Here is a 144179-nt window from a genome sequence, read left to right on the forward strand (position 1 = left end):
ATTGGGAAGCTGGACGCGGGCCTGGATCGCTCGTTGTGCCCGTTCGCGGCGACCAGCTCTGGCGTAGGTGTAAGCTGACTGCGGAACTCCGGCCACGGCGTCAGTTGCACGTCACGGTTTAAGAACCACGTACGCGCGCCGTGCAATAGGCAAAAATTGACATCTTTAAGTTTAGTGGCATCGTCCCATTCATTGTACTCGGCCACGCGCTCAAAGTCGTGATCGAATCTTCGACATCTTCGAAGACGTAGCCATGAAACGACTTTGGGACCCGTGTATTCGGACGTGTGTACCGCGTCATGATCGTGCTATCCATACCAGTTGAGGTGGTTGGAATCACTGTGTTGTTTTCTGGATGCTGGCCCCTGATTTTGCGGCTGTCCCGATGGACGGGATTCACTACTAGAACTGGGCTAGTGGTTCCTCTCTCAGCAGGGGTCTTTGGCATGAAGGAGCGTCCACCCAACACGTCCATCAGTTTGTCCCGTGTCTCAAAAAAGGACTGGCGACGTTTGTTGGGGATAGCTGGCTTCTGAATACAACAGCGACGGGCTCAGACTATCAAGCGGGTCGGGGGGTCGCACGCGCACTTCTTTTTCTTCTTGGCCTTCCTGTCTCTTCCTTTGCACTGTCCGCACTAATGCAGGTGGCATCTGTACTGCATCTGTACTGTATAGCCCCATCTGTACTACGCCTGATGATGTTCTAGCAGAAAGCTTTGATCTCTAGGAAATTACGCAGTGAAAAAACGAATTGTACCTACATCTCCCATACAACGAATATGCAGCTTCGAACGCATATAATTGCTGTATAGAAGTGACACATTCTGTCCCTCCATTATCTGTATTGGCGTGTCAGTTTGGTTTGCTTCTTGCCGAGCAATACTAAAGGTATACGTTTATGTTAAGAACGCTAAGTCTACTGCATCTATTGGGATCTATAAAGCAGCCCATTTGTCCAATACAAGTTCGTATTGTTACGGGGAGAAAATATATGTATTTACAATATCTACAGTTACAAGCTTATAGCTCAGTTATTCGTGGGGTAGAAGACGTCGAAGTCACAGGTGATACCTAATATGTGAGGCTGGTGACTTCACGAAGAACGTGATAGCATCCGACGTATCGGGGCAGCAGTTTTTCGCAAAGACCGACGCAACGGGAGGTTAATTGGAAAACCTATTCCAGCCTCTTTAGGTTAACCAAAGCAGTAAAACCCCTTAATCTCCAAAAGTAGCACCACCCACTTGCCTCGTCCTCCGCTCGGCGCGGCTTCGACGGTGGCGCCGCCCATGCTGGCTCTGCCTATGCGCCCATGCTGGCCCGTATTTGTGGAGCGGGAAAAATTGCACAGAAAAGAATAAAGAGTTAGTGGAATGCATAAGTACTGATATTAAGGGTTTCGGGAAAGGTGCTGAAATTGTCCGATTAGGGGACATGAATGCCCACATACAGGATTTAGATGGCTATAACGACAACAGGAAGTCAATGGTAGAACTTTGTGAGCAACATAACCTGGTTATCGTGAATACAGGGCCTGAGTGTGAAGGGCAGATCACGTGGGAAGTGGGAAACCGGCAATCGACCATTGATTACTGTCTGATGACAGAAGGAATTCATGATAAGTTGAGAGAAATGGTCATCGATGAGGAAGGGTTTAGCAACATAGCGAGTGACCATAAACGCATCGTTTTGAAAATGGGATATGTATTTGGGAAAAAGAGCAAGGAGTGCAAATGGCCAGTCCAAATTGGAATGCTGAATAAATTGCAATTATAGTCACTAGAGTAGAGGAAGAACTTGGCAAATGGTAGAGTAAACAGCGGAAATATGGTAAGCTACTAAGTGTAATAACGACAGTATTACGGAAATAGGAACAACGTGTTCGTTGGAAAGGAAAAAAGAAACAGAAAGGCTGGTGGAACAAGGAGATACAAGAAGCGATCGCCGAACGACAGAAAGCATCTCGAGAGCACATACAGGCAAAGAAGGCGCAGTTGCCGCAGGACGTAGTAACCAGTAAATGGGAAATATACCGGGAGAAAAGGTTTATGGCTCTTATACTGGTGCAAGCGAAATAAAAAGGTGAAGATGAACGTTGGTTATCAGAAATACGTGAGAAAAAGAAGGCCGCACCTAGAATATTTTGGAATCACATAAAAATATTAGGCGGGAAGTCATCAACAATACAACAACATATGCTAGACGAAGATGAAAACAGACTAGAAGGAGAAGCGGCAATAAATTACATCCGAAAAGTAACAGCCGAATCTTTCCAAGGCAATGACGAGGTTGTATTTGTAGAAAAAGAGAGCATGAGAGAGACCCAAGTGAAGAAGGAGCTGGTGCTGACAAATTTCAACTGGAAGAAAGTGGAAGAGAATATTCCTAAACGCACAGCCCCAGGGCTAGACGAGGTTCCATTAGGCTGATAAATGAAGTAGGACCAAAAAGTAAGGAAGCTGTCGTGAAAGCAGTGAAATAACTTTAAAAGATACACGAATACCAGGCAGTTTGCGACAAAGTAAAATTATTTAATTTATAAAGGTAAGGGGGAGAAAGACAGAATTCACTCGTATAGACCGTTGACCAATACATCGGTAATATACAGGCTAGCAATGCAGGCAATCAAATTAAAGCTTCAAGCATGGGCACAGAATAATAGCATTTTGGGAGAGCTTCAGAATGGCTTCATAATAGGTAGGCGTTTGGATGATAACTTGTTTGTTCTCACTCAGTGTATTGAAATATCAAAAGCAGAAAGGAGACCGTTATATGTAGCCTTTTTAGATGTTACAGGAGCCTATGACAACGTAGACCACAACATTTTGTGGGATATTCCGGAAGGGAAAGGCTTAGGTGACGATTGTCTACAGCTTTTCAGAGAGATTCACCTGGAAAAAACCGTTTGCGTTGAGTGGGAAGGGATGAGGAGCGAGGAGAAAGTTCGTGTCAAGAAGGGACTGAGGCAGGGGTGCCCTTTATCCCCGCTGCTGTTTATGACGTACATGGTGAGGAAAGAGAGGACGCTAGAAGGAAGTAATATCGGGTTTAACTCTCATACACACAGGCGGGTATAGTAGTAGAGCAGCAGCTACCAGGTTTATTTTATGTGGACAACATTGTTTTGGTAGCTAACAAGCAAAATGATTTGCAACATCTGGTTAATATCTGGGGACAGGAAGGCAACAATTTAGGTTTGAAATTCAGTGTTATAAAATCAGGTGTTACGGCATTCAATGAAAACAGTGAACAGTCAGTGGCAATACAGGGCCAGGAAATACCTCGGGTAAGAGAATATATATACCTTAGTATATCGATAAACGAAGGCAATAGATATATGGAAACCCAGGAAGAAAGAACAGTGAAGCGGCAGAGAAAAACAGCCATAATGAAGCACACAGCGCGATGGGGATACGATAGGTACGAGGTGCTGCAGGGTATGTGGAAATATGTTATCGTTCCAGGACTTCCTTTTGTAAATGCGGTTTGCTTTAAATCAGAGGTACAATCAGGACTCGATGGGAAACAAAGGTCACTGGGACGCCTCGCTTCGGGCGCTCACTGGAAGACTGTTAATAAAGCTGTGCAGGGTGATATGGACTGGACTAGTTTTGAAGTGAGGGACGCTCGCAGCAAAATTGAGTATGAAAAACGGATGAGGAATATGGAAGAAAGTTAATAGGCTGGGAGAGTGTTCAGGTATCTGAACAGGAAAAACATTGATTCACGCTGGAGAAAAAGAAGTAGAAAGCTTACCAGCAAGTATGTAGCCTGTAGGGTGGGCAACACAGCACCAAAGAAGGTCAAGCGGAAAGTCCGAGAGGCTGAAATAATCTCATGTGTGGCGGCAATGGAAAAGAAACGTGCCATGAGTAACAACTTAAGAGGAAAAAACGAAATGATGAAAGAGACAATTTAGGATAACTCTAAGGGAAGCTCATTACTTTTCGATGCGAGATCGGGATGCCTGAGAACAGTCACCTATAAAGCGACATACTAGAAGGAAGAAGAAGAGTGTGCTTGCTGCGATAAAGCCAGGGAAACTATGGAGCATGTTTTATTAGAATGTGAAGACGTCTACCCAGTGGTTGATTTAGGCACCACTGGCCTCCTTGAAGCCCTTGGGTTCAGCGGGAGCAGTGGTAAAGCAAACATGTCCGAAATAGACATTAGTAAGAGGCGATTGGAGGATTGGAGGAAGAAAAGCAGGGAAACGACAAAAGACGGAGTTGTACAAAAGCACAATTCGCAATAGGGGATCAGAAAATTTGGGTGTTGTAGTTCATAGTGCTTTTCATACTTTTTTTTATTGTTTAACCTAGGTAGGAAATTAGGCAGTATAATAGCAAGAGCGTGGTGGCGCAACGCAGCGCCCCGTTCCAAAGAGGCGCTCATCCATCCTGCGGTAGCAGACGATGGCTAACGCGCTACTGGAGGAAATCCGCGGAAACGTTCATTGGAGCCCTGGGGAGAAGTTTTTTCAATTGAGATCTTGCTTCGTCAGTCGGTAACTGGCCTTAAGAATGTCGTGTTGGAATTGCGGAAAAAAAAAGAAAAGAACCACTATTTAAGCCGTAAAGCACGTACACGCTGAGAGTTCGTGTTGCTGAAACACGACGCTTGCACGTGGTGTGCTCAAACATGCGCGTAATTAGCAGAACTTCAGGTTATGACAGCATGAAAGTGTGTGCACGTGGTTTCGTAGGTTCAGATAGAGGTGCATATGACGCATGCGATGCCCATTAAATAAATCGGACGCATAGGAATGTTAACGTTAAGCTGCAAAAATGTTAATCAGCGGGCCTACTGTCCCTTGCGGCGTTTTTGGCCATTACAATCATAAACACAAAACCTTCCTCTAGCCGCTGCTCATGCCTCAAATATTGAGGACGCGTGTTCCCGTTGCCACTTTAGTGCCCTGGAGGTGCCGTCAATATTACGAAATAATGACACGTTGTTACAACCAGTAAATAACATCTCATAAAGAAATACAATCCAGCGCACAACCGCGCTCGCGCGAGAATTACGAAACGCCAACGAGGAATTTACGGACTCATGTACAACTACGATCAAAGTGCACGTTAAATATCCCCAGGCGAGCTAACTAATCTTGTCTGTGGGAATTCACTACGACCTCCCTCATAGCTTTAGTCACTTCGCGTCGCCAAACAGATTAATCACCGAAAGGCAAGTCAATACATGCGGGCGTACATTCGAAGCTAGAAGACGGCATGCGTAAATCATGGTGAGCCTTGCAAAAGCGTCGAGAATTTGCTAACCTCTGGTCGAGCTCAAAAACAGCATGAATAAAGTCCCTTTTATGGCAAAGGCAAGCTGCAGATGCGTGTACTTTCGCCACAAGGCGAAACTACATGAAACAAAGAGAGCACATTTGGAAAAAGAAAAGTCAACTTAAACAAGCTGAAAGCACGCACAGCATGAACACATACACTTTTTCGAAGCAGCAGGCGTCAACTAGGCTCAGAAGAAGAGGTTGTGAGGAACACTGGCACTTCACAAAGCCGCACGTTTTTTGCCACTTCCTCGAAGTCAGCCCGCCCGATCCTATTTATCCGCACATTTCTTCTTCTTGCGTGTCTTTCTCACGGAGGGTAACGAAAGGAGCCTGTTGCCGTCGCTGTGTCGGTTGCGGTAACCGAAGGCGCAGCAGCACGGCATCACAATTAAGTTCTCGTTTCTAACACACTCGATTTGTTCCGCTAACGGACTCGATCAGTACGTTGCGCGTACTTTCGTCGCGCAGGACCAACAATAGCGGTTGGAGCGCGTTAAAAGAATATACAAAAGCGCGGCGCTTGGTTCGACGTGACACAGATTGGCCAATGGGCGAGTGGAGGAGGCTGGGGCGACACAACGTTGGGGCGACAGGAGGCGTGGAGGAGGAAATGTCGGGGAGAGCGGGGTGGCGGAAACATCAAAACTGAGGGGCTTTACAAAGCAGAACAAATGACCCAGTGCTGAAATGAACGCCCCGACGACGACTGTCGTAACTGTGCTTTTCGATAGTCCGACACGCCAGAAGACTGTCACGGGCAATGCGACGTGATGTGGCCGCTTCAACAATGGCTTCTTCAGCATAGAACGTGGTAGTGTCGGCATCGGAAGGGAGCAGCGAGTCACACGATAGGAATAGGTCACGGCCATATAGCAGATATAACGGAGAGTAACCAGTATTATTATGACGCGACGAGTTGTATGTAAATGTCACGAAGCGTAAAGTGCAGTCCCAATCCCGGTGATCATCAGACACGTACATGGAGAGCATGTCCGTGAGTGTACGGTTGACACGCTCAGTAAGTCCATTTGTCTATTGGTGGTATGTATCGGGAACTTGTGGGACATGGAGCAAGATTGAAGAAGGTCGTCGACAACTTTAGAAAGAAAACAGTGGCCTCTATCAATGAGTAGGTAGCGTGGGGCACCGTGCTGTAGGATCAGTTGCGCGGTTGGTAGGTAGGGCCCGCATTATGGCATAACGCGTGGTATAGTCCATCGTAACGGCCACCCATTTGTTGCCAGACGATGAAGTTGGAAAGGGGCCAAGGAGGTCCCGGCCGACGCGGTGAACCGGCTTATGAGGATATCGATAGGCTCAAGGTGCCCAACGGGACACAACGGAGGCTTCTTGCGGCGTTGGCAAAGTTCGCAGGCAGCGACGTAGCTCCGAACAGAGCCATATAGCATAGGCCAGAAAAATCACATGCGCACACGCTCGTACGTACGGGAGACACCCAAATGACCAGCGGTGGGCACATCGTGTAACTGCGAGAGAATGGTTGAGCGCAGTCAGGAGACAGGAGCAGACCTGGGTATGTGAGAGACACCCTGAAGCTGGGACAAAAATTTGCTGTTGAACCTCAACTGTCTCCTCCTGAACTCTTCACCTTACAATTACCACACGATTCCCCAGTTATTAAAAGAGCTTCCTGTGCAGGAGATCGTTGCAAGCGATCAATGTTAAAGTCGCCCCCAAGAATTAAATTGAACTTGTCGCTTACTTAGCTGAAGAGGCGGTCTAGAAATTCAATAAAGGCATTTATGTCGGCAATAAGGGGTCAGTACACTGCGGAACAAATATAATTGTGTGATAACAAAGTTAAACATCCAACTTCGTTGCTAATAAACGAAAATTCCGAAAGACCTTCACAGCTGAACATATTTTTAACCAAGATAGCAAGCCCACTACCCATCCTACGGGATCGATTTACAAGGAACCTCTGATATCCGTCCGGTTTGTAAATTTCTTCGCCACATGTATACCATGTTTCAGTCAACATGATAGCGTCGAACTGGAAACTAAACTCGTCTAGAAAACTCATAACTCGTCTTCTTTGTGTCTAGCCGAACGAATGTTAACCTGTAGGCAAGAAAACATACATCGGAGTTGATTTTAATTATGTTGCTGACATCTCGCGGTGACGCGTTCATCATGAAAACCGGAACACAGGCTCATGAAAACCGGAACACTTTAAACAATCTTTTCTACGTCACGCGCGCTACGGATGTGCAAGACAGGAGATTTTTCCTATTTTCGCGCATAGACCTTGATACTACGTGTCCAAGCAAAGCGCCAGTTTTTCGCATTTTTTGCGTGTTTGCCATTCTGAGCAACTGTTTTATGCCAAAACAAAGGTGCTCGTTGATGAACACAGGTTCGCTAGACTGATGGCTAAAGTCACGCGTCGAAAGTTTCAGCTTTCTTGCCTTCTCGAGTACAGTGTCATGCTTAGGTCGACATTTGACCTGGTCAACAATGTTAGGAGCAACGTTGGAGTTTTTCGCTGGAACACGGTGACAGACGTCAACATCTGACTTCGAAATGGGCTCACCAACATGTCTACCAATCTCACTCAGGGTGTCAGGAATGCTTTCACCCTGAGTGAAAGGCAAACCCTTCACCTCGAGGTTACAATTTCTGAAGTACTGCTCGGAGGCAGTGATGCTTTGCTCAAGCTTAAACGCTTGCGTTTGAAGGGCTTCGCAGTCCAAAACAAGCTTCTCATCAGTTTTTTGATTGATGTGTTTTCTTGCATAATCTCATCACGTTCCTTCTTTACTATATCAAATTCCAAGTTCCATTCGAAGCTTGACTTAAGTTCGCGGATTTCTTTGCGTAATTCACGCTCCAACCTTGCCATGAAGTCATTCATTTCTTTTCTTAGCTCCTCCTGGAACCGAGCAGCATCAGCCACGGTACAACAAAGGTAAATGGTTAAGAGAAAAAAAATGCTAAGAACCTGGCAGCAGTCAAGGCAGCGTGAACAGAAATATTTTGGGTTGAAAGAGATACTGCACGAAAAAAAAAAATGCCAACTTGGAAAGATAGCAGGTGCAGCGATTACGTCGATTGTCCGTGCTGCCTCCGCTGTGCCAAGTGGCCGCAGTCCTGGAGCACCAGCGGCTTGAAGCTTGCTTCCCCTGGGGGATGTGATACCGGCAACTTGATTGCGCTGTCTCCGGCGTTCCTTTTCTGCAGCAACAGCAGCAGCCGCCGCTGGAAAAAAACAGTCGCCTCGCTAGGGGAGATTCCAAGGCAGCTGCAGAAATAGCAGAAGCAGTGATTACGTCAATTCTCCGTGCTGCCTCCACTGTGCCATGTTGTCTTTGGCAATGAGAGCAATGCAGAATCGGGTTCAGCAAGTGTGACCCATCATTGGCATTATTGGCACAACCTCCATGGTGAGTAGAGCACGTAATTTATGGTTAAAGGGCTAAGTGACCAAACGCATGCCTGCGTAATTTGCATCGGTGCATTACTTTGAGTGCCATGCTTCGATGAGAAAAAGAAAAAGAAAGACATTTATGGTTGAAGCTAGGAATATAAAAGTCATTTTCACTGTCTCTATTTTGACCCTTTCGGAACTGCAGGCACAATTCTGCTGCAACTTGCGGCTTCACACATTTTGCAAGTATGCTTGTAGGCACAATTAAAAAAAATTAAATTATGTGGTTTTACGTGCCAAAACCACTTGCTGATTATGAGGCACGCCGTAGCGGAGGACTCCGGAAATTTCGACCCCCTGGGGTTTTTTAACGTGCACCTAAATCTAAATACACGGGTGTTTTCGCATTTCGCCCCCATCGAAAAGCAGCCGCCGTGGCCGGGATTCGATCCCGCGACCTCGTGCTCAGCAGCCTAACACCATATCCACTGAGCGACCACGGCGGGTTCTTGTAGGCACAATAAAGAACACCTTGAAGAAAGGAAACTCTCTCTCAAGGGTACTTACTAATGCTGTTTTGTGACATTGCTTGAAGCTTGAGCCAAGAAAAAGCAAATTTTCTAAAAATTCTTATTTGAAGCTTTCTACACTGACCTAGTGTGTGACAATATTATACCTGCCAGTTTATGCAGTATTGTTGTACAATTTCCTATATTAAGTGCTTCTGTACAATTTTTCTAACTACAATTATTCTGTATTTGATTTCACAATTTCAAGCATAATTAATTTCATATGTATACCATGTGTCCCATACAACTTGAGCCGAAGGTTAGAAAAAGTGCCAAGGTAACGTTCGCTGTTGCTTGTACCAAGTAAATTTTTGTATTTTGCCTAATTATTTAATTGAATAATTATTAAACCTATGAATTATTCAAAGCAAAAGTGTCAATGCGGAAATTGTTGGCCATCCTGAAACATTTACACTCCAGCTTTCTGCTGCAGATACCTACTACCTAATAAAATCCTTTTCAAGCCTGAAAAAAAGCCTGCGAAACACGGAAGTGCCATGCAAATTGGAAAAATTTGAATTTATTTTGAGTGAGCGTATTGAAGTTATCATATTGATGCATTTAGGTCATATTATTGTATCATATTCATTCATTTAGTCATTTATATTTAGGTCAGCTAATTTGTGTTGCACAGTGGGTGCTCTAAATAATTTGGGTCCGAAGGAATCACCATTAGAAACTGGATCTGGTACCGCTCAATGCCACACGCTCATACCGACACGCACCACCAAACACAGTTATTGCTTTACACGAATGTACAGCGAGCTTCCTCGGACTTTACACTGGGTGAAAGGTTTGGCGTCGAAGTTCCAGCATCGATGTAGTCGTTCACTGACTAGCGGTCCTTCTTTGTTGCGAACTGCCAAATTTTTTAGCGAAGTGAGCCATGCGCCATATATCTATTCAACCTATGGCAGCAGTTCACAAAAGACATAGCAATCATCAGTTGTAAATGAAAATGTCTTGGTGTTCGCCTCTCACTCTATAGCTTGCCGGAAGACCTACAGAGTGGCGCTACTCCCGCACAGACCCGTCCCATCGAGGCTTACTGACCTTGCTGTGCCCACAATTTCACCGGCGTGTTGATTTCCCAAAGATCACCTATGTCGCTTGCACTTCATTGTACAACATGAATGTCCTCGACACGCGCTGTCTTACTGAGTCTGTCCTCAACGACATATACGCACTTTTGAAACCTAGACCTCCCATCACCGAGCCCGCTTAAGTTTATTGGATATCGTCGGTCACGGTTCTGGTGCGTGTCGTATGAAGAAATTAGGCATTTATGTTATATGTGGTTTCTCCTAAAGCCAGACATAAAGTACTCGCACAATGAAACGCGATATTCTTAAGGCCCAACCACAAGGAAGAAATCTGCGACGGTCTTCGGCGTTTTGCGCAACCAGCGGCACAAAGGCGGTCGGCGGCATCGAGAACAACGCACCACCGGCCCACGCTCACTCGGCGCTGGATCACAGAACACCTATATGACTGCACCTATATAAACTTAGAGAAGGGCCACTTCACCTTCCACAGTACAACGGAAATAAGAGTAGCGGTGGCGTTGTGAACTACACTATGCAACCGAGAGATGACGCTGGCAAAATCAATACTAATATAATCATAATTACGCAATGAGCAATACGGCCACAACGGTAGCTATGGTAGCGGCTGGTGGTGTTCGTTGCGATGCTCGCTCGCTGGTTTTGTGCGTTTTGCTACCGCTTTCGGAGCGGTGTTCGTGTGTACGTTGCTCTAAAATGACTACCAATACGTTTATTAGATCGCCAGGTGACCGAGAGGCCTCAACTAGAAAAAAAAAATCACGTCAGACAATAAAGCTTACATTCATCATCATCATCATCAGCCTAGTTACGACCACTGCAAGGGCAAAGGCCTCTCCCATACTTCTCCAACTACCCCGGGCATGTACTAATTGTGGCCATGTTGTCCCTGCAAACGTCTTAATGTCATCCGCCCACCTAACTTTCTGCCGCCCCCTGCTACGCTTCCCTTCCCTTGGAATCCAGCCCGTAACTCTTAGTGACCATCGGTTATCTTCCCTCCTCATTACATGTCCGGCCCATGCCCATTTCTTTTTCTTGATTTCAACTAAGATGTCGTTTACCCGCGTTTGTTGCCTCAGCCAATGTGCTCTTTTCTTATCCCTTAACGTTACACCTATCATTCTTCTTTCCATAGCTCGTTTCGTCGTCCTCAATTTCAGCAGAACCCTTTCGTAAGCCTCCAGGTTTCTGCCCCATATGTGAGTACTGGTAACACACAGCTGTTGTACACTTTCCTTTTGAGGGATAGTGGCAACCTGCTGTTCATGATTTGAGAGTGCCTGCCAAACGCACCCCAACCCATTCTTATTCTTCTGGTTATTTCAGTCTCATGATCCGGATCCGTGGTCACTACCTGCCCTAAGTAGATGTATTCCCTTACCACTTCCAGTGCTTCGCTACCTATCGTAAACTGCTGTTCTCTTCCGAGACTGTTAAACAATACTTTAGTTTTCTGCAGATTAATCTTCAGACCCACCCTTCTGCTTTGCCTCTCCAGGTCATTGAGCATGCATTGCAATTGGTCTCCTGAGTTACTAAGCAAGGCAATATCATTAGCGAATCGCAAGTTGCTAAGGTATTCTCCATCAACTTTTATCCCCAATTCTTCCCACTGCAGGCCTCTGAATACCTCCTGTAAACATGCTGTGAATAGCATTGGAGATATCGTATCTCCCTGTCTGACGCCTTTCTTTATAGGGATTTTGTTGCTTTCTTTGTGGAGGACTACGGTGGCTGTGGAGCCGCTATAGATATCTTCCAGTATTTTACATATCGCTCATCTACACCCTGATTCCGTAATACCTCCATGACTGTTGAGGTTTCGACTGAATCAAACGCTTTCTCGTAATCAATGAAAGCTATATATAAGGGTTGGTTATATTCTGCACATTTCTCTATCACTTGATTGATAGTGTGAATATGGTCTGTTGTTGACTAGCCTTTACAGAATCCTGCCTGGTCCTTTGATTGACAGAAGTCTAAGGTGTTCCTGATTCTATTTGCGATTACCTTAGTAAATACTTTGTAGGCAACGGACAGTAAGCTGATCGGTCTATAATTTTTCAAGTCTTTGGCGTCCCCTTTCTTATGGATTAGGATTATGTTAGCGTTGTTCCAAAATTCCGGTACGCTCGAGGTTATGAGGCATTGCGTATACAGGGTGGCCAGTTTCTCTCGAACAATCTGACCACCATCCTTCAACAAATCTGTTGTTACCTGATCCTCCCCGGCTGCCTTCCCCCTTTGCATAGCTCCTAAGGCTTTCTTTACTTCTTCTGGCGTTACCTGTGGGATTTCGAATTCCTCTAGGCTATTCTCTCTTCCACTATCGTCGTGGGTGCCACTGGTACTGTGTAAATCTCTAAAGAACTCCTCAGCCACTTGAACTATCTCATCCGTATTAGTAAAGATATTGCCGGCTTTGTCTCTTAACGCACACATCTGATTCTTGCCTATTCCTAGTTTCTTCTTCATTGTTTTTAGGCTTCCTCCGTTCCTGAGAGCCTGTTCAATTCTATCCATATCATAGTTCCTGATGTCCGCTGTCTTACGCTTGTTGATTAACTTAGAAAGTTCTGCCAGTTCTATTCTAGCTGTAGGATTAGAGGCTTTCATACATTGGCGTTTCTTGATCAGATCTTTCGTCTCCTGCGATAGCTTACTGGTTTCCTGTCTAACGGCGTTACCACCGACTTCTATTGCGCACTCCTTGATGATGCCCATGAGATTGTCGTTCATTGCTTCAACACTAAGGTCCTCTTCCTGAGTTACAGCCGAATACCTGTTCTGTAGTTTGATCCGGAATTCCTCTAGTTTCCCTCTTACCGCTAACTCATTGATTGGCTTCTTGTGTACCAGTTTCTTTCGTTCCCTCCTCAAGTCTAGGCTAATTCGAGTTCTTACCATCCTGTGGTCACTGCAGCGTACCTTGCCGAGCACGTCTACATCTTGAATGATGCCAGGGTTCGCGCAGAGCATGAAGTCGATTTCATTTCTAGTATCACCATTCGGGCTCCTCCACGTCCACTTTCGACTAACCCGCTTGCGGAAAAAGGTATTCATTATCCGCATATTATTCTGTTCTGCAAACTCTACTAATAATTCTCCTCTGCTATTCCTAGAGCCTATGCCATATTCCCCCACTGACTTGTCTCCAGCCTGCTTCTTGCCTACCCTGGCATTGAAGTCGCCCATCAGTATAGTGTATTTTGTTTTGACTTTACCCATCGCCGATTCTACGTCTTCATAAAAGCTTTCGACTTCCTGGTCATCATGACTAGATGTAGGAGCGTAGACCTGTACAACCTTCATTTTGTACCTCTTATTAAGTTTCACAACAAGACATGCCACCCTCTCGTTAGTGCCATAGAATTCCTGTATGTTACCAGCTATTTCCTTATTAATCAGGAATCCGACTCCTAGTTCTCGTCTCTCCGCTAAGCCCCGGTAACACAGTACATGCCCGCTTTTTAGCATTGTATATGCTTCTTTTGTCCTCCTAAGCTCACTGAGCCCTATTATATCCCATTTACTACCCTCCAATTCCTCCAATAACACTGCTAGACTCGCCTCACTAGATAGCGTTCTAACGTCAAACGTTGCCAGGTTCAGACTCCAATGGCGGCCTGTCCGGAGCCAGGTATTCTTAGCACCCTCTGCAGCGTCACAGATCTGACCGCCGCCGTGGTCAGTTGCTTCGCGGCTGCTGGGGACTGAGGGCCGGGGTTCGATTGTTGTATTCATATAGGAGGTTGTGGCCAAGTACTACACCAGGGTGGCCAATCCTGCTCTGGTGAGAGAGCGCGTTACCGGTTCTGGTCACCGGGATCAGGCCGCACTCCAGGCCTGTTTGTGCAATTTTCTCAACACACGGTTTTTTTTTTGTATTTTCCGGTGGAGAATTGCGCGGCACCGGGATTTGAATCACGGTCCTCTTGCACTGGAGACGGATACTCTACCGTCCCCGTAGGAGTTAAATTAAAAATTAATTTATGGGGCTTTACGGGACAAAACCACTTTCTGATTATGCACGCCGTAGTGGAGGACTCCGAAAATTTCGACCACCTGGGGTTCCTTAACGTGCACCTAATTCTAAGTACACGGGTGTTTTCGCATTTCGCCCCCATCGAAATGCAGCCGCCGTGGACGGGGTCCGATCCCGCGACCTCGTGCTCAGCAGTCTAACACCATAACCACTGAGCAACCACACCGAGTCCCGCTGGAGATGTACGCCTCATTTAACCTACAGTGGTGACCTATTTGATCAGTCAAGGTGGACCAATCTGAGCTCGGTTATACCGCATGGATGGCACTCGGCTAGAGAACCTGGTATTTATGACCTGCACATGTGAGGCCATACATATTTGAAGATATATATCTTTCTTTTTTTTAGGGGGGTTCCCGTACAGTGATCAAATAAAGGAAAAGACATTAAAAGAAAGAAAAAAAAAGAAAGAAAAAGGGGCGAAGAAAAAAAGGAACATAACCGGCGATTTGAACTCGTGACCCTTCGATGTTGCCCGAAAAGATAGCTCAGTCGGTTGGTTCGTCAGGCCCCAGGCTACTTTCAAGCGCCACAGCTCCTGCTCCGAGCCTCACACTTACGTCGAAAGGGACTCATGTTGTCCGCGATAGTTGGTTTGGTTGGAAGTGGTTCGAAGGCATACTTTCTAGGAAAAATGGCCGCTCGAGGAGAAGAGCGAACTCGAGCGGCTTTAGAGGCTAGGAAAACTGCCTTAAAGTATTTAGACTTCAGGGAAAGCTTCGTTGACAAACTATAACACGGCAATCAGCACTCGAATACGACGAGAGAAATTCCCTTGAAAAAAATCTGGTTTGCGCGACAAATGCTTGTATGTATTGAACCTCTTAAAAGATGAGGGGGGAAATGTGCGCTCACCGAGAGGGCATCGTCAGCACGAGACCACCACAAGGCACCTTACAGAGATGTGGAGAGCTTCGCCGCCGGAACGAAGCCTCCCCTCTCCGCCGGCCAAGAGGGGAAAACGCGCTTTCCGATCGCTCAAAGCTGCGCGGACAAAGCATAACTCTAGCGTCTAGGAAAAGCTTAACCAGGTGCGATGGCGGCTCGCATAGCGTGGGAAGCTAGCCGCCAGAATAACTATACCAAGGACTGCTGCTAACGAGGGCGAAATACCTTCGTGTAATTATAATAACCCTAATAGGACTACTTTCGAAAGAAAAAAAAAAGGAAACGGCCCAGAGGGCTATACTACGAGAGCTATGACTGATAGCTTTATATATATATATATATATATATTCATCTCATCTATGGGATCGCATGCGCGCGCTGTTGCTTTGTCTCTGCGTGTAGTAGTTAAGAGAGCCAGTTTAAGGGCGGAGAAGAAGAAAGGAAAGAAAAGCAAAAACTGCAGCGCCGTGGTTTTAAAGCGCACCCGTGGTAGAGAAACGGAATGTGATATAAGCGTGCGTAGCCATGATACGCACACGACAAACTGCCTTAAAATATTTAGACTTGAGGGAAAGCTTCGGTAACAAACGATAGCACAGCAATCAGCACTCGAATATAATTATAACCCTAATACTAATTGTAAATATTTATCTCATCTATAGGAACTAATGCGCGCGCTGTTGCTTTGTTCTGTGTGTAGAAGTTAAGAGAGCCAGTTTAAGGGCGGAGAAGAAGGAAGGGAAGGAAAGTCTCTGAAGCAAAATTACAGCGCCATGGTTTTAAAGCGCACCCGTGGTAGAGAATTATTTATTTTTAATTGTGACTGAAGCAGTACATGCCCACAATTTTCGTACAGGGGTCAGGTGGAGCTAATGATCTGTGTCAATGAGTTTACAGCGTACAGAAACACAGATAGTAATTTATATAACGCAATTGAACGCTGAAATCGAGCAAAGTTTTTTCATCGTGTTTGGCGTGCCGCTAAATCAGGGACAACGACATTGTGCTCGACTATACTCGTACTTGTGTTACGTGCAGTGCTGCTTGACGTGTTTCATACTATACGGATGTTGTCTGCCTTCGATGACTTCAGGTAGAGAAAAAAAGAAACATAAGAAGTGCTCGGCGAAGATTTGCTGTCAATGAGGTAAGCTTGAGCTGCAATGTCGCATTATTTTCATCACACATTGGCGATAGGCATGGAGTGTATAGGGAAAGAAAACGTTATGCGAGATTTAGTGTTCAGGTGGAGTAATGAAGGCTTTGACACAAGTGGAGTACACGTAGGAAGGCGAGGAACGCTATGGAGACGACAGTGCTTACAAGGACTTCTGCAAATATTGTGTATAAACAAGGGCACGAAATAAACGTATAAGTATGCGTAATTAAAGCTCACCAATCCTAGTAAAACGCAATTTGCCGTGTCGTGTTGGAAAAACATCTCGGTTTGCGTGTTCAAACAGGGCAAAAAGTTGCAAGGAGATGGACACTTCAGTTGAGTAACAGAGGTGAGCAAGGGAAGACTCCGACTGGAGCCAATGTTTCAACAATCAAACCTATTTGTGAGGGCCGTGACGCAGATAAGTTCCCACGCTGAGGCTTCCCCTGTTCTTCCACTGTTTCTTTTTATTGGTCAAGCCAAACTTAAAGTATATTTCAAAAACTTTTTATGAACGCACTGTCCTCAGGTATGTCATCTGCTGTTTGAAGAGAAAGAATAATTGATTTTATTGGTTTGGCATGTTCGAAAAGTGTATAGTCCGCCACCTATGTGAATTTGCCTGTTCTGGTCATCTCTTACGGTACAGGGCTTGCCTAGTTACTGATTTCATGCAAGCTGTACATGAGCCTTTTGTAGTTAACATATGAAAAATCAATACCCAGATCAAATTCTAATCCTATCAGTTGCCATCCTAACAATGTTCCCTTAGATTTCGTCATGTCCTACAAATATATTGATGTACACATTACAAATAATTTAAATTGGACCAATATATGGCATGTAATTAACTATGCTATTCACCTGCTCGGGTACTTAGAGTGCCACTTTCCAAAGCTCTGCCTACTCTAAAACGACACCATTACAAGACGATAACCTGCTCAAAACTTCAATATGCACCTGCAATATGGTATCCCCGTCGCGTTTGTCTTATTACTTTAGTTGATCTAGTAAAAATTTACTTTGCTCGTACCTTTCTTTCTAATTATACCCGTACCGGGAGTGCAACCTTAATGAAACTAAACAGCACTTATTCCCCTAGCTCATCGCCACAGTCGCCATTTTTCGCTTTTCATAAAATTTTCTGTCATGCCAGAATTCACGACGACTTAATACCGCGGCCTCATGTACATTTTAAACTGCATCGATCATCGCAGTAACGCAAGGCTTGATTGTTGCTACATGTTGTCTTTGTTTCAACCTTTTATCCCCCGTACATCTCAGGAATGGAACCACCTTCGCTCAAGTATCGTAGCTGTCACCGGCAACAAAAATTCTTTTGCAAAACATTAGCTAACATTGTATATTCAGTCGAATCATTGTATTACCAGAACTCACTGCTCTTGTTCGTGTGTTTCACTCTACTGCTTTGCACTCACTCGCCTCTTTAATGGCATATGGCTTCCGCTTAGCTTAATAAAAAAAATAATAAATTTAAGAGTGACTACCGGAGTTTCAGTGAACACGGGGAAGCATCATTTTCTGAAAATTGCTCTGAGTTTTAAAGGCTTTAAAATTTTTTCAGTTTCATGTTAGAAATTAACGCTATGAGGGAGCATGTGATACTCCGTGGTAATGCCCGGAAATCTGATTTGAAAATAGCAGATGACAGAGTTTGTGCATCACCTAGTAGGAGCTTGCTACAAGACAAGAAAGACAAGTTGGGACTCAACTAGTTACTTCTCCGATTGCCTTAAAACGTCCTTAAAATTAAGTAAGCTCGTATGTAAAATTTTTGCATTCCCGCTCGGTAAGATACAAAATTGTAGAAGGCTGCTTTCCTGATAGGGTTCATAGCCCTTTATCTGGTAAATTTGCAAAGATTTCATGGTGAGTCTCGTAATTCAAAACGACCTGATGTCATAATGGTGACCGTTGAGCAGCCTACGATTTGGCGTGGGCAGTTGCAAACCAATAATCTATCTTTTGTTCTTCTTCCCGAAAAGAGAAATCACGAAGCCACGACAAACATGAAAGTAGAGAATGGTGAAACAAAAGTTTGTCGAATAAATGAACATATCACGGTTCTAGTTGAAGTGTTCAGAAACATACCTTGCAAGGAGTCTAGCTCTTTGGTGACACATTAACTGTTGGCTTGTTCGTCCAGAGACAATAGAGTCCAAAGGGGTAATCAAATGTGAGCAGCATCTTCGAGACTTTAGGCAAAAGAAGAAATCCTCAATTACTATTGTGGAAGCGTAGCTGAATTTGTGATTCATGCATGACAAAAAACAGCTCACACAGCGCTTTCTAAAAAAAAAGCACAAGTACAAACACAACACTGCTTTCAGTGTGTATTTCTTTCAATTGTGGCCTTGTGCGGGCTGTGCTTGGTGAAGATTCGTATTAATTTTTTTTGCCAGCTACTGAGTAGTAAACAAAGTAATTTTATTATAAATCAAAGGATATAATTCAACTTTACCACCGGATGTACACTTGCACTAATGTGCTGTGAATTTATCGCAGTGTATCATTCAAGCAGACACAGCGAAAACTTTTTAAATTTTTCGTGCTGTATACCGTGTTAGGAATTTTACCAACGTTGACAAAATAGCTAGATGCGTGTTTGATTTGCTTTTGAAGAGAAATAACTTTATCATTATTTTCCACATTGAAAAAGAAATGACTACAGAAATTTGTTTGATCCGCTTCGCACCCGAAGAAACTCAAAGTTGAAAACGCGAAACAGTGCTTTTTTTTTTACTCACCGGTGCCCACACCCAGGAGGCTGAGAGGTTAATCCGTTTTCTTGGGTAGTTCCAAGACCGACTGTGCCCGGTTCGAGCGACGAGTTTTCACGCTAGCTAGCAACCTCTAATTACGCGGCCAGACGCGGTAGATCACTGACTACGGAAACCGTGTATGTAGCCATTACGCCAGTGAAAGGCCGCAGCTGATCAGATTCACCGTCGTTAAACAAGTTCCCCTAGTAGCGGTTATGGACTGTCGGACGCATAAAGATGCTGAGCTGTTATTGTTGTCTAGTGAACACGAACCTGCGTGGTGCTGCACAAAGGAAACTACCACCCCGTTCACAAATATAACCGCTTACAATTTGAATCGGTAAACGGCACGGACTGCAATCAATACCAGTGGGCTGCTGCTTATCACACATCGAAGAGGTCTAGAAACATTCATTCAAGTATTCAAGTAATAAAGCACAGGCTTTATTAACGTAAGTTTAAGAAAACAATTGTCTGTCTTCTTTGCAAAAGATTACTCGTTAACTAAGTATGATGGTTATTATATGTACATTTATAGATGAAATATTCAGCCGCGCTGAGCACCCCTAGCATAAAAAATTAAAATTATAGTATTTCACCCAATTACAGTAGCTCCACTAGCACGCTTATGCTGGAACGTGCCGCGATTGATTTTTCGCCCTCTGTGCCGATCGCTTTAACTTCGGAATGTGCGGGGCCGGTTGCATGACTGAGGATGGATAGATAGATGGATGTTATGAGCGTCCTCGTCGGAACTAGGCGGTGGGTTGCGCCACCAAACTCTTGCTGTTATATCGCCTGACATCCTACTTAAGTTAAAGAAGGAAAAAAAAACACTGAACTCTCACAATGAAATTTTCTGACGCCCTCTTGCGTACTTTGCTTGTGTACGTCTCCGTTTTTTGCCGTTTCCCTACTTTTCTTCCGCTAATCTTCCAATCCCCTCTTACTAATCTCTATTGCGGACATGGTTACTTCTCCCATAGAGTTTCTCACTATATTACCTAGAGAGAAATCTAGCGGTGCTGCGCTGTCGTATCAATGGGAATGCCGGTACATTGTGACTTCGCATTGGCATCATTCCAGGAGAGCCAGGCAAGCACCATTCCGTCCATGGTTCCGTCGGTCACAATGATTATTTACTACTCAAGCAGCATGTAAAGAGCTGTTTTAGCTTTATTATTACGCAAAACATGTTTCGCTTAACCATGAGAACTTGTTATTGCGTGTACAATTATATGAAACATAAGAAGTATCAGTGGGCCGCTAAACCCAAGCAGCAGAAAGTCCCCGTTACAATATCGGTCCGAGTTCTCTGGCCGACCGCAAAACGATTGGCCCGACCTCGGCACCCGATGGCCGCCCAGCATCAGGGATTGACACAGGCCTCCCGTCTAGCGACAACCGACAACTTACGCCCGACCACTGTAGCCGACGTGGCCGAGTGCACACTGCACGCGGGCCGACTACGACCCAATATTTTGTAAGCACCGGTTGGCCGTTAGCCCTCGGCTGGGTGTGGACGCGCTTGTATATCTATATTGTACTAAAAAACACATCAGGTTTTTCTTTTTTTGCTGCGTGTAGCGTTTTCAAGTCAACAATATACAGTTTATTAGAGGCGTTTAACTCGCTCTGACAATAAATATACGCGATGTGCGCGTAATTGACATGTGATATATAATTAAATGCCATTAAATATTCTCCGTACTCTTTAGTAAAAATACCTAACACGCAATACAAATAAACACGTGAACGCATTGTTTTCCCTGTTTAGATGTTTATTTTTCAACCATAAAATACTTTTTGTTTAGTGCAGCAGTGTCAACAATTTGCAAGGAGTCTTTGATCACTGAACTTGTATGATAGAGTTAAAGGACGGTGCTGGTCTGCTGTGAGAGTTTTGCATACTGCGTCGCAGGCTCTTTTTGAGCCGTTCCTATCTTCTTGGCTCTGAATGGTACAATATGCGACATTTCTCTGCCCCCGTCGAGAGTGAAGCTTGGATTGTTACAGTACTCATACCAACTGAAACAAAAAACAAACAACTAATATACTAATGAATAACTCTGTGAACCATACAATTGGTTCAGTGGAATTTTTCACATTTGTGTGCAAGAAATCTTGATCCTGGCACAGCTCCAGACAAAATTATTATTTCCTCGTTTCACATGCATGTAATAGACATATACTGTGCACTTTCAATGCAAATTAGTGCGTTCAACCTCGGCGACGTGATTCACGCTTTACCCGCCGTGGTTGGTCTGCACGAGGTCGTGGGATCGAATCCCGGCCACGGCGGCCGCATATCGATGGGGGCGAAATGCGAAAACACTCGTGTACTTAGATTTAGGTGCACGTTAAAAAAACCCCAGGTGGTCGAAATTTCCGGATTCCTCCATTACGGCGTGCCTCATAATCAGAAAGTGGCTTTGGCACGCAAAACCGAATAATTTAAATTTTTTTTATTCACGCTTTAGAAGCACCCAAGGATACACGAGGATAGGAACGATCAATTTGCTTACTTGGCTCAGAATATCGTTGGCAAAAATAGTCATCCAGGAAGCGCGATAAATGTGTACGACAACACATGGCATGCACAAACATAATAGCACGCAGACTGCCACGAGATCAAAGTATACAGGTTTATACAACGCCGAGAGTGCGGTGACAAAGGTTTACACGTAAACTATGAAAATGGAGCAACAGAACAATTGAGGAACAACTTGCATATCGGTTGTCCGGTGTGTTTCACGTACGTGTCGTTTTGTCCGATGTTCCTAGATCTACTCTAGTCCACATGCATGTTTCATCCATTGAAATATTACGTCAGTTGGTAGTTTGCACTTTCTTGTGTCCTTCCTCTTTAAATATCTTTTTGCGCCCAAAACCATGTGTAGAAGACTTCACCAATTTGCCCAAGAGGAAGTGCTGGTGAGTCACAAAAATCTCCGCCACAGGTTTTCATATTATGAGAAATTCTGTCACTGCACGGCACTCTGTTCCAACAAAGTAACAAGTGGTTGACAACTTCACTGATATAAATGGGCGAAAAGAAAGGTTATAGAGGCGAAAATTGTAATATGGTCATCCAGACATTATTCCCTAATGCAGTGGCTAAAAAGCTTTTTGTTGCACAAGAGGATCAGGGTAAGACTCAAGTCGCATCACCATTGTATATTACAAATCAAGAGGTTAACCAAACACGCCCTGTGAATTGCAGCACGGTGAAGAAAGATTCATATAATGGAAACATGGCATTTGCTTGAGAGTGGCATGCGTGGACCTGCGAACCTACACCGGAAATATTCGCGTGCATCTCACATCTATAACATAATGCAGGTTCCTGCAACGCACCTACGTCGTGTTTGCAAACTAGTTACAGGGAACATTTGCACAAACATGGCACCTCGCATAGCACCATCAAAAGAAGCAATAGTAAATAGCAGCTGAGCAAACTAGTTGGAAGAAATGTAAGAAAATTTCTTGGTCTTCAAGACAGCCAGGCTATACAACAAAATTGAAACTGAGTAGAACTATGAGGGACTGGGCCAGGTTCTTCAATATTTGTCTTCGTAGGTCACATTTGGGCTGCTCAACATGGGCCTTTTGAACGGTGGCGAGCAGGTGCTGAAACAAGTCGCCATTTGCTAGCCGCCAAAATCCGAGAAGAACAGGGAAACAGTATGAAAATGCAATACAAGAAACAGTAGAGGTAAATGCTACATTGAGTGCCATAAAAAATTGCAACAGCTCACTTACTTGGGCAATATCGGCAACAGCAACGCCACGAAGGATGAAAAAAAAAAATTTCGCGATTTATGCACAACACTAAGCGGTAACTGCAGGAACAAATGTTTAGAACGAGTTTAAACGTTTCCGCCATAAGATAAAAAAGTGCTGCCAAGCTGAGAGCACACATGTGCCCTATTCACAACAGCAAATTGAACAAACAAGAGCAACAGCACTGAAAAACCTAACAGGAGCTGCACAAGACCACACTACCAACCATAAACGCGCTGCAAGGCATAAAGAAACGAGCTGCTGGAGCGCTGCGCCTAAGTGTTGCTCCTGATCGCATGCTTGAACACCATCCGGTTCTTCCAGCGCAACTAACTAGAACAACATTCTAGCCCACAATACAGTAACAAACCGTAAAACTGTTTTGGCTTGGCTGAGAAGCTGAAGTAGCTCCAGCTCCAGTAGCGCGAGCAAAACTATGAACCGGTACACGCCATACTTGTTTAAATAACGTCACAGTCACGTGGTCATACCTGTGAGTCACTTCCGTGCGTGGCAGCAGCGTTTTAGTATGTGATTTGGGAAGAAGACGACGACGATCGCTCGAGCAGACGTGCGTGCGATGGGCTCCGTCGACAACGGCCGCTCGAGCACAAGTTGGATTCGACGGTCTTGGTTTCTAGCTGGAATCAACAGCACTCGACGAACGGACACCGAGGATACCAATTTTTCCAAGGTGGGCCCTCGTTTTCCCACGATATCGAGACTTTGAAGCGTTCTACGCGCTGCATGGTGAGCTAAGCCTAAGGCTCGACATAGCGACGAGAAGCCACCGGCGGCGGCGGAGGCGCAGCTCGAAGACTATGATGGAGACCGTAGAAGGTACGGAGATCGATCCGGAAGAATTGAACGTGCCGGGGCAATGGTACATTAGAAAGAAGAAAGGAAAAGCGGCCCCCTTAGTGAACAACGAGGCACGCCATATGGAACGCAGCGAGCAGCCGAGAAGCTCGCAGGGAGGAAGATGGCGGCGAAGTCGGTTGAAAGGCAATTTGCCCGACTTCCGGACGGCGCCGAGAAAGTAGTCATGAGGCCGCACGGCGGTCTCGTACGTCTAATGAAATACGGAAGTACGTATTTGGCAGACGTAATACTTAGGGCGGCTGGCGTGAGTCCAGACGCCGCCGGAGAGGACGTCATCTTGATGAATGTGGAGCAACATTCCATTCTCGTCGCCACCGTCAGCGCGGAAAGGAGGCGAAAATACGCGCACTTGAAGCTCCTCGTGTTCGAAGGGGAAGAAATTGAAATGACTACGTACGTCGCTATGCCGGAGGACTGCGGAAAAGGCGTCGTGCATGAAGTCCCTTTGTCCTTCTCGGACGCAGAGATCTTGAAAAGGCTGCAAATCTACGGGAATCCCCCGGTCCTGGGAGTACAACGACTCGGAAGAACGTCGGGGACAGTTTTAATACTGTTCGAAGACAAAGAGGTGCCGCGGTGGGTGAGACTTACGCCCGTGGCGCAACGCTGCGTAATCTACCGCAAGAAGTACGAAGTTTGTAACGCCTGCGGGCGGCTCGGACACCGCGAGGACGTCTGCCCGGACCCCGCGAATGTGAAGTGTCGTGGCTGTGGCATGGAGCAACCACCACAAGACCATTTATGTGAACCCAAGTGCCAACTGTGCGGGAAAGGACACCCACTCGGTGACAGAAAATGTAGAGAACTCTACCGTGTTCCTTACGAGGTGAAGAAGAGGCAGTGGGAACGAAAGACCAACATGCTACAGCAGCAGCAACTTCAAAAGCAGCAGCAAGCCGGAGCGACTGCCGAGGTGAATCCCAGGGGTTGTTCCAAGGTCAGGCGCGGAAACAAGGACTTTCGCGTCAGAACCGACTCCTTTCCGAGGCTGGAGGAGACCACCGGAGGGCACCAGCAGCGTGGCCGTTGCGGTCCCGCACCAGGGGGCGCTCCGGATCCAGACAAAGGAATATGGAAGAAAGTGAATGGGCTGGGAGAGTGTTCAGGTATCTGTACAGGCAAAACATTGATTCACAGTGGAGGAAAAGAACTAGGAAGCTTACCAGCAAGTATGCGGCCTGTGGGGTGGGCAACACAGCAACAAAAAAGGTCAACCGGAAAGTTAGAGAGGCTGAATTAATCTCATGGGTGGCGGCAATGGAAAAGAAACCTGCCATGAGTAACTACTGAAGAGGAAAAAACGAAATCAGGAAAGAAACCATTTATGATAACTCAAAGGGAAGCTCATTACTTTTCGAAGCGAGATCGGGATGCCTTAGAACACGCACCTATAAAGCGAGATATAAGAAGGAAGAAGAAGCATGTGCTTGCTGCAGTAAAGCTAGGGAAACGACGGAGCATATTTTATTAGAATGTGAAGACGTCTACCCAGCGGTCGATTTAGGCACCACTGGCCTCCTTGAAGCCCTTGGGTTCAGCGGGAGCAGTGGTAAAGCAAACAGGTCCGCAATAAACATTAGTAAGAGGCGATTGGAGGGTTGGTGGAAGAAAAAGTAGGGAAACGACACAGACGGAGACGTACAAAAACACAGTTCGCAATAGGGGATCAGAAAATTTGGACGTGTTAGTTCATAGTGTTTTTTTTTCTTTTCTTTTTTCATTGGTTAACCTAGGTAGGATATCAGGCAGCATAGTAGCAAGAGCTTGGTGGCGCAACCCACCGCCCCGTTCCAAAGGGGACGCTCATAACATCCATCCATCCATCCAAGGGGGAGATCGAGCTCCAGGGACCCGGCGCACCCATGGACTAAGAAGCGGAAGCAGAGCAGGGGCCGAAACAATGTAAGCTTTGGCAGTGGGGTTTCCCAGGCAAAAGATAAGAAAGATGAGGAGATCGATAAATTACGGAAAGAGGTTGGGGAGCTTAAAGAGGTCATTAACAAGCTCACTCAAGAGTTGCATAGACCAAAATCACAGGCGTGTACGGGGTCCCCCTCCACCCACAACACGCAACCAAAATTGGTATCGAAACCAACCCGCCCGGTCCCTATGGCTGCGACTCCCATGCAGCCTGCGGCACCGGAGGAGGAAAATATGATTATCGAATCGTCTAGACCACCCCCAATGAAACGCAAAGAGGAAGACGTTGATCCGTTGGTGGCACTAGAGAAAAGATTAGAAGCCAAAATCGAAGCTAAATTTGATTCTTTCATGGCCCAAATTATGCGAGCAATACAGCAGACTCAAAGCCATATCCAAGCCCTTAAGGGTGAAGTACAAAAGCAAAGGGCAGAATTAGTAGCCATCGGAGAATGGCAACTAAAAGCAGAGGAACAACTCGACCAGCTCCAACATGGCCAGAGGCGCGCAAAGTGAGTCTTTAGTCTGGCAGTGGAACTGTCGCGGCTTCCAACGCAAGCGAGCGTTAGTGCAACAGTACTTGACGCCATTAGATGAGAAACCGCTAGCTATAGCCCTCCAGGAGACGGGCAAAGCAGCACAACTCTCGGGATACCAAGCTTTTTCAAGTGACAGGGGTGAGAAATCTCGCGTCACTACGTTCATTAAGAGGAATATTGCGGCAATCGTGCACGAAATCAACTCGAGAGATATTGAGGCAGTGCTTCCGGAAATTATTACGGGACGAAAAGAGGAACTGAGCGTGTTCCTATTAAACTTGTACAGCACTCCACAGCAGAGAAAGGTGCGATTCAGGGCCCTCTTTCGCAAAGCTATTCAGGCAGCCGGGATTAATCCCTTGCTAATAGTAGGTGACTTTAATGCAGCGCATCCGGAATGGGGTTACGCTAAACAAGATCCAAAAGGTAGGCAGCTATGGGAGGACGCGCACGAGCTAGGACTCACCCTACACACGGACCCTAGCTGTCCGACCAGGGGGGGTAACAGCGTGTGCGCAGACACCTCCCCTGACCTGACGTTCTCAAAAAATATCACAGATCTGAATTGGAAAAACTCGGAGCTTAATTTCGGAAGTGATCATCTCATTCTAGCCTCGATCCTTAAAAAAGGGGTGAAGACGCGTCGTGTGCGTCAACCGAGGATCACCGAATGAGGATTATTTAGGGAGAAGCGAGAGAAAGCTGCCATAGGGAAAATCACAAACATACAGAAATCGACGGAGGTCATCGCGCGTCACGTTGAAGAGGCAACCAAGACGATTGAAGGGGACGATGCCCCGGAAATAATTGATAGCAAACTGCTTCACATGTGGGAGGCAAAACGTGGTATGGAGCGCAGACTAAAGAAGCAATAATGGAACCGTAATCTTAGAAGGCGGATTGCCAGACATAACAAAGAAATTGAAAATTACGCGATCAAATTATGCGAACAGAATTGGTGCAGCCGATGCGACGATATAGAGAGGGGCATGAGCCTTTCCAAAACGTGGGGTCTGCTGAGACACCTATTAGATCCGACCAATTCGAAAACCCTATCGGGAATTAGATTATCAAAAGCCAGGCACGCGTATGAGGGTACAGACGCGGAATTTATGGACAAACTGATCAACATGTACATTGGCGATACGCATAGCACCCCCCCTCCCGGAATACGACGGAGCTCCCAATGAGGAGCTCGACGCACCCATCACGGAGGCGGAGGTCAGGGCAGTAATATTGGGACTAAAAACCAAATCAGCCACGGGCCCTGACGGGATAACAAACAAAATTCTAAGAAATCTGGACGATGTCTCCATCAGCGCTCTGACGGAGTACATGCAAGAAATTTGGACTAAAGGCCACCTGCCACGCCAGTGGAAGATGGCAAACGTGATCCTAATTCCAAAGCCGGGCAAACCTCCTAAACTAGAAAATCTAAGACCCATTTCCCTAACCTCATGCATGGGGAAATTGATGGAGCGCGTAGTCCAGACCAGACTGACGCACTTTATGGAGCAGAACGACCTGTGGCCGCACGAGATCATCGGCTTCCGACCGGGCTTGTGTACGCAGGACGTGATGCTCCGACTAAAACATGACATAATCGACTCACGTTCTAGAGACGCCAAGGTAATCCTCGGCCTGGACTTGACAAAGGCTTTTGATAATGTTAAACACGAAGCAATACGCCATGGTCTCCAAGAAATCGGGGTAGGCGCGCGAACATTCGACTATGGGTGCTATGCAGGATGCGCCGAGTTTCTCGTTCACCCGAGTTTTACCCGAGTTTGCTCGACGGCAGTCAGTGAACGGAGATAGCGCGGAACGCGCCGAAGGCGCAGGCAAAAAAATATGTAGACAAAAAGCCGCGTATGACAACATGAGCGCACCGTGCGCGGCACGCTGCTTCCACATTTCAAGCGCAGAAGGCTGCACAACGAAACGCGCCAGCGCCACGTATTGTTATCAACGGATTATCGCAACTTAGCGATACCGTGACTGTCCCGCTGTCTGTCTGCACACTTGCCGTGAGCCGCTTGCCACGCCTTTCCCCGGCGCGTCAAGGGCGTGCCTTTTCTTTCGGGCGCTATCTTTCTTTCCTCCATCGAATGCGAACAGGGTACATGTGGCGCATTCTTGCACCTACACTTTCACTCAAACGAATACGTTAAAGTACAACAAATAAAATAACGAACATTTTTATTTCTCTAAGTATCTGTTTTTCGCTTTCAACGCTAGAAATTTGTGATGACAAACGGAGATCGAGCAAATTATTAAATTTTGCACTTCTTGCCGCGAGTGGCGACAGTGAGGCGAAAGCTTAGAAGCGGTACGTTGAAGCGGGTCGCGCGCACGAAGGCGTTCATACGGTGATAAGTCGCCTAGGGGCGCTGCAGAGCTATTCTCAATGATGTCGGTCATGAACCATGGAGGGTCATGGCCACTCTTTCTCTATTAGGGGAATAGAAACGCAGCGCCGCGGTACGGCTGTTCATCGCAGGCGCTTCACTAGGCCATTAAGGCTCCCGGTTTACCGGCTAAAAACGACAACGGCTGTCGCTGTGAAATGGCGGTATGTTATTGTAGAGTGCGTAGTGACGCAGTTCAGTGAAAATGTACCAGTTTATCTTTGTGCGCGAAGCCTCTGCGATACATTGCGAAAAGTGCATGCTTCCCCAGCGACACAATTCATCGCTTGCCCAGTGAAGGTGCCTCTGAGCGCATGTACGCAGTATATGAGTGTGTTGTGCAGTCGAAGGTGCTTGCAGATTACCTCTGCTGGAGCCAGCAGCGATCGCAGATGGATATCGTAACGACACCGCAGCACTCGCATTTTGGCGGGTGAGGGCTCTTGTGTGCAGTTTGAAATCAGATTTCGAACGGAGAGAGGTGTCGGAACTGTTGAGTGCGCAGTGCTTGTGATGAAGAAATGCCATTGCACTGGGTCTAGCAGAGCGAGCGATTCTCAGACGCTGATTGTGTTTACGACGCTGTGGCTCCGTTCCATCACCGATGACAGAGCAGCCATCTCAAACGACTGCTGCAATACGCACTCCTCAGCATCGTCGTCCCCCTCGCCGCATCGACGCCTTGTAAGCAGCTACAGTGACGTGCCGATAATTATTTACTGTGTGCTACGCGCCACAATACAGGCCATGAAACGTGTTGTGCGGCCATCTCAGCCCGAGAAGATGTATGCATAAGCCAGCGACAGTCAACGCTTTGTTTTCGATAGTGGTGCTCAGTACATCACCGATGACAGTGCGTTGTGCGCGTTTTATGTCGGCGGTCAAGATTGTTGATGCCTCTCAGCTCGACACCGCGTCGCTGTTGCCGGAAGATAAGTTGGGCGTGGCCCAGCTGTAGTGGGTGCGCGCACAAGAGTTACATGCCTCGCGCGGGGCGTGACCTCTGGTTTTGATTGACAGGCGAACTCGTGCTAAACTCGTACATCGCGAAACCCCCTCCGAGTTCAACTAGGGAACATGGCGGCGGCAGCAGCAGCCTGTTTCATTGCATCCAGCGGCAGCAAGCGTCAGTATGAGCGTCTGGACCCGTTCACCTACATGACCGACGGGGAGTTTCAGCGTCATTTTCGCCTGTAGAAGACATCAGTGCGCTGGCTGTGCGACGAGCTAGGCGAAGACTCTCGTCTGCGAAGACAGCGTGGCGGGCTTCATTCGCTCACCGTCGTAGAGCAAGTTATCTGTGCGCTCCGTTTCTACGAGAGTGGGAGTTTTCAGAGAAGCTTCGGCGCCGAGCGTTACATTGAACGCCATCAAACTACTGTTAGCCACTGTGTCAGAGCTACTGTTAGCCACTGTGTCAGAGATGTGTCTGACGCGCTTATCGATGCGGCAGTGCGTAAGCGGTGGCTAGCTTTCCAGAATACTGCGGCTAAGCGGGCATATGTAAAAGAATGCTTCCTACTTCGTGGGAACATTACGAACGTAGTCGGGTGTGTCGATGGAACGTACGTAGAAATTAAGGCGCCTTCAATGTCAGCGTTACTGTGATTAACATTGAAGCAATGTTTAGACACGCCATATTGCCAAATTCGTCACTTCTGTGTAGCCGACTTAAATTTTGTGTTAGCGACATCTCGCATGCGGCTGCTTATGATACTGACTTTTTCGCTGGTTGATGACTTTTTGCCGATTGTTCTACTTGTCTGTCAGGGTGCCTACCAAATGGCTCACTTTCTTGGGAAAGAGGTTAATCAAGTATAAATAGATAAATGGATATCATAAATTGTGTGAAGTAACCTATGAATCCTAATCTCATAAAAAACTTGGGGTTCTTCATTGGTGAAGTTACTTAGTATGCACAATGCTGAATTTTGGTTATGCGTAATCTATCGGCTGCACTATGAAACAGCGAGGCATTGCACAATTTGTTGCAGCGCGAGATGTGGATGTTGCGCCAAGCCGGTTGTGCCTATGCATTTGTGGCGAAATGAAAATGCATTGAGAATCTTAGTGTGTTGGCTTGCATGAAGAAAATACTTCAGATTGTTTGCTCTGTTCACCGTCGATGCATGTGCCAGAGGTTCAGTGTATCTTCTTATTTTGGGGGGCGGCGTTATTCTGGATGGATAAATTGTATATTTTCGTCTCATAATGGGGCTCTAATTCTTAAGCAGTAGAATAATGCACATCCAATGCTCTGCAGAACTCTGTGTACATGAAAATGTCATGAACCACCAAGGCAAAATTACACATCGGGAGAAATGTGGTGCAGATGCCAATGAAAAGTGGGTCTTTAACCCACCATGATAAAAATAAAAATTGCAGAGCAAATAGACCATTTGTGCAGCTTTAGAGCAGTGATTGCACAAAACGTGATATGCTCCAACGAGTAAACGCTTGCTGCAATGCCAAAGTAGGCTGAGCGACATGCAGCGTATATTGGCATTGAACATGTCTCGTAACCATTATTTTTATTGTAAGCCCTCGCTGTCACACCTTTCCCTCCGGCAATCCCTTTACTTAAACGTAGCACTGTATTTCCTTTGGTGTCAGGAATCAAAGGGGCAAACATTAACCAGCCTTGCAGCAGCAAGGCTGGTTAATACTTGCCCCTTTGATTCCTGTGAGTTTAGTGGTAAAGAATATGGCACGTGCATACATAAACCTGTGCTGCAAAATTTAACATTTGTGATTTTTTGGAGAGCTAATTTGTGTTGGGAAATTTCAAAGATGTGCACCATTGTGGCCTAATAACTAGAGTATCGGTGATGTTGAAGACTGGGTGTATTGGTATAGTAGCTTGAAGTTTAATTGCACAACAATTCGATGGGACACAAAGAAGAGAAATACACACAGCAGAATGCTTTGCTGTGTGTGTTACTCTTCTTTGTGTGCCGTTGAATTGTTGTGCGATCCAACTTCATATAGAGCATTGGGCTTCCTTGGTGCAGGACCGAGGAAGTGTGAGCTATTCGACAACATGCCACTGCGTCGCCACACAATTATGGAAGTCGGAAGGTTTGCAAACAAAGCTTTGCTTTCAAATCCACCTGGTCATGTTATACAAGCACTGATTGAAAGAACCATCATACAAAAATAATGGTGAAATCAGTGGCCTGTGAAAAGTGTAATTTGTATATAGACACTGTTGACATAATAGGTGCCATACTGGCCTCAAAATTGTACTGGATAGAGCAGTTTGTTTCCTATGTGAAGCACAACCTCCCATTACATGCTGTGCAGACAACCAAGCTCAGTTTGTTTTGACGTGCTACACAACATTCACTGTAATCTGTTTTTGATTCTAAAGAAGTGCCAAACACCACCTCTTTTTCAAGGACGTCATGGGAATATTTGGCGAGACCTTTTGCAGCCCCTCATAATGGAAGTGTGGCCAGCCAGCTTTGCTTGGATGCCTTTATAGATTTCTGCTCCTGATCATTGTGTGCTATCAAGTTGCAGAAGTCTATGCAACTGTTGCAAGGCATTACGTGTTTCTATAGTCGGATACAACTTTAGGAGGCTGCGGAATCTGTTCACCTGCAAGGCAGGTGAACACAAGCCTGCACCGATGGGCACGCACTCTAGACTGACATCGTGCCGCCAGACAGACTAATACCTGCTCGTTGGAGAGGGACTATTTCTTTAGACGTGGACGCAATCGGCTGCTGCGTTTTGGTCATCTGGGCGGGGCCTCTACTGTCTTCTGAAGTTTTCTCTGACTGTAAAGGATGCTGCTTTTCATACAACACAAAAGGACAAAGTGTACAATTATTTGGCCTATGAAATGGATACATCAGAAGTGTGCTATGCAACGGCTTAAGATGTGTGAAATGTAGTACATGCAATTATAAGACAATGTTAAAGAATATGTGGTATCGAACATGCATGTAATGGCACATTTGAATCGGGGTGTGTTGCAGTCATATGCACAGTCTATAGGTGATAGCATTATTAAGCTCCTGCTGTTTCCTGTCTTCATTCTGAATTACAGACACCGTTCATCTTGTGGCTTATCAACACGCACTGTATTCTTGCACATAGAAAGAACAAACAGCACAATGACGTGTATGCTGCATTACTGTATTTTTTATTTACATGGTCCAAGAGTGGCACAGGTTGTCTTATGTTTTTGCCTATTTTGAAGGGACACCACTGCATGTTACAAGTCTCCTGATATGCACAGCACAATGTTTACTGCAATAATTTTATTCATGTTCTTGAATAATAAACAAAATATTAAACTGAAAGCTCCTTTATAAGGTGCCTCCTGTGGGCTCGACAGGAGAGCAGTGAGGGCACCGATACTACTCTTGCAGAGCAGCCCTCTGGACCTCTGGCGCACTCTCAACAGCACGTGCCTGGCGCTCGCCTACTGCCACCAGGCGGTTGAGTGCCTCCAGCAGCAGAATGTTTTGCTGCAAAAAAGTGTATTGGAATGAATCAGCCGCATACAACCCATTATTTACAAAGAAAAATGCTCGTTGCACTATTAGTACTAAGTTCCCCTAACTGTGGACACCTCTAGTGTAGTATGCATAATAAAACAATGCGTTGGGACAACGTTGCTATATTTTTCATAACTGGGGTTTTCTTTTTCAGAGCCAATTGTCATGTTGATTAGTGTGCCTGCAGGTAAGGTGGCCCTGCACCTTCACGAGTCTCTACTGTCAGCACCACAAACCTATTTTTGTTCGCTGCAAAACAAATGCCTCACCCTACAATCCCGTCTTATGCGAGCTGATTGCATCCTATGCCTACAAACATCATATTTTTATCCCATTGCGCAATTTTCTACCACCCTCGGCTGTAGTTCTCTCTCCTTGACATCCATTCTGTCACGCTTATGTAATCACCTGTTATGAATTGGCAACAAGTGATCGATTACGTGCATGGCCTACCTGCTGATTCCTTTTTTTTTTCCTAATCTCAACTAGCATATCAGTTGCCACGGTTTACTACACCACCGTCTTCCTGCCTTAATGCTATCTCCAACAATTTTTGTTACTTCACTTTCTGCACAGTCATTGACATCTCAAGTTTCTTTGTTGACCTCCAGGTTTATGTCCCATATTGCATAACCGGTAAAATGCAATGATTCTAAACTTTTTTCAAGGATATCGGTAACGTGGCGATCACGATTCGGTAATGCCTTCCATGTGCTGTTCAACCCGTGAAATTTTTGTATAAGTTTCCTGCTTTATATCAGTACCTGCTATTGATATTTGACCTGGATAAAGATACTCTTCCATAAATTTTGCGGGCTTAATGTCACTCGTGAATTTGTTATCTCACCAAGTTAGTGAAAGTTACCTTCATCTTTTCCATATTTTCGCGGGCCCACTTGCATGTAGAAGCACGAACACTCATTGGTTCTCACTGCCTTCTTTAAACTGCTAGACATTCAGTTCGTTACTACGAAAGCGACTTAATCCGTGCACTCTTATTATGCTAAATATGAAACAGTAGAAATATACTTATCTGCAGTTTGTCGATGTCTCCTTCACTGTGTTGGTAGCGGGATCCATCGTCGGTACCACCTCCTTGTCGCATCGTAGCTATATAAGATGTAATGTAACACTATGTAATGTTCGTGACGATCGCAGAAGTAGCACCGGACAAGTTGTTTCTTCAGCACTGCGCCGTGAACAGTAGGTGCGCGTTGCGATCGGTAAAATCGCCGAAGCTATTGGCAGTCTTTCGGAGTGCACGGAAAGATTGCTCACGGAGGAACAGACTAATCCAAGAAATAGTGGTCATCGTCGAGCCTGATCACTACGTCGCGCACTGCAAGCTCGTTGTACGAGTTTGTTTACACTGGGCGCCTCCGATGTTTAGCCGCCATGCTCGCCCGGTGAATGGATGTGATGACGCCACCACAGCGTTCCCTCGTGGTATAATGCGAAGCGTACTAAATTACAAATTAGTCTAATGCACATTCAGTGTACATGTTGTAAGCTTTAAAATGCTTCTAAACCACGCTAAACTAACTAATAATATTGTACTAAATGTGTTTGTTTTATAACTCGCTTGTGTATTTAATGCACTCGGTGGAACGACAAACAAGTGAAAGAAGGCACGACCATGCACCGACACGAGACGGTCATTAGAGGAAACGCCAGTTCACGGGATTGGCCAGTCGTTTCAGCGGGTGCGAGAGAGAAAATCTGGGGACGTTCGCGCTTGAAATTTCTCCCTTTGCCTAGGTACCACGGAGGAGCAGTTTCTTTGGTCGTTCTGTCCCTAGGCGTGCCCTGGCGTGCCGGCATTTTGTCATGTGTCGGCTGGCGATCTGTGCGTCGCGTACAAGTTTTCCTCGTGCGTCTCCTTGGGTGTTGCTGGCGCAGTGCACTGGCGCGAACGATTGTTGTCGTTTGGTCAGTGGTCTCCCGTGAAGGCGAGTGTGATATGGCGTTGCCCTGTCACTACCAGTGTCACACGTATACTTCTCATCGCGATCGGCACCGATCCGGATCGAAATTCTCGACTGTGATTGGGTCTCTCGCTCATTTTGTCCAAAGAAGGCAATCACGACCGCGAAATTCGATCAGGATCGGGCGTGATCGCGATGAGCAGTGAGCCGGAACACAAGATACACACACAGCGCACACTGTCAACAATTTCATTGCGAAAGCATTGCGACCTTTGAAGATTATAGCATGGCACTAGTCACTTGATAGATATAGCATATATTACATATATAGCAAAATATATAGCATCTTCACAGTTTGCCCTGTGTGTGCGTTTTCGTTCCTTGCTTGTGCCCCTGTCACACTGGTATCTTACCGTCCTCGCGAATTTTTCCATGCGTCGAACGCTTCGAGAGGGCTCAGTTGCGCGTTATTCAATTGCCATAATTTAAATATTAAAATACTACTAACTTGTAGCGTGGGGTCTCTTTTTCACGTTTCTGTGTCTTCGTCCGCTTCCGCTGCTGCCTTAGTATGTCAAACGGCAAACTTCTGACTGCTGTTGCAGAAGTCTTGGCGTCACAAGTTGGCGGCTGGACGTAATAATATTTATTTTAAGTCCAGCACGCTTAGGCCTCCGCCACTCCAATCCTACGGGCCATCCTGCTTCTAGCTTTGATCTCCCCACTACCCCTTGGGTGCCCTGGGAATCCTGCGCCGCCTGCTTTATTATAACCTCAGGTCCTCTCCTGAGGCCTCCGGTTGCATGTGCCCTCCTGGAGCAGTGCTTGTAAAAAATCCAATCTATCGTCGCGACTTAAAAAGCGACCCGCGACAACAGTCACAAAAAGCGACAACACCAGTCAGAACCTTGCCTGTCGAACCAAGTCATTCTCACCTAATTATTTAAATGATTAAGCGACTTCTGTAGGTGTCGGTCAATGTCATATTAAGCGACTGGCGAATTTGTTCCCTTTACTGGACGGATCCTGCATCTCGGCATGCATTTTGTAGCTGTGTATTCGTGTAGATGTAGGAGCTCGGTGGGAGATCTATTAGTGCAGGCAGCATGCGCTAACACCATGTGGCAGATACTGCTTGATGATTTCTAGTATATCATACCTGCGCGCAGCTATCGTGTGCGCCACAGCCCTTATAAGTTATTTGGCTCAGCCATAAGTTCCAGCTTTACTCCGACACCACGTGAGTGCTGGTTTCCCATGTCTGTCTGTCCACACAGTTCTTTAAGCTGACAATGACCGCTGTCATCATTGATTTTCATTTTTCGTTGCCAGGATCGTGATCCCCATCTTCACATTTCATTAGTACAAATAATAAGAAAACTTTGACCACTATTGTCACCACTTTGATTAAAGTTCAGGTCCCTGCAATAATGTGCATTTCACTCTATATATATCTATACATTTCTTTTCTTGGGAGTTCTTCGAAAGTATATTTTTTTCACTAGAAGGTTGGTAACAATGAGCACCTCACCGTCATGGGCTACCAGTTTGGTGCAATGTCCCACGCATTATAAATATCTTATAGATGGATCGTCATTTGAAGAAAACCAATTCTTTAACAAATGGTCCGTTCTGCATTATGGTTCTACCTACCTGTCTTCTACAAGCTATGCATTCACATATGAAAGAACTGTATATAATGATAGTGATGAAGCGGTGTATCTGAAATAACCTTTGACATCATCACAGGAACTTGGAAACAGGTACCACATAGTGATAACTCTGATAATCATTAATCATGTCTAATACATGGCTGGACATGTTTTCGTTCGCTTCTGGCCTTCGTTGGGTCACATGATATTTTCTGTACCTCACAATGAGACCTTAAAGCATAGGCATCTAAGGCTTTCACCTTAAAATGGAAAGATGCAAAATTGATTGCTTCAATGTTGCTTCTCTTGAAAATGAACTACGTGTACTTTGTTTAATTTATTCACTTGAGAAATGCACATATAATACCATCCATGTTAACATAGCAGCATAGACGGTGACTATGTGGGGGGCTCCGGGGCCCGAGCCCCCTCCGGAGATTTTCAGGGGGGGGGCTGAGCCCCCCACCCTGAAAAAAAAATTGTTATCTTGGTCCCCCACTTGATTAATGGCTAGCGTCATTACTATTGTAGTGTTGATAGCTCAGATATGTTGAAATAATTTTTGCTCTTCAAAATGAGAAAACGCATGACATTGCTGAACTGCGGCTGTTCGTCAACTCTTGATATTAAACAATAGAGAATCTTCTTACCGCCCTCAAATAGTTTGTGTGCGGTTTACAAGCTGGAACATACATTCAACAAACTTTCCCCTCAAAACTTAATAACCGCTTCTCAGAATTACAATATTGAAAATTGTTCATGGCAGAACAGCCCTTTTTGCATCGTTTTGTGGAGTCTTGATAATAGCAATCCCTTGCTATTGAAAGTTGTAACATTCTTTTCATTAACATTGAAGTTCAAATGCTTTCAAGTCCTTTTAAATAAAAAAATAGGAGGCTTGGGACATTGTGATATAGGGCCTATCCAGACATTTTTAAACTGCTAGAATAAGAAGTTAACATTCACGAATGTTTGTACTGAGAAAAAGGTACCGAGTTCGATTTATCTAAGTAGTGGTTCATACACACCTCTAACACCACCCCAGGAGGAGCCAGACACTGCCAACTTTTTTCCAATATACCCCCCCCACCCCCCTCCTTACTTTCTCCCGCACGCAAGAGGTATTCGCCAAATGCCAGTTAGGTCGGAAGAGACAAAATAGAAAGGCGTCTTTTTGCGCCTCTTGTTCATCGAGCAATGTTTCAGAAAAAATGAAGACATACAAGGCACTGTTTCCAACTAAATCTTTTATCCAAGAAAACCAATATACAGTAAACTACCACTTGAACGTCACTTAAGCAAATTGTTCAGCTGTACGAACTTTTTTTGTATCCCCCATCGAAACCCCATTCAACCCAATGCAAATGCCTTTCAGTTTAACAAAATTCAGTACAGTGGCATTTCAGTTCTGTGATCATATTCTGCTACATCATCATCATCATGATTTTTATTTTTGCCACTGGATACAAGGTGAAAAAGGGAGAGCCGGGAAAAAAGCCGAAATCTCTTCGGCTTGAGAAAGTTCCGTCTCCCAGACAGGCACGGAAGCGGCTGGTGTAGCAATACAATTACGCATAAAGTCTGGATATAAGAGTTTTTTAAACACAAATACATATAGAAATTTTCATGTTATTACATGGAAACTAGTTGTAATACAGTTGTGTCAAATGACTCCCAGTATACAATTATAATCTGTTATCTTGCATATTATTATTTAACACAGACTCAGTTGCATATATCATAGTGGACTTGGAAGCACCGAACGAGTACGGATGCTGATCAAATTTTTTCTGATCGCACAGATCGTGCTGTCGAGGACCGGATTCGTCGACGCAGGGTCTGAGCATGCACTGCATCAGGCCTATCTACTGTTACCTCCGGCTGTCTGCCCTGCTGGCTTCATCGGACAAAACAAGTCGCAGGAAGCTGTACCACGTGCACTGCACTGGGACCACCTGACCAGCACGGTGACGTCGACGGAGACATCGTGGCACCCGGATAAAAGCAGCAGCCTTTTCGACATTCCCTTCAGTGGACTTGGAAGCACCGAATGAGCACGGATGCTGATCAAATTTTTTCTGATCGCACAGGTTAGTGACCAGCATTTAGTCTCTTCAGTTAGAGACAACGGCGTAACGTTAACGGTGCTCCCAAGTCCACAATGCTGTGTTGCTATTTTGCGAGGTTGTTTTAATGTTGTCTGCTTAATGTTACTAACATCCGGAGACAAACAAAATCCAGGCCCTTACTCTGATTCAGATGAATGTTCGCAGCGGGAACTAATGAAACACATTCTAAGAGAACAAAAGGAAACGAACAAAACACTGAAACAACTGTCTTCAAATATCAAGCATGTGGAGACAATAGTTGCAGATTTGCAAGAAAGAATGACAGTTATTGAGAATGAAAGGGGATTATGGAAAGAATGCGAAGACAGGATAGTACACTGCGAGGAATCTTGTAAATCTACCATGATGCAAGTAGAATATCTGGCATCGAAGGTCGATGATTTAGAAAATAGAAGTAGGCGGAATAACCTAGTAATTTATGGATTAAGAGAGAGCTCTGATGAAGATGTTAAAACACTTGAAGAAGAAGTGCACGGTATACTTAAGAAGATCCTAGGAATAGAAATTAACTCAATAGAACGAGTTCACAGAATTGGTACAAAGCAAAGCCAAAGGACACGCCCCGTTATTATCAGGCTATTCAACTTCGCTGAGAAAAACAAAATATTATCAAGCTGCTTCAAGGTGAAAAACACCCGGATTTCAATATCCGAGGATTTCTCAAAGAAAGTATGCAACACACGTGCTAAATTATGGTGTTCTGCAGTAAGTGACAAGGCGAAAGGGGCAAAGGTATCTCTGTCATTTGATAAACTAAAAATAAATGGCAACACCTTTATATGGAATGAGTGTGAGGTCAGAAGAATTGAACAATCTAAACCGAAAACTTCTGCACACGCTGGCCCAGCAGCTTGCGATGGCACGTGACAACAATGTACGAAATGTATCAGAGTGTTATCACTGAATGCGCGCAGCGTAGTCAATAAGTCCAGCCTACTTGAAAGCATAGTTGCAGCCCATCAACCGCACGTTATAGTCATCACGGAAACCTGGCTTCAGGAAAGCGTCCAAGATTCCGAAGTGTTTCCACCTTCTTATCGGCTCATACGGAAAGACAGAGAATCGCGGGGGGGGAGGTGTAGCTGTCGCAATTAAATCTAACATAAAATTCACAGTTTTAAACAGCATACCTGACCATGAAAGCGTATGGTGTAACCTTACATTTAATGGAAAAAGCATATTTCTGGGTGGCGTATACCGACCTCCGAATGCGCCCCCTGAATACCTAGACGTTATGCATGATTACATTGCACAACACACTTATTCACGTTCCAATATTATTATCACGGGTGATTTCAATTTACCAGGAATCAATTGGTCTAATCTTTCGCACAACAGCTCCGACGCAAAAAGTGCTGAATCACTATTGTTCATGTCATTTACCTTCTCTCTAGACCTGCTAGTTTCCGAACCGACTAGAATAGCTGGTCCGTCATGTTCTGTGCTTGATCTGATGTTCGTAAGCAGTCTATTTCAAAATAACACATTAAACGTTGAAAATAGCATTTCGGACCATAAAACTATTGTATTCTCCTGTCCGATTTTAGGAAACTGTGAACGCGTTAAGCCATCGATTGCTGTTATCAGGGATTACTCAAGAGCGGATGACAATGCTATCTCAGAATATTTAAACGCCTGCTTTCTGCAGGTTTCATTACTTCATGACGTAAATGAATTATGGTTACGTTTTAAGCATATTGTACACTTTTGTGAAGAAAACTACATTCCCTCCAGAAAGAAAAGAGTGAACAGAGAACATCCTTGGGTATCGCGCGAAATAATACATTTAAAACGAAAAATTAAAAGGAAGCGCAGAAAGAAAACCACACGTGACCTTCAAGATCTCGTACGCCTATTACAAGATAAGATAAACATATGGCCAAGGAGCGTTTTTTCACTGTTACTCTGCCTTCTTACATGACGAATAAACCACAAAAATCCTGGTGCTACCTATCGAGGGAGTGGCACACCGTATCGCAGATTACTGTTTCAAACGAGACGGTTGTTCAGCCTGACGTCATAGCAAGCAAATTTAATGAATTTTTTCTATCTGTATTTAACAGAACTACATTATCATTTCGAGAATCCAATGCCTGAAATAGATATCGACCAACAAGGAATTCTTTGACTCTTACAAAAACTGGATGTAAAGAAACCCTGTTTCCCTGATCTTATATCAGATGCATTTTTGCAAAAACATGCAGTTTGGATGTCAAAATACTTGTATGTAATTTACAGGCGATCTTTGGAAACTTCAGTGATACCTGACGACTGGCGAAGGGCCAAAGTAATACCTGTGCACAAATATGGCTTTAAACTCGACGTAAGTAACTATAGATCTGTTTCATTAACATGTGCATCCAGTAAATTGTTCGAACATATTATTTATAAGGCCATAATATTGCACTTAGAGAATAATAACCTACTATACAGCCGGCAACATGGATTACGTTCAGGTCTAAGTACTATTACTCAGTTAGCTGAGTTAACCCATGATGTAGCTACCACAATAAATAACAGCCAAATAGATGCCATTTTCTTAGATTTTTCAAAGGCCTTTGATGTTGTTCCTCATCCAGATCTTTTTACTAAACTAATTGCCATTGGTGTACACGAGAAAACAGTATCATGGATCAAGAACTATCTCGAAAACAGAAAGCAATGCGTAGCTGTGAATGATATTACGTCTGATTACGTCAACGTTTTTTCTGGTGTTCCACAAGGCTCGGTTCTAGCGCCCCTCCTATTTCTGATCTACATCAACGATATTCGTTCATGCGTTCAGCCGCCTATTCGTCGATGATTGCGTAGTGTACGCAACAGTGAATACCAGAGAGGATCAGGTAAAACTAGATGATTCGTTAGCTGCTGTACAAAATTGGTGCAACATTTGGGGGATGAAACTGAATGCATCAAAAACTACCAGTATCTCCTTCACTCACAAGAAAAATGTGCTTGAGTTTACATACACAATAAACAATATATCACTAAGAAAATATGAGGAGGTCACATATCTCGAGGTCACTCTTACAACGAAATTAAATTGGGAAACTCATATAAATAACATATATGACAAGGCCCTAGGTAAACTACATTTCTTGAGAAGAAAACTTAGAAACACACCTCCTAGTGTTAAATTAAATGTATACAAAACCCTCATTAGACCCTCTTTAGAGTATGCTGACATAATTTGGGCCCCGCACCAGAAGTATTTAACCGAGAAACTAGAACGCATACAGAACTTAGCATTGAGATTTATATATTCACAATATTCACGTCAAACGAGCATTACGAACCTGCGCGTCAAGGCTAACATTCAATCACTGGCTCAACATAGAATGATTTCCAGATTAAAATTTCTATACTTACTTTATAACGGCTCCTATCGAATACCACAAGCAACATACATTCAAGCGCCATTCAGACTTTCTGCCCGAACCAACCATAATAAATCAATACGACACCATCCCAGCCATAATAACACTCACAAGTACTCTTTATTCCCACACGCCATTTCCCATTGGAACATACTACCCTCTAGAGCCGTAAATTGCCCATCTGCCAACGCAATTATTGACAGTATTGAGAATCTGGAATTCGAATGGTGATATTACCTGTATTTCATATGCAGCCTCTGTAGATGCATTCTTATGGTAAACGCTGTTTCTCCTGCTTCCCAGACGGCTCATTTAAACAGTGTATATATTTATTGAGTGTGTTCTTTTTTGTGTGTGCTAATGCTCTTTGTTTTGGATACACTAGTTTCACTTTATTCTTTTTTTGTACTGTTTTCCATGTTGTAACCACTCCTGCATGGGCCCGACGATGGCCTGCAGTATTGTAAAATAAATAAATAAATAAGAATGCAAAAGCATATATATACATACACACACATACATATATAAATATAACAAATTTCACAGAAGTTTACAATAAACACAAGTTAAGTTACCATCAGGAAACATTCTCTTTTCAGAAATTATTTTACATACTTGCAAATATATATGTGCATCTATGTTAAAAAACATAAAAAAAAAAATCTGCATATAGGCTGCTGCTTTCGCGACAGACATCATGGCAACGTAGCCCAGGGCGTCATCACATCCTTGAATTTTAACAAACGCGAAGACGCCCTTTGCAGCATCCAGTTTACAACACGAAACCCTGCCACGTGGTTCGGGCACAATCACTGCAGCGGAAACCCGGATTCTAGGAATAGTAGTTACAAGTGTGAATGTATAAACAAAATGAGAATATATGATAAGTTCTGCGGAACTGTTGGAGCAGTTAACAATACACATCTATAAGAACAAATCCAATATTTTAGTTTTGTTTAGAGATAACACATCAACATGTTGTTGGTTAAAATAGTTAAGTAGGGACGGTAGTGTATGTTTAAGGCATTGGCAGCCATAATTAGTACGTGAGAAAGGGATCTGCCATGGTGCCTGGTGACGATATGAATATGCACTTCTATTTTGTTGTAGAGTTGCCGGGGCTAGGAATGAATCGAGTTTTCCCAGCATAGCACTTCTATAGCTTAGTAATGTTTTGAATTTATATGTGTCACGGGCTCTGATTATTCTGTTTTGGTGGAAAAGCTCTTGCGTATGCTCGAAAAAAGAAACGTTCGCTATTGCCCGAATTGCTTTCTTTTGAAGTATTTCCAGCATTTGAATATTTAGCGCTGTAGTGTTACCCCATATAAGTGAACAGTAACTGAGGTGTGAATGGAGAAGAGCATGATAAATGAGACACTTAACTTGAAAATGTAATGCACTTCAATTGCAATTTAACACACCAACAACTTTTCGTACCTTTGAGCAAACATGACTAACGTGTTCATTCCAGGACATATGCTCTGCGAGTATTATGCCTAGGGTTTTTATGGATGACGTAAGGTTAATTTTATACAGACCCCACACAATATTATCTGGCAATGTAGTAGAACTTCCCAGAGCATGAAAAATAACGCACTTTGTTTTGGTTTCATTGAGGATGAGGCCGTTTGCCTTAGACCATGCTCGAAGTCCATAACAAACGGAGCTTGCTATAGGCGTTATTTCTTTTAAATCTTTACCTGTAAAGAAAACAGAGCAATCATCTGCATACGTGACAAATTTACACATATCGCTCACTTGTACAATATCCTTAATGTAATACAGGAAAAGTATCGGGCCAAGAATGCTACCTTGGGGCACACTCGCTGTCAAAGATTTTATCTGCGATCTGTTCTCATTAATTTCAGCAAACTGATGTCGGCTTTCTAAATAAGATCAGATAAGTTCAAGTGTTATTCCTCGGGAGCCATATTTTTCCAGGTTTATCAGCAGCAATTTCTGGTTGACCCTCTCAAAGGCTTTGCTGAAGTCTAAGTATAACCCTAAAGTCAGAAATTTTTTGTCAGTGTTCTCTAGAATAAGCTCCTTCTGTATACTTAAAGCAGTTTCCATAGACCGCTTTTTCTTAAACCCGTGTTGACAGTCGGTTAGCAGGCTATGTTTTTGCGAAAATTTATTAATACAAAAGTTAACAATTTTTTTGAGTCCCTTTGATAGCACAGGAAGTATAGATACTGGCCAATAATTGCCCATATTATTTTTGTCACCTCCTTTGTGAACTATTACTCTCGCTACCTGCATATTACGCGGGAAAACTCCGGTTGACAAGAAAATATTAAAAATGTGCATTACTGCAGGTGCAAGTAAGTCTATGACGTACTTAATTGGCCTAATTTCTAAATCATCTACGTCTCGACTATGGCTATTTTTCAAGGATGAAAATGTTGTAATCACCTCAGGGATGCTAGTAATCTTTAGGAATAAAGATTCTCTTAATGAAGCGGCATGCATTGTATCTTGAATGTCGTGATCTATGCATCCTACTTTAACAAAAAAATTGTTAAAACGGTCTGCAAGTTCTGTACCACCTACAAAAGTGCAATCAATGTTCAACGTATCTGTTTGTGTATCGACTGACTTCCGATTTAGTGCTTTGTTTATTTTTTTCCATACTTTGTCACTTCTGCTATTACCTCCATGGAGTTGTTAGTTGAGTTTTCTTCTCTATTAGTTGCAGGTGTGCCTAATACAGTGTTTTCACTTTAACCTCCTTATTTGCCTTTCTTCACTCTCATTTCCACTTGAAAATTTTGAACTTTGAGTGCCTATAACCTATATTAGGAAGTAGCCGCTAGCAACACTTGGGAAGCAGTGTTTTTTTATTTTAAGCATGAATGACATTGTCATTCACTGAATTTTGTGTGTAGTGCACAAAGCATCACATGGCAATAATTTCTTTGTTGAAAGAACTATAAAAGACACTGGTAAAAAATTACTGCATATTTCATTTCGGATAAGTAAGTTGAAAACCCTGTATTGTTTTTAGAATGCTTTTCTTCCCAATTGGATGTTTTACTGGAAAACATTTTGCAGCAGAAATTATGTTCCTGTGTCATCCTTCCAAAAGGCATAGTAAAACTTGTGAGCCCACTTAGTGTCTGCAAAACTGAATGAATTGGTTTTATGTGTAAGATTAAATTGCCCAAATTATACAGAATTTTTTAATGTTAATTATTAAGCTCAAGGATGTAATTAATGCTTTGAAACATTTGTTCTATGCTTCCATATTGTAAATGTAAGCTTTCACACAGTGAACACACTAAATTAGAAATATGCCTGCTATCCATGCTTTTTGCGCGTTAAAGGAACTTGCATGCTTTTGCATGTTTAGGAAATTGCCTTTCATTCTGTTTATACAGCATAATTTTCTCACCTATACTAGTAGCTACAGTGTACTGAGGTTGAGTGCCAAGGCAAGGAACCCGGAAGTTTTACGGGAATAACTACCCAAAATTACTGTGGATGGATCTGGCAGTGGGAGCGGTTCAGGAAGTGCACTGAAACTTCGAAATTAATGTTCAGTGTGACCTGCAGCATCCTGGAGTGAGGGTCTGCACTGGAAGGAAACTATGAAATATGTTAGCAACTAGTCAAACATTGTTTTAACCCCAATGAGTGCTTTTAATGGTGCATAATGGGAAAGGACAACCAGTGACATCGATGCGAGCCTTCAGACTCTAATGTTTGCTCTATGCATTCCTCTGTGTCATTTCATCAATGGCAACAGAGCAGGCGCGTATGCAGTAATTTTTTTTTTTTTTTTGGGGGGGGGGGCAACCATAGGTCTCCTTCCTATGCAAATTAGGGGAAGGGTACCTTTATTATACAAATATGAATAATGCCGACCATTCACCATAAAGACACAAAAACCCGAAAAGAGAAATGAAATAAGGTGCATCTCACAGGTAGGCCTGTGAGATGCACCTCTCCTTTACATGGCAAACAAGGAACCCCATCAAATGGACTCACACTGGAAAGAACCGCAGGAAGAACACTGCCAAGAACAAGTAAACAAGTGAAAATGTAAATTAAAGATTTCTATAGTAGAATACATAGCAACCATGGCACATGAACCGCGCGGGGTTGTGTTACTTAGCCAGCCAATCACAAAAGCAAACAAAATCATCATCATGTGGCCTTTTCAACAATGCGTCGTACTTGATAGATCCGGAGAGTCTGCTGTTCTTGAAGAGCCTTTTATCGGCAGAAGCAATGAGGTGTGCAACAGACATGGACAAAGTGTATGGAGTCTGAGCATTTCACTCTTCAAAAGTCTGCGGTACAGTTCATTTCACTGCTGAACCAGTTTTACTCATGAAACTTCACTGCCAACTGCACTGAAACTTGAAAACAAATAGTTGCAGCAAAGCAAGCATTTTATAATTTTCAGTTGAATAAAGAATTCGACTTTCGCCATTATTTTATTTATTTATTTTATTTACAATACTGCTACTCTCATTTGAGAGCGTGGCAGTTGGGCGATACAGTAGACATGTATATGAATACGCATTCAGGCAGAACAGTTAATTGAAAAAAGGAAGAAAAAAGAAAACAATTGCCCGAGGATAGTAATATAAGAAAGAAGCTGAGTTTAGAAACAAAAATGCAAGTTTTCACATGAGAGTTAATTAACATGATTCTGGCAGTTAAGAACACGTAATTAACTAGTTTATACATAAAATAGGAGCGAACTGAAAGATAACACTTAACGCGTGAAGAAATTTTAAAGTTGTGTGAAGAGATACGCTTTAAAGCGTACACTTTGAGAGCGAGAAGACACGAATGGAAAAAGAAAGAACAATCTAGGCAAGCAATCAGCAGGAAATGGCAGTTATAACAATTATCTTAGGACTAGCAGTAGTACAGTAATGAAAATTTATTTTGGGAACACAGTGTACCATATGTCCACATAACGACAATCAAACAAAAATGGAAAAAGAAAAGTGGGAAGTCGAAAGCACCACAATGCGAAATTTCTGACAATGACACGTGCGATGATAAACTGTTTTATTTACGCACTGCAGCTTCCACTTGTGAAGTAAATTCGGACAACGATTCGATGGCGGTTATAGCAGGATCAAGTTGGTTCCATTCAGCAATTGTAAGGGGGAAGAATGAATACTTAAACGTGTCATTGTTGCATGTGTATTCTGTTAAAGTGTGCGCATGTTTGTTACGTGTTTTTCGAGCCTCAGAAAATGAAATGTACCTGGACACATCTATCTTATAGTTATTTTTTAGAAGCTGAAACAAGAACTTCAGGCGAGCGTGTATTGCCCTGGTAGATAGCATTTGCAATCCAGACTGTGTTAGAAGATTAGTCGGTGAGTCAGTGCGTATATATTTGTTGTGAATGAACCTTATAGCCTTTCTTTGTACTGCCTCTAATTTTGTTATGTTAGTTGTTGTATGAGGAAACCAGACTGTATTTGCATATTCGAGAACCGGCCTAACGAACATTGTGTAGGCCAGTAGCTTCGTTGATGTTGTAGAGAGCTCAAGGCTTCTTTTGAGGAAGAATAGTTTGCGTAATGCTCCTGCCGTGATATTCGAAATGTGTTTATCCCACCTGAGGTCTGAGGTTAATGTAACTCCCAGGTATTTATGTTGTTCAACTTTAGTTAGTGGTATGCCGTTAATCTCATATGTAAAGTTAGATGGTCTTGTTTTCCTTGTTACGGTCATGACCACAGACTTTTTTACGTTAATTGACATCTGCCAATTAGAGCACCAAATAGCTAGAGTGTTGAGGGATGTATTAAGTGCGATGTTATCGTTATAATTAGTGATTTCACTATAGATAACGCAGTCGTCGGCGAACAGTTTTATATTACAACCAATGTTAGCTGTGATGTCATTAATATAGATTATTAAGAAGAGTAATGGCCCAAGAACTGAGCCTTGGGGAACTCCGGAAGTAACGGTGACAGTGTTAGGTGGCATTTTTTCGTAGGTTACAAATTGTGAACGATTGGCTAGAAATTCTTTTATCCAGGCTGAAAGGAGCCCTTTCCCAACAACACCTTCAACTTTAGCGATTAATTTGTTATGGCATACACAATCAAATGCCTTAGATAGATCAAGTAAAATCATGTCAGTCTGGCCGCGGTGATTGATAGTATATGCAAGATCGTGGACTAGTTCTGTTAGTTGGGTTATTGTTGATAAACCACTGCGAAAACCATGTTGGTAGGGAGACAAGAAGCCAATGCTCTCTAGAAAAACCGTTATGTGCTTTAAGATTATGTGCTCTAGAAGCTTACAGGATGTACTAGTTAATGAAATGGGTCTAAAATTTGAAATTTCTGCTGTGTCGCCTGATTTATGGATAGGTATTATCTTTGCAGTTTTCCAGTCGTTCGGTAGCTGTGAAGTCGTGAGTGATTTACGAAAAATTATGCCGAGGTATCTACTGCACCATTCCGCATACCTTTTCAGAAAGTCGTTAGGTATGTTGTCAGGACCGCTGCCTTTTTTAGGGTCAAGATTAAGCAGAAGATTAAGTATGCCAGCGTCCGTAATGTGTAATTCGCCAATGCTTACGCCCTGTCTCGTTAGAATAGGGGGAATAATGTTATTGTCTGTAGTAAATACTGATTGAAAAAAAATGTTCTATGCGTTGGCTTTCGCAGTTTCTTCCTCTGGGCTTAAGTGGGACGCTTCTCCATCATTGGTGCGAAAGTGCCTCCAGAACCTTCCCGGATTATTAGTAAGAAAGCTCGGTAACTTTACATTAAAATAATATTCTTTTGCTCGTTTGGCTGCAAGCTTGAATTCCGCGATGGCATTAGGAAGTTTCGTCACCCTGGATTCGTCTCCTCCTTTAATTTTTATTGTTCTACGCAGTCTTTTCAGACGGCGCTTTGCCTGAATTACTTCTTGGGTTATCCAGGGATTATTTTTTGCCGGCCGCTTGGTTTTAGTGGGCACGTAGTTTGTGACGCAGTAGAGGACGATAGATTTGTACTTATACTCGCCTATTATACTTTAATAGGCGAGGGAAAATGTATAAAATTATGCGCTAATAATATTATTTTTGTGGTTACCGCCTTATTTGCCTAACAGGAAAAGTTTGAAGTATTAATTATTTGCAGCCTCGCAGAGGAACAGTGGCTGGCGGTTATGAAGCCGTGGGCGGGGCTTTGCTGCATACTTAAGTTGCATCCGACTATAGTTTCGTTTTTTGAATTACCTCTAGAAGAATTATAGAGAAATATATATTTGCGGAACAATCACATTTCTTTTGGATCCCTCGTTTACTGCTCTACCAAGTGCCAAAACTGACTCTTATTGTTATTTGGGAGGTTGTGTAACGATGCGTGGCCGCCAGTCCCGTGCAACCGCATAGAGCGCAGGACGCTGCGGCTCTAGACATGCTGCACCCACCGTGAAGGTTAGAAAAAAGCCCACATAAGCACAACAGAGAAGTGGCAACATTAGGCGGTTTGACTGATAACTGTACAAGCGTCATTCAAGACACACGGAATTGCTCCCCACTTCTGGCGGCGTTTACAGTAACGAACGGCACACGCGTTATCAGCATGATAGCATTGCCTGTTACTTTCCTGTCGGGAATGATAACGCGCATGCCGTTCGTTACTGGAAAGTACCGGGCTCGCCGCGTTAAAGAAAGGAAATGCGGACAAGCAGATGACGATTATCGTTGTGTGGCAAAAGGGTGTAATTATGCTTAAGAGTGTATGCTAGCCACCATACCCTTAGCATAAACATATCTTCTCTGTAAAAAAAAAAAAAAAAGTTTTAACACAGTGATTTTCGTCTGGCGACAAAAAAAAAGAAAGTCGCTTCCAAAGATTGTGCGCATCTATAGCCAAGCCGATCCATGCCTAAAACTTCCCAAAATGGCCGACTGCATCGTCGAAATCGTTAATACACTCTAATCGTTCACTTGATTTTTCGCTGCATTGGAAATGCAAGCGGTTAATTTCGCCGAATGAAATGTCTCGACGCTTTTCAGCGCCCGTCTCGTGCTTCTGAAAAGAGCTTGCGGTATTGGCGTGAACAGACAGGCAAGTGGACGTATTTATTCTACAGTTATTGAACAGTTACTTATCGATACATATTGAAGTTAGCCTACAAGCTGTCGTTAAAAGTTCCGTCTTTCAGTAGACCTTGTGCAGCGTACTCTCAGCTCAATACGAAATTCTTGACTGCGTTCTCGAGTTTTGTTTAACGGTAATGAGAAGGAGTTAGATAATGCACAGAGGCAAGGTTTTGTCTGGTCTTGCAGGAGTCCCAGGTGCTTTTTGCGCCGCATACACTGTCGCAATCGTTACACATCTGAGGAACCAGACTGGCGGCGCATAGGTAAAGCCGGCTGCCAGTGCAAGCTGCAGTCCCCTACATTGTCGCTATAAAGAGGAAATTTGTACGTGTACTAAGTGTACGCAACGTTTCTTTGTTTAGTATAATTTGGCGGTGCCTCCAGCAGACAAAATGTGGATCCCATACTGCTCCGTCGGTTTGGGCTCGGCAATGCCTCCGCGTGGCGGGCGCGTTTAAGAGAAAGCTTTAGCTCGGGTGTTCCAATCTAAATACATGTAAACGCAGTATTCGTTTTTCTCGGCAACCACTGCACCAAATTTGACGAGGTTTGTTACATTTAAAACAAAAGCTTAGAATCTAGAATTTCTGCTGGGTACGCAATAGATTTAAGCGAAACAATTGAAGCAAAGCGGGGCATGGTGCTTTCAGTGCCCAATTTTTTATAGAACATGTAGTTTTCCATTATAAAGGGGACTGTAATGCGATGTCTTTAATAGGGGGGTTGTCTTATATTCAGAGTCGACTTATGTTTCAATATTAACGGGAATGAAGTGTTACGCAATTCTATTAACGAAATTTACCTCTGCTGTTTAGTTTCCATATTGTGCGTAGAAGCAACAGTGCGTGCACTTTCAGCTGCTCAGTTCATCTTCAATGCTGCTCTCATTTTGTAGAGTTCATCACTTGTGCATGTGCAACACATTGGCGGAGGCAATACGAACTGCATTTCTCACTAGCTGGACAAGTCGGAATGGCAATGCACCTTGGAGAACAAGACTCGAATTGTGAAAGTCTGGTGGTAAGTCTGAATTAATATATCTTCATTTATATTTGGTGTTAACTTTCCAGCGCACTTTCTATCCTATTGAAGAAACATTTAGCCCAGTTTGGCCTGTTTTTTGAGGGCCTTACATCAGGCCCCCTAGCAAGTTTTAGTTTACACTGCAATTTAAAGCTTCTTGAGACCCGAATACAGCCATGGGACATAATTACTTTTCAAGCTGGTTATTATTGCCTCCAGGCATGTTACGAACATGAAAGATGTTTTTTTAATAACATAGTTTTAAATAACTGGCATCTTCTTTAAATGTCACAGTCATACGTAGACAGGCTAAGAGCTGCATCTCCAACAAGTGAACATCTCATGTTCGCTATGGTAAAAACTGTATTTCATTGCCTGAGCACAGAGGTGAAGATGGAGTTATGTGTAGTAGACTTACTTGGCTGCTGCATCCTGGATTTTCATGCATTAATGAGGAATTCAAAACAGACTTCAAGGTTGCTTCCTGCTGTTTGTGACAATGCAGAGGTCTAGATCAATTTAGTGTGAAATTTCTTGAAAGTAGATGAGAAGAATATGAGTGAACCACTTTCGACAGTTCTACATGCATTGGACTTCATATCCATGATGAATGTTTGGAGTAATGACTTCAGACTTCTGGCATTGCTTTACCGAAATAATCTTTTAAACTGGTTTATTATTAGAGGAGACAGAAGAAATTGAATGCCCTCTTACCACACCACCATGAGGTGAGCGTGACTGCCAACAGAGACACACTCTCCCTCTGCCTTGAGTAGCATCCGCAAGCGACGTTCCTTCCTCGCCTTGTCACATACTTGAGCCGAAGAACCACATCGGGTTCACGTGACTAGCACCACCCGCTTTTTTTTTTCTTATCCATCTTTGTTGCGTGGCACAGTTTCCACCGTGGCATTGTGCATTCTGAATTGGGCAATTTACCGAAGTAATGCGTCATGGCGAGCGACACGACTGTGTTTTGCGTCGCACTGTTTGTTTGTGTTGCCTTGACTCTGGCTGGGTGTGGCACTTTCTCGAGAGGGAGGAAAGTGGCGTTTCATTTGAAATTTCAGCTGTCTGTATGACATGCACAGATTTGTCATGAATATCTGTCATGTGCTGTAAGGCTGTAAACTTAAGAACAGCATTAAATACATTCTCCTAGTGGTGAATGCAATGCATATTTATCTTTTGCGCACAAAGAAAATGTGAACAGTGTACAGTGCTCCCACTTCTGCGTCAGTCTGATAAAAAGGCCAACAAAGAGTGATACTGCACTAAATCAAGTATCTAGAAATTTGGAGACATACTAGGGATGCTTCTGCAGCAGACATGATTGACCAGAGAGGTTAACAATGTACAGCTGCTTGCGGTGACCAAATGCACAGCACCATCAGTTTTGTGCCATGCTATAATTCTACCAAAACCGCCCAAAATTCTTGCAGCTTTTTAAGAAAGGATTAGTGGCACATAACAGTGTGCCTTTTTTTTTCCTGTTTTTTGAATGTATATTTTGCTCCCACATAGCTGATCTGACTCAAAGGTTTATAGTCCTGAAAGCTTGTTTGCTTTGTTATGAATGTTACCAAAAACTTACGTGTGCAAGCTTACCTCTGCCCACACTGAACGCAGACACAGTGAGTTTATTTAGTATGGAAAGCTAAAACAATGTAGTGGCTGCACTATTGTTATGAATCTGTCGTAGTGATAGATGTTGCTGATTTTATGTAGTGCTTGTTTTCATCACTCAGGATATCACCCAAAATGCTAAGAGGCAAAAAAAAAGAATGTATATAATGTTCACAAGATATGGTTATGTGACGAGTAGAGACTGGGTGATGGCAGCCGATTGAGGGAACGAGCTCGCCTGCGGATCTTGCAACCACAAGAGGTTCAAGTAGATTTTATCGCATTAAAGTGTAACAAGTGACTAGAAGAAAAAAAAGCCTGGGCATGTCATCAAAAGATACCACTGGGAACAAAAGTCTATGGATCTACACGCACCATGAAATACCTAATTTTTTTTTTCTTACTTGCCATGTTGGCATACACTGGTCCACAGTAAAGTTGCAGAATGGGGCTGGCCCTCCATTTCATTCCTGCTTGACAAAGTTGAGATCTCTTAATTCCACTCTTTTTAACTCCCCAGAATGCCAAGAGTTGTACCATTCCTCCAACTTTAAATGAAATTCTTACTATACTGGCTCTTTCAGTATCTACCTATAGGTCACTATCTCTGCCGTGGTACTTGCCAACAAAATGGTATTCTACTTATTGTGAAATTCTGAAGTACTGGAGACTGTTCCAATGACGAGCTTTAATTGCACCTAAACACTAAGCTTTAGTTGCCAAGAATGATTCTATTTAGCAAGAGCATGCTTGGACTATGACACAAGGATGGAGGCCAAAAAGTTACTGCCCTTCCACTGCTGCGAAGTGGGGTGCAAGCGAAACTTGGGATCTGCGGCTCTTTGTAACGCCTCACGGCGAGGGCGGCACGTCAACGTCGACCCCTTTCTCAAGTTCCCGGTGGCATCAATCAAACACTGCCTGTTCTTTGGCCAAAGGCACAACACGTGGCCTGCTCCCACTGCCATTCCTTCAACACAGCCTGCTCTTCGGCAGAACAGACCAAACGCAGCCTCCCCATCTGACTGCTGGGCCTGAACTGGTGTGGGAAACTGCGGGTGTCAGGCGAGCGAACACACCCTTTCCCTCCTCTGGAAGAAGGGGACGCCCGTGATTGGCTCATGCCTTGCACTGCTTCTACTTACCCACCATAAAGGCAGCGTTTGATGAACTGACAGTGGCTGAATCGGTTAGCATGGTGGTCTCGCAACCCAGAGGTCGGTGGTTCGAATCCGCAGCCTGATAAGCAATTTCTATTTTTTCGCGCGGTAACACCGACACCAGTGAGGCAATACAAGCTTCTGTTAAAAAGGTCACAAATGGTTGCATCTTATGCCAGTTCCTGTTCATGTGGACATTCAGTGTTATTTTTCACTGTCAGAAGATGTATCCTTGAAGAAAAAAGGGGAGGGGGGCCAACAAAGTATAAACACTAAAGAAGCAACGTCGACGTACATGGTAGTTGAAATAAATCGATGATTATATGTTGATTATGCTGTCATGTACGACGCACAAATTGTGAGATGGATCTGGTGAGCTTCAAGCTCACCTGTCAGCACTCTCATTGGCCTGTTGAGCATGTGTAGCGTTGGTAAGATTAGCATTTCCTCTCTTCAGCGTTGACTGCTGCATTGTGGCGTGGTGGAGCACTGCCATTACGAATCCCCTCACAAACTATGAGCTACCAAGCTGCACTAAGACCAGTGCACCAGTTTCACGTCTGTGCGCACTCAAGGATGACAGCCCGCTTTGCATGCGAACTCAGATGTGCATACATACAAATTCTTGATTACGTCTCTCATTGTACTGTTACACTAAGGTACGTTTTAATACTGCATAAAATTACTGCTTAATTTGCACATCACATAGCATTAATTATAAAAAATTCAGCATGTGCATATTATAGCCGGCTATAAAGAAAAAAGTTACAGAGCTCCTTCCAACATATCATGCTATGTTTCGCAAGCTGTTCCAACAATGAAATAGATGATTGCACAATGGTGGCCGCTTTTCATAAGTTAGCTTCGCTGGAATACATCTGTGTTAGTGGCAAAGCATACGAATTTGGTTTCGTGTCTTGGTGAACTGTGCAAGCTATTTCCGGCCCAAATTTCTTTTTAAAGAGTTGCACACATTCATCATCATCATCATCATCATCCTATTTTAAAGTTCAATGCAGAATGAAGGTGCCTCCCTGCAATCTTCAATTATCATTGTCTTGCACTAGCTGATGCGAACTTGTGCTTTCAAATTTCATCATCTCACCTAGTTTTCTGTCATCCTTGACAGAACTTCCCTTCCCTTGGCACCCATTCTGCAACTCTAATGGTCCACTGGTTATCTACCCTATGCATTACATGGCCTGCCCAGCTTCATTTTTTCCTCTTAATGTCTACTAGAATATCCCACACTGCTCTCTTCCTGTCTCATTGTCATTTATCATTGCATTGCTCTTTGTACGGCCCTTAACATGTTCTCGAGATTCTTCGTTAACCTCCAGGCTTATGTGCCATACTGCATGCTTAGAAGAACAACGTGTCTACCAAGTTGACATTTTCAAATTCCCTGATTTTTTCAGGTTTCACAGAACTTTGTTTTATGTCAAGATGGGCTGACACCATGTCACCTGATGCTGTCACTCTCTGGTAAGCATGTTAAAAAAATAAAAACAATCCAGTTTGAACAGTAAGGAGTAGTGTTTATTTTATTCAAAATAGAAAACTGAAAAGAGGGGTTTGTAAAATGCACAGCTACTAAAATATCTTCGAAAGAAACTCGGTGCCCTTTTACTCTGTGAAGGATGACCAGCAAAGCTGCGTACGTGGGCCCCTTAATGGTGAACTGCACCTCTACCGCGGGTCGGCCTGGTATTGCACTACCTATGGGATTGGCCCATGTGTGGGGAGTGCTTAAAGCCTGCTTCATCTCCGCCGCAGGTTTGACTGGCATTTCACGACCTTCAGGATCAGCCCACATATGGGGAGTGCTTAATGCTTGCTTCACTTCTGCCTCGGGTTGGCCTGGTATTGCACTTTCTTCAGGATCGGCCCACCGTATGAAAAATTGTTGGTCTATGCGCGGATGCGATCTGCCAGATCCTCACCATAGACAGCTTCACTGTAAAAAAAGTGGTCTAGCTCACGGCAAATAGTCAAACATTTTAAAATGCGAATAAAAAGATGCATACAAAAGCAAATAGAGCTATTTGTATCAACTGATAGCAAGCTCATTGGTATCATGCCCGAACTTTGTCACATATGAGATTCTCCAAGCAACTGGAAAGTCAACCTCAACTGTCCTGACATACTCTCAGCCTGCGCATAATGCCTCAGTGTTGCATTTCACTGCTTTAAGGGGTTTATTTTGGTTTGGATGTGGGTAACCTGCATCTTAGCGTCAGCCAACACTTTGCTTTTTGAGCGCAAGCTCCTTCAAAGAGGCGGCGGCACAGTTCCTTTCCTGATCATTCCTCAATGCAATGGTCCTTCCTATTCTTGTCCTTGTTACGCTGCGTGTTCGCCCCATGGATGAAGCATCCTTTTGGTCAGTTGTACAGTCCGATTTTTCAGACTCCCTAAGGGCCGCTACAATATCCGAAAAAAAAAATGAATGCATGTCTTTTACTGCCCTTAAAGGGATAGTGAATAAAAAATTTGTCGCCGAGATTTCTGTCTCCAGTGATAGCTGTCGCACCGAGAGCGACCAAAACAACACTCTTTCTGAGGAGAAATGAGCGAAAAGTAATTATTTTAGTGAATATTTCTCAAATCACAGCACCTACCGGCCTCCACCGAAAGCTCTGGCAAAACCGGATATCACGTCACGCTTACCCACCTCGAGGCCCATTGCGTGCGATCGTCCACACTGAGCGCGCGAAGGGGCGAGTTGACGTTTGCAGCAACGCGCTTTCTTTGTTCGACCGTCCTATTCGTACCGCTTCCCCGTGTGAGCTGTTCGAAAACCTCGTCTTTCATCTCGTGGATTTGTGGTTTGATGTGGGGAGCAGCCGTGTCAACGCCGCAAAATGCCGAGGGTCTGCTGTGTGCATGTGAACACGGCAGGCAGCGGTAGTCATTTTCTCGCGTACTTGTTCACGCTGTAGTTTTGCGCACAGGTGCCGTTTGACCGTAATTTGTCGTTTGTACAACGTTCTGAGCCAGATGTTTGGCCAATTCTGCCAGAATGAATCGCAATCCGCATCGTCTGAAGCGACGGCTGACGAAAAAAAATTCGCCGACACGAGACTGGTGGCGCCATCTCGTGTGCACCAAGGGAAGGAGTGCTCGGCTGCGATGAAACAACGGGACGCTGAAACCGCTGCACATGTACTCGTTCACTCCGTGAATAACAAGACGTTCCCTGCTTACAGAGGCGCATTTCAGTCACTGCACATGCCTGGCTTCAATCCTCACCCGTTGCTTCATCGCATCTATTCTCAAAACAGCTACTTGCGCGCATCAAGCATCTGCCGCGCGAGAGTCGGCAGCCGACTGTTATGCTCACGCCGCCGGCCACACCAACTCCGATGGCGTAGGTACAGGGAGGTCTACACGCGTCAATATCTTCAACGATTTCTACGTTATTTTTTTTTTTTTTGTACAGTGTGTACTCACGGCACCTGTATTGTGCATTGGTGGCTTTCATGTTTTACGCGCTAGCAGCTACCCATCCAAGCGGGCGGAGCAAGCCGCTTTGCGCAGAACGCAGAGTAAATTCCTTACGTCGCCTGACATTGCATAGCCTGAGGCATAAGCGTCCTCGCTCTGTTGAAGTCAAACATGACAAAGAGTTTGCGCGAGTGAATCACGCTGGGCGCACCGCCACGGATGCAACACTGTCAATGAGGCGTGTGCCTCTCGTCTCGCTAATTCATTCGTGACAGGTGCGAGCTTGCGATCCGAGCCGCAGGAACCGCGTTTATATCTGGTTTCCACCTATGATGCCGCTCCTGATCTCTCGAGGCGAACGCGTGTACATGGAATGCACAGTGTAAACACCACTTTGCTGGTCCAGACTCTCTCGGCACCGCGGAGGGGGCTGCTACGGCGGGTCGTCGTCAATTTCGCTTGACGACGCGGACGAGTCGTAGGCATACGCCTTTATCGTTCGTGGTCTTTCAGTAGGCCGCTCATCCAAGTCGGAGTCATAAGTTCCGCTCATGCTATCGCTCTCACTAGAACTTTGCATTTTGCACTGCGCAGCGCAAGGAAAACAAAACTGCGCAGCCGGCCAGCTCGCTCCGCGGTTGCTGAGGGTAGGTGTGACGTCAGATCCGCCGGCTTGTTGTCGGGAGCGCTTTGCGAGTGACGCGGAGGCCGCTCATGGAGAGTTAAAAATAAAGCCATCCGCTCAAAAGTAACCCGAATAATGACTATATACTATAGCAATCGTGTCTTAGGAATGCAATTGTGGGGCTTTCTCTATATTCTTCGATTTTTATTCTGTATCCCTTTAAGGGCCCAAATCGCCACAGGCACGTCCAAAAAAGCTCTGAAGGTCTGCCAGTACACTTATTAGGCATATAGGTGCTTGCACTCTGACAGGAGACGGCAAGTGCACGTGAGTCTAACAATATATGTGCTGCGTCCCATACACTTCACCGCGTAGCATCACTGTGCTGAGGCAAATCTGCCTTTCGAGGACTAGTAATATGCAACGCGCCGTGCTTTACGAGGATTGCAGAGGCAGAGTGGGTACCTTTGCTGACAGCGGTGAATTCTTTCAATGAAAAAGACAGCACTGAATGTCAAGAACCGTAATAGCATACCTAGGCCTAGCGTTCCCGCCATGGTGATTACAGTGGCCAGTGGATCTGCGTGTGAGAGTGTCGGTTCAAGGTGGTGAGATAACACGGCGGTGTTGGCTTTGATTAATGCCATATCAAATCTGCAGTTGCAGCACATTCGGAGTGCGGATCAATGGTGGATATCTCGGCAACAGTGGGGACAAATTACTAGTGATTGAGGACCTTAACCAAAAAAGTGTTAGAGTGGGTTTGAAGATTAATATGCAGAAGACGATGTTGAAGAATTCACATCGCCAGTCAGCCTCTAGAGTCTGTACAGGAGTAAGTCAGTTGCTCGTAAGGGACCCTGATCATGAAAAGGCAATTTACCTAAGAATAAAAATGGGGTGGAATGCATATGGCAGGCATTACCAAATCATGGCTGGGAGCTTACCACTGTCATTGAAAGAAAAAAAATTAAATTATGGGGTTTTACTTGCCAAAACCACTTTCTGATTATGAGGCACGCCGTAGTGGAGGACTCTGGAAATTTCGACCACCTAGGGTTCTTTAACGTGCACCTAAATCTAAGTACACTGGTGTTTTCGCATTTCGCCCCCATCGAAATGCGGCCGCCGTGGCCGGGATTCGATCCCCATCCTCGTGCTCAGCAGCCCAACACCATAGTCACTGAGCAACCACAGCGGGTGTCACTGAAAAGAAAAGTGTACAACTATTGCATTCTACTAGTGCTAACTTATGAGGCACACATTAGAATCGGGTAAATACCGTAATTAAACTTTGTGATATATGGTTCTTGCTTCAAAAGTTTCCTATGGCAAGCATAAATGGGAGTTGTCGACACGCGATCACACGTGTTGAATGCATACATTGTTTCCTAAGCATCGCCGAGCTAGACGTGCTGCCACCAAAGGGGTCGCTGTTGGGTTCACCATAGGGGTCAACAGCGAGTCACTGTTCCAAGTTCAAGTTATCCTGTGAAGGCCAATTTTACAATCAAAATAAGAGATTCGGGACTGTAGAAATGTATGACTGCCGGCCAAGACCTTTGGCCAGGATTGAATTCCCCGGAGTCGAATTAACAGAAGTCGACTGTACCATATGGCAAAGGACTTTGTAGCAAGAATGCATCTCCTACTACACATAGCAGAATATTGGCATGCTGCAGTGCTCAGTGGCTGCAGAACAGTAGACTCCCATAAATTTGATCCCGTCTGAAAGTCCCAGCCGACACACGTGCATTTCTATAGGTCCAAACTTCGGTTATTTTGATACTAAAATAGGCCTTCACCCAATAATTCCAACTTGAGCAGTCAGCATGCATGCTGACCCCTACAGTGAACCCAATAAGCGACCCCTTTGGTGACATACCTCAGAGGACAGTAGATGTGTGAAACAGACTTTATCTCCTGCAGGAAATGCCTATTTTCTGCCTGCCCAGGAGGAGCTCCAAGCAATAATCACAGATCAAAACGTCTGATTGTGGTATTCACCCATTTCTAATGTGCCATCTTTAACAAAACTTTCTTGGCGATTTTCGTATGCTTTGCCGCATAACACGGATGTATTGCGGCGAAGCTGACTTTGGAAAATTGGTTGCAATGTGCAACACATTGGACCCTTGTCCGTTTTTTTAAAAATAAAAATTGTTTGCGCATTTGATTTCTTTCATTTTAGGGGCTTTTGTCCTTTCTATGCTAGTTTACACTTTGGACACACAGACAGCGGGCGTGTGTTTCACTCTGGGGCATGTTAGAATCTGTACGTAAACCATGGCAAATAAATCAGTCATGTGTGTTGGCATTTCTTCTGCATCTTCTTAAATTTGACCCACCAGATAATTCAATCTGTTTCGTCAGTCCCATCAGAGTCGAATTAACGGAATGAAGTCAACTGCATTTTGCTTGCTGCTCAGAAGTATGAGCTTGAATAAATAACATAGCATTACAACACATAGGACATAAAGGAGACAAATGAAGTGCTGCAACATGTGCCAACTTGCCTAAGTTAGCACTATATAAGCTTGAACCCAGATGTGCCAGCTGCATTAAAGTTGTGACAAAATGTAAAATCGCATGTGTTGGAGACTCAGTAGGTTGGCTTTCCTTCTTGAAAAAGTGTTGCAGAGTGCCTGTTAAGGATTCACTGATTGATGCTGTCAAACTGTCAACAAGGCTGCCAAAAAATTATTCTTAATACAACCCTTTCATGGACACAACAAGGTAACAAATTGTTTTGTGTGTGAAGCATTAAGAGTATATTCGTGATCAAATATTGTTCTTAAAAAGTGACCTCAACGAGACAGCACACGAGACTGCACAAGATCTAACTCACCGTGTGAGCCCGGACTCCCTCTCGGCAGGATGGGCAAGCGAGCGCGATCCCCTCGTCACAACGATCTCACCCAGCATTACAAGTTAGTCAAGAGAACCATGCCGCTACCGCACAAAGCACCCAATAAAGCACAAGAAGTCACGTACAGGTGGCTTCAGACAGGCACCTACGCATGCCCGGCCTTCCTGCACAAAATCTTTTCGGACGTGCACCCTCACAATGCGTGTCACTACTGTAAGGATATAGATAGCCTTGATCACATGCTCTGGGCTTGCCCCCTGGTGCCAGGACCACCAAGGAAGAGTGGGACCGAGCTCCACACAGCTCGGACCTTGAAGCACAGCTTTGGGCTGTCCATCGGGCCCGCCACGCGGCGGAGGAGCATGGCCTCTCTGTCCCGACGTGGGAGTGGCGCACTAATCACACGTACCGACGTACGTCAAGAAATTTATTCATCCATCCATCATCAAAGCAGTTGTCAGAAAACATTCTGCAGGGAACAGCTAAAACACTATGCATTTCTCATTATAGTGATATTATGTGTGCGTGAGCTTAATAAATAGATAATTTGCAGGTGTGTGTATGGCAAATTCAGATGCTAACTTCACCAAAGTCATAAAAGCACACAGCACTCTACTTAAAAAGAATCTGAGCATTTGACCACTCTTGTGTCACTAATGTGCACTGTCGTAGCCGTCTTCATTACCAAGCAGAAATACACCCAACAAACTATTTTTCGGACATGCATGAGAATTCGGGTATCCTTGCAACACTGCCACGTACCTCACAGAGGCAATTAATTATAAGCACAGCTGAAATTTCGGATGCTGAAATGCTTTGCCTTCAAAGTGCGGAAGGCACAACCATTGTAGAAAGTGTTGTATAATGCCGGTTTTCAAGTGTCAACTTTGCTGCAATATAGCTTGCTACGGGAAGAGGCTTATGCAATGTATCGTGGTGGAGCATACCAGCAGTGAAAAGGGGCCATTGTAAGATGGCATGATTTACATTTTTTTATTTACACACATACATACTCTCTTCTGTTACAGCACAAGCACCAAGAAGCCTGATAAGTGTTGTGGTTGGTCTACAAAATTACGAAAAATTAAATTATGGGGTCTTACGTGCCAAAACCACTTTCTGATTATGAGGCATGCCGTAGTGTGGGACTCCAGAAATTTCTACCAACTGGGGTTCTTTAACGTGCACCTACAGTAAATTTAAGTGCACGGGTGTTTTCGCCTTTTGCCCCCATTGAAATGCGGCAGCTCTGGCCAAGATTCGATCCTGCGACCTCGTGCTTAGCAGCCCAACACCACAGCCACTAAGCAACTAGGGCGGGTACAAATTAAGTTCCTTGCCTACCCAAACAAAAATGTTTGCAACATGATGTGCGTGGTATACCATCCTTGGGAAGGCAAGCTTAATTGGTTGCTGTTGGCTTTGTGTCTTGCTTCACTCTTGAGCAGCGCTTACTGACTGCACAGTAATAATAAGCTCCACCAAATGGCTAGATTACTTCTGTACTACTCCAAGTGTTCGAAGAAGACTTTTGGAACACGAAGTAGAAAAAAAATTTCTGCTCCTAAACTGCTCCAGAATGTCAACTTTGTGCTTGAAACCCTAAACTGTCTTGACCACCACTGAGGGGTTGATCTTCAACATCACTTATATACTTAAGATAAAATCTTGAGTAACACTTACTGGTTGTCTAAACATTTTGAAATGGTTTCACAGGTTCTATTTAACACTTATATGCACTTTTTAAAACAGTGAATAACGATTTCGGTAACATATTTCAGTATTCTACAGTTGACTTGGAGGATTATGCGCCATCACTGGTCTGCAATTATGGAAGTTTAGAGATAAAAAAATGGGGGCAATAATGCCTACGTTTTACACATCGTCATTGTACAGAACACAACCTATGCAACTTGCTATAAAACTGATTTATATAGTATTTGAAATTACCATAAGAGTATGTAAACAGCTGGGGTTTCATAGTTCTAGGTTCTTGTTATGTTTTAGTCTAGCACCTCCCTTTAAATGGCAGTAAAAGGCATGCATTAATTTTTTTTTTTGGACTGCCTGATTTTCTAAATGTTTTGTTTTTGCTGTCCTCAGGGAACCACCCACCGCCACCAAGAAAAAGCACTTTTGACTGTAGCAGTAATCAGTGATTCGCCTAATTGGCAAACAGTTCAGGATGCCAAACAGCCTCGAGACAGCTGTACCTCTGACAGAAGGCACTAATACACAGTGCAATGCACTGTTTCTGCACTCTAGACTGTGGGATTCTCATCCCGTACCTTGTGTCAAAGGAACGACAATCACAAGGGCATTTATTGCACCTTTCATAGATCAATGCCTGCTAGCCGAGTTGCTATCCACAAAACATGCCGATGGGCGTGCGACAAATCGCGGAAGTCCGACTCACCGCGACCGGATAGCGAGCGAATATGTTCGCCCCTTGCTGGATCCCAGTGCCTGGCCGTTCACGCGTACGGTCATGCGAACGGTGGCTCTTTCGCACAAGGCCTCACGAGACGATCTCGCAGAAGCATGGATCGGCGCATGGATCGGCGCACGTCTGTGCTGCTTGCCGTCCCGAACCAAAGAGGAAACGTGTTCTCCCTTGCGCCCCCAAGTAACCCTGCCATGAGGCGGCGTTAGCAGCGCAACACTCGCGCCATCTCTCGCGTGGCCTGGGGCCCGCGGCGAAGCCGCAATGCAGGAGACGGAAGCTATGCGGGAAAAACAACATATCAGGGGACGTGTGACAGTCGCGCATCCCCGCAAGACAAATGTGATAAGAGCTGTATTATGTGACCTATTATAACTCCGTGGTGACAATACAGACAGGATATGCAGGGCATGTAGCGAAGAGGACAGTAGCAATGGAATGATATCACCAGTGTACAGAGCGCTGAATTCATTCTTGCTCTGTTACTGATAATTGAGAACTCCATCAAATGAAAAATTAAGAGAAATATCATGTGTGAAGGAATACTACTCATCATATCTATTGCAATTATTCTCGGACAGCATTCCCTCTTTCTTGCTTTTATTATTAATGCATTTATATAGTACTGCTCACCTGCTGTTCCATGTGTTCCATCGACACATATACGATCAGTTCCAAGCCTCTTGAAAAGCTCCTGTTGTGGTGTGGTCATGATGACTAGCATAAAATCTCTGTCATCCAAAAGGTCCTCATTTTTTTCTCTAAAAAAATGTCACTTTTTGTCAGGTTGTCCTTGGTGTTTAAAGAAGAGCAATGGGTTTTCCTTTTCACTATGCATCCTCTCAACCCAGAGTTGCACGCTCACATAGTCATTATCGTGCAGCCGCTCGGTCTTCGAGACTCTGGCATCCCTCATTATTTTGCGAAGATCCCACTTGCTTAACAGGTTAATGCGGTGGAATGTCTCATCCACGTTGGACCGCACATTATCCAGTACTGCATCCATGGACACGCCTTCTCGCAGCTTGTCTTGAGAGAGTAGAGAAAAAGTGTATATTAGTTGAAGCATAAGTAAAAATTACCGAGCATGCAAGGAAGTGAAATGGGCACTGATGAACATTTTAATATCATTATTTAGAATTCCTTTAATTGAATAATGAGTTACATTGACTTACAAAAACCTTTTGCAATGGTGTGTGTTAAATAGTTCAAGCTGTCGCAATTTTTTTTCTTTTTAGGTCAGCTCTTTGCAAGGACATGGTGCTATGCAGCCTTCAGCTGCTGAAGAGGCAAGATTACATTTCTAAATTACACTACACGATTACATTACATTTGAAGAGGCAAGATTACATATTTAAGTGTTTCAATGTTTGGTGTCATTGATAAACCGTCATAGGGATTATCTGCACCAGTGTTATCAGGTACGTAAGTGAAGAAATTTATTGTGTGTACCAAGTTTACAGCTAGGCTGCCAATTTCATCCTTCACTGTTGGTAACCTTGTTCGCACAAAAGACATTACTGAACCATTGTAAAAGCATTGCACTGGACTGGACATGTGCAGATTGTGGTTCAGATCCTACCCAGGGCAAAAATGTCTTCCACATTTAGTTCCTTTACTAAATATTGCCATTGTTATCAATTTCTATCCTACAGTTAGAACTTAATTTTCCAATTACATTCCATAGCATAAGTTATTGCCACTTCCATAGTGGCATGCCACCATAGAAGGGCAAAACAGTCTGCAATCGAAAACATGTGCAGCATTTCCAGATTAACTTAAATATAAGCATCACTGTTACTGACTGAATTGATGCACATAATTTGATTAATGTCAATATAAAAATTGTCAATTAAAGCTTTCAGCAATTATTTTTAATGGTTGATTTATCAGTCATTCATCCATATTTACAGAGCAGACACACCTGTGAACGTATGCTTTGAAGGCTATGCAGTCATGTGGGTTTTTTAGTTAAAGGTATTATTTCAGTCAAGTAGAGTACTGACTGGACACTGAAGCTGTTTTACGAGTTCATGTCTAATACCCCTGTCACACGGCAAATCTAATGTCATTTACAACGAATGACATTCGCTGATAATGCCATTTCTTTGGTGTCACACGGTAAAACGTAAGGACATTTTCGAAAATGACATTTACAAACAAATCAGTTCGCCAAACTCATTCGCATTCGTTTGGAACTGAATGTGTATCCTTGACACCACGAGTTTACGAGTGTTTCGCAAACAGTACGTGCTTCTTTTATTTGTTTTAACAAAAAATCACTATTCTATCCATTTTATTACCTAATTATTGCTTTAACGACATTGAAGTCCATCACATAGGTAAATACAGAAAACTACTCTCAGTCCAGTGACCAGACAGCCATCTTTAGCTTTCGCTGCAGTAGTCGTGTTGGTTCTCACCAGAGCATCGTCCGCGGCCACTTCAATTGACTTGGCATAAAAGCGTGCGCGTTTTTTCCTGTGGCACGCGACAAGAATGAGGATATTAGAAGCTCGCATGCACATCAGAAAGGCGATGACATGCAACTGCCCTTCTCGTACCACTTTAGCAGATGTAGCGGACGCGCCTATCGTTCTCTTCGCCCTGTTGCTTGCCTTAGCTCGACTCGATTTCGTTGGCAATGTCGACAAGTTAGTAATCGAACACTACGGTTTGAAAGCAATGATCACATATTCTAGTGGAATTTAGCATACTGGAAAATAATTATTGGACAAAAGTGGGTTTGAGGCGTGTCTTTTTTTTTTTTACTATCGTCATTGTCATCATTTTCAAATGACATTAGTTTTCGCCGTGCGACAGGGGTATAAGCCTAATTATCGTGATTGTTTCAATCATGTTTCATTCACATAGCTGATTCATGAGCATTCAAAATATTTAGGTACCATATTTTCCAAACCATAGGTGCCACCATTTTCTTTTCATTTTCGTCCAAGTGTATTGTAGAACAGTGTAACTTATATATGCAAGACCAACATGAGACATTCTTTTTCTCCAGCAATGTACTTGCAGTTTATTTTGTCTGCTAGAATGTGCGGCTCATAAAATTTTTTTTTACTGAAGTTTAGTGCCCTGAAATGGGTAAGTACGACATTTTAGGATAAGTGTATAAACATGCACAATCGCATTTCACGACGCTGACCCAAGTTAAGATAGATGCATCTTATACAATGAGTTATATACACATATTTTTTCTTTGAAAGTTGTGAAAAGAGGGGGGAAAGGGGGTGACTTGTACAACAGTTCAAATTATAGTCCAGAAAATATGGCACATGGTTTGTGAGCCCTACATTTAGTAGAGTAAAATACAACTTGAGCTGATGAAAGTTTCACATGGAAAGCACATCTGCTGTGGATGACCTACAGTAGTGGCGAGAGGTCGCAGTTTCATCGATGTCTGTAATACTTGCACTTCAGTTTAGGCAAAATGGCAGACATAATTATGTACAATGCACCTTAAGTAATCCCAAGTGGAAATTATTCCAGCTTACTGCTATTTTGAGACATTGAATCCCACTAGGATCATAAGTCATACCAATACAGTTAACTGAAAGCCTGAAAAATAAAACAGAAAAAGAAAAAGCCAGTCTGCTGCATGGCCTACAGTGCACCAGGAGGCACTACACCTTCCTGCTTGGTACATGAAGTGATGCAAACAAGTATAAAATAACTAAAGTCGTTGCCTTCAATAAGAATAGCCATATAGGTCAAATATAGGCCACTGGCCAAGGTAGTTGTTACCGCTGTGAAATTGGAGAACGGTTCCCTTTTTTCTCTCTCTCTCTGAACCCTTCAGGCATTGATACAATGTAGCAAAATGATAAACATGTTTATGATGTCATTAACTATAATGCCCTGCAGTCAGTAAAGGTGGCCTCGAATTATGTGGAAATTATGAATTTCAAATGAATTTCATGTGCTCCAAGTTCATTGCATGGTCTGGCATGAGTATTGCCCTGTATTTGGGATGTTGAAAACTCAACAACTACTCTTTATGTATTATAAGGCAGGGCAAAAGCGGTTTCTTACCAGCAATAGCGGCTCTTTCCGACTTGGACAGAAAAACACGACCCAGTTCAAAGTCGTGGCCTCTGTGCTTGAATTGGAAAACCACATACACACCTGTGTTGTCTTCAGTCACAGCCATTGCCGCAAAACATCTTTTTCCACACTTGACACTTGAAGGCCGCTTCAGCTTTTGTTTACTTGTAGCTGTGGAAAAAGATAACCGGGTAATTTATTCTAACTTAAGCACTGGACTTCCAACACATGCTTAGTGGTGGTTCTACTACACCATTTAGCTACAATTCAACTTGCCTGAAACCTGGCTACGCGAACTGCGCAAAGGTGTGGTATTTTCACGCTTTCAGGGCAACGCAGCATTTTCAGCAGGGGTACGAGAAGACTTAAATATAAGAAACAAATAGTGAACGTGCAAGTAATTCAGTTTGAGATGGATCATCTACTAGACTTTTCAAATATTGAGTAATATTTTCAGTAATGCAATGGATTGCCTGTGGTCAAGGCATTGCATGCAGCATTTTAAGGGCACTTGGTTTGTCTCGAAACAAGAACAAATAAAACAAATCTGGGTTTTTACATGCCAATACCACGATCTGATTATCAGGCATGCCTCTCTCAGTACAAGTTTCGTCCTGGCTGTCAACACCAATCGAAGCAATTACTATATGCAATGCTAACAGGGTACGGTGACAAAAGCAGCATTCATAGCAAGCACAATGGCATGCGCTAAGACCCATTGACCACTGGAAGGCACACAGTTTGCATTGCATACATGTGTTCTTGCACGTGGTTCAGAACTGCATGGCAATTTGTGATCTTTTAAGTACAGGAACTAACTTCTGTGCACACTTGTGATAGTTGCTGACTTGTGAAAAGAGGGGGAGGTTACTTGTGCCAGGTTCAAATTATTGTCCGGAAAATATTGTATATGGTTTGTGAGCCCTGCATATAGTAGAATAATATACAAGTTAAAGTGATGAAAGCTTCACATGGAAAGCAGATGTGCTGTGATCTTGTGGACTCGTACAGCGGTGCTTCATCAGTTATCAAAAACTCGTACTAATGATCTCGGAAACAATTGCCAATCGTACCAATATATTAACACCAAGCTTCCTGTAACTGCTTGCAGCCCATATCACAATCACCAAAAGCTAATTTCATGGCACACTACCCTGATCATTGGCCCTAATCAGCACTGCTTCATCAGGTCGGTTGGGTATCAGTAACTAGAGCTACAGTTAGCTGATGAATTGACTCATATCTATTTGCAGTTGAATCGACTCATATCTATTTGCAGAGGCCAGCAAACCACCTTGTAACAAAATTGAGTGCATGGAATGGTAGCAATGTTGTTTGTGTCCACCACTGCCATCTTTGCATCCATTTGTGCTATGGCACCTCCTTCTGGACGCCGTTCATAGCCTCGCGGCAGTCTCTTGTCGAGCTTCTTGCATTGTTATCGGGTGTAATACACTTGTGCATATGCCATAGTGTATATGAAAGCACATGTGTCATTTGCAATGCACATAAGACATTCACCTTCACTTCTTTTGTTATGTGTGACAGAGCAAATTGTTCTAGTGCAGTTGTAATTTCTTGCCTCTCCGACGCCTAGGCACACAGCTGCTTTCATTAACCCACAAAATTTTTATTTATATACAAAGGCTTTCTACCTACTCAAATGAAAGTACTTGCAACATACTGGCATGGTAGTAATGGGCTGGTTCTGGGTGTTAAAATTTTCTTAAATGTGTAAGCATTTCTATGCTTACCAAACGTCCATCACGCAAGATAAAAATGTGGGCCGATCCCAGATATAGTGCAATACTGGGCCGACCCACGGCGGAGGTGAACAGCCTTCAAGCACCCAACAAAGTGAAAAGTGCATACAATATAGATAGAGCATGCAGCAGCGAGTGGCTTTACCTTTGTTCTGCCTGTCGCTACCACGAGATCGAAGCAGCGCTCGCAAATCTCTCAGCACACACCGCACCCTGCACCTTTCGCAGATCGCTTTCAAGATATGGGCCCGCTCTTCAAGGCAAAGCGACGAGAACACGGAGTTCAAGATATGGTCCACGCGGCGCATAATGGTTTGACGCGGGTGGATAAGGCACTAAAGAGCAGTATCAGCTTATAATGATCAGAACGTCATCAGCACACCTGGCGCCGCCGTCTGCAGCAGTCCGTGTTGCTGCGACGCTGCTGTTTATACCAGTCATATTAACTTCCATAACAGTCTTTTTTGTTCAAGTACCCTAAAGAGCCCAGGAGGCATAGGGGTGGGGGATGTTACGATTGGCCAGCGGGGATAGTGACCTTCTGGCTTCACTGCAATGAATCGCTTCGTGAAGCCAACAACACGCCCCCTTCGAATAGCCCTTCGGAGCCCGTAAGGCTAGACACGTTTGGCGGACAGGATTGTTAGCTGGTTCGCTGTCACCTTCAGGGACCAATTGGAGCAAGAAAACTCCTGGAAATGTTTGTTCTATGGCATTCCCCCATGTACTCTGGTAATAGTCACGGTCATGACAGATTCAGCAGCAAACTGCAGAGTCAGCTCAGGAACGACATGCCAGCTTGAGTCAAGCGTGACAACACCTGTCTATGAGGCCTCACTGGTTTTGGTGTGTTCAGTAAAACAAAAGTGCAAGAGTGTGTGAACCTTCGCCCTCAAAGGCGGGTACTTCGACGACTTTGGACGCTTTGATTGGATGAAGGTTGGATGGCAGCTTTCCCTGGCTTAGGGATCTAGTAAGGACAGAGAGTGTTTAAGCAGACATTTTCGGCTGTTCAGTGTGCATTTCAGTCATGCTAGACTGATCAGATGTAATGTTCTCCACCCTTCATGTAGATATTGTAAATAAATCCCCTACTCCTCATTCCTCCCTTCAACAACATCCTTAGCATGAATGAGTCGGATGATGGTATGGGCCAGGTACCCTTTTCATGGCAGACACCATCTCTTACAGGGATTACAATGAAAGGAGCAAAACATACCAAAAGTACACAACTAAACAAGAAATATGAATTGGAACAACATGAATTAGTGCAAAAAAACGGCTTATTACAGGGTATATACAATGTGTGAAAAAACATAGTAATGACAAGGTTCAAGGTTCCTAAAATACTTGACTTATCACAATGAGCTGTTTTACATTACAAAACAATGGAAAAAAATTTAAGTATACATTACTAAACAGGAAAGCAAAATTGCATATTAAATAAGAACATCAAGAAATGCAACTGGAACGGAACAGCAAGGTAAGAGGTAGTTCAGATTTCTAGGAACTTCAAATTATGTACAAATGAGTCATGACAAATAGCGAGGAGAAGAGGTGAGTGGAAAAACGGATTAGTGTGGGTGAAGATGGGTGCGATTTTAAGTTGGTGATCAAGCCGTCAAGACACATGTCACAAGCTAGTCTGATATTTAGAGTCACGTGGGACAACCGATTGGAGTAAAGTTTATGAAAGAAGGACAATAGTGTCAGAAGCCTGCGTATATTGAGAGGAGCTAAATTAATCTAATATTTGATTTCCGTAACTAGATGTATGCGAGTAGTTTCTTGTGATGAAGCGAGCAACATTATTTTGCAGAGACTCTAGTTTGTGTTCGAGGTAGGCCTCATGTGTGGATTCTAAATTAAGAAGGCATATTCGATTTTAGAGCATACTAAGGTGGTGTAAGCCAGAAATTTGGTCTCTGAGTTAGACGAGTGCAAATAGTGCCTTATGAAGCCAAGTGATCTGGTTGCTTTAGTAGAGTGTTCTAGTTTGCCGTTTTTACACTCGGCTAAGCAGCTGAGCGGAGCGAAAGCGTGAATGCACATGCGCCCTCCGCTTAGCTGCAAGCAGGCTGGTGGAGTCAGAAACACGGTCCGCTTACAAGCTGCCTGAGCAGAAGGTTGCTGCCATTTTTTTCTAGCAAGGGTGGTCGATGCACACACCCACTCTGGCACGTGCATCGAGGCACCTTGCCTGCCTTGCTCTTTACAAGACAGATTTGCACAGACGAAGACTTATGTCTGCTAGAAGGTGCGCATGCTGACCCATTTGAAAACCTCGCAGCGCGGGAGTATGTGATGCATGCTGTGCAACATGTTGGCATCAGAAAGGATCAGATTGGATGCAAAATGCAAGCTCGCTGGCTATCACGTGGCATTTCCCCAAGATGGGGCTTTATTTTCCACTGGATAAAATGGACCAGTAATGCATTACAAGTTCACGTTTAGATGCTTTATGGACAAATAAGCTATATGTATTCATTTTACTTATAAAAGTTTTACTTATAGGTGCTTTTATTTTGTTTCATTACCCTGAATTCGGCCAGAAGGCACTGCAAATACGAAAGGAACATCAAGCGGAAAGCCAGAGGCGCCGAGATAATCTCGTGGCTGGCAGCAATGGAAAATAAACCTGCTATGAGTAACTACTGAAGAGGAAATAACAATATCGGGAAAGAAACAATCTATTATAACTCAAAGGGAAGCTTATTACTTTCTGAAATGAGCTCGGGATGCCTTAGAACACGCACTTATACAGCAAGATATAAGAAGGAAGAAGCATGTGCTTGCTGCGGTAAAGCTAGGGAAACAATAGAGCATGCTTTACTAGAATGTGAAATATCTCCCCAGCAGTAGATTTAGGCACCACTGGCCTATATACCATTAATAAAATATATCCAGAGAGGGAGATTAAGATGGACTGCAATGATTGCAATGGCATCATTGGAATCAGACATACGCTGGCGGGGTGTCCCGCGACTCTCCCCAAACTCGTTGAAGAATGGACACAGTGGGAGAAAAGGATTCAAAGCCCATTGTTTCAGGACCAACTAAGGGCAGTCCAGGGGGCCCATGATGTCGCTGAAAGGCTTGGCCTGACAGTGCCAACGTGGGAGCCTTGGCTTGAGAAGTCTAGCCTTCGGACATCATTACAATAAAAGTTTTCACACACATACACCACTGGCCTGCTTGAAGCACTTGGGTTCAGCAAGAGCAGAGGGAAAGTAAAAATGTATGCAGCAAAGATTGGTAAGCAGCAAATGGAAGATTGGTGGACAAAAAGTAGGGAAACGTCAAACAACAGAGGCTTGCAAAGACAAAGTTCAGGAAGTTTGGTTATGGGAAGTCATCGTGGGTTTTTTTTTCTTTGTTAACATAGGTAGAACATTAGGCAATACAAGAGCTTCATGGCGCAACCCACACATCTTTCCAAAGGGGACACTCATAGCACCTATCCATCCGTCCCTCTGCTCCGCTAGGCTAGACATACAACTAAAACATGCAATCACCCACCACTCCACCATGTGGCTTAGCGGGGCAACTTGGAGCGGGGTGGACCGTAATGACACTAAACTAAAACACTCTAGTGAAAATCACATCTACGCAAATGTTCCATGACAGATCGGATGACAAATGAACACCCAGATATCGTGAATACCGAGGCTACGGGCATGTTTTATAATTATGCAATTGCATAACACGGGTTTAGCTGTAGTCCCGAATCTGATAGCTTTTGTTATATTAATGTTGATTTCCGCTTGCTTACTGCCCCACTTACGAAGATTGTCTAAGTAAGATGGAAGGTAGCAGGTGTCCTCAGGGTTAGTAGATCACGCAATCATCAGCGAATAGTCTATGAAACGCCTACCATTACTAATATCGTTAATATAATCTAAAAACAAAATAGGCCTGAGCATGGAACCTTGCGGTACTCCAGATTTGACATGATTTAATGGAGACAAATGGTCATTGATGAAAACTGATTGCTACCGGTTAGTTAAAAAGATGGTAGTCCACCTAGTTATCCTCACATGTTAAGATCTGTCAGTTTATGAATAAGCCAGAATTGAGGAACCTTGTCAGAAGCCTTCGCGAAGTCTAGAGATATTACATCGATTCAATAAAAAGAATGAGTGGAATTATGCAAGTCATTAATTCAAATCAATCGTGTAAAAGTCCATGCCGACTGATAAAGAAAAAGTTATGTTCTGTAAGAAACTTCATTAGAGCAGATGAAATGATGTGTTCGAGAAGTTTGCAGCACATGCTGGTTAAAGAAATTGGTCTGTAATTTGATGGGTTAGACGAATCACCATATTTAAATATGAGAATTATGCAAGCTGCCTTCCAATCATTTGGGACGCATCCCGTGTCAATACATTGCTGAAAAAGCTTGGCTAAAATGCGACATATTGCAGGTTTGGATATCTTAAGAAGTTTAGGGCAGATGCCATCACGACCAGGAGCAGAGTTAGTTGGAAGACAATCGATACAGGACTGTACTACTTCAGAAGCGATATTAATGTTGTGCATGCTTGAATGCAAAATAGGGGCCTGAAAGCTACTAGGTACAGGAGTCTCATCCGTGAAAACGGATGAAAAAAAACTTGTTGAATTCAATAGCAACACGTGCCAGAGAAAGAATGTTACCATCCTTAGATAACGGTACCGTCAAGTTCGATAATTTGGGTTTCCAAAATTTTTGTGTCATTGCTAAGCATGTCTGAAATGTCATGGTTGAAAAATTTATCTTTGGCTGTTGTTGTTACGGTCCTGCATAAGTGTGCGTGCTCACGATAGGGCCTCCAATCTTCCACAGATGCTCATAGTTCAGCTCTGCGATATTGTCACGTGGTAGTGACGGTGAAGAAAGAAGCAATACGGTGGAATACAAAACTAGCTTTTATTGGGCGAACCTGTGCCCACAAAAACAGGCTACACTTATAGCACAACGATAGCGGCGAACACGGTCGGCGATCGTCGGGAAACTGATTAGCGGGTCAAGCGCGTCGGCTTTTATAGATCAGTCGTCGAATGTTCCAGATTAACTGATGGGACCCGCGTGTCTTCCACAAAGTTCTACACCATTCGTGTCACGCGATGAAATCTGATAACACAAGGTTCGGCGACAACAGACACGCGGATAGAAGCGTCGATAACTTTCCAGAAACGTCGGATACATGCAGGCGCGTCCCTCGCTGTGCGATTACAGTTGTTAAGCGGCGAAACGTGGTTGCCCGATAAAGATAAGTACACGTGTCATTACCCCCCTCTTAAAAAGCATCGACCCGATGCTGCTAACAAACGAAAGTAACAAAGAAAAGCACTCGTAGCAAAGAAAACAACAAACTAAGGAAGTTCATTAGCGTCCGTAAAATGGTTTAAGGCGCACCACGTGGACCACTTCAGATCGTGCGCGGCGCCGCTGTGAGTGCGAAATGCCGTCTGGCACGACCTCATAGTCTAGTGCGCCAATACGTCGGATGACCTTGTAGGGTCCGAAATAGCGTCGCAGCAGCTTCTCACTGAGTCCTCGCCGGCGTATCGGGGTCCATACCCAAACACGGTCGCCGGGCTGGTACTCGACGAAGCGTCGTCGGAGGTTGTAGTGTCGGCTGTCGGTACGCTGCTGGGTCTTGATCCGTAGGCGGGCGAGCTGTCGGGCTTCTTCGGCGCGCTGGAGATAGGTAGCGACGTCAAGATTCTCCTCGTCAGTGACGTGCGGCAGCATGGCGTCGAGCGTCGTCGTCGGGTTCCTGCCGTAAACCAACTTGAATGGCGTGATCTGTGTTGTTTCTTGCACCGCCGTGTTGTAGGCGAAGGTGACATACGGCAGGACCGCGTCCCACGTCTTGTGCTCGACGTCGACGTACATTGCTAGCATGTCGGCGAGGGTCTTGTTCAGGCGCTCCGTGAGACCATTCGTCTGGGGATGGTAGGCAGTTGTCCTCCTGTGGCTCGTCTGGCTGTACTGCAGAATGGCTTCGGTGAGCTCTGCTGTAAAAGCCGTTCCTCTGTCGGTGATGAGGACTTCTGGGGCACCATGTCGCAGCAGGATGTTCTCGACGAAAAATTTCGCCACTTCGGCTGCGCTGCCTTTTGGTAGAGCTTTGGTTTCAGCAAAGCGGGTGAGATAGTCCGTCGCCACGATGATCCACTTATTCCTGGATGTTGACATCGGAAACGGCCCCAACAAATCCATCCCAATCTGCTGGAATGGTCGACGAGGAGGTTCGATCGGCTGTAGTAATCCTGCTGGCCTCTTCGGTGGTGTCTTGCGTCGTTGACAGTCTCTGCATGTCTTGACGTAACGGGCGACGTCGGCGGTCAGACGCGGCCAGTAATACTTTTCCTGTATCCTCGATAGCGTCCGGGAGAATCCGAGGTGCCCAGCGGTTGGATCGTCGTGTAGGGCGTGCAGTATTTCTGGACGGAGCGCTGACGGCACCACAAGAAGGTAGCTGGCGTGGACTGGTGAGAAGTTCTTCTTCACGAGCAGGTTGTTTCGTAGCGTGAACGAAGACAACACGCGCTTAAATGCCCTAGGGACAACGTCGGTGTTCCCTTTCAAATACTCGACGAGGCCTTTTAGCTCCGGGTCTGCTCGTTGCTGTTTAGTGAAGTCTTCCGCGCTTATTATCCCAAGGAAGGCGTCGTCGTCCACGTCGTCTTGCGGCGGGGGATCGATTGGGGCGCGTGATAAGCAGTCGGCGTCGGAGTGTTTTCTTCCGGACTTGTATGTTACCGTTACGTCATATTCTTGTAGTCTGAGGCTCCACCGCGCCAGCCGTCCTGAAGGGTCCTTTAAGTTAGCTAGCCAACACAACGCGTGGTGGTCGCTGACGACTTTGAATGGCCTGCCATAGAGGTAAGGGCGGAATTTAGCTGTAGCCCAAATGATGGCGAGGCATTCCTTTTCAGTCGTAGAATAATTGCTTTCCGCTTTTGACAGCGACCGGCTAGCATACGATATCACCCGTTCAAGTCCTTCTTTCCTCTGGACTAGGACGGCGCCGAGGCCTAGGCTACTGGCGTCAGTGTGGATTTCAGTATCGGCGTCCTCGTCGAAGTGTGCAAGTACCGGCGGCGACTGCATGCGTCGTTTGAGTTCTTGAAATGCGTCGGCCTGCGGCGTTTCCCAATTGAACTTGACATCAGATTTCGTTAGATGTGTTAGCGGCTCCGCGATGCGCGAAAAGTCCTTGACAAAGCGCCTATAGTAGGCACACATGCCAAGGAATCTGCGCACTGCCTTCTTGTCGATTGGCTGCGGGAACTTTGCGATGGCAGCTGTCTTCTGCGGGTCGGGGCGCACTCCAGATTTGCTAATGACATGGCCTAGGAATAGAAGCTCATCGTAAGCGAAGCGACACTTTTCCGGCTTCAGGGTGAGCCCTGATGACTTGATGGCCTCTAATACTGTCGCAAGCCGCTTAAGGTGATCGTCGAAATTTCCGGCGAAGACGACGACGTCATCCAAGTAAACAAGACAGGTCTGCCACTTCAATCCTGCTAAAACCGTGTCCATCACGCGCTGGAACGTTGCAGGCGCCGAGCACAGTCCAAATGGCATAACCTTGAATTCATAGAGGCCGTCTGGCGTGATGAAGGCGGTCTTTTCGCGATCCCTTTCGTCGACTTCTATTTGCCAGTAGCCAGACTTGAGGTCCATCGATGAGAAGTATTTAGCATTGCAGAGCCGATCTAATGCGTCGTCTATCCGTGGGAGGGGGTATACGTCTTTCTTCGTGATTTTGTTCAGTCGACGATAATCGACGCAGAAACGTAGGGTCCCGTCCTTTTTCTTCACTAAAACAACTGGAGACGCCCACGGGCTTTTCGACGGCTGGATGATGTCGTCGCGCAGCATTTCGTCGACTTGTTGACTTATAGCTTCGCGTTCTCGCGTCGAAACTCGGTAAGGGCTCTGGCGTAGTGGTCGAGCGCTCTCTTCGGTGATTATGCGATGCTTTGCGACTGGTGTTTGTCGAATCCTTGGTGACGTCGAAAAGCAGTCTTTGTATCGTCGAAGCAGACTTCTGAGCTGTTGCTGCTTAATCACGGGGAGACTTGGATTTATGTTGAAGTCTGGCTCGGGAACTGCGGTCGTCGGGGTAGATGCAACAGAATCCGAGAGGACAAAGGCATCGCTGGTTTTCTGTATTTCCTCGATGAATGCGATCGTCGTGCCCTTGTTGATGTGCTTGAACTCCTGGCTGAAGTTTGTCAGCAACACTTCAGTTTTCCCTCTATGCAGTCGAGCGATCCCTCTTGCGACGCAAATTTCACGGTCGAGTAGTAGACGTTGGTCGCCTTCGATGACGCCTTCTACGTCAGCGGGTGCTTCGGTGCCGACCGAAATAACGATGCTGGAGCGAGGCGGGATGCTCACTTGATCTTCGAGCACACTCAAGGCGTGGTGACTACAAGGGCTCTCCGATGGTATCGCTTGATCTTCCGACAGCGTTATTGACTGCGACTTCAGGTCGATGATTGCGCCGTGTTGGTTCAGGAAGTCCATGCCGAGAATGACGTCTCGTGAACACTGTTGAAGGATAACGAAGGTGGCAGGGTAAGTCCGGTCATGAATGGTAATTCTTGCCGTGCAGACTCCAGTCGGCGTAATGAGGTGTCCTCCAGCGGTCCGAATTTGGGGGCCCTCCCATACAGTCTTAACCTTCTTCAACTGGGCGGCGATGTGTCCACTCATTACGGAGTAATCGGCCCCTGTGTCGACTAAGGCAGTGACTGCGTGGCCGTCGAGAAGCACGTCAAGGTCGGTGGTTCTTTGTCTGGCGTTGCAGTTAGGTCGTGGCGTCGGATCACGGCTGCGTCGTGTTGAACTGAAGCTGGAACGTCGCTTCGTCAAGTCGTCTTTCGTCGGTGTAAACTTGGCTTCCTGACTTCGTCGGGACCGCGGCGTGTCATCATTAGGTCGTCGAGATGGTTTCTTCGTCGACTTCGTCGGCGGCGGAGGATCTTCGTCAGTTCGACGAACAGCAACCGCACCTCCATCGGTTGCTGCTTTTAGTTTTCCGGATATGGGCTCGCAGAGCGGCCCCGGGCTGGGCCGGTGTATGGTCGGTGCTGCGGTGACAGGTAGCGGCCTGGTGACGGCGAACGGGACGGTCGTCGAGGGCTCCACTGAGTAGCGGCGAGGTAGTCGGCGATGTCACGAGGGCGTTCACCTTCCCTCGGGCGCTGTGCGTTCACGGCGAAGCCTCGCAATCCCAGGTCGCGGTATGGGCATCGGCGGTACACGTGGCCGGCTTCGCCGCAGTGGTAGCAGAGCGGGCGGTGGTCGGGGGCGCGCCAAATGTCCGTCTTCCTCGCGTAGGTGCGCTGGGCGACGGGTGGGCGCGCTGGCGGCGGCGGCGGTGGACGACGGAATTGTGGCGTTACAGGGCCCTGGCGTTGTCGCGGAGGGGGAGCTTGACGGCGTGCGACGGCGGCGTAAGTCATCGCTTGTGGTTGCACCTCAGGAACTCCTAGCGATCGGTGCACCTCTTCTTTCACGATGTCGGTGATCGAGGCCACTTGAGGCTGCGACGATGGCAAGACCTTGCGCAGTTCTTCGCGCACGATGGCCCTGATGGTCTCGCATAAATCGTCCGTGGCCAGTGATTGAATTCCGGAGTAGCTTGTTGGCTTGGTGCGTCGGTCAAATTGCCGGTTCCGCAATTCCAGTGTCTTCTCGATGCTCGTCGCCTCACGAAGAAACTCGTCGACGGTCTTCGGTGGGCTTCTTACCATACCGGCGAAAAGTTCCTCCTTTACACCACGCATCAGTAGACGTACTTTCTTCTCCTCGGACATTTCTGGGTCGGCGTGGCGGAACAGACGGCTCATTTCCTCAGTGAAAATCGCGATCGTCTCATCCGGCAGCTGCGCTCTTGTCTCCAGTAGAGCTTGGGCTCGCTCTTTTCGCACGACGCTTTGAAATGTTTGCAGGAAGCCGCTTCGGAAGAGGTCCCACGTCGTCAAGGTGGCTTCTCGATTCTCGAACCACGTCTTGGCGGCGTCCTCCAATGCGAAATAGACATGTCGTAGCTTGTCGTCGCTTGCCCAGTTGTTAAACGTAGCGACCCTCTCATACGTTTCCAGCCAGGTTTCCGGGTCCTCAAATGTGGAACCGCGGAACGTTGGTGGTTCCCTGGGCTGCTGCAGCACGATGGGGGACGCCGGGGCTGCCATTGCGGTTGCCTTGGCCACAATCTTCTTGGTCTTCTCAGGTAGAAGTCCGTGCTCCGGGGGCAGCTGTTGAAGACGGCGGCTTGCTCGGTGGTCCGGGACTACGTTGGTGTTCTGTTTGTGGTCTGGGCTGGGATCACGACTTGTCGGGGGCGTCCTGTACATGGACGAAAAGCACCTCCACCAGATGTCACGTGGTAGTGACGGTGAAGAAAGAAGCAATACGGTGGAATACAAAACTAGCTTTTATTGGGCGAACCTGTGCCCACAAAAACAGGCTACACTTATAGCACAACGATAGCGGCGAACACGGTCGGCGATCGTCGGGAAACTGATTAGCGGGTCAAGCGCGTCGGCTTTTATAGATCAGTCGTCGAATGTTCCAGATTAACTGATGGGACCCGCGTGTCTTCCACAAAGTTCTACACCATTCGTGTCACGCGATGAAATCTGATAACACAAGGTTCGGCGACAACAGACACGCGGATAGAAGCGTCGATAACTTTCCAGAAACGTCGGATACATGCAGGCGCGTCCCTCGCTGTGCGATTACAGTTGTTAAGCGGCGAAACGTGGTTGCCCGATAAAGATAAGTACACGTGTCAATATATAGGTTTCACATGCGTCGCAAACCAAGTGCTTTCTGTGCAGGCTGTTATTTTGAATTTTGGAATATGCTTTTCTTTTTAAGTGTGATCAGCCCATTATGAAGAAAAACACAGTTTGTGTTTATGTTGCAATGAGGGAATGACTGCAAGAAGCCAACAGAAAAGGTGGAAAGGTCACTAACAAGCCCGCTGACATTCACGCGGGTGTAATCAAATATTAATTTCTTTCTATTTTCATGTTTCTTTAGGGCACCTATGAATTCACAATGCAAGATATTGTGGCCACTGATACCATCCAATACATTTTCCGTAACATTATTTGGTTCTGTGGCTGGTATGAGGTCAGAGTGAATCACCATGAGTGGGAACAGAAACAATTTGATGCAAATTGAAAGTTGAGACAGGAAAATATTGGCATTGACGTTTTTCTTGTGCCATACAGGGGTCGGCATCAATGCCATTCATATTGTGTCGATAAATCGCCGACAAGAAATATTGGTGATGTCGGGTACTTGTTCTGGACAAAACTTAAAGACTTGTTTAGATAATCCGGAAAGTAGTGGGATGGATCAAGTGGACGATAGCAGACTCCAATGACAGAGGTAGAATGTGTAGGCAGACAGAGAGCAACCCTTACAATTTTGAGGCAGGAATTAGTTTCAATAACGCAAGCTTCCAAACTAGATTTTACTGCGATTAACACACCGCCACCTCTCGATTCAGTTTTATGTTTTCTAAATAATGAAAACTGACGAGACAAGGACGATCCAAAATGTCGAATGACAACCAGGTTTTGGTGCCTAGAACGTCTACTGAACAGGATTCAAGATAAGAACAGAGGTGATCTTGCTTACGAAATAAGCTGCGGAAGTTTGACACAAGAATTGACACACATGCATCACAGCGTTCATTTTTTACATCACTGGGTTTTCACGAGGACGTGACGTTTCGGGAGGGCACTTACTTCATTAGTGGTATGGTCAAAGACAAATCGTGTAGTTTAGTAGAAGCTTGTCAAACAGAAGCTTGAACCTTTCAGCGGGCTTCTGTTTGGAACGTCTGAAATCTCTGAGTTTCTGGACTGCATCCTCATTGAAAAATCCTTATCAATCCACATGAGACGATTCAAACCTTTTTTAGTTTAAATGCATTTTTCAGTATGTGTTTTCTTTTTTTAAGTTTAGGAATTTCACAATTATCAGCCAAGTATAGCCTTGTCTTTTCTGTCCTATTCTATGGGCACGTTCAATTTCACCAGCTGCAATGCCTAAATATTTAGAAACTAACTCAGTTACAAGCCCTTCCTTTTCCTGCCACGTCTCTGAGTCTTGCTCAATGACTGCTTTAAAGATAAGGTTGTTGTGACGCAATCTGTTACTGAGGTCGTCTACCACCAAACTTGTGTTGCAATTGTCCTGATTTTATGCTTTCCAGTTTGTCCTGGGTGTCAAGCATATGAATTACCTCGTGACGCCAGAGGTTCCTTCCATTTAGGAAAGGAGTTCAGCAACATTCGTTTGGACGTCTTTTACTTTCCCTAGGATGTCTTTCTGAAATTTTCCATTACAGGCTGCCGTATCCTTGAAAATGGGTTGATAATGACATTGGGCTGCGTGGAGATGAGCAAGTGATACAATGCTTAAGCGTACTTAAGTCCCAGAGGAGTTTCTGCATGAATTTTTCAATTGTTTATGAAGGTTTCTTACCTATTCAAAGAAAAGTGTTTGCAACATACTGACGTGGTATAATTGGCTGCTGCTGGCTGTTGGCCTTGGTGTCTTCCTTTGCTGTTGAGCAGCATTTAGTGAGTGCACAGTAATAATGAGCTGCACCAAATGGCTACACATTACTGCTGTACTACTCGAACTATTCCAAAAGGGCCAATTTTTCTGCTCCAACATGCACCATGACTACTTATTTCCTAGCCCAAATCCTTAACTGGCTAGGCCACCGCTGCATGCTGACACACCACCCACTGTGGGTGTGGGCTGTATTAGCCAAGTCTCAGTAAGACAAAAATAGCTGTGGCACTGTTCTTTTTGAGCTTTGTTATTTAATGAAAAGGCTTTGAATTCAGGCCACCAGTGCCACAATAAAGTATTCCTATTCCAGCCGCACTACTTGTTAGAGCTGCATGCCACCTGCATTACTAGCTGGGCCAGTCACTTGAAATCGGTGGACTATAAGGTTAGAGTAGAATCAAACAGAAGACATTTTTTTGATATACTGGCTTTGGACGTCCCCAAATTTTTGGGATGGGCCTGCTATAAATTTTACGTATTCATAACATGGGAAGGTTATGACGACATGTAACCCAGGCAGGCAATGCTTTTGGAAACGAACTTTAAACTTTGCCACTCCGACAGTGGTGAATAGAGTGATCTGTTGTCATGTTGAGCAGTACTGCTCAACATCTGACCGCTGGATGTATTGTGTCACTGTTCATTATTTATTACATGTGCTTATAACATGTGCTCCAAAAAGATGTTACAATCATTGGTGCAATCTACTAATACCAGCTACTTTCGCAATGTCTCTGTAGGCATCTCTTTAAATCTTTTTATGTCTAACACGATACACGAGGACTCCCCTGCAATCACTGACACAGAAATAGTACAGTGTAGTTCTAAAACAAATGTGCTTAACTCATATTGGTGACAACAAATAGTTTAACATTGGTGCTGTCATAGGTCTGGTTTGCCATTACAGCTGATGTCTTGTGGTTGATTATAGGAGTTCTTTAACAGCAAGGTCCAGCATTACTAGAGCTTTGTTTAAAGGGCAGCCACTTGGACAGTGGTACGCTTGGACTCGGGTGTAAGTAGTTTAATATTGATGCATAGGCTTTGAGGTGACCAGGGTCAGGCTAGTGTATATAATTTTTATCCTGTTCTATTTTCTTTCGCATCACTCGCACTTCATTCAGTGTTACTGCATAGATGGTGTGTTGAATGATAGGAAGGAAATAGAATCATATGTATAATCTTGGCCAAGATGGCCTTGGAGTATGTTTAAGCCCAACTTTAGGTACACATGATTCCCAGCTTGGGTGAGCATACCGAGATAACTGTCCAGGTTGAGGTTCATTCCGATATGCTGTTAACGCTTCTTTGAGTAATCGTATAAACATGACTGAACAAAAATCTCTGTGGTTTTTAAAAACCCATCAAAGCCAGAGACTCAGACTGGTGGTCATGATACGGGCATTTCACGATACCTTGTGAAGCATAACTTCCAGACCGGTGACAGACGAAGTAGAAATGCTTCTTTTTCAGGTGGCCGCAAGTCTCTGTACCTGTCCTTGCAATGAAGTGACTGCGTGTGTCTTTCTCCACCTTTTCCTTCTATGACTTGAAAGCTGATCAGGATAATAAAATAAAGCAAATGTTACATGTATGCAGTGTGTCAAGGGGAATCAGTTTATTGTAAGCCCACGTTGGCTGTGCAGAATATCTTATGGGGTAATTTAGAAGAAAAAAGAAGATTAAGTACCCTGGACACTTGTATGTTCAGTCTGCATTTCAGGGTGTGTAATGCACAGAACTAGCGTTACAAAGTTGAATCGTAGACATGTTGAGGAACTCAGTAGTTATGAAGAAGAGGTTCAGTGACTTCTTTTCTCTTTTCCTTATGAGGATCAAGCATTTGTTTTTCTCAGGGCAAAATTTTGGAGCGAAGCGTAATGGAATTGAAGAAAAAGAAGATATAAAAAAGTGACAAGAATGATGTTGCTTCTTGTACATTTTTAAACTATGCTTTGTTTGAGTACATTTTGCAGCTTTCATACAGAGATCAAACTCCTGCGAAGACAGTATGTATAGAAACTGTAAGCTAATTTGCTTTATTAATTTGAGGTTGACACTGTGACATGGCGTCTAATTATAGCAGCACAAAGTGACTGACATCAAAATTTATTTCGTGAGCAACGCCAAGAACTGCATGAAATGACAACTGAAAATGACAACTCTACATCTCACAAATTTCCGTTCTGAACGAGAAAGAAAATACAGAGAATCATACCTTATCTATAAGTTCAAGGCATTGCAACAAATAGGCATAAACATTTCAAAAGGAGCTTTATAATCTATCTGCTATGCTAAATTTCAAGCTATAGGCAACAACACTTAGTTTGGTTTCTTGGCGTATCCTTCTTTTTTTCTTTCCTCTTCTTTTTCTCAGCCGGCGTGTCAGACGCCGTTGACATGCCGGCTAACACGCGTGCGTTGGCACGTGGTTGACACCATGTTTTCCCCGTGTTTTAACTGAATTAGTAGATTTAAATTTTTTGCACATTGGGGATTCAGGAAATATAAAACTTCGACAGGAGCTATCATTAGAACTAGTGTACAGTACTTCTAGCACTTCTTTAATCAAACAATGCAAAATTTGCGCTTTGGTTGACTCAGCTTTTACTTATTGTGTTAAGATTGATATGAAGTGCTACTTTGTTTTTTCTGCTGTGTGTACATGTTTTTAGACGCAATCCTTTCCATTGTATGGAGTTCTCGCTCACACAAAGCCATGTACTCGATTGCAGATCGACCTTAGGCAGAAGTGCAATCTCATACCTGTGCACTTGCCTCTATTCATTAGTGTGCAATACCGCGCAAGCCTGTGCATAACTATACGACGACTGTAAAGCATATGAAAGCTCCAGCACCAGTTTAAGGCACAAGATTAGACCAGATTTCTTGAACAGAAAAGCTGATTTAACACATTATTAATGTACAAGGAGGCTTGTCCATGCTACCTAACCTGACAACTATTGCTTCTAGACCCTAAAGAATGCAGTAAAAAAAACAAAGTAGGTGCTTGCTGCAATGGGAAGAAACAAATTTTTCCTGTACCATACTATAGGTGCTTACCCATTTCCAAGTTTGCAAAGCGAGTGCTTTCCTGCATGGCATGGCCACCACTATGGCTAATATTCATGCTACCAAATCTGCATATATTGTATCGCATGGTTTACCTTACAGAAGTTGGGAACTAGAAGCAGGGTTCATACTTTGTATATTTGTTTTCTTTCTTTCATTAGTTAAAGTAAAAATAGCAAATCATTAACTTCATTCATGCTCCTCCAGTCACTTTTCTTTTATAGAATGCATTCTAGGGTTTTATGCGCTAAAACCACGATTTGATTATGAGGCATGCCATAGTGGCGCAGTCCGGATTAATTTTGACCACGAGGGGATCTTTAAAGGGACACTAAAGCGAAACAATAAATCAGTTTAGACTAATGAAGCATTGTTTGAGAACCCTGCAAGCAGTGATTTCAAAAAAATAGTTTGATTATTAGATGAGAAAATGAAGGTCCAAGTATCAGTATTTGAATTTCGCGCCGAAACCCCAGCACCGGTACGTTAGCGTGACGTCAGGGATTCCAAAGTATGTTTTCGCATTTGGGCCGCGTTGGCTGAATAAAGGTTCCTGAAACTTGCCATGTTTAATATTTGGTTCCTTTAGAACTCAATATAGTCAATCTGTACCGCTATATATAATTAGTAGGCCCTAGAAGATGCCATCAAAATCCACGACGTCACAGCCCCCAGGTGCGGGAACTCAAGTAGGCGTCGCCACCCGTATTTCGTTCTTGCGCTTTTTCTGGCTTACCAAACGTCTTATCATTGTAACAGTGGTGTTTTTGGTGTTGTAGAACGGTAATTTACTGATGCAGAAGAAATAATTTTTCACTTTAGTGTCCCTTTAACGTGCCACACAGGCGTTTCTTGCATTTCGCTCCCATCTAAATGCGGCCACCGCGGCGGGTACATTTTTTTAAACTTAAATATGCGATTCCTAAAAAAGATCCATCAGCAATGATTCTGCGTTGCTTCGATTCAAAACAGCAATGATAAGCATGCAATTTAATGAATGATGGTATAAGTTGCAGCTAGTGCATGGTCAGATAAAATGTTAAGCATGAAAGCACCATAAATGAGCACATTTCAAGCAATAAGTGAACAAGTGAATCGTTCACTCTGCAAGCCCGTAATGCAAAAATAACAGGTGCAGCGGTAATCACGCGTTGCTTTGAGAGAATAAGCAAGTGTCTTACCTGGCATTGTCAGAAAGTGATACCTCTCATATTCCGGCTCGAAGAAATGCACGCTGATATGGCGGTACTCTAGTTCTTTCAAAGTCAGGGCTACTTCACACTCGTCGCAGTTGTACTTCGGGTGAGTGATTTTGTGCACAAGTTTTATGTGCCTCTGCAGACTGCGATTGTTCGCTAACCGCCGGTCGCAGTACTGACATTCAAAGGAAGCAACTTTCGCCATTGCGAGACCGCGAAGAGAAGCATGGGGTTTCCTAAAAACCGATTACTTAACTATGCTCAGTGCGTGCAAGCGGGCCTTTTATATCTGCGGGTGCTCTGACCATGGAGGAAAGAAAAAGCTGAGAGATGCTGACGTCACTCTTTGCGAAGCATGAGTGACGTCGGAAGGCGTGGCAGATATCCTCTCTTGTGCATATCTCTCTCCTCCGGCCCGCAACCACGCACGAACTGCGTGGGCTGCACGGGCGCGCCTGTAGCAATCCAAAAGCATCTACTATTCTGACAAAAGATGCAATCGCGATGTAACGTTGGCGAAGTCTGAGTATTCTGCCCTGGCATTGAAACAAGTTTAAAATAAACTCCTCACATTAGACCGTCATGTTGGACTCCGCAAAAGTTGCGGGATTTTGTGAAAAGCAATATGGTTTATTGGTCCAGCCAACTGAAACTGTCCTGATGGCTTTTAGACCCACCATGTTGTATTAGTGGTTTTGGCGTTGCGCTGCGAAAGTTAGGTTGTGGGATCACATCTCGGTCGTGGAGGCCGCATTTCGACGGCGTTCGACGAAGTAAAAATGCAATGCCCGTGTACCGTACGTTGAATACATGTTAACGAATCCCGCGCGGTGAAAATTAATCCGCAGTTCACCGCTACGGTGTGCCTCATTATCAGTTCTCGGCTTTGGCACGTGAAGTGTCAAAATTTGAATGTTTGATTAACCACAGGTACGGTGGCTGCCTAGTTCCTGCGTCATTTTAGATTACCTTTATCGTTCATTTCTACCTTCGTTTCCTCTGTTTGGGCTGCCTGGGGCAAGACCATAGTGGTTATGGCTAAACGCGGCGATGAAAAAATCAACGAGTCTAGAAGTTCAGGACAACATTCATTTGGGCTAGATGGTGCATACTTGATTTAGAAAGGAACAGCGCCAACGAAGACGTTCACAAGTGGGGAGAACGACACAGGACAAGCACCATGTTAAAATTGGCTTCAAGGCGCTGTCAATACAGGTTAAGAAAATGTTAGTAAGCACCGGGGCTACGCAGGATCCAATACAAATCCCTTGTCTTTGTCGATAAAACTTGTTCTCGAAAGAGATTAACGTCACATCAAGGTAAAATTCTAGCATTTTCATAAAATTATATATTGACACGCCAGAGGAGTTTTGGAACTCCACTGCACCGTTACTTTCTATAGCATCTCTGACAGAACGAAATAAGGCATCGTGGGGCACAGAGAAAAACAAGTCTTCAACATCTACTGAAAACACATAACCATTGGAAGTACATTCCTCAAGAAACCTAACAACATCTTTTGAACTCTTTGTGGCGTACGGATCTTGAACTTTAAGGGATGTAAGATGCTTTTGAAGAAACTTGCTTAACACAATCAGCCAAGTTCCATTTTCGCTGACCACTGTTCTGAATGGCACGGACAGTTTGTGCGTTTTGGCCGTAAAGAACATGGAAAGGGCATTGCTTTTGCTGTTACCAATGTCATTGGCCAGCGTGCTCAGATCTAATTCTTTGCACATCGCAGCCGCCTTGCCTCTCACTCGCGTCGCACTAGCTTTCAGAGGGATGAAGTTCTTTGCAATTGCTTCGCCGGCTCTTTTTTGAAACTCTTCCTCGGTGAGCACCACAAACCCACCATCCTTGTCAGCTTGAAGAAGCCGGAGTCTATTCTTCCTGAAATACGACAAGACTTTTCCCATAAAATCTTTGCTAGTCAACGTGTTAGTGCTGGTCGTAGATCTTATAAGCGTATCCACACCATCCAGAAGGCATCTTTCACGGTTTTCTTCCAACGCCTTTCCTGCTATGCGCCTATTAAGCGCCAGGAACTCATGTGCTTCTATCCGTGGCTCGTGGCTGAATTTCGGACCTTTGTTCAACACATGCCTGACATCGTTGGGAAGATCAACGTCTCCGATGACCGTCACCAGCCTTTCCGGGGGGCTTCTTGTCCTTCTTCAGAGAAGACGACTGTAAACACTGGTTCAGTGTCTGAGCCCATCAAAATATATATGTATATATATATATTATAGAGAGAGAGAGAGAAAGAACAGCGCATTAGTAACTCCCAGTTATGGATATCCATACATTTGTTCCCGCGCGCAGGCATCATGTAATGAATGATTGTAGACCAAAAAATATTTCGCGTTTCTTTCCGGATAAATACATGAACATTAATAATGCCTTGGTTTTCATACTTATTAGGAAGTAAAGGAACATTACAGGTAGCGATTGCATTAGATAAATTGTTAGCCTTTTTGGCACGAGCCATCTATCCTGGCTGTAGTCCCGACAGTGATTTTACAAGTGAAGAGACTTTGTTAGAGGAAAAAAATATGAATAGAGTAAAGGAAAGCCATACAGATCTGGCAGTTTGAAATCGCGTTAAATTTGGTGAAAAGTGGTGATGTTGTGTGGAGGTATGGAACGTTAGCAATAATTCCGACGTGCATGTTTCTGAAGAAAAAGCTTGTGTTAGTGTTCACAGTGGTGCCCCACACATGCATGCAGTAGTTAATATGAAACGCAAATAGTGCCTGGTAAATTTGTAATTTCAACTGTTCTGGAAAGAAATAATATTTTTAAGGCCGTTGTGGCTGGACCATCCCAATGAAGTGGAAAGGAGCGCGTTCGCTTTAGGAATGACATCGCAAGCCTCCAGACCAGAGACAAACAGGCTGGTATCATCCACATATAGAATGGTTGTTGCCTCGCTTTCTGCAAGGGTTCATCGAGCAATAAGGTTCCCAAAGAGCTCCAGCCGCACGGGAAGGTGCGAGGTGAAATCCGGCAACACTCATGCAGGCGGCTGTTCCCCCACTCTCCATTCCCCCCAGCCGCACTTTGCTTCGCTGCACCGCTCATTCTTGGCTCAGCAGCCGTCCGATATGGAGGTTCCCAATGTTGATCGCGCCAAGTACGAGATTTGTTCCGCAATTCGCTTTTTGCACGCCAAGGGGACTCCCCCGTGGATATTCATCATCAGTTGACAGAGGTGTATGGCGACAAGTGCATGTCCGTTCAACACGTCCGAAAGTGGTTTAGGAAGTTTAGTGCCGGTTGAAAGAAAGTCCACGATGAAGAACGGAGTGGAAGACCATCAGTTTTGAAGGTGGTTATCAAGATGGCCCAACGCAAAGTGCTTCGGAAGAGGAGGATCAACATCTGTGAACTTATTGCTCAGATTCCTGGAAGTTCTTACGGTACAGTGGAAAGAGCTTTGACTAAAGTATTGGGGTATCAGAAGTGTTGTGCTCAATGGATACCGCGGCTATTGACATCAGACTACAAGGAGAAACGCCTTGACTGTGCTCGCCAGTTTCTTCAAAATTGTCAAGAAGATAAGGAAGGATTGTTGGACTCCATTTTTATGGGAGACAAAAAGTGGGTGTTTCATTTCATTCCTGATATGAAATAAAAATCCCAAGAGTGGCGTCACCCAGAGTCACCAGTCGCAAAGAAGTTCAAACTCCTTCTGCTGGCAAAGTCATGGCCACTGTTTTTTGGGATCATAAGGGAGTACTGCTGATCGATTTAATGGAACGTGGGACAACAATCAACTCTGAGAGTTATTGTGCAACACTATGAAAACTCAGGCAAGCTATTCAGAACTGCCGGCGAGGACAACTGGCAGCCAGTGTAACACTGCTTCACGACAACGCCCGACCTGACGTCTCCTGTCAAACCCAGGAACTTTTGACAAACTTTGGGTCGACTGTCATGCCCCACCCACCGTACAGTCCGGACCTTGCACCTAGTGATTATCACTTGTTCCCCAAGCTAAAGGAACATTTGAGTAGCCAACGCTTCCGGAGCGATGAAGTCGAAGAGGTGAAATGCTTCCTCAATGGGTCGGCGGCAGACTTCTACGACACTGGGATACAGAAATTGGAGCACTGTATACAAAAATGCATAGAAAAAGATGGCGATTATGTAAGTTTCATCTTTCCAATAATGTAAATTTCTATGAGAATAAACAATGTTCTCTACTTCTAAAATTGATGGGAGCCTTATTTCTGGATCAACCCTCGTATGTCTATCATGTCATTAACGTAAATGTCGAAGGGGACCTAAAATGCTGCCCTGTGGGACACCTAACAATATTGCCGTCCGAGGAAATACTATTTCCAATGACAACGCATTGCCTGCAATCAAGCAGATACGAACACAACAAAATATGTCATTCCATGTACACCGTTGGCAGTCAACTCTGTTAATAGAATCTTGTGTTGCTGACTGTCAAAATCCTTGCTGTAGTCAATAAATATCCGGACTACTAGGTTTCATTTTTCTAGCTTCTTGATTAACACCTGCTGAACAAGCAGTGCAGTTTCGGTAGAGCAGGTCATCAAAGCTGTTTCTCCATCGCCAGGGTTTGTGTCATGCTCTCCAACCATGATTCCTCGCTCCTTTGTGCCCTCCAGAGGGGCACGGTCATGGCCCCCCAAACAAGGGGCTTAAATCACCACAGCAATGAAATTGCAATTTTTCGCTTTTAATATGCTTCAGTGCAATACATTGCATAAGCTTCCCTGCTTAACTCAACTGTAATGCGGCAGAGGTGACTTTAGGAACACTTTCTAGACATGCCAAACAATATGTGCATTCTGGTCAGAACTACACCTGACTTAACATTCCGACACGTCGGCATATGGATGGCCCTTGTGCAGTTTAAGAGCACGAATACGCATGCTGGTTGTGGCTTGAGGAAATGTGATTTCTTAAACAAGTTTCAATGCCAATGCCCTAGACTGAGCTTCACCGCAATGCAGTTGTGTTATGCACTGGAGCTTCTGTAATGTATTGCGGTCCATCACTGCAGCAACGTCAGAACCAGCTTTGAATGGGTGTCATGTGAGTTATTAGATGTCTCGGTGCTCATACTGTGACAGATGACGGCACATGTGTGCATGTATAGTCGGGAACATGTGCAAGGCTGTGTTGCAGTCTCGTATATGGAGCTTGCAAGATGGGCGAAGCAAGGGCCCAAATCACCACAACCCTGCCGGAAATAGCTCTAAATCCCTGCCTGTACACTTCTTAAGGGTTTCGGTGCTTTTACCGTAACCGGAGATTGCACATATAATACTATATTTTCAAAACTGAGCTCATTGGAACATCTTCCTGTTCATGCTATGCACACAAAAATGAGGAATAAGGGAAAAATTATGCAGATCCCACACCCTGTGGGAATTGATGTAAGTGAAGCTTTCCATGCTGGATGCTCTGATTGACGATAATTAGCAGTGTTGACGGCTAAAGCTTAATTTCTTCAACGTTTAGGCTAACACGAGATTGGCGAATTGATGTTAAATGTTACCTTGTGGGCACCACTGCTGTTTGTCTGCGTAATAGGCAGAACACACAGGGAGAGGTGCTTGCATGAGGCATTGTTGTGGGCCATATCTTATAACCTGAGAGGGTTGAAAGTTGTCATTTCCTCATATGGCACATCGCGTTATGGCAGAAGTTTTAAACTTGAATTGGATTATGGGGCTGTACGTGCCAAAACGACACTCAGATTATGAAGCACGGCATAGTGGCAGACTCCAGATTAATTTTGACACCGTGATGTTCTTTAATGTGTCCCAAAATCTAAGTGCACATGGGTTTTCTATTTCGCCCCCGTCGAAATGTGGCTCCTTCGATTGGGATCAAATCCATGACCTCTCGCAATGCCATAGCAGCAGAGCTAATGCAGCGGGCACAGAAGTGTTGATTTGACGGTCAACCACTTCTGTAGTGTTTCCTGGACGCTGCAGTGTGCTTTAATGCGGCTCTGCTTCTGCACGCCCTGTGTGAATTGCCCGCTTGACATATTTTTATTGTGTTTATTTTTTCAGAAATAGCAGCAACGTATTGTATCGTGCCTTGAACATAAGCACACCGCAACCGCTGTTGTATGTTAGTGGAGTTTCCTTGCCTTCTCATGTCACTTCCCCCATCTTATATGGGAACTGCCTCTTCTCCTCCCTCTTCTTCTCTCTACAGTTCTATCTGTGTCCCCTCTCGCCTCGCACATAAGCGCTGCAGTTTCTTCAGTGCTTCTGAGGGGAGTCACGGATAATTGCAGCTGTCAGGTGGCTAATGTGACAACGGCCAGGGAGCTCCAGAGGGCATTGTGCACATTCGATGCGGTGGGGTGAAAGCAAGCTTCTCCCATCTCCTTTCCTCTCTTACTTGTGCCTGTCATGTATATACAGACTCTGAACACCCCCCCTCCCCCCCGACGTGGTGTGTGTGACATCAGCAGCAGTCCACAGCAGCAGCTGGAGTGGGAAAGTCAAAGGAAGAGACAAAGAAAGCTTCACTTTAAAACAAAATGCGTAAAGGTTTCTATGCTTACCCAATGAGGAAACCCGTCCGTCACGTAAGATGATTGCTTTCAAGATAAGGCCCGCATGAGCGAGCGAATTGTAAGATTGGGCCTGCGCAGCCGTGCCATAAGCAGCGGCCGCTGATGTACAGTTGATAATGGTTTGCATCGAGAGGAGGCAGCATCATTGACCACATCTACTTATGACGTCTACCTAACGTGACACTGTTCAATTATGTCACGTAGAACAGCACGCATTGGCCAATGCTCATCTTCCATGAAGCAGCAACATCATCCAAATGCACCATGATATAAAAGGAGTGAACAGTGCTACTACTGGCCTCTGCTTCATACTCATGCTGGTCTCAGTTTAACATTTCGGTGTTGCAAATGCGCTTCTCCATTTCATGATTTTTTTCGTGGCGTTTCTCGCAATTATATGAAACGCAGCAGCATATGACGACAAAACAGTAGGTGATCAGTCGCAAATGCTTATGCATCATTTAGATAACTCCCACAGGATACTCTGCATGTAATTTTATCTTTTTCCACTTTCAGTATGCTTCAGCGCTATGGTATGCTTGACCGCGTAACCTTGCTATGTCCAGTGTTTGTGACCCCTTCCCACTGTTGGTATACTTCATCACAATGCTAAGTGCATGGTTGAATGCGTAACACCACTGTATTGGGATGAAGTTAACTTATTGGTCTGACATTACAGTTTTAATTTAGCGTACGCAACTATAGCGTATGCTATACGCTAAAGTATATATAGCGTATGCTAAGCAGCACACATTTCTTTAGGTTGAGTTGGCCTGTGAGATGTTCAGATCTTAGAGGCCATGTGCCGTCATTGCGGCTATCTCCCGACTGTAGCTATAGGTGGTGCTAACATGTCGGATGTTTCTTTCGTTAGGTTACAACTCACTCGAAACGAGAAGCGATCTCGAAAACACCACAAGGTTATCCATAATACTCTGTCGTCGAAGCAGCCTGAGACTAAGCGAAAGCCATTTACACAGTCAGTTGCAAAGAACGAAGTCCATTTTACAAAAGCAACGCCAAATTCAATTCGAAGCTGGCAGCCGGGGCCGCCGCCATGTTTCACGCAAATTCTACAAACCACGCAAAGACACTAATGCTAAATCTGAGAAATAGTGCGCGTACGCTATACGCAATGGGTCGTTTAGCGTTCTGCGCATGCGCAGCGATGACCCACTATTTTATAGCGTACGCTAAACTAAAACTGTCTATTATGCAGCACATTTTAGATGCTTGCTGGTTTTAAAGTCCGAAAGCTGAGATAGTACAACAGCGTCGCACACTATCACATGAGGAAAACGAACTGCTGCATGCAGCAAGTAGCGTCAGCATAAGCACTAGATTACAGTTGAACAGCTCTACAATGAAGACCACAATTAATTTGCCTGTAAAACAAAGAAACTTATGCGTCCCTGACGGCTGATTTACGTTTATAAAACGAATGCCGCACCAGTGCCGCCACTGCCCCGCGAAGATGTCACCAGGGTAAGCTGTGCGCTAGCGCTAACAGCAGTGTATTTGAAGAGCGTGCTGATATTACTAGTTCTGTTGCCTTGCTCCAGGATTCACTCACCTCGTATGCTACTTGTTGTGACGGATCAACGGCTGACGAATGCATGGATAGGCCGCGAATGTCAACGAAGGCGACCAAAAATTTTGCAGCAAGGGAGGCTTAGGGGCACTAGACAATCGGGGGCTTTGCTTTGCATGGTTCCTGCATTTGGTTGGAGAGCAAGCTGGGAACCTCAATGGAGCATAGGGTGGCTACAGTAGAACGTGCTGTCAGGGATATTTTGCAGAGAAAAATTAGCGGTCTATTTCATTAAGTCTCCCTTGAATTCTTGTTAAAGATTTTCTTTTGTTGAAAGTGCTTAGCTATTGTGAGCAGTGAGCTGCGCAACCTTTAAAACAAAGTGACCTGCATAGCAAAGGATTTTGAAGGTGCGAGCACTTTGTTAAAAAGGCGTTTGACTACATAGATACATTCAGAGCAGCGCTTTCTACCCTTTAGCCCATGCAGAATTTGTAGGTCCTATTTGCGCCACCAGGATCTGCCGATGTACTGCAGTGAAGCCTTTAATATGTGTCCCAATGTCCAATGCTACGGAGTTCAACATATCCATTTAATGTCTGAGCAAGTTTGATGTATGAAGTTTCATATACATGTAATTCTCTTGGTGATTCACCACCTGTTATTTAAGCAGTAATTCTATTTATAATTGTTTCATATAACAAGGTTTAATTGTAATGAATTATTGCTATACGACATTCTTTCCATTACTATAACTAATACTCTCAAGCTTGGAATCTCCCAGCTTCCTCATACAGTTGGCCAATGTGACAGTGCACCTGACACAACAAGCCATGTCGTACACTTACTCTGTGCATATTCACAGCCCATGCAAGCTTGTGCTGAAAGCTTGTTGCTGCTTGCAGAGGTAAACGTTTCACTTGACTGTTGTAATGATCTCGCTGACTATGTGATGGAATAAACAGTTACTCCACAATAAAACATAGTATGAGGCCATTTTGTAAACATGAGCTTGAAGTAAAACTGTGCCATGCATCGTCGAAAAAGGAAAACAACATTACAGGGATGAGCATACTTATCGTGGGCTTGTCTCTATAGCTTTTATGTCTTGCTTTGTCCACATTATGCTGCACAGTTTTAGTTGAAGTGGTTATTGGCTGGCAGACGTCTTCCCATCATGTTACTACGAGTTTTGATGAAAGCAGTCTTGGCCAGCCTCTCTACCCCTGGTTCTCTGGCTTAGGTGCTGGTGCCTCCAGTTCAGATTTGAATGGGTGCAAATTAATTTTCCCTCTCAGTGAAATCATACCAACTTTCCCAGGTTACCGGGCTTCTACAATTCCTCCTAAGTTGAACTTGTTCAACAGCTTTACAGAGTACTTTAAGTAGGCAGTGTATTCTATGTCGTAGGGCAAACAGAAAATTAGCATAAGCACTCTTGCTTTCAGGCTGCCATAGACTTCGAGTTAAAAGTGCAGTCGAGATCAACATGTCCAACCTTGATCCCTCCAGCCAATGTGCCAGCCTTCCCTATGAGCCACTACTTGCGAAGGTGAACATACCTTCTTTGTTCCATGCAAAACGTTTTGTTAACTGTTTCCAGGAAAAAGTAGTTCAAGCATAAATGGCCAACGCATGCTCTTCATACCAGGTTGCCATGGATAATGGAGACGATAGGAAAGTACAGGCCAGCGTCGCTGTCCCAGATCCATCCGGCAGCTTTTCTGTCACAGGTCCATGTGTCCTAACTGCTGGTCTTCAATGGGAGTTGACACTGTCTCCTTCTATAGCGGGCATTTTCTGACATGCTCTTTTGTGGGAGAATGCCCCATTGATAAAAAGAAACAACAAAGATTGGACACAAAATGGTGCAGCTCATTAAAAAAAAATTACTTGCTGGGTTCGCCACTGGGCCGTATGCGTCGGCGCTCGTGACTCGACAAAAAGCAGCCGCAGTGGCACGCGCAAGCTCAGGCTTCACATAGTTTCGCGCCCATCGCAAGAGGGGCACCTCACGGCTACATTCGGATATCGCCGGCGCACAAGGAGGAAGTGCAGAAACATGCACGCTTGCAGTCTCAGAGGGACGCGCATGCGTGCAAACTCAATACCATGGGTGCACAGCTAGAAGGGAAGAAGGGTCGTTTTGCCACACGCTTGCGCACCCTGTAACATTTTGTGGGCGAGTGTACATGCTAGACATGTTGTCTGTAGTGCTTATTTTTGAAATGTGATCCTTTGGGATGTATAATACATAGAATATGCATCTTAGCTTTGTTGTGCATTAAGAAGAATTTATTTTATAAATACTATATAATTATCTGAAAAGATGAATGTTTCTTTAGATTTCACACATTTCTTTTGCTACATTGTAAATGTATATCCTAATATATTAGTGTTTCGTATGTTATACGTTTGCCGATAGGAGACTTACTGCTGCCATGCGAGGGCCTTCAGGCACATTAAAGCTGCATGTCGCAGCTTTTCGCCTGGAGGACACCCAACAAAGTTTGTTGGAAATAAAACCATTTCTGGTATGGTAAGTCGAAAATTCTATTTCAAGTCGCTGCCTCTAGACCCTTCGTGCCAACCGCCATATTGGCAAGGCTGTGTGATGTCTGGGAATAAGGCTGCTTCGATGGATTTCAAGACCAGATAGCAGCCTTCCTTCACACACTCTGGCACCAAAAAGGGCAGCACATGTGTCAGTGTTACTTGTGCTACAATTCCTTCACTTGTGCTATAAATAGCAGCAGCAAACTGCCAAGATGCAAAAGCAAAACAATGAATGAGGGCCATAACGTATTTCCCAGCTCCTGAAATCAGTTCCAGTTTTTGCAGTAGACAAAAGCATGACCTTCAAGATCAGCTTCGATTACCAGTGGGAACAGTTTCCGAGGGTGCCAATTCATTTCATCAAGACTCGGTGTTGCCACACTGCTTTTGATTGAAGTGTGAGAAAAAAATATTGAAGTGAACGTTTTCTAACACATTGAATGCAGTCAAATTTTCTTTCTGTTATGCTTTCCTTTTATTTCAAAGCAAAAAAACCAAAAATCTAAGAAAGCAAGAAGCAAAACAGAAAGAAAAATATCTCAGTATAGGGCATCATTGCACAGTGTTGTGAAACCAGATGTGCACGCCTGTGAGGGTGATGATTGGCCAAGTGTGTGCACTATACATTCAGTGATGCTACAGGCATGCACTCTGCTGTTTGAGTTTCATTTGACGCTGATAGTACATCCACACAATGTAGCCACAGGGACAAGCAAGCAGTCAAGTGAAGCTTTTTGAGATCATGTTTAGTTGGATCATGCAAATAAAATGCATTAATTAATCATATGCCATGGAAGATACAAGCACAAGTACACAAATTACTGTGCATGACAGGAGTGGCTGCGAAGATGTATAAGGCTCACACAAAGGCCGGACAGCAGACAAAGGACGATGATATTTAACTAATTTCGCCAGGAAAAATGACTTCGAAGTTTGTGCATTAAGTACGAAGAAAATCCGAGGATACCTAAGCACTTCTTATGAGTTGTGAATACTTTAATGTCCAACTGAACGCCACTGAGCAGTCCGAGTTATGAACTCCTCGCGGGCAAGCGGGCACGTTAAGACGCTTGGCACATATTGATTTAGCCTCACCGAGGCGCAGTTAGAACACACACAAGAGCTTGAGTAGACAAGGAACAGGTGGTAACACAGGCTTGCGAGAGGGAAGGTGATGTTTTGTCGTAGCAATGCACTCTCCCCTCGCGAAGTAGCGCAGCAGCAGATGTTCCCCTTCACTCGCTTTCCTCTGCTGAGACACGAGCCAGCAAGTGCAAGCTAGTGTCATGAGCGCGCCTCGTGTGCTCACATGGCGTCACAGTCAACGGGAAATTAGGCACCGTTTTGCTGCTACAGGTGCTGCCGGCTTTTTCACTGAAGGAACCATTTAACATTCTTGCATAAAAACCTGTCACTGACCACATAATAAACAGCAATAAAGAAATTCCGTTAAAAGTATTGCATCAAACCAGCTCAGAGCACGAAAGATTGACCAAAGCTGTCAGGCTTGGCTGCTGAAAATTAATGTCTTGTAGCAAGGTTTAACGAGCAAAAATGATATGCAAGAATACTCAGAATGATGCGAATGCTCAGATGCTAAGCTCTGCTCTTGTGCAGGAGCTTGGCAATGCAGCTGGCATAAATGCCAGTCTTCTGACTACTCTGGTTTCATGAAAAGTAGGTTATTCTGGCAAGAGTATCACTGCAACGTCACTGCAGTGCATTTTTACTTCACAGTGAGTAAGTACACTTTTACTTCACTGTGTGAGATAAACAAGTCGACAGACGTTTGAAGTGGTTCAACCACGATTCGCAGCTGGAGAACAGGATAGCAACCATAGAATTTGGCGAGATGATTAGACAACAGGCAAAGGAGAGTGGACAAAAGTTGGAGGTGAAAGCTGTTCTGTTTGACTGTGACGAGGTGTAATGGAGTCGTCAAGCAACAGGCAATGGCGATGGTGCTTCCTAGCGTGCTGATATTGTTCTGGCAGCAAGGCACATAATGGTGATTACTGCATTTTATAGTGTCCCATTTTTCTTTAGATTACAAAGTATTTAAATTTGTGTATTGGTTACATTTGCAGTGACATCCAAAATCTAGATTTGTACTTGGCAAAGACAATGCTTAAAAATTAAGTTCAGTGGTTTTACATGCCAAAATCACTAAATGATGATGAGGGATGCAATAATGAGAAACTCTGGATTAATTCTGACTACCTGGGTTTAACATGCACCCAATGCAAGGCGCACAGCATTTTTTGCATTTTGCCCCGATCGAAATGTGGCCGCAGGGGCTTGGATTTGATCGCACGGCCTTGGGCTTAGCAGCCAACACCAAAGCCACAGCACCAGTAACATTAAAACAAAGCAGTGATTTGATAAAGCGTGTAAGAGCAGAACGGTTTTTAAGCATTGCTTCATGCTAAGGTCTAAGTTCGGTACTGTCACACAACAACCACAATAATGAGATGAACAACGGGGGTAAAATGCTAAATTAAGCTGCAAAATTATGAAGCAAAAGCCTTTGAAGCTGTGAAGTTCTTTAGGAACTTGCAAGGTGTGGACATCTGGACATGCAAAGGATGTAGCCTTTGGAAACAACTTGCCAAGTTAATTAGTTGTTTTTTAGTAAAGCAATACTTCATCACAAAGCAAATAGCTATAATTTCAGTATGCTCCAAGACTGAATGCCCTATGATGAAAATTTCTATTGCATTTCTAGCAAGTTATATGGAGCAACCAAAGGTAAGAGACATTTGATGCTAGTATTCAATAAATTTCAGTTATTAGACAGCACTCGTCCAGTGCCCTTCCGTGTGTCTTCCATTGTTTCCGCACTGATTAGTAAGTATGATGCTAGTGACTGCAATAGAATACGCGAAGGCCGAGAAAATAGCAATGGCAATGAAGAGCTATTGCTCGAACAAAAAAAAAAAGCATAGGTGTAGTGCCAAAGCAGAAAGGAGAACATGAACGAAAAGTATGTGCAAAGTCATACATGACAAGAGAAAGCAGCAGGCAAGATGTGGTGAGCAGGGGGGTGGGGGGTGGCAAGGAGTATTCTGTAAGAGCCCACCTAGTGGACTGTCCATTTCGGCCGCTACTGATTGGCTAGGGCTGCTCGTCTCCTCCTCTCACAGCTGAATCCAATCGGCAGTGGCCGAAATGGACAGCCCACTAGGTGTACTCTTACAGAATACCCCCCCCCCCCTCAGGAGAAAATGATGAGATGGATTCTTGCCTTGTGAAGTGCAGCAACAGTTCTTTTTTTTTTCTGTTCAGAGCGAACGTGAGTGAGACTGGAGATCTAATGGTGATATGAGGATTTGATGTGGAGATAAGCTGTGGTCTGGGATGAAGCACAATTTTGGTTTCCAGCTGTGGATGAATTTCCAGGAGACCCTGCAGATAAAAGTTTTTTTAGCAATTAATAATTCACGTATCTGGCGAAGGAAATCATTACAGTGAACATGCGGCATAAGCAATAGACAGCCAGGCACATATAGCAAAAGACAGTGCCACTGTAGAGGAATGGCGACGGGGAAGAGCAACAAAAAGTGATCAAGCATGTGCAGGGAGAAGGGTACAGAAAAACTACAAGGGATCACACAAAGGAGATCAGTTTGACAGTGACGACAAGAGCAGCACTTATGAGCACAAATTTCAGAAGAAAGTAGCAAATTAATTGGGTCATCAGTTGCCAAAGAGCAAGCACTTTCTGTCACGAATGCTACTGATGCCAAGCATCAGTCCTGGCGCTGTTAAGGAAGTGACGGCGCAGTTGTGGCAAGGGATAGCAGCAGGTGTCTCATAAAAATGGCAGTACCGGGCAGTACTGGGCTACAGTGAGCCAAGTGTACCAGCCTGTGCTTCTTGAAATCTGTCACCTATGTCGAGTTGAAATGTACTGCTAAAGTGGGTGTACGTCGGAAAGACTTTCTCGCCCGTGCGGCGCTCGTGCCGAGTTGGTGATGGCGGATTATTGATTTAATGAGCCATCTTTCGTCTCATTAAAGATGTTTTGGGTCTCTTCCCGGGCGAGGAATAGGGGCCATAGTGTAGACCAGGCATGCTCTCCTGGAGCAGTACCTTCGCTCGTGCAACGCTTTTTGTACGCTGCTCTCTGACTTTTAAATGGAATATTTGAATGGTCCCCTTCGATATATATAAAGGTTCTTCAGCAAAACCATGTGCAATAAATCGGTAAGCGGGAGCCACAGAGCTAGCGAAACGGAAGCAAAGCAGTCAAGTCGGACGTACATTTAAATTAAATTATGGGGTTTTACGTGCCAAAACCACTTTCTGATTATGAGGCACGCCGTAGTGGAGGACTCCGGAAATTTCGACCACCTGGGGTTCTTTAACATGCACCTAAACCTAAGCACACGGGTGTTTTCGCATTTCGCCCCCATCGAAATGCGGCCGCCGTGGCCGGGATTGGATGTACATTTAGACAGAGCGTTATTATAAGCTCAGGTGCTCTCGTGAGGGCTCAGTTTGCCGGTGACGTATGCCGTCCTGTCGCAGTACTGGTAAAAATCCATTATATCGTCGGGACGAAAAAAGCACCCCGCCACTTCTATAACACCAGTCGGAACACTGCGGCCGCCATCACGTTTCAGAGTGGTCTACGGCCATAAATTGCATAACGACTTTCGCTTTTCCCAGCTACAGGGTGCTAAATGTGTTTCGACATGCAGACATGCATGTTCACGCGTATCTCTTGAAGGGTGCAGTATGCGCCGATAACCAACACATGATGGACACGGCGTAATGCTTTGGCATTACGCCGTGGCATTAAGTTATCCGTTTGGTCCTCGATATCACAGGTTCACTGATCCCGTCGCACGTTCCGTATGTTACCAAAAAGCGCAACAAACCTACCGGCAACATCCTAGGAGACGCAGGAGGAACACTTATGCACGACGCACGGCACGCACGGCTTCGTCAAGAAAGGAGACATTGATTTGAAGGATCGCCAGCCGACACACGGCAAAATGCGCGCCTAGGGACAAACGCATACGAAACAAGCAAATCGGCTTCTCCTCCGTAGTACCTAGGCAAAGGGAGAAATTTCAGGCGCAAACGCCCCCAGATTTTCTCTCTCGCACCCGCTGAAACGACTGGCCAATCCCGTGAACTGGCGTTTCCTCTAATGACCGTCTCGTTGCACCGACGGTATGATCACGTGAGCTCCAGTTTGTCGACCGCCCAGAAGGCAACGCCCAAGGAATGATAGCCAGCCAGAGTGAATCTAGATAAACCAATGAAACTGGAGGCTTGTCGAAAGATAAACTGTGTCTCGGTACCATTCGTGCTTTCATCTTGGGGTGTCGCCAGAGCTCGTGAAGATCCCGAGTTTCGCCAAACTCGGCGCATCCTGCATAGCACCCTATGTCAGGGACTTTCTGTCAGACACAACTGCCTGCATGAAGTTCCAAGATATTGAATCTCCAACACTGAAATTAGGAAGCAGGGGCACGCCGCAGGGCTCGGTTCTTTCCCCGTTCCTCTTCAACGTGGCGATGAGGGGTCTCCCCGAAGCTCTGAGAAACGTACAGGGGCTAAATTTCAGTATTTATGCGGATGACATCACCCTCTGGACCAACCAGGGGAGCGATGCGAGCATCAAGGAGCGCCTGCAGGCGGCGGCGGACACTGTCGTGCACTATGCTGCTGGTAGGGGTCTGTCGTGCTCACCGCAAAAATCGGAGTTTTTCGTCTACAACCCAAAGTCGCTCCGGTGCAAGCGTAGCTGGGAATTTGACATTAAAATAGAGGGGAAACCAGTCCCAAAGGTTAACCAAACCAGAATCCTAGGATTTTTCATACAGGAAAACTGATGTAATGATGGGACAATCGAAAATCTAGAGGGCTTTGCCACGCAAGCACTTGGCATATTTAGAAGGGTCGCGCTGAAAGGACGAGGCCTGAAGGAAAGAAGCTTGCTTAAACTAACCCAAGCATACGTAGTAAGCCGCGTGTGCTATGCCACACCTTTCTTTAACATCAGGTCAGAGGAGAGGAGGAAACTCGACTCGCTCATTCGACGGTGCATAAAGAGGGCCTTAGGCTTACCAATTACCACCTCCACAGAAAAGCTCCTCTCTATGGGAGTGCACAATACCTGGGATGAAATAGCGGAGGCTGTCAGAATTTCGCAGCTTGAAAGATTAAGCCGAACGACCACGGGCAGAGCTATCCTCGAAATGGTAGGCCTGCAAACAGATAGGGGACTACGAGGCAAGACAAACATCCCGCTGGACTGCCGAGAAAATATAATCATTCCCCCCCTCCCTCGTGACATGCATCCCATATTCAACACGGAGAGGAGGGAAAAAAGAGCAGAAGCATTAATCAAACGCTTTGATTCAATGGACAGCAAGTCGGTTGCGTACGTGGACGCGGCAAGCGGCAAGTGGCAAGTCGGGTGCGGCGGTCGCCTCGGTGGTCGACGGCCGAGGTGCCCCCGTATCGGCCGCCACCATTAGAAGCCGCAACTCGGAAACGGCTGAAGAAGTTGCGATAGCGCTCGCTTGCGTGGGAACGGAAGCAAATTTCATGATTAGCGATAGCAAAACGGCCATCTGGAATTTTGGAAAGGGCAGGATCTCGCCGGAAGCGGCAAGGGTTCTGGCCAGTAGACGGCTGAACCGAAAAATTAGCCTAATTTGGACCCCTGCAAACACGTCCGTTCCTGGCAACGAGGCGGCCCACGTGTTAGCCCGAGCTCTCTACTTCCGGGTGGCTGTGGAACCGCCCGACTGCCGGAACATGGACGAGCGTCTGCAAAATTATACGGAGATTGTCGAAAATTATCGGCTACGCAGGAGACTGGTGCCACCACCGGATAAAAGTCTAAGCAATAGAGAGGCAGTCGCATGGCGGCGCCTGCAAGCTGGGAACTTCGTAAACCCGGTCTGGGCATACCATGTTACGCATGATAGAGAAACCGATGAGTGCAAACACTGTGGGGCAAGAGGGACCCTCGATCACAAAATCTGGGAATGCGCTAGCTCACCAGGCGCTAAAGCAAACATAAATTGTAGAGAGGCCTGAGAAGCCCTGCTGCGGAGCGTGGACCCTACTCCCCAGCAACACGCCATCCGCCTGGCGGAAGAAGCCGCGAAGAGTCAAGACCTCTGCTTGCTTCTAATCGCGGAGGTTCCGGCCCCCGTCCCCAAGGCCTGTGTGCCGGGGACGGGGAGTAGGGGCCTCCTTATCCGGCGGTACAATAAAGTTGCTATCATCATCATCATCAGTGTGTGATTTCGCTTCTACCATGCGCGTGTCACCAGTTACCGCCTCAAAAAATACCACGTGGCATCGCGCTTTGTGCGCCCGTATTGTTGTGCTAGAGCTCCCAACAAAGGTTCGTTTTGCCGGCATGCGGCTGAAGCTGGGCGCCGAACGAATTGGCCGGGCCCAACGGCGGGTCGTGTTCGGGTTACATCCGGTGACGCCGCCGGAGCGGCGCCGTTGAACCACTTCACCGGGATCGCCTGATGCAAGTGCCTCTCGTCCACTTGTCGAAATTCACACAGTAACCCGCGGTGGGTCCTGATTGGAGGTTCGAGCCGATGGCAACCGCATCGACTCCTGTGGTTCTAAAAGCCCGAACCACGGGACGACGACAACGACAGAAAGCAGAGGCGTGCTCCCGTTTCTCACCGCACGCTTTAGTGCGAGTCCATTATGCCCCGGCCTCTGAGCCGTTCATGTAACGCCCTTGTACATACTGCATATAAATGTTTCGTTTAATCACCGTCGCCTCGGATCCTCCTTCGCAACAGTGGCGGCAGCGTTGAGACGTCTCCGTCACAACAGTTGGTTGGCAGCTGCGGGATCGACCGCCGTCAGCTACCCCAGCGCGGTGAGTGCCTGATGTTTTCTCCTCAATTCACCAGACTTCTCTAGCGCAGGTTATCGTAGTTTAGAGTAGGGCTGTATGAAGCACTGTGGAGAGCTTCGATTGTTTCAGACTTAGAGTTTTGAAACCAAAGCTAGTGCCGAGGGAATAAACAATACAGTGTAAAGAACTGCTTGCGCGTATCACGCTAGTAGCTCGATTGAAGTGAAAGGCAAGGGAATTCTAACAAGGGCAAACGGCAAGAGGCCACTGTGAACAATGGAGAACTTTCGGGTAAAGGAACTCATCGAAATTTGTGAGGAGCTAGGCCTTACCGTAGGCCGCGCGAAACGAAAGCAAGCCATTCTTGATATCACGAAGAACGAGAACGTAACTGCTGAGGAGACCAATGACGCCTGGGCTGCGATCAAAGAGCGCCGTGAGCGCGAGCTCGAGGAGGCCGAGAGGCTGGAGCGTATACGTAAAGAGGAGGCTGAGAAGCAGGAGCGTATACGTAAAGAGGAAGCTCCCGCCGGCGGTAGCTTCTACGACAGTTCAGGCGAGCGGTCCAAGAATTCGGGACCAACTGCCGCCGTTCGCAATTGGCGAAGACATGGCAAAGTATCTCGTCAAATTCGAGCACGTTTGTGAACGAAACGACATCGAGAGGTCTCTTTGGGCACAGAACCTGTTAGCTATGCTTCCTGGGGAGGCACCTGACGTGATGGAATGGAATGGAAAACTTTATTGGTTCTTTAAGATATTAGCGAGTTGAGGACGAAGTCTTCATTCTTGAAAACTTTGGGTCCTCTTCAGCCTTGGGTGGGCCCCTAGTCCAGGGCACCACTGAATCGGGCCACCTCGCTTGCGTGTGCTATGAGGGCCCACCTCATAATAACGTGCCTCGTGATAACGTGCCTGTCAAAGGAGGCGTTTGAGAGGTACGATGATGTCAAAGAGGCTCTATTGAGGAAGTATTGATTGTCACCCGTGGCTTTCCGGCAAACGTTCAGGTTCGCAAAAAAAGGTAGTGAGTCGCACATCGACTTCGCATTCCGCCTCAAGGCTGATTTGATTGAATAGCTTAAGGGCGAAGAAGTTTATGACGATCGAGATAAAGTGGTAGAGTGCGTAGCATTGGAGCAATTCTACCGCTGCATCGAAGATGACGTCAGGCTCTGGCTGCAGGATAAGCTGCAAGTAAAGCTGAACAAGGCAGCAGAGCTAGCTGAGGAGTACTATAGCCGAAGCTTGCATAATAGGGCCGTGCGAGTGGAAAAAGCGGAGAGGAAGGACGCTTTTACAAAGCCCTATGAAAGGAGACCGTTCGCGTACCGCAGTTTTCGGAAGGGCTCATCTCCTCTTAATGAGACTGTGACAAAAGAGTTATATGAATCGCAAAAATCAAACGATGATGCCAAGCAGCGAGCGGATGCCGCACGTGCATTTGAGACGCGGAAGCCGCTAATCTGCTACAACTGCAAAAGGGAAGGGCACATCGCGGCAAACTGTAAACAGAAGGTTGCTTTTGCAACGATTCGAGAAACAGAAAAGAACATGCGGTTGTTGGAAGCCTATATGCAGGACATAAGCGTGAACGAAAAAAAAATGCCGAGCACTCCGGGACGCACATTTACATTCGCTCGTCTGTGCAGCCGGTCGACTGCAGCGCCGCCCACGCGGCACCGACGACAACTATATATCTAGGTAGCTTTTCGCCCTAGGGGAGTCTAGGTCCCTAGACGTCGTGTGAAAAACGCACCTTGCTCCTGAAATGCCCTAGTCCCCATGCGCGCGCGCGGGGGGCCCATAGAAATATGCGCTAGCGCAGGGTTTGTGCGAACGAAGCGATAGAAGGTGGAACAGTGGGTTTTACGGCAATCGAAGCTGTGTGTGTGTGTGTGACGCGCTTGGTGTGTGCAAAGACCAATTAAGTTGCGTATGTGACGAATGTGTATGCGCAAAATAGCACGACCACGAACGAAGGTGGAACATCGCGTTTTGGCGTTTGGTGTGCGCAGAGCAATCGAGTTGCGTGTGCGACGCGTTTGTTCGCGCAAACAGCACGACCACGAACGAAGCGATGCAAGGTAGAACAGCGCGTGTTGCACAATCGAGTTGTGTGTGTGCGTGTGTGTGATGCGCAAACAGCACGACGACGATCGTCTTCTAAAACTGCACCAGAGCAAACCGATTGTCGAGTACTACATACGTATTGCGCGGGCGTTAAAACTAGAGAAACACGGGATAGCGACGCGACCAGCCGCAGTGTATAGGACTGTACGTACGTACGTAGGTTTTTGTAATGTGGTCAATCTTAAAAGGACGATGGCATTTCTGCACCGGCGGAGAAGTGGGAAATTGTGATTAAATATGGCCGATCATTGTCAAAAGCAAAGGCTTACCCTTAATTAATAGTTATCCCCTACCTTCTACTGAAACTGCAGCCTCTAGTAGTGTTCATGCGCTATTGTAATCATGACACCATACGACGATACCCTCTGACGTGGGGCCCAGACTACTGGAGAGCTGGTTGATCAAGCTTGCTCAATAAACTTGACCTTTTGTTCTTTGATTATGCTACAGTGCTAGAGCGTAGTTTCTTGCTATTAGTAAACAGGCAAGACAACAAAGCATTGCTACTCTACTCCTGTTGTGGCTCTTCAGTCAATGAGACTAGAAGGGAAAGGAATCGAGATCCAAGCCAAGGGGCAAATTGTGTTTAGTCAGTCTTAAACACGCTTAACTCAATGTTTTAAATGCCTGTGTGGTTGATACCTTGTCTAGTGGAACTTCTTGCCATCCCCAAAATGTGCATAGCACCAGAGGTATAGTTTGACAGCTGTAAGCAGTGCAATTAAGGGAGTGCAGTACCTGTATTGCAGCTTTACACCGGCTAAGATATTGAAGCTTGGGAGTATGTTCATATTTCTCATCTATAGTGTGGCAAGAACTTGTAATCCGCCCTCAAGTTCTGCTGGAGCACAAGCTACTGTTGCTCTTTTGTGCAGCTAGTGTCAGTAGACAAGCTTGCAGTATTGCTAGGTAGAAAAGCACTTAGGCTTCACGACCATCCAAGTCATAAATGAATAAGTGCATGGCTAGAAGTTGTAAATTGCAAGAAAGAGTTCAAATGCCATTGAGCATAGTTGCGCTATTGCAATGTATCCTTCGGAACATTGTACGAGTCATGGTAGTTCCCACATTGTGTTGAAGTGCCACACCAGTGACATATGATAATGATGCTAGTGTGATCCAGTGTGGCTGTACTTTGTTCTATAAAAACTTTTCATGTGTTTTAGATTATATTTAGTGCAGTATATGAAAGGTTACGCGCAGAAGATGATAGTTGACCTTACAGCCATTTTTTCTATACAGTCCTTCACTTTCCATCAAGTTCAGCAAATCATTGAAGCCCCAAAACAACACATTTAATATTGGTACTCAGATTGAACAGTTTCAGTTCTATGTGTATGTTTCAGAGAACTGGACCAAAGATCAAGAATGAAAATTTAGCTACCTATTGATGCTGTAGCTTTAGGCTCTGCAGGAACCATTTATCTGCAGCACCCAACTTATCCCGTATTTGACGGATCATGATAGATGTGTGAAGAAGCACGAGTGTTATGCAGAACAGTTTTCAAGAGGTAATGAACCTCTACCATATAATTCATAAATAACTGGAAGGCTTCTCCTAAGGAAATGTTCGTGCTCTGCACTGTAACATTGACAAGTCCCTCCCTAAGATAAGGTGATAAAGAGAGCTGGTTTTATGAATCTGTTGTATTTCCACAATTTTAACATGGTATAAGTGAGGCTCAAGGCATAAATGGGACTGCGTGTTGTTCTGTATGCGTGCTGCGCTTATTGTACAGATCAATAGTAGCCAATCAATAGCCATCTTATTGAAGATGCAAACTGGATCATATCCTAGGGCCAACTCACTGTCAATGAAAACTGTTATACTGGCTTCCTGCACTGTTTATTGATCATAGACTTCTTTTTGAGGTGCGATTGAAGTCGCTCAATATCTTATTAAACTATGAATTGCAACTGGGAGAACGTGTCCATTCATTGGGACTACACTTTTTGTATTTAGCTCTCATCATTGTAAACAGCTTCATAATGAGAGGAACCTCAGACGAAATGCTTATTTTTTCCTGGCATCCTTCTTCTGCCTTCTTTGTAAGCACTAACTATGGACATGTAAACATGGTAATCTTGCATTTATCCTGCCTACAAGTGCCTCTTTTGACATTCATGCCTGTATTGCCTTTTCAGGGCCACTGAAAAGGCAATACTGGCCACTGAACCACTGAACAGTAATGAATCTGAACAGTAATGACGAAAGCATTGTGCGGAAATATGCAAGGTGATCAGGAAATGTAAAATGAGTCATACACCCGACTGTAGCAAACTATTACAGAGAAAACCCATGCAGGTTTCTCGGAAAGTCTTCACAAACCTACCAAATGCTTCAGACTGCTCCTGTGATTCAGATGTCTGCGATAAGACGTAAAAATAGGTTCTCACGAGCCCACCTATTCTCTAGTTCATGAAGTCTTCATTCCAGAGAGCCTCACCATGCCGTAACACGAACCCCCGTATTCATAAATGCATCTTAACTTGAAGCCCATGCTTGACTCGATTTAAATGACGCCTGTCGTGAACACACCAAAAGAAACGCAATGAGCATCTTGGGCGCGTTCACACCATGCGTCATTTATATCAAGTCAAGCATGAGCTTCAAGATGTATTGCTGAATACGGCGGTAAGACTTGATAAAGGTTGCTATTAATTATTTGTCCAATGTTTCAGTTTTCTCATCAAGAATATCTAGCTTTTTCTGAATGCTACCAATTTTTGCTTCATTCTCCTTTTCACCACATGTGCTTCATGGCAATCTCTTTCATCTTTCCATCCTTTCTCCTTTCCCATGCTGTTGGCCAACGTGCAGGTGTCGTCTATGCGCTAGACAGTTACGATGTCGTCAGCAGGCTTTGGATTTCTCTGTCAACCAATTTCTCTCTTTGCTTTTGTGATCAAGTCCGCCTGACCCTTAGATTACTGTATACAATGAAAACAAAGCGTTTTTTTTTTCATGAAATGGGCAAGCACTTGCATCTCTTGCAAGGGATCTTCCAGTAAAGTTTCTCGTTCCTGCAATCACACTGAACATGCACGTCCATCATAATTTTTATGTATCTAAAACGCATCGCCAGAAAGAGTAACAAAAAGCAGCTATATTTTCAGATAACACTTATGGCTAAGAAAGCAAACCAAGACCAATTATGGATGGTCTCCATTTTTTTTTTCAACATGCAAGGAGCATTGTGCACACACCTCTCAAGCATAAAGGCAGCACGTATGAGCCATGATGCCTCAATGGCTCCCATGTCTGATCACCGAAAAGAAGGCAGGCCAAACATAAAATTCGTTTTTTGGAAATTCCGTTTATTATAGTTAAATTTTATCTTGAAAACACAAACAGTAGTCTTTATTTCAAGATCGTGCAACCTCTGGCTGTATTTTGCGGAGCATGAAAACATGAAAATGTACTAAATTGAAATGGCAACAGCAAAGAAACACTGGCTTCCATCTTCTGGATTGCAGAAGAGAGTGACACTGTACATGGTAATCCAAAGTATGGACCCAACTTGGTCGTAGCATACATGCTCTGTGCTGATGTAACTTTAATTAGAACTGAAGTGTGGCATCCACTACTCGCCTGTGTCATGAAAGGCCATTTCATGTTGCCACACATTCTTTATCCGCTACCTGAAAAGATTACATTACACCATGAAGATGACAAAGCTCACATGCATTAGAGGAAAATTGGTTGGCTATCTTGTCTCCCATACAACTCCGCCAAATACCTGCAATTAGTGTAAGTATGCTAGTTCCTTGCACTGTTTCCCATAACATCTTTGTTGAAGGTACTGGGTAACAATATCTCAATCACTTCACAAACTGTGGAGATTATTGTTAATTTTTAAAGCGAACAGCTTTATTTGCCTCTCGACAGCACGTGGCATAATTTGTTTAATGTTTTTCATCAAGCAATTCATCGGCATGTGCTTCACAATGTGCCTTGCAAAGATTCCTCATTAACAAATATACTGTTTCGAGAGTTTTCATTTCAGTTTGCTGACACAATGACAAGAGACAGGAGGGAAGCTATGAAGCTGCTTGTCTCTCCACACCAAAAGCCAGCACCTATAGACTCTGCTAAAGATGTACTTCTCAAAATCTGGCTACTCCTTGACCAATCTGTGCAAAAATGTTAAATACGTGAGTGAGAAGTTATGTCAATCAGGCTGCTGCCACTCAAAGGGCAAAGCTCCTTGAAACAGCAAAGCTCAAAAAAGAAGGAAAGAAGAGCACGTGTGAATGTTTCATGTTTTATAATATAGAATAAAGATTTCACCAACGTCGGGAATGACACGCATCAGTGCCAGTGAGAACATCGTCTTGAGAATGGCTCCTTGATTTAGATTACAGATTTCAACTAACAATTCTGCTGTATTGAGTACAGGTTGTATTTATGAAATCAGCAGCAATTCTGCTCGTAGAGTTTGAGAAATACGCCAAAATTGATGCATGGTTCTTTCACATAAGAATTTGAAGGATAAATTCTAGGAAGCATTACAAAGGCAGAAACAGTGTTCGAAGGTGTCAGAATGACGGCCATGAAATGAGGTCCTTGACTAACCGAACAGTGCCGCTGCTGCAGACATTTTTAGCATGAAATGCTTTTAGCTCCTGTTGTCAGCCACCTTCAATGAACCAAAAGCCAGAGCCATTATCCTGGCACTCAAACCAGCTCATCCGGGCAAACAGTCAAGACTTCAATACATATGCTAGTTACTTCCCAAACATGTTACAAAATATATTGCTTCTGAGTTCTAAATATTTGCTCACAATATCACTCAAGCTGTAACTTCTAGTACGCTGAAGTTTTATTTGTCACTTCTAATAGCAACGTTCAGAGGCAGATACAAGGCACTGTAAACTTGATTGTCATTTTTTGGCACTGAGACACAGTTGCTTGTGCTCTTTTCAATGCCAGCAGTCCGCGAGGTCCACGGCACATATGGTGGACCGAGACGAGACTTGCAATGGGGTTCTGCCTTTGACAGGAAACTTGCTTCCATATGGACCAGTGTACAGTTGCGTGATGCAGTGGGGTTGGGTGTGCCGTTGCGAATGTGCGCTACACCCATTTTAAGATTGTGGCTAGTATCATCTACAATCAATCTGCTTTGTCGGCAGCCATTTCATGCTTACATCTACTCTCGATTACAGGAGAGCCAGTATTTTTTACTGTCACCAGAACAGCCTGAAAATGCTCATACAAAATTCTCCAAAGAGTGCAAGCGCTTCCGAGCTTTTTTAGTCTGTACATTCCAGCTATCTGAAATGAATCCAAGAAAGTAGTGGATGTTAAGGATATGATCATAGAGCTATGGCATATTACTTCGAGGTAGATGAAGTGGTACACGAAGGTGTCCTGTGTATTCTATTTTAGTGATAACATCATAGTGAACTGTTGGATAGTGTTCAGGAGAGATGCCGCGCTAGTGCGGCCAGCATCAAGTGCAATCAAAACGTGGCTTTGCTGTTGTTCAAAGCAGATATTGCATTCGCCCTACAGTAGAAAGGAAACGAAGCAACGCCTTCAAGAAGGCAGTCCCCAAACAGCGAAAAAAAAAGGTTGGAGGACACTCACTTAAGCTGCGCCTTTAAGAGTGGAACACGATAGCATTAAAAGAGCCGTGGCTGCTTCTCACGCTTCCGGGCAGCTGAAGCTTATGCTTCTGTAATGTTTCCCTGGAAATGCTGGTGGCAAACGCTATGCACAAAGGCGAGCTTTCTGGGGCGTGCCACTCCTAAGACAGACCTAAAATGGCAGCTGGAAAAGGGGTTTCCGCGCAACAGAATTATGTTTTCTCGCATATTCAGATTACAATCCAACGCTATCATGTCTCAAAGTTGTGTGCAAGTCACACTTTATGAATTTTTGACACTCCCTACTTTGAGAATTTTAATTAGTTCAGTAACGCCTATATGCCACGTGGAGGGCCTGCATTAATCGGGATGCATGGTTTGGGATTAATTTTCTCATATGGAAAAGGTCGCCAACACCACTGCTGCATTTTCAGCGACACGGGGCCCTGAACGCTACGGCTGTTAATACTATTGTGGATCAGTTCCAGGCCAACAGCACCTGTGCCATGCACCAAAAAATAAAGAAAAGAAAAAAGCAGATGCACGTGGGCACTTCCCAAACATTTTTTTTACAATAAAGGCAGAGGAAAAACCTTCGCTGCTAAGGCATCAGATGAGTAATGTGTAAAACATGCAATATAAAGCTTAATTGTACACCCGACAACGACTACATTGTAACGTAGATTGGAGACAGAGTCTTGCAAAATGTACGCTTCTCTTTAATGGCAGGCCAGAACAAGAGCGTGCAGCTTACGCACTTCGTCTTTAGTGGCACCGACCTTTGCGCGCGCCATCCTGCGGTGCGGGAGCCCCCACATCTTTGTGTCAATTGCCTCCCATGAGAAGAGCGACCGTCTCGGTTGCGTCAAAAAGTTCTTTCAGCTACATAAGAAATGGAGCTCCTCAGGTGCATCTCAGCATTCAGGTATGCGCATAGTATGGTTTCATGCGCACTACACGAACAACTTCAGCGGGAGGACGACGACGGAGTGAACTGGGGTCAGAACTGCAGGGGACTACTTCGTAGGTCACGTCACTGAGGCGGCATGCAACCTTGTAGGGACCAAAATACCGGCGGATCAACTTTTCTGAGAGTCCACGGTGGCGGACGGGCGTCCAGACCCACACGCAGCCGCCGGTATTGTAATGGATGTCGCGTCGACCCTGGTTGTATCGAAGGGTGGCGGTATGCTGTTGGCTCCGGATACGATGCCGAGCAAGCTGGCATGCCTCTTCGGCTCTTTGTACGAACTCTTCTACGTGTTCGCTGGGCGGGCTATTATCAGCCATAGGTAGCATGGTGTCAAGTGTTGACCTGACGTGGCGCCCATATACAAGTTCAAACAGCGTAAACTGTGTAGTCTCCTGTACAGCAGCGTTATACCCGAAAGTCACATAGGGTAAGATCGCGTCCCACGTCTTGTGCTCTAGGTCGACATACGTGGAGAGCATATCAGCCAGTGTTCTGCTCAGACGTTCCATTAATCCATTGGTTTGAGGGTGATATGCAGTGTTCTTGCGGTGAGAGCTATGCATCAGCTGGAGAACATCCTGCATAAGTTCCGCTGTAAATGCTGTACCGCGGTCAGTGATGAGAACAGACGGTGCACTATGTCGTAGGACGATGTGGCGTACAAAGAACTTGGCCACTTCATATAAATTTACTTGCGAAATAGCTTCGGTTTCGGCGTACCAGGTTAAGTAGTCAGTAGCGACGACTATCCATCTGTTGCGCGAAGAGGTCACTGGGAATGGCCCAAGTAGATCCATTCCTATTTGTTGGAACGGTGCTTGAGGAAGGTCCACAGGATGGAGAAAGCCAGTCTGTTTAACTGGTGCTTTCTTGCGGCGCTGACAATCATGGCAGGTCTTCATGTACCGTTGCACAGAAGAATAAAGCCGGGGCCAGTAATACTTCTGTCGTATCCTTGCCTAAAGTCTTGGCGAATCCCACGTGTCCCGCGCATCACTCATGATGGCAGGCTCGCAAAATGTCGTGGCACGACAAGGGGCCGCTTCCGCCATTTTTCCTGTAAAGGACGTTGTTGTGCAAGTAGTATGATGATAAGCCGCGCATGAGCAAGCAGGGTAAAACACCTTCAACTCCTTGGAGGTGTTCGATCCGCGACTGCAGTTCAGCGTCAGTGCGCTGGTGCTCAGCCATCTTTATGGCGTCGATAACCAATGCGGCAACAAATGGCAAGTCACGGTCAGGGTCCAATGAGGTCGTAGGGAGTGGCGCACGTGACAAACAGTCAGCGTCACTGTGCTTCCTGCCAGATCGGTAGGCAACTGTAATATCATACTCTTGTAAGCGAAGGTTCCAATGGGCTAGTTTGCCTGAAGGATCCTTGAGGTTGGCAAGCCAGCACAGGGCGTGGTTGATCGCTGACAGCGTTACAGGGTCTACCGTATAAGTAGGGTCAGAATTTACCAATTGCGCACACAACCGCTAAGCATTCTTTTTCAGTGGTTGAGTAGTTTTTCTCAGCCTTGGTGAGACTGCGGCTTGCATAAGCAATGGGGCGTTCCGCACCAGCTTGCCACTGCACAAGCACCGAGACTCGCATTGCTGGCATCAGTATGGATTTCAGTGTCAGCGTCTTCGTTGAAATGAGCAAGTATCGGGGCCTCTTGCAAACGCTTGCGCAATTCATTGAACGACTGCTGCTGCTCGTCCGCCCAAATGAAAGGCGCATCATCGCATGTAAGCCCTGTCAGAGGCTCAGCAATTCTCGAGAAGCCCTTGACGAAGCGCCCATAATATGCGCACAAACTAAGGATGCGTTGGACAGCCTTCTTGTCTGTGGGTGGTGAAAAGTCAGCGGCGGCAGCTAACTTGTAGGGGTCTGGTCGGACGCCTTGAGGACCAACGACATGGCCAAAAAATTTGAGCTCTTGGAACCCGAAGTAGCATTTTTCAGCCTTGATGGTGAGGGCGGCAGTATGGATCGCAGTGAGGACACCCTCGAGTCATGCGAAATGTTCGTCAAACGTGCTCGAGAACACAATGGCATCGTCTAAGTATACGAGGCAGGTTTGCCATTTGAGTTCAGCAAGCACGGTATCCATCATCCACTGAAAGGTGGCAGGTGCGGAACAGAGACCGAAGGGGAGAACTTTGAACTCATAAAGACCATCAGGTGTCACAAATGCTGTTTTTTCACGACCCTGTTCATCAACTTCGATTTGCCAATATCCTGATTTAAGATCCAACGAAGAAAGAAATCTTGGCATGTTGTAGACGATCCAATGCGTCGTCGATGCGTGGCAATGAATAAACATCACGCTTGGTGACACGGTTCAACTTTCTGTAATCTCCACAGAAGCATTGTGTGTTGTCTTTCTTTCTAACACTACAGGGAAGGCCCACGGGCTGTTGGATGGCTGGATCACGTCGTCTTGGAGCATCTCTTTCACCTGATGCTTGATCGCTTCCCTTTCCACTGGATACCCTCTGTAAGGATGCTGACGGACAGGACGTGCAGACTCGTCCGTAATAATGCGGTGCTTTGTGATGGACTTGCGCCGCACTTTGGATGACGTTGAAAAACAGTCCACAAATTCATTCGCGAGACTCAGTAGACGGTCTTTCTGATGGTCTGGCAGAGGGGCGTTAACGTGAATCCGTTCTTTTAGGCTGGGGAACCCAGATTGCTGAGACGATGCGGTTTCCAATGTGGCAATGTCAGTAACGTTAGTGATTTCGTGAAGAAATGAGCTCAGTTCAGCCATGTCGTTCCTCGCGGTACATGCCGATACTCGTTGCTAAAGTTTGTTATCAAAACAACTGAACATTTGTTTTGCACCTGAAGAAGCCCTCTGGCTATACAAATGTGGTGCTCAAGAAGCAGGGGCATGTTTGCCTCAGCAATTCCTTCGGCGTCGTCCTCCATGTCGCATTGGACAAGGGTAAGCACGCTGCTCTTGAGTGGCAACATGATGTGATCGTCAGTTACGCGAAGCGCGATGTCAGGGTTGTTGTCACTACTGTTCACTATGGCTTGCATAGTAGTGAAGCTGACTCTAGACTCTTGCAGGTCGATAATGGCACTGTTAGCCTGAAGGAAATCCATGCCGAGTATAAGGTCCTTTGAACATTCAGGAAGATTGACGAAGTCGCCGATGTACGTGAAGCCCCGAATGATGACTCGTGCCGTGCACCGGCCCATTGGAGTTACGAGATGCCCTCCTGCAGTACGGTCCATTGCGTTGAAACTTTGTTCAGTATACGCGTGAGATTCTGGCTCATAACAGACGTGTCCGCACCCGTGTCGATTAACGCCATGACCTCGTGGTCTTCTGTGGTAACTGGTACGTCGCAGGATACTGACACGGAACTACACTGCTTTCTCTGCATCTAAATTACGTCATATAGCGGTCGTTGCAGTGGAGGATCTTCAGCGTTCGCAACATCAGCGACCTCACCTCCGCAGGTCGCTGGACTCAGTTTTCCCGGGAGGCTGGGCTGAGTGAGTGACGTCTCGTTGCTCTCGGCTTGAATAGGGGCTGGAAGACCTGTTTCGGGCCGGTGACGGTGACCGGGGTTCACGGAATCGTGGGGCAAACGTGGTCCATGCATCCGCGAGGTATGCTTCAATCTACAGGGCGCATTCACCATTGCGCGGGCACGGCGCATTCAGTGAAAATTCACGGAGCCCAGCTCGTTGGTAGGGACACGCCCTGTAGAGGTGATCGGCTTCACCGCAATGAAAACACAAGGGCCTCCAGTCTGCGGAGCGCCATACGTCGCTCTTGCGAGGTGGGTGTGTTTCAGCCATGAATGGCGTGCAACGAGGCGAGTGGCTTGTTCAGTGGCTTGTGCACACCAAGAAGGTCCAGGAGGTCGCTCACATCGCGAAAAATCGGGGACAACGAACTTCGTGCAGCTTCCGTATACGACATGCGAGGTTGTGGCTGCCGTACCTTGTGCTGTGGTGTCTCGCTTCGCTCTGGGACTTGGTCTGCCTGCCTGATTTCCTCCCGGACGACCTCAGCCAGAGCAGGTCGTTGTACCGATGCTGGAGCCACCTGAAGCTCTTGAAGCTCTTCGCGAACGATAAGCCTAATGAGCTCCCACAAAGCATTGATATTGTCCAGGGATATAGCGAGAGAGTCACGCGATAAGGTCGACACGTCGCGGTTCTGCCTTGTTCGCTGCTGCAGTGCCTTTTCCATCGATACGGCTTCCGCGAGAAACTCTGCAACAATATTTGGTGGGCTGCGTATTATGGCACCGAATAACTCTTGCTCGACACTGCGCATCAAATTCCTTAACTTCTTTTCTTCCGGCATGGACGGATCCGCGCGTCGGAAAAGTCGGCACGTATCTTTGAGAAACATTGCGACGCTTTCGTTCGGCCTCTGTACTCTCGCCTGAATTGCAGATTCAGCTCGCTCCTTGCGATCGAGGCTGGCGTATGTGCCGATTAGCTGCCGACGGAATTCGTCCCATGTCGATAGGGCCCTGCCTCACGGTTCTCAAACCAGGTCCGTGCCTTGTCCTTGAGGGCAAAGTAGGCGTTGCGTAGCTTGCGCTCTGTAGTCTAGCCGTTGAATTCTGCGACACGCTTCAAGTGATCGAGCCAGTCCTCTACATCCTCAAAGGTGTCCCCATGGAAGGACGTGGGGATTCGCGGCTGGTTCAGGACGACCTCGGTCGGGGCGGTCGAGAAAGAAGGTGGAACCAAGGTATTCATCCTTCTGACTTGATTGCATAGAGGCTCGTGCTCAGGCGGCAGTCCTTGAAGTCGGCAGCTTTCCGTACCTGCACAGGAGTCAGCTCGACCGGACTTCGTACTGGGCTTGTAGACGGTGTTCGATCTGGGAGTGGTAGCACATACCCTACACCTCCACCAGAAAAATGTAACGTAGATTGGAGACGGAGTCTTGCAGAATGTGTGCTTCTCTTTAATGGCGGGGCAGAACAAGAGCGTGCAGCTTACGCACTTCATCGTCTTTCGTGGCACCGACCTTTGCGCGCGCTGTTCTGCAGTGCAGGAGCCCCACACCTTTGTGTCAATATGCACAAATTGCACGCAGAATTGACGTCGACTTGGGGTGAAGGTCGTTTTCCGAGTTCTGCCTGGTGTTGTCTAAAGGCAACAAACGCATTGGTGAAGAAGCTTACACAAACATTTTTCGTTGTCCTTCACTGTCTTTAGCCTCTGTGTATTTTCTACATATCCACCAAGCCTAAATGTTTTCCTTAGGGTTTTTCATGTTTCATGTCTAACAGTTAGTGCCCATTACAGTGTTGAAGATGTTTGCATGCTTTTTCTTCTACGCAAAGCACTTAAAGAAGAGCCATCCTGTCAGCCACCTAGGTCTACTCCTTTTGCTCAACTACATTTTTTAGCCCAATGATGAGAAAGACTTCTCTAACATACCTGAAGGTCATGAGAAAGTAGAACAGGATTACCGGCTACGTGAGATATTTGAAGACATACTAATGATTTTTTTTCAGGCAAGATTCGAAATATGAGTTCCAAATTTATTAGCTTTCTTTTACCATTGTTTATAAGGCTATTGAGTAAAACCATCTTCATCCTCAATTACTGACTGAATTCATCTTTGATAGCAGCAACATTCTTGTATCATATAGCGTGTGTTGATGTTGGGCAGTGCTTCCACAATAACAGCCTTTAGGGAGTTTTTATCTATGTGTAGCAGTTCGTTAGTCTCCTTCCCAGTAACCTCCACCATACATAGTGGCAAGCAGATTGAAGTATTTGGAATTAGGGATGCTACATCGAGGTTGATGTGGCTTCAGAAATTTACCACTGGATACTCGTGAGCCATGCAAATGTTGTGGAAGCAAATAAATTATATAGGGTGGTGCCTAATGATATTGTGCCCAAAAAGTTTTACTATGTCACCTGGGGCTGCTTGGCTAAGGCCATAATTGGCTTTTGAGGGTTCTCACTCGTATCACCCCCTACCGCCTGGAGGAACTCAACCACTTGAATGGCACCTTGCCACAGGCATCAGTTATTTCTTTTTGTCACAGATGATAATTAGACACGATTTCTTGTCTCACCCTGAAAACAATGTGGTTCGTGACATTTCGAGAAGGTGGTGACCTCCAAGTTACTCTGGTCAGTGTGTAAGGCGACTAGCACAACATAAACTTCCATCTCGTGCATCAGGCAGAATGCTGCTATTTCCAAATAAATTTGCCATATAGGTCACAGAGGTGATTGTGAAGCTGAAGTCGAGTGCTTAGACAGATTGAGAATGTTAATGGTTGTGAAGATTCAAAGCCGCATCCTCAAATACATTGCGCAGCTTGCATTACAATGTTGAAACTGGAGCCTGTGTCCTATGCACTAATATTTCACTGTTTTGTATGGCTACCTTTATAGGAGACGAAAGCCAAACTTCTCCAGGTTTAAGACTGGTTTTACGACAGCTATGACAGAGCCAATTCTTTGTTGCACGCTTATGGTAGTGGTGACGAAGCCATCAGGAGCACTCCACACTTTTATGGATTACACAAAAACTGAACAAGCAAGCCCTATGAGCATCATATCCAATTCCTGCAGTAGAGCATACCCTTCAGATACTACGAGTCAGAGCTTGGTGTATGAAAAATTGACGCCCAAATTCAGGGTTTTGGAAAATGCCTGAGAAATTACAGAAAGTTCTTGACCACCTTTACAGCACCGTTCCGTTGGTTTCGCTTTAACTGCTCATGCGATTTGGTATCTGGTGTGCCCCAGATCAAACACAATGGTATATGAATGATATTCATCCAGAACTTATATGTGTTGCTTGTCATATGGTCGAGGTTATCAGTTGGTGCTCAACTAAACAGCAACACAACGAACTCTGCAGTACATTTGAGGGCACCCACTGTGCAAGAGCTGCATCCACAAAGAGAAATGTAAGTTTGGCATCACAATAATATCCTACTTGGGGCACATGAACGAAAACAAGCTCAAAGCTGTCACAGACATGCCAAGACCATCCTCCAGAACTACTGCTGCTAATGGGCATGAGCACCTATCTAGGTTTATTCGCTCCTAACATGACAAAACACTACACCCATTGTCCAGCATACTGTTTTCAAAGCATGGTTTGTCTGGAACCCACACAGGTTCCAGAATTCTCAAAATGGAAAGAAATACTTTCTTCAGATCCAGTGCTTGGCTGGTGCTCCTAAATATGAGAGACCAGCAGCTAATCACAGCTGATGCTTTGTGCTGTGGTCTAGTTGCAGTGCTCAGCTAAAAGCAAGACGATGGGCAACATGTTACTAGATACGCCTCAAGATATTTTGCAGAGACAGAATGCCTGGCTATGCCCAGATATAGAAAGAAGTGTTTTCTTTCTTGCAAGCTCGAGATAAATTCTATAAATGGGGCAACAATCTGTTTCCCAATTTATAAAGTGTGCACATGATTGATGCATTATGAGGCATAATGTACATCTTAGGCAAAGACTTTCCTGCAGCTGATACACTGTGAAGTTCTCATGTGAAGGAGAATAACAGGCACCACAAGGGCCTACCAAGGGCCCACCTTCTTTACAAGAACTGAAGAAAGAACAAGTGCTAGATTAATGCTGCTGCCAACTTTGCATTTTCACTCGAAAGAGCTGGACAAGCTGTTGCAAACTCTGAAAGAATTCTGGCTTTACAAGGACAATGTAGTCCAAGAGATGTTGATATTTTGGCAATAAAACCATCGCGCCCAAGAAGCTACAGGAGCTTACCCACCCAGCACTTCTCACTTGAAGGCCACTTTGGAATCAATAAATGCCTAGCAAGATGACAAAGTACTGCATCATAAATATATACAAACAGCAAATGTCTTCAAGTCATGTCGTACATGCTAGCACCACAGGGCTAAGAGAAGGGTGACACTCCTGCAATTGGGATTCTGAGAAAGGCTGTTACAGAAGTTCACTATAGATATATTTTCTATTGGAGGGGTGTGGTGGCTCATCGTCACAAAATACTAGTAAGGTTATCCTGAGCTAGTACTGGCTAGTTTGACAGGACCTGTGGTTGCGACTCAATGCCTCTTTGTTTTCACAAGGCGTGCAATAGTGTAGTGGTCGTGAACCGCAACAAACTGTAGCTTGCAAAATGGCGCAGCTCGCTGTCTGCAGAATTCATAAGAATTCCAACAAATGGCGTGCAGTCCACGCTACCAACAGCGCAATGATCTCACAGAAGCCACCGTAAACTTATCCAAGAACTCCCTTGAGACGTCAGGTGATGCCTACAAGACACACGATTATAGACTGAGCCTTCTGAAAAATAGCTCCTCGCTGGTGCAAATGCTTACGAGCCAAAGGCTTAGGACTACACTTCCAGCTACTGCAGACAGCTTCCTTCCACAACTCCCGGACCGGAGGAAAATGAAAGTGCATGAGCAAAAGTGCTGGGAGAAACAGAAAACTTACTCTGATGTTGGGCATGGCATACAAGATCTACCCAATTTGTATCCAGACATTAATGTCCGAGTAGTTGACCTGGAAAATGCAAGCACACTTCAGCAGCCAGGAGATAAGCCCAGGTGATAGTGGATAGACACGGACAAAAAGACCATTCATCTCAAACAGGACACAACGGGTGCCACTGCCTCTGGCTGCATAATCAAGGATTCGATGAAAGTTCGGCTGGTCAGGCATGGAAACGGAAAAAAAACGTGGTCTAAGAAATAATAGTCACACGACTATTATTTGCCGAGCATGCGCAGGAACATAGTCACAAGATTGACTGGGACAATGCCACTGTTGTTGCCAAAGAAAAGAACATGTCACCCCGGCAGCTGCTAGAATCGCTAATCGTTCAAGTGACGCCAGCTACGATGAACCGGACACCAGGGACTATGCCTGCCATTTACGCATGTTCATTACGTCACATGCTGGCTACATAAGTGACGACGATTTCCTGTCCAACTCAGTGAACGAGGAACCCGTGCGTAGTTCCGAAAAGTCGGGTTATACATCAGACTTGGTCAGTGACCGTGAACCCCCCTTCATGCCTCTGGCTAGGGGAGAAGAACACAAGCAGCCACACGACTGTACCAAAGAGGTTCCGTTTTGTAGAGATCCTGGGCATCAACACCATAGAAGTGGACAATGCATAACACCATAGAAGTGGACAATGCATAACACCAGCTAAGCAGTAAGCAACATGACCCTTTTTATACAGGGAAGGATGTGCTACAAGGATGCTCGTACTACTGTAACGCTAATGTGCATGCTTGTAGAAAATGATCACAATAAAAAACTCACCTCTTGCCTTGTGCTCAATGTTGAGGCTACCATTCTGAATCACAATTACTTTATCCCACCTAGCTAACAGTTTGTCAAATCTCAACGAGGTTTTAATAAGAATCTTGTCTCGACTACCCGAAACGCCAGTCTGTGTAGTAGTGTTACACAGTGTTGGGTTCAAATCTGCCATAATCATGAATCCGAATGAACTTGCCCACATTTCAGTTATTCTGCAAAAGTATTTGGGATCACTTCGTTGCTTCTATACGCACTGAGGCAATCACAGCTCTGAAACACATTTAGGTCGTACTGAAGATGTCAAAGACCATGTAACATATGTGCTGAAAGGAGCAATGACAACTTACGACATTGACAGATGCCATTCAGATGAGCGTTGCTGTGCCAGTCGAAATTGCTGCTTTGACAATGGCTAAACTTGAGACAGAATACCATGAGGCAAAGTGAAAAGAGAACAAAGGTGCATTTTTCAGCTACATCACCTCATTGCTCCTATGCCCATGCATTTGATAATTCATTCATACAATGCGACGGCCTAGGCAAAGCCAGTTTGGATGAACCAATGTATGCTTTTAAACATCACAAAATTCCACTTTTTCACGCACTAACGAACAACTGGCAGGTTTGAAGATTTACGAGTGTCAAGAAATATTGAATCTGTCATTCATGTGTTTACACTTTGTCTCATTATCTTCGTATGATCAAGTGTATGCTTGAAAGCTTTCCATGCTTTGTATGCTTTCCATGTGTACAATCTAACACGGCGAGCCTCTTTTTTCATGCGGAAGCAGCCTTCTGGATCTAAAAAAATTGATATCGCGAGCGTAGCAGAACAAACGGGCGGTAGTGCGCATGAGGTTAAAATCGTAATAAATAACGGCTCAAACACGTTACAGATGGGTGTCAATTTAAGGCGTACAGTGCATTTAAAGCGTACTTTCAGCGAGAACTTCAGGAGGCGTGAAAAATGATGCCTGAGCATGCATAAATAACTCAAAAAAATTATGTACGTCCCAGATGAGTTGAAAGTGGTCGCGAACAGCTACCTTACCTGTCTATGTGAATGACAGGTGCAGCCTCTGAGCTTCTATACGATCCCTATTCGGTATTGTATTTGGTACAAGAAAGAGTTATTACGCGGAAATATAAGGAACACCTGGGGATAATCAAAAAAGCTGAGATGTACCATTAAAGCTCCCGTGCTACGCACACATCCAATTGACAGGAAGCCGCCATGGCACATTTTGACTACCGGAAATAGGTGGCGCTTAGAGCCTTAGAATTAGAGTTGCATAAAAGAATGTTGAAACAGTTTTTCGTTTAACATATTCTACGTGTTGCTTATTTTAATTGCCAGTTTTCGTTTTCGTCCTTTGTCCAGAGAATCGCCAACAAAAAGCACAATTTACAAACTGTTTATTATCACGAATATCAGCGAGAACCGACACCAGGGCGGCGCGCTCATTGCGGGGACGGTTTTATTATCACAGCGCCGAATAGCAGCGAGAACCGAAACCAGGGCGACGCGCTCGTTGCGGGGACGGTTTTATTGACCTTGATCAATGCTTCGATGATAGTGCGCCGAAGCCAGCACATGCGTACAAAGGCGATGGATGCTACATTCATGAGAACAATATCTCGACATCGGTCAATGCTGCATAACATAAGCTTGCAGCTGTAGTTTTCCCACATTTTTTACACATGGTACGCTTCAGTTCTTTTCGGATTTACTCTGCGACACATTTCAAGCTGTGCCACTACGCACATGCCAACATTTCGTCCCAATTTCTGCAAAGCGGCATTTATTTCATCGAGTACACCGACAAAACATGCGTGGAAACGCTTTCGAGCACCTGTCTCAGCAATCCCCGCCGCCCTCCGCGCCCCCCTTTTTTTTTCTATACCGCCGCTAATTATTGCACGTATGAGTTAACCTCCACATACAAATCATTCGTGGCGTGTCCCTTATTCACTCCGAATTAAACGTTGGTGCTGTAAACTTACGTACGTACAGTGCTATACATCGCGGCTAGTCGCGTCGCAATCCCGTGTTTCCGGTTTAACGCCCGTTCAATACCTATGTAGAATCCAACAATCGGTTTGCTCTGGCGCAGTTAGAAGACGATCGTCGTCGTGCTCTTTGCGCATCACAAACGCGCCACGCACACACACACAACTAGATTGCGCAAAACGCGCTGTTCCACCTTGCATCGCGTCGTTCGTGGTCGTGCTATTTGCGCATACACATTCGTCACACGCGCAACTAAATTGCTCTTTGCACACACCAAGCGCGTCACACACGCACAACTTCAATTGCCGTAAAACGCGCCGTTCCACCTTGTATAGCTTCGTTCGTGGTCGTGCTGCTTGCGTGCACGCACAATGAACCACCTACCCTGCTACTCCGGCTAGTTGGCACAAACAATACTACAACATATTATCTGCGCTATGGTATATTTCTATGGGCCCCGCGCGCGCGCGCATGGGGACTAGGGCGTTTCAGGAGCTAGGTGCGTTTTTTACACGATACCTAGGGACCTACGCTCCCCTAGGGCGAAAAGTTACCTAGATATATAGTTCCCGTTGGTGCCGCGGGGGCGGCGCTGCAGTCGACCGGCTGCACAGGCGAGCGAATGTAAATGCGCCTCCGGGACTCAGCAGCCACTATGGACGTGGTCCACTCTTCACTAGTTTCTCCAAACGACTTCACAGGAGAATGGGCGTGGTTTAGGCAGGTTGCTGAGGAGCAGTGTGCTTGCTTACCGATCGCTACGGTGATCATTGAAGGCACTTTTGGTAGGCTTAATACCGAAGCGGCCGTGTCGGCAGCCCTCCCAGAGCATTTTCCTTATCTTTTCTCTAACAGGTCGGAGCAGCTCCTAAAAGAACAAGGAAAATCGTTCTTTTCCAGCTTGGCGTGCATGGCCCTCACGCGATCCCAAGCGCGGAAGCTTACGCAGAAACTTGATACTGCCCCAGAGAGTGAGACAAAAACAGCGACCGAGCAGCGTAACCCGAGCAGTCAGTCGACCGGGCTGGAGAACTCCCGCAATAGTGCAGTCGGGCCGTCTGCTGCTGAAGAGGGTTGCATTGTCCCCACCGGCGGAGAAACCGAACCGGTGCCGTTGGGCGAGGTGAGCTCGACGTTGACCCCAGTCTCTGACAGCTGGAATGAGCTACTGAACGTTGACCGAGCGACGTTCATTCGAGAACAGCAAGAGGATATCTTGATAAAGGACTTGCTTGATAATGTGAAACTGGGAGCAGCGAGAAAGAATGTTTCATTCCATGAGAAATCTGGCTTGTGGTACCGCAGTTATACGGATGTACAGGGTCGTAAGCATGAGCAGCTTTTAATCCCTTTAAAGTATCTCCGTCAACTACTGGACCTCGCGCACGAGAACGCGTGGGGAGAGCATCTCGGCTTGAAGAAAACGAAAGCTCGACTTGCCCAAGAGTACTACTGCTGGCCTCGTTGTTGGAAGGACATTGAAGAGGTTGTGCGCTCTTGCGATACATGTCAAAGAGTCGGCAACAGTACTGACAAATGGAAGGCACCAATGAAGTTGGTACCAGTCATAACTGAGCCTTTCCGTCGGCTGGTAATCGACATAGTAGGGCCACTGCCCGAGTCCGAGAACGGATGTCGATACATTTTAACTGCCCTGTGTGTCGCAACGAAGTTTCCGGAAGCGGTGCCACTCTGAGAGCTCAATTCTCCTCAGGTCTTTGACGCGCTCCTTTCTATATTCGCTCGAGTCGGATTTCCTTCGGAAATTCAATGTGATAATGGTAGCGTCTCCACTAGCTGCCTAACCTCTACTTTCCTGGAAAGGTGCGGAATCAAATTGTTCCACAGTTCGATCAATCACCCGCAATCGAATCCAGTAGAGCGAATGCATTCAGTGTTGAATTGAATATTGAGAGCTCTTTGCTTTGAGCGGAAACGGGATTGGGAAGCATGCGTTCGAGCCGCAATGTTCGCTTTGAGATCTGGTCCCCACGAGAGTACGGGCTTCAGCCCAGCATAGCTTGTATACGGTCGGAGTTTAAGAACCCCGCTGCGCATGCTACGAGAAGCGTGGGAAGGCTACGATGAGGACCCAAATGTAGTTGCGTACGTTATTAACTTGCTTCAGAGGCTCGGAAGAACTAAAGACCTTGTCGAGAGCCACCTTAAGGCTGCACAGGCATTGTCAAAGGTGTACTACGACCGGTCAGCAAGGAAGCGTACTATTGAAGCGGGTAGCCAAGTGATGTTACTGCGGCCTTCTAAGAAAAATAAACTCGATGTTCATTGGGAAGGGCCAGCGAAGCTTGTATCGAAGCTTTCTGATACAAACTACGAAGTGAAACTAGGCAACGACCGAACAGAATCTACCACAGCAATTTGATGAAACCATACATTCAGCGTCACAGAGTGGTGAACGTAGTTTTGAGTGTTGAGGACGAGGAAGGTACGGAAATCCTGACCACTGCGGACATTAAGAAAGGTGGTCCGAATGTCCTGCTGGAACAAGTAAAGTTAGAACCTCGTCTAAGCGAAGCCCAGAAGGAGGACTTGAAAATGATTGTTTCTGAGTTTGAAGAGGCCTTTTTCGATCGGCCCGGAAAGACGACGCTAATTGAGCACGACATTGAACTAGCGTGCGAAGAGCCGATACGTAGTAAGCCGTATCGTTGTTCTCCCGTACAGAAACGGATTATAGCGGATGAGATTCAGCGCATGTGTGACCTAGGAGCCATTGTGCCGAGTGAGAGCGACTACACCTCGCCTCTCCGAGTACCGGGAAAGGATCCGAGGCCGTGCATCGATTATCGGCGCCTCAATGCGATAACCCGTGATCAGACCTATCCGATACCGAACCTCGAGGAAAGGGTGGAGAGGGTATCGAAGTCGAATTACATATCCACACTAGACCTTGTGCGAGGCTATTGGCAAGTTCCCCTCACAGAGCGGGCCAGTCCCTACGCTGCGTTCGTTTTGCCCGAGCGGAACGTTCCGCCCCGTCATGTTGAGTTTTTGACTCAAAAACGCGCCGTATTGTTTCACCAGTCTAATGGATGAAGTGCTTCGTGGCCTATCTGAGTACGCACTCCCTTACCTCGACGATGTCGCCATCTTTTCAAACACTTGGGTCGAACATCTGGCGCACTTACGAGTCGTGCTGAGCAGGTTGAAAGAAGCAGGTCTTACGGTAAAACCTGTGAAGTCTCACCGTGGTTGCGCCGAAGTGACTTATCTGGGGCATGTGGTGGGGCGCGGCCAAAGAAGACCGTCTGAAATCAAAGTAGCCGCGGGCGTGAACTACCGACGACCCACCACCAAGTCCGAGATAAGGGCCTTCTTAGGCTTGGCTGGATATTACCAGCATTACGTGAAAGGTTACTCTGCGCTTGCTTGTCCTCTAACTGACGCACTTAAGAAAGTCTGAGCCAGTGAAAGTACAATGGGACTCGGCAAAAGAGAACGTATTTCAAATGCTGAGACAAGCCTTGAGCGAAAAACCAGTTCTACTGGCGCCAGACTTTTCAAAAGGTTTTTTGATCCACTGCGATGCGAGCGACCGTGGTATCGGAGCGGTGCTATGCCAAGAGGATGATAACGGCCATGAACGGCCAGTTTTGTACTTGAGCCGTAAACTAACTTGCAGAGAAGGGACACAGTTTATCGTTCGACAAGCCTACATTTTGAATGGTTTATCTAGATTCACTCTGTGTGGCTGTCATTCCTTGGGCGTTGCCTTCTGGGCGGTCGACAAACTGGGGCTCACGTGATAATACCGTCGGTGCATGGTCATGCCTTCTTTCACTTGTTTGCCGTTCTACCGAGTGCATTACATGCACAAGCAAGTCATAAAACAAATGCATTTAGTACAATATTATTAGTTACTTTAACGTGGTTTAGAAGGATTTTAAAGCATACAAGATGTACACTGAATGTGTATTAGACTAAATTGTAATTTAGTACCCTTCGCATTATACCACGAGGGAACGCTGTGGTGGCGTCATCACATCCATCCACCGGGCGAGCGTGGCGGCTAAACATCGAAGAGGCCGAGTGTAAACAAACTCGTACAACGAGCTTTTAGTGCCCGACATAGTGATCAGGCTCGACGATGACCACTATTTCTTGGATAGTTCTGTTCCTCCGTGAGCAATCTTTCCGTGCGCCCCGTAAGACAGCCAACAGCTTGGCGATTTTACTGATCGCAACGCGCACCTACTGTTCACGGCGTAATGCTGAAGAAACAACTTGTCCGGTACTGCTTCTTTGAGTGCGCTGAGTTCTTCCACTCTGCGTGATTGCGAGCGTCATGATTATTACATAGTGTGTACAAAAGGAAGACAGCCTATATACATACGATGCGAGAAGGAGGTGGTGCCGACGATGGATCTCGCAACCAACACAGTGAAGGCGACAACGACAAACTGCAGATAAGTATATTTCTACTGTTTCATATTTAGCATAATAAGATTGCACGGATTAAGTCACTTTCATAGTAACGAACTGAATATCTAGCAGTTTAAAAGAGGCATTGATAACCAATGATTGTTCGTACTTTTACATGCACGCGGGCCCGTGAAAATATGGGAAAGATAAAGGTAACCTTCACTAACTTGGCGAGATAACAGAAATTCATGAGTGACATTCAGCCCGCACAATCTATGGAAGAGTATCCAGGTGAACTATTAATAGCAGGTACCGATATAAAGCAGGAAACATAAAAAAATTGTATGGTTTGAGCAGCACATGAAAGGCATTACGGAATCGTGATCGCCACGTTACCGATATCGTTAAAAAAGTTTAGAATCATTGCATTCTGCCGGTTATGCAATATGGGATATAAACCTGAAGATTAACAAAGAAACTTGAGAAGTCGACTGTGCAGAAAGCGAAGTAACATGAATTGTTGGAGATTGCATTAAGGAAGGAAGACAGTGGCTTAGTAAATCGTGGCAACTGATATGCTAGTTGAGATTAACAAAAAATAGAATCGGCGGGCAGGCCATGCACGTCTTCAATTCCTGGTTGCGAATTAATAACAGGTGATTACGTAAGCGTGGCAAAATGGATGTCAAGGAGAGAGAACTGCAGTTGAGGATGGTAAAAAATTGCGTAATTAGACAAAAATATGTTTCTAGGCATATGATGCAATCAGTTCGCATAAGACGGGATTGTAGGGAGAGGCATTTGTCTTGCAGTGAACAAAAATAGGATTGTGGTGCTGACAGGAGAGACTCGTGAAGGTGCGGGGACAGCTCAGCTGCAGGTACAATAATCAACATGACAATTGGCTCTGGAAAACACAACCCCAGTTATGAAAAATAAAGCAACGGTGTCCCGACACATTGTGTTGTTATGTATACTACACTAAATGCTTCCACAGTTAAGGGCACTTATTACCAATAGTGCAACGAGCATTTTTCTTTGTAAATAATATTTTATATGCGGTTGATTCATTCCAACAACCCACTTTCTTTTGCAGCAAAACACTCTGCTGCTGGAGGCACTCAACCGCCTGGTGGCAGTAGGCAAGCGCCAGACACATGCTCTTGAGCGTGTGGTATATGGAAACACAGGAAAAACAATAACAGGGAAGGGGAAGAGAAATGCAGCCATAATGCAGCACAGAGCGCTATGGGGATACAATAGGTATGAGGTCCTCCGAGGTGAAATTGCGTAATCGGACAAAAGTATGTTTCTAGGCATATGATGCAATCAGCTCGCATAAGACAGGATTGTAGGGAGAGGCATTTATCGTGCAGTGAACAAAAATAGGTTTGTGGTGCTGACAGTAGAGACTCGTGAAGGTGCGGGGACAGCTCAGCCGCTGGCACACTAATCAACATTACAATTGGCTATGAAAAAGACAACCCCAGTTAAGAACAATAAAGCAACGTTGTCCCGACACATTGTTTTATTTTGTATACTACACTAAATGCTTCCACAGTTTAGGGCACTTAGTACCAATAGTGCAACGAGCATTTTTTCTTGTAAATAATGGTTTATATGCGGTTGATTCATTCCAACAATCCACTTTCTTTTACAGCAAAACACTCTGCTGCTTAAGGCACTCAACCGCCTGGTGGCAGTAGGCAAGCGCCAGACACGTGCTTTTGAGCGTGTGGCAGAGGTCCAGAGGGTTGCTCTGCAAGAGTAGTATTGGTGCCCTCACTCCTTTCCAGTCGGGCCCCCAGAAGACACCTTATAAAGGAACTTTCAGTTTATTATTTTGTTTATTATTCTTGAGCATGAATAAAATTATTGCAGTAAACATTGTGCTGTGCATATAACGACACTTGTAACGTGCACTTGGTGTCTCTTCAATATGGGCAAATACATAAGGCAACCTGTGCCACTCTTAGACCATCTAAATGAAAAATACACTAATGCACCACACCCATCATTGTGTTGTTTGTTCTTTCTATGTGCAAGAATAGAGTGCGTGTTGATTACCCACAAGACGAACGGTGTGTGTAATTCACAATGAAAAGACAAGAAACAGCAGGAGCTTAATAATGCTATCACCTATAGACTGTGCATATGAATGCAACACTCCCTGATTCAAACGTGCCATTACATACATGTTCGATAACACATATTCTTTAACAATGTCATATATTTGCATGCACTAATTTTCACACAGCTTAAACTCTTACATAGCTCAGTTGAGATGTATTCATTTCATAGGCTAAATAATTTTACACTTTGTCCTTTTGTGTTGTATGAAAAGCGGCATCTTCTACAGTCAGCTACAACTTCAGAAGACGGGAGAGGCCCCGCCCAGATGCAGCAGCCGATTGCATCCACGCCTAAAGAAATAGTCCCTCTCCAACGAGCGGGTATTAGTGCGTCCGGCGGCACGACATCAATTTAGAGTGCGTGCCCATTGGTGCAGGCTTGTGTTCAGCTGTCTTTGAAGTGCAGACTCCGCGGTCTCCTAAAATTGAATCCGACTATAGCATCACGTAATACCTTGCACCGGTTGCGCAAACTTTAGCAACTTGATAGCACACAATGATCGGGAACAGAACTCTATAAAGGCATCCAAGCAAAACTGGCTGGCCACACTTCCATTATGAGAGGCTGTAAAAAGGCCTCGCCAAATATTCCCATGACGTCCTTGAAAAATAGGTGGTGTTTGGCACTTCTTTAGAAAAACAAGATTACAGTGAATGTTGTGTGCCACGTCAAAACAAACTGAGCTTGGTCATCTGCACAGCATGTAATGGAAGCTTGTGCTTCACATAGGCAACAAACTGCTCTGTCCAGTACAATTGTTGAGTCCGGTGTGGCACCTATTATGCCAACAGTGTCGATATACAAATTGCACATTTCAAAGGCCATTCATTTCACCATTATTTTTGTGTGACGGTTCTTTCAATCAGTGCTTGTATTACATGAGAAGGTGGACTTGAAAGCAAAGCTTTGCTTGCAAACCTTAGAATTCCATATTCGGTGGCAAGGCCCTTGCATGAAATCAAATAGCTCACAATTCCTCGGTCCTGCACCAAAGAAGCCCAATGCTCTATTTGAAGTTGGATCGCACCACAATTCGAAGGCACACAAAGAAAAGGAACACACACAGCAAGGCGTTCTGCTGTGTGTATTTCTCTTCTTCGTGTTTCGTCGAATTTTTGTACAATTCAACTTCAAGCTTCTATACCAATACACCCAGTCTTCAACCTCACCAATGCTCTAGTTATTAGGCCACAATGGTGCACATCTTTGAACTGTCCCAACACAAATTAGCTCTCCAAAAAATCTCCACAAGCGTTAAACTTTGCAGCACAGGTGTATGCACGTGCCATATTCTTCACCACTAAACTCACAGGAATCTAAGAGGCAAGCACTAACCAGCCTTACTGCTGCCGTTACCATCATCATCATGACACCAATGGAAAAACAGTGCCGCGTTTCAGTAAAGGAGGGAAAGGCGTGACAGCGAGGCTTACAATAAAAATAGCAGTTACAAGACATGTTCAATGCCAAAATATGCTGCATGTCGCTCTTCCTACTTTGGCATTGCGGGAAGCTTTTGCACGTTTCAGCACATACCGTTTTGTGTAATCATTGCTGTAAAGCAGTACAAAAGGTCTATTCGCTTTGCAATTTTTATTTTTATCATGGCAGGTTAAACACCCACTTTTCATTGGCATCTGCACCACATTTCTCCTGGTATGTAAGTTTGCCTTGGTGGTCCATCACATCTTCAAGCACACCGAGTTCTGCAGAGCATTGGATCTGCATTGTTCTACTGCTTCAGAATTAGGGCCCCATTATGAGACGAAAACATATGTTTTCTCCATCCAGAATAACACTGCCTCCCCCCCACAAGATACATTGAACTTCTGGCAAATGCATCAACAATGAACAGAGTAAAAAATCTGAAGTATTTTCTTCATGCAAGTTAGCACACTAAGATACTCTATGCATTTTCATTTCGGCACAAATGCATAGGCACGACCGGCTTCGCAACATCCGCATCTCGTGCTGCAACGAATTGTGCAATGCATCCCTGTTTCATAGGGTGGCCGATAGATGACGCATGACCAAAATTCAGCATTATGCATACTAAGTAAATTCACCAATGAAGAACCCGAAGTTCTTTATGAGATTAGCATTCATAGGGTACTTCACACAATGCGTGATATCCATTTTTCTATTTATACCTAATTAACCTCTTTCCCAAGAAAGTGAGCCATTTGTAAGGCACCCTGATAGACAAGTAGAACAATCGGCAAAAAGTCAGCAACCAGCAAAAAAGTCAGTATCGTAGGTAGCCGCATATGAGATGTCGCTAACACAAAATTTAAGTCGGATACACAGAAGTGACAAATTTGGCAATATGGCGTGTCTAGACATTGCTTCAATACTAATCACAGTAACGCTGACATTGAAGACGCCTGAATTCCTACGTACGTTCCGTCGACACAACCGACTACGTTCGTAATGTTCCCGCGAAGTACGAAGCGTTCTTTTATATATGCCCGCTCAGCCGCAGTCTTCGGGAAAGCCAGCCACCGCTTACGCACTGCCACATCGATAAGTGCGTCAGACACATCTCTCACACAGCGGCTCACAGTAGTTTGGTGTCATGGCGCTGTTTGGCCACACCTGGCCCTTGCGCCACTAAAGAACACACATTCATTCATTCATTCATTCACAATAATTTGATGACGACCAATGTAACAGTCGGTGCCGACGCTTCCCTGAAAACTCCCAGTCCCGTAGAAACGCAGAGCGCAGAGAACTTGCTCTTCGACGGTGTGCGAATGAAGCCCACCACGCTGCCTCCACACACGAGTCTTCGCCTAGCTCGTCACACAGCCAGCGCACTGATGTCTTCCACAGGCAAAAATGGCGCTGAAACTCGACGTCGGTCATGTACGTGAACGGGTCCACATGGCCATACTGACGCTTACTGCCGCTGGATGCAATGACACAGACTGATGCTGCCGCCGCCATGTTCCCGAGTTGAACTCGGAGGGGGTTTCGCAATGTACGAGTTTAGCACGAGTTCGCCTATCAATCAAAATTAGAGGTCACGCCTCGCGCGAGGCATGTAACACTTGTGCGCCCACCCACCACGGTTGGGCCCCGCCCAACTTACTTTTCGGCCACAGCGCCGCGGCACCGAGCTGAGAGGCATCAACAATCTTGACCGCCGACATAAAACACGCACCACGGACTGTCATCGCACACAAAACAACAAGAGCCATCGCACACAACTGCACACAAGAGCCCTCACCTGCCAAAATGCGATTGCTGTGATGTCCTTACAATATCCATTTGTGATTGCTGTTGGCTCCAGCCGAGGTAATCCGAAAGCACCTTGGAGCGCACAACACACTCAAGTGCTGCGTACATGCGCTCATAGGCACCTTCACTGGGTAAGCGATGACAAGCGATGAATTGTGTCGCTGTGAAGCACGCACTTCTTCGCAAGGCATCGCAGAGGCTTCGCGCACAAAGATAAAGTGGCACATTTTCACTGAACTGCGTCACTACGGACCCTACATTTTCGTAGGAAACTCATGCCTAAAATAACGTACCGCCATTTGCAGCGAAAGCCGTTGCTCATAGGATAAAGAACCAACATTCCAGACGGGAAACTGTACCTTCCGCCGTGGTACGAAAATAAGCAACGGTAGCGCATGGAACTTAGCGGGGTGGACGCCAGATGGCGCTGTTCAACCAGGAAGCCGTGGAACAAACGTTAAAGTATGGACGAATACCAGACAGTTGGCGACAAAGCAGAATTAATTTAGTTTATAAAGCAAGGGGGAGAAAGATAGAATTCACTCGTATACCATTGACCATTACATCGGTAATATACAGGCTAGCAATGCAGGCAATCAAACTAAAGCTTCAAGCTTGGGCAGAGAATTACGGCATTTTGGGAGAACTTCAGAATGGCTTCAGAATGGCTTCAATATAGGTAGGCGTTTAGATGATAACTTATTTGTTCTTACTCAGTGTATTGAAATATCAAAAGTAGAAAGCAGACCGTTATATGTGGCTTTTTAGACATTACAGGAGCCTATGACAACATAGAGCGCAGCATTTTGTGGGATATTCTGGAAGGGGAAGGCTTAGGTGACGATTGTCTACAGCTTTTGAGAGAGATTTACCTAGAAAATGCCGCATGCGTTGAATGGAAAGGAAAGAGAAGCGAGGAGAAAGTTCATATCAACAAGGGAATGAGGCAGGGGTGTTCTTTATCCCCGCTGCTGTTTATGATGTGCATGGTCAGGATGGAGAGGGCGCTAGGAGGAAGTAATACCGGGTTTAATCTCTCATACAAACAAGCGGGTACAGTAGTAGAGCAGCAGCTCCCAGGTTTATTTTATGCGGATGACATTGTGTTGCTAGCTAAGAAACGAAGTGATTTGCAACGTCTGGCTAATATCTGTGGACAGGAAGGCAACAATTTAGTTTTAAATTTAGTGCTAGAAAATCAGGTGTTATGGTATTCAATGAAAACAATGAACAGACAGTGGAGATACAGGGCTAGCAAATACCTCGGGTAACAGAATATACGCGCAATAGGTATATGGAAACACAGGAAAAAACAATAACAGTGAAGGGGAAGAGAAATGCAGCCATAATGAAGCACAGAGCGCTATGGGGATACAATAGGCATGAGGTCCTCCAAGGCATGTGGAAAGGGGTAATGGTTGCAGGACTTACATTTGGAAATGCGGTTGTTTGCTTTAAATCAGGGGTACAATCAGGACTTGATTGGAACCAAAGATCAGTGGGTCACCTCGCATTGGGCGCTAACGGGAAGACTACTAATGAAGCTGTGCCGGGTGATATAGGGCGGACTAGTTTTGAGGAGAGGGAAGCTCGCAGTAAAATTGAGTATGAAGAACGGCTGAGGAGTGTGGAAGAAAGTAAACGGGCTGGGAGAGTGTTCATTTATTTGCACAGGAAAACCATTGATTCACAGTGCAAGAAAAGAACTAGGAAGCTTACCAGCAAGTATGCGACCTGTAGGGTGGGCAAGACAGCAACAAAGAGGTTCAATCGGAAAGTCAGAGAGGCTGAAAAAATCTCATCGGTGGCGGCAATGGAAAAGAAGCCTGCCATGAGTAACTTCTTAGGAGGAAAAAACGAAATCAGGAAAGAAACAATTTATGATAACTCAAAGGGAAGCTCATTACTTTTCGAAGTGAGATCCGGATGCCTTAGAACACGCACCTATAAAGCGAGATATAAGAAGCAAGAAGAAGCATGTGCTTGCTGCGGTAAATCTAGGGAAACTATGGAGCATGTTTCATTAGAATGTGAAGACATCTACCCAGCGGTCAACTTAGGCACCATTGGTGTCCTTAACGCCCTTCGGTTCAGCGGGAGCAGTTGTAAAGTAAACATGTCCGCAATAGGCATTAGTAAGAGGCGATTGGAGGATTGGTGGAAGAAAGGTAGGGAAACGACAAAGGACGGAGACGTACAAAAGCACAGTTAGCAATAGGGGATCAGAAAATTTGGGTGTGGGAGTTCATACTGTTTATTTTTCTTCTTTTTTATTGTTTAACTTAGGTAGGACTTTAGGCAGTATATTAGCAAGAGTTTGGTGGCGCAACCCACCGCCCCATTCCAAAGGGACGCTCATAACATCCATACATCCGTCCATCCGTGCGGAAGTGATTTTTTCTTTTTACAGCAAAATCCAATATGGCCGCTTTTCGCCGGTAGCGTGCGCTGGTACGCGCCATGCTCGCCCTGCTGGCTATGCGGCATGCCTCATTGTCCAAGCTGCCGCGTAGCTGGTGCGTTCTAACTGCCAAGAGACCAAAGACCTCCACTGACGCCAATACAATCAAGCCACAAGTGAGTGAACAGGACGTGTGACTCACTTTATTGGCAGAAGAAAAGCAGTGAACCTTCTTGTAGAAGAGCAGCAATAAAATTTGCATGGTGAGATGCGCTGAGAAGCTCATCGCACACGGCGGTCCAGTAACGAGTGACAACCGGCACCGCAAGCAGATTGGACAATGTCCCACCTGTTTGCATCGAGAGTCGCTGCAAGTTGCATTGGAAATCAATCGGGTTAATCAGCACGCATCTGCCGCCATAGCCAACCCGGCATTTTAGCGTCACCTCCTTTCCATCTTGCATGTTTCTTTTTCTTCTTGCCGTGGTTGCTAATGTGTCGCTCCCACTTGGTGCCCCACGTGCTCTCAATATGGACACGGTCTGTTTTGTGGGAATGACCACTTTACAGGCACTTTGCAGGCCTTTACACCGATGTGGATATCAACCTCATACACTTCGGACCATGTAATCACGTATGATAGTCTCCGTTTATGCGAAATCATGTCCGAGGAAGGCCACAAGCAAAATTTGCACACGGCTGCAGACGGAAAAGACTGAACGGTTAACACATATCGTGGCGCGTGTAAACAGGGAGTCTATGTCGCTGTGCGGACTGCAGGAGCAGGTGCTTACCTTGAGAGGCTGTGCCTAATGCACCTCACCAGGCCACCACATCCAAAAATGTAACACGGCAACTACGGCCAAGTGGGACAGCATTGAAATAAGACTCTGCAATCAAATCACTTGAGCATACCTCTAACATAACACATTGGCAATATACACTATACATTGGCTACGATCCACATCACAACAGTAAGTATAGACGCACACAGGTCGCTTACGGCACATTCAAACATCCGACTGCATGCATAGTGCTTGCCTTCGTCGCACATGGTGGTCTAGTAACAAGGAACAACCAGCGGTGTAAGCAGATTGAACAGTGTGCCCTACGTGTTTGTACCGACAGTCGCCGTTGAAGATGAGCAACTTGCATTGCAAAACAATCGGTTGACGCAAGCATCTGCTGCCGCAGCCAACATAGCGACATGTCGTACTCGGCATTTTAGCATTACCTCCTTTCCAACCTGCAAATTTCTTTTTGTTCTTTCGTGTGCCGCTAATGTGTGACTCCCAATTGGTGCCCCACATTTTCTAAATATCGGCATGGTCGGTTTCCTGGGCATTACCATTTCGCAGCCACTTTTGCAGCCCTTTCCACCCAGGTGGATATCAACTTCATACACTTAGGACCATGTAATCACGTATGATCACCTGGTCCGAAGCACACGCCAAATCATGGCCGAGGAAGGCCACAAGCAAAATTTGCACACGGCAGCAGTAGGAAAGGACGGAACAGGGAGTACCAATCACGGTGCGTGTAAATTCGGAGTCTATGTCGCTGTGCGGACTGCAGGAGCAGGTGCTTCCCTCGAGAGACTGTTTCCCAATGCAACTGACCAGGCTCCCACATACGAGAAACGTAACACATTGGCGAGTACGAAGTCGGACAGCAGCGAAACCAGATTCCCTAATCAATCACTTCAATCTAGCTTGCGCAAAAACACAGGCTGTCGAGCAAGAATAGCAATCCTGAACGAGACTAGGAATTAAATATGGGAATGAGAAAGCTTGCATTCAAGAAAGAAGCCACTCTACCTTGCTAGCACTGAAAGCCAAAAACATTAAGAAAAGTTTAACGCTATTTGAGGACAGCTATTTGAGGACAGGAATTGCACCTGGCAGCGTACACTAGAAAATACTGCTACAGATATGTTTTCCTACTCGCCAGTGACTGGTATTCAGCACGAGCAAAGAATCGTTTGACCTTTAATGTTTGCGTGAGGAAGAGTAACGATCTCTAACAAGAATGTGGAATGAAAAAGCTTGCATTCAGTGAAAAAAATACTTGGCACGAATGGTATTGACAAGGTCAGGAAGCTCATTAAGGAATGGCAAGTTGACGGAACTCTTCTGGCCAACGTCGTCTGTGCTTGTTCAGAGGTTGCAGGTATATATAATTCTTGGGGGCGATATAAACATTGATCTCCTGAAACAATCTCCTGCGCAAGAAGCTCTTTTACTAACTGTGGAATGGAGTGGTAATTGCGTACTGACTCAGACGGCTACACGCGTTACGATGCAGACAGCCACACTTATTGATGTATTTATCTCTAACGTAAATACTAGTAGCTTACTTTCAGGTGTATTAGACAGTCTATAAACAGTCTAAATAAACAGCACAACTTATCAGCGCATAATACTCCGCAAAATGTTACTCCTGACACCCTCGTGTCCTTTTTTTCTACTCTTAAAAATCAAAACTGGGATGACGTCTTTTCTTCTGAGACTGTAGATACGGCGTAACAGGCATTCATCAGCTGTTCTAAACGCGTATACCATGATCACATCCCTGAGAAAACTGTAAAAAAGTCCACTAAAAGTCGTAAGCCATGGATAAATCGAGATTGCCTTAGAATGATTTAAAAGAAAAACCAGTTACTCAAGAAATCTTTGGGAACCAAGTCCCCCGCTGATCTAGCCAAGTTTAAACAATATCGTAATAAAGTAAAGTCTTTTCTCAAAAACGAAAAAACGAACTTTCTGCACGATGAGTTAGACAAGAAGTTCTGTGATGGCAGCGCACAAGTTTGGAAAAAAGTTAATAAATAATTTAACCGAGCACAGTCTATGTGAGGGGTTACAGAGCTTTGGTTTGAAGGCGAACGTATTGAGGGTGTGCCACTTGCAGAGAAATTTAATACGTTTTTCAAAGATACTGTAAATACCCGCTTGCAACATATACGACGGAATTGCAATAGTACATTTTTGGAACCTACGGTTGACACTGAAGTGTGCAGCATTTTTACTTCCTTTAATAACAACAGGTCGTGTGTTATAAATCGCTTATGTTATGGACATATATAAATGGCTTAATGTTATGATTGCCATATAAGTTCATTTAATGGGGCAAGCATTCATGCCCGCGGACCAACAGGCATTTCTATACCGTATGTATTCGAATATAAGGGGAGGTTTCCCCCTAGAATCCTTAGCCTCAAAGTCGCCGCCCGCCTTGCATGAATTTTGCTTTTCCTTTTAGGTGTAATTTCACGACAGCGCGAATTTCGCCGAATAGTGTAGCTTTGTCGCAGTGCTGCTGTGACGACACACCTTAAGGAGCGTTTTGCGCTGCCGTGAAGCCATACCTAAAGGCCAAGTCTCGCACTCCAAGTGCTGAGGATCCCTTCTCCCCCATGTTTTGGTTGCTATATTTCACTTTGGCTGGGTTAGCAATTCAGTATTTCAGGCGATACACGCCGTGTCTAAATAATGCCTCGGCTACTCTATATCACCGTATATTAGTGTGCATACTTGAGTTTTGTTCCTGGTTCCCTCAACTGTACCCTCACCTTATAATCGTGATCATGTTGTAATCGGATAAATACGCCATTTCATAATGCATGCAAATTATTTGGTGACAGATACCATATGCTGTCGTTAGTCTAAAGCATATCCTTGCAGTCATGTTGTACAGAGGCTATTCTTCGCAAAATTTCACTTTTTTCAATCTTTGTCCTGTGAGAAATGAAAACCCACCACTTTGAAGTGCCATGAAATGGTAGCTGCTGCTCAATATTCAGGAGGTCTCCCAGATACAGCTATGCACATGGACTGACAAAATGTTACCTAGGTCTCTCAGATTGTTCAAATAAAGTGGTTTGTCAACAAACCTGTGCCAGGGGCTTTCCTCTTTATAGTTTCTTTGGTATTTAAACGTATTTATTGTACCATTGACGAAGCCACCAGCAGGGTTCATACAGCACATCTGACACAAAATTTAAAGAGGGAAAACAATGAACAATAGTCAAATCTCTTCCTTCTTAGCTACTATTTCTTGCAGCTAAGCAGCTGCTGAGTTCAACACGCTTCAATCATTTTTGATCACCTTTCAAACAGTTTCCAATTGTAATGATGTAAATTGCCTTCTTACATGACAACAGTGTCAACATTCAACACAACATACTACTGTTATTGAGAATGACTCAAACTTACTTTCCACCGGTGTTTCAAAAGAATAAGGCTTGTAAATGGAGACATGATGGTATTCACGTGAGCAATACAAAATGGTGGCACGACCTAGTCACTCAACTTGGTTTTGTGTAGCTCCAGGATAGCAACGGCGACTTAAACAAGCCTGTCGGTGGCTGTGGACCAGCCACATTGCATTTTTGTTTGTTACACACTCAAATGAAAACGCAATTGACTTCCGTTGACTCGACGCTGAAGGGACCAATGGAATCGGCCAAATTATTCAGCAAGTCGGAATCCCCAAGAGGCAGAAATGCCGCCAAAGCAGATCGTTTATTCGGCAAATATTTGCTCATTTATAACAATCCTGGGCAACAAGGATGCACCCATTATTTATGGGCTCAAAAGTAGAAATTGAACAATCACCCAATCATTTTACCAAAATATAGTAACATCTGAAGAGCTGCTTGGTCTCATTGCGTACTTCACGATGAAGAACTAAGTTGTTGCGATTATGTTTATCTAGATCTCTGGTTTTGCACATTGTATTGCGAAAAGTAGAATGGAGGCTGGCTAGTGCTCCGACTCGTGAAGCCTATTCAAGAACTCGGACATACTGAATGCTCTAGCTCCAACTCCTGTTAGCTTGTTGTATATGGTCAATATGTCTCTCTGAATTTAATTTAGGCTCTCTAAGACTGTTTTTATGATACAGCGATTGTGACATGTCCCAAACTAGTCGTGCACAACTCATTTTGCCAGTTGTTTGCTTGTTTTCTTCTTTTGGAGCTCAGACTTCTCAGTGTATTACGTACAGGACGAAGTGGTACTATTTGTTGACTCATGGAAAAGTTCTGGGCTGAAAGACTGTTTCTGTGCAAGTTCTTAGCCGACCAACTCCTCCAAAAGAACGCGGCACATCAGCCTACAGGGAACACACAGCGGGAGAAAAATAAAAGGGAAGTGCCGCTCATAGAGAATCAGACCATGTTACTTCCAAGGAGGTTCCAAGCTATGAGCCTGGTGGATCTTAAAGATACGGAGCTTGTTTTCGTACATGTATATTTGTTTCAAAAATTTAATGTTTTATTTTACTCAGAACTTGGCTTTTATGTTTAATCTCTTGTTAAGCGAACATGATCGTGACATTTTTTTCTGATATCAATTTCTGTATAAATGGTGTGTACTGTTTCTTGGTACACAAACCTGTGCAATGAACCACAACAGCCTTAAAAGTGCAGTTAAGATTGATAAATTGGGCAATTGTTTTCTTACCACCTTGCAGTAAAGGTGCAATTTTGGTATTTTTTATGAAACATGATTTAACCGAAAGATATGGCAACGAGAGTATTTTATTGGAGATCCGAATATTTCTACATACCTAACAGGTCAATCTTTCATGCCTCTTGGTTTGCCTTTTTTACTGCTAGCCCAACATCCATATTTTGGCACCTGTTTATTCATAAAAATGAATCTGCTGTTTCAATACTTCAACCTTTAAAACCACGGCGCTGCAATTTGGCTTCAGAAACTTTCCTTTCTTTTCTTCTACTCCTCCCTTAAACTGGCTCTCTTAACGACTACACGTAGAGACAAAGCAAGAGCGCTCGCATTCGATCCCATAGTAGATAAGATGAATATATATATATATATATATATACTTATATATAGGGAGAGAGAGAGAGAGAGAGCATCGGTACAGCATCGCACGCGAAATGCGATGATTGTGGGTTCGGTTCCCACCTGCGGCAAGTTGTTCTTTCATCCACATTAATTTTCATTAATTTATCGTTTCTTGAATTAATTTATTAAGCACAAGTAATTGCCCCGATGTTGTCCTTGGTGTCAGTGTTTGTTGGCTTCTTATGATGTGACTAATGAAAATCGGGCCCCTCGGTTAACCCCCTTTCTTCCCGTCTATTACATATCGAGGGTCTCGAATCCGGCAACATTGATGCCTTGAGGGTTTATATGTGGGTTTATTGACTAGTTGCCTTCACCCCAAAAGATCACGTTCTCGTGACGCCTGCGGCAAAAAGGACGTTCCACGTCCGCTGCCAAGGTCTGTGAGTGGGGGCGCTAGCTAGCACTCCCACGGTTCTACTAGGACACATAAATACCCAAGGAAGTGGATGGGAAAAGGGCGCCGCGGTAGCTCAATTGGTAGAGCATCGCACGCGAAATGCGAAGGTTGTGGGTTCGGTTTCCACCTTCGGCAAGTTGTTTTTTCATCCACTTTGATTTCCATTAATTTATCGTTGCTTGATTTCATTTATTCAGCACAAGTAATTCCCCCGATGTTGTCCTTGCTGTCAGTGTGTGTTGGCTAATCATGACATATATATATATATAGAAAGTTATCAGTCATAGCACTCGTAGTACAGCCCTCTGGGCCGTTCTGTTTTCTTCGGATGTAGTCCTATTAGGGTTATTATAATTACACGAAGGTATTTCGCCCTCGTCCGTGAGATAGTTAATCTGGCTAGCTTCCCACGCTATGCGTTCCGCACTCGCACCTGTTTAAGCTTTTCCTAGACGCTAGAGCTATACTATGTCCGCACAACCTTGAGCGATCGGAACGCACGTTTTCTGCGCTTGGCCGGCAGAAAAGGGAGGCTTTGTTCAGGCCACAAAGCCCTCCATGTCCCAGTAAGCTGCCTGGTGGTGGTCTCGTGCGGACGCTTTCCTCTCGGTGAGCGCATATTCCCCTCATCTTTTAAAAAGTTCAATACTTACAAGCAATTGTCTCGCAAACCATACTTAGTTCAAGGGAATTTTCCAAGTCTCAATAATTTGTCTCGTCGTATTCGAGTGCTGATTGCCGTGTTATCGTTTGTTAACGAAGCTTTCCCTCAAGTCTAAATATTTTATGGCAGTTTGTCGTGTGCGTATCATGGCCACGCACGCTTATATCGCCTTCCGTTTCGCTACCGCGGATGCGCATTAAGACCATGCCGCTGCAATTTTGCTTCAGAAACTTTCCTTTCCTTTCTTCTTCTCCTCCCTTAAACTGGCTCTCTTAGC

General features: G+C 45.1%; 1 protein-coding gene and 1 long non-coding RNA gene across 16 annotated transcripts; one reads left to right on the forward strand and one right to left on the reverse strand.

The window, feature by feature from the left end:
- Positions 1–34907: 34907 nt before the first annotated feature.
- Positions 34908–92933, forward strand: LOC126530503 (uncharacterized). Of its 10 annotated transcripts, none has more exons than XR_011891375.1 (7): positions 34908–35186; positions 38617–38904; positions 41182–41266; positions 48977–49053; positions 50323–50374; positions 51305–51429; positions 55637–55741. XR_011891375.1 is itself a non-coding variant. In XM_072285810.1 (7 exons), the coding sequence occupies exons 2-7, from the start codon at positions 38865–38867 to the stop codon at positions 69784–69786; spliced, it is 492 nt and encodes a 163-aa protein (XP_072141911.1). In that variant the 5' UTR covers positions 34912–35186; positions 38617–38864; the 3' UTR covers positions 69787–70528. The 10 variants fall into 10 exon arrangements, 3 of the variants coding, with proteins under 3 accessions (XP_072141911.1, XP_072141912.1, XP_072141913.1); XM_072285810.1 differs by lacking the exon at positions 41182–41266 and adding an exon at positions 69656–70528 and having other exon boundaries at positions 34912–35186; positions 55637–55703; XM_072285811.1 differs by lacking the exon at positions 41182–41266 and adding an exon at positions 60220–60607 and having other exon boundaries at positions 34917–35186; positions 55637–55703.
- On the reverse strand, positions 64112–102128 carry LOC126531171 (uncharacterized). 6 transcript variants are annotated; one of them, XR_011891383.1, is made up of 4 exons: positions 101857–102128; positions 83450–83590; positions 67653–67835; positions 64112–64631 (listed from the first exon to the last, which is right to left on the reverse strand). It is a non-coding gene; the product is annotated as an uncharacterized lncRNA (long non-coding RNA). The 6 variants fall into 6 exon arrangements; XR_011891381.1 differs by lacking the exon at positions 101857–102128 and adding an exon at positions 96062–96496; XR_011891384.1 differs by lacking the exon at positions 101857–102128 and adding an exon at positions 86288–91810.
- Between the last annotated feature and the right edge of the window lie 42051 nt (positions 102129–144179).

This window comes from Dermacentor andersoni, unplaced genomic scaffold, assembly GCF_023375885.2.
Source record: "Dermacentor andersoni unplaced genomic scaffold, qqDerAnde1_hic_scaffold ctg00000044.1, whole genome shotgun sequence".
In the NCBI taxonomy this organism is placed as follows: Eukaryota; Metazoa; Arthropoda; class Arachnida; order Ixodida; family Ixodidae; genus Dermacentor; species Dermacentor andersoni.

Excerpts from the sequence above, each read along its gene's own strand:
- LOC126530503 (XM_072285810.1), top strand. The coding sequence starts at position 38,865 with ATGAGCACGGATGCTGATCAAATTTTTTCTGATCGCACAG. Across the intron at positions 38,905-48,976 it reads AATTTTTTCTGATCGCACAG|TTTCTTCCTCTGGGCTTAAG; the intron begins GTTAGTGACCAG and ends TGGCTTTCGCAG. Across the intron at positions 51,430-55,636 it reads CGAATTGTGAAAGTCTGGTG|GTTTCACAGAACTTTGTTTT; the intron begins GTAAGTCTGAAT and ends TGATTTTTTCAG.